At 36.8% G+C, this 131755-nt stretch overlaps 2 protein-coding genes and 1 pseudogene across 8 annotated transcripts; 1 reads left to right on the top strand and 2 right to left on the bottom strand.

Annotated features, from left to right (window-relative positions):
- Nucleotides 1–4393: 4393 nt before the first annotated feature.
- Nucleotides 4394–27718, bottom strand: ZNF510 (zinc finger protein 510). 7 transcript variants are annotated; one of them, XM_049711507.1, is made up of 7 exons: nucleotides 27368–27718; nucleotides 25499–25770; nucleotides 25325–25371; nucleotides 24595–24653; nucleotides 8943–9069; nucleotides 8557–8652; nucleotides 4394–6534 (listed from the first exon to the last, which is right to left on the bottom strand). In XM_049711507.1, exons 4-7 carry the CDS (start codon nucleotides 24607–24609, stop codon nucleotides 4838–4840), a joined length of 1935 nt encoding a protein of 644 aa, XP_049567464.1. In that variant the 5' UTR covers nucleotides 24610–24653; nucleotides 25325–25371; nucleotides 25499–25770; nucleotides 27368–27718; the 3' UTR covers nucleotides 4394–4837. The 7 variants fall into 7 exon arrangements, with proteins under 7 accessions (XP_049567464.1, XP_033267294.1, XP_033267290.1 ...); XM_033411403.2 differs by having other exon boundaries at nucleotides 25622–25770; XM_033411399.2 differs by lacking the exon at nucleotides 25325–25371 and having other exon boundaries at nucleotides 27518–27718.
- Nucleotides 27719–58692: 30974 nt separating this feature from the next.
- Nucleotides 58693–123022, bottom strand: ZNF782 (zinc finger protein 782). Its single transcript, XM_049711504.1, has 5 exons — nucleotides 116752–123022; nucleotides 114494–114544; nucleotides 108105–108231; nucleotides 65587–65682; nucleotides 58693–61545 (listed from the first exon to the last, which is right to left on the bottom strand). The coding sequence occupies exons 1-5, from the start codon at nucleotides 116929–116931 to the stop codon at nucleotides 59666–59668; spliced, it is 2334 nt and encodes a 777-aa protein (XP_049567461.1). The 5' UTR covers nucleotides 116932–123022; the 3' UTR covers nucleotides 58693–59665.
- LOC125964749 (NTF2-related export protein 2-like) lies at nucleotides 67455–68232 on the top strand (annotated as a pseudogene).
- Nucleotides 123023–131755: the final 8733 nt, after the last annotated feature.

The raw sequence follows: 131755 nt of genomic DNA, 5'->3' as shown, positions 1-131755 counted from the left end.
AATTCTAGGAAGTTTTTATTTTTTTCTGGATTTTTTGGGATTTTCATACATACATAGACAATTATGTCATATGTAAATAGGTATATATTTATGTTTTTCTTTTATAATCTATATGCCTTTTTTTTTTTTTTTTTTTTTTGCCTTATTGTGCTGGGTAGACTTCCAGTACTACATTGAATAACAGTGATGAAGGTGGGCATCTTTGCCTTAGTCCTAATTTTGAGGAAGATATTCAGTCTTCCATTATTAAGTACAATGTTAGCTGTGTTTTCAATTAATTATCAAGTTGGTGACATTCTCTATTCCTAATTTGCTGACTTTAAAGAAAAAACCATAAAATGGAATTGATTTTGTCAAATGCTTTTCTGCATTAATATGTCATTTTTCTTCTTAGTTTAATATGTTGGATTACATTAATTTATTTTCAAATGTTGAATGAGCCTGGCATTCCTGGAATAAATTCCACTTTGTTGTGATGTTAGTTTTTATATATTGCTGGATTTGATTTGCTAATAGGCTTTTGAGGATTTTTTAATGGAAATTCATGAGAGATATAAATATTTAGTTTTCCTTTTGTCTTTGTCATGTTTTTGTGTACAGGCCTCATAAAATGAGTTGTAAAGTATTCCCTCCTTTTCTGGAGGAAGTTGGGTACAACTGGTGTTAATTCTTTAAATGTAGAAGAATTCTTCATTGCAATCAACTGAGCCTGAACATTTCTTTTCGGGAATGCTTCTTGCTATGAATTCTATGTATTTAATAGTTATAGAAAAATTTAGATTTTCTGTTTTATCTTGAGTTTTCATAATTTGTGGCTTTGTGATATTGACGTCCATATTGGTTGGTTTCACATAAAGTGTCAAAGTGACACACACAGAGTTTCTGTAGTGTTCCTTGATTATCCTTTCAGTATCTGTGTAGTGATATCATATTTTTCATTCCTGAATTAATTTGTATCATTTTCTTTCAATCATAGTAGAGTTTTATCAGTTTTATTTCTATCTTCAAAGGATTAAGTTCAGGTTTCTTAGATTTTCTCTTCTCAACATGATTGAATCTTGCTCTTACATTATTTCTTTTCTTCTGCTTGCTTTGGGTTTTTTTACTCTGCTCTTTTTATTTCTTGAGATGAGAGAAGAGACTATTGATTTGAGACTTTTCTTTTTTTCTAATGTAAGTTTTTGGTGGTATGAATTTCTTGCTCAGCACTGCTTTAGCTCCAGCGCACCAATTTTTTTTTTTTTGCGGTATGCAGGCCTCTCACTGTTGTGGCCTCTCCCGCTGTGGAGCACAGGCTCCAGACGTGCAGGCTCAGCGGCCATGGCTCACGGGCCTAGCCACTCTGTGGCATGTGGGGTCTTCCAGACCAGGGCACGAACCCGTGTCCCCTGCATCAGCAGGCGTACTCTCAACCACTGCCAGTGCACCAATTTTGACAAGATTTTTCCTTTTTGTTCACTTCAAATTATTTTCTCATTCCCTTTGTAACTTCCTCTGTGCCATGAAACATTTAAAAGTGTGTTAATTTGCAAGTGTTTGAAGATTTTCTTTTATTTTGTAAAATTTTTATTGGAGTTGATTTACAATGTCATGTTATTTTCTGGTGTACAGCAGTGAATCAGTTATATATATACATATAAGCACTCTTTTTTAGATTTTTTTTCCATATAGTTCATTAGAGTTCTGTGTGCTATACACTAGGTCCTTATTAGTTATCTATTTTACATATAGTAGTGCATGTATGTCAACCCCAATCTTCCAATTGATCCCTCCCCCCACTCTTTCCCCACTGGTAACCATAAGTTTGTTTTCTACATCTGTGACTCTGTTTTGTAAATATGTTCATTTCCATTGTTTTAGATTCCACATATAAGCAATATCATATATTTGTCTTTCTCTTACTTCACTCAGTATGACAATCTCTAGGTCCATCCATGTTGCTGCAAATGGCATTATTTTGTTCTTTTTTATGGCTGAGTAATATTCCAAGTAGTTTCTCAGTTTATTAATTGTGTATCAAGCTAGTTAGCTGATAATTAAGCTAATTATGCTTTTGTCAGTTGGCAGTCAGTTCCTTAGAAAACTGAAAGATCACTAAAATAGCCAGTTGGTCAGGCAGGTTAATGGTACTTGGAGACTGCAGTCTCCACAAAACAAATTTGTTTCACCCCCATTATAGTGTGAAGCTGCCTTGGTAGAAGGACAGAATATACTATTTCTGCTAGGCTTCTAGGGAGACCTTTAATGTGACAGAAGAGGTAGTATATACCTGGCAAGGAAAAACAAAACATGGAGGTAGGTCAGAGCAGATGTTATACCTGTTCTTTTGGGGTCAGACATGTCTCCTAGGAGATAGATTCTTGGACCTGAGAAAATAAAAAACTTTTCCTTGTAACTCTCAGGAAGTTGATTGGGAAGTAAAAATGAGCAGAATTAATGATATGATGAATTAAATACATGACCCCAAGAACTAATTATTTTGCCCTCCCATTTGGTTGATCCTGAAAATCTAATTTATCATTGTTATTGTTATGCACAATTTTTTAAATTGGTACTTAGCTATAGCTATGTAGCCATACATAGCTATGCAGACATAATTTTGAACTGGGAATACTAGTTTATTGAAAATAAATTTTGTTTTGGCTGAAAGAGGTCTGAAGTACACTTCTGAATATTGAGTTTTCTCTTAGCAATTTTAGAAAATATCCAAAAGAGGAGTCCGAGTGGGAGCTTAGAGCAATAATTTCCTTAACTATTTATAATAATAATGAATAATCTCAAAATATAATTTGAAGAATCAAAAGGAAAAATTTTCAGATATCACTTTTATAATTCTATGTTCAACAAGTATTTTTTAGTGCCCAATACGTAGAGGGACTCTTCATAATTTTTTAATGCCCAATACGTAGAGGGACATGTTATGAACAAAACAGATAAAATTTCCTGCCTTCATGGAGGCTTCTTTTATTAGCTTGAAGACCCTTAGTAGGCAGGCAGACAGAAAATTGACTCTGCCAGTGTCTCTAGATAAGGCACCCATCTGTTGGAATAAAAGTTAATACTTGGAAAGGAGATGAACCAGGCAGGGAGAATGGAGCATTCGTGACTACAGCATAGACCATGGTCTCCAGTTGATAATGTATTATCTGGAGAGGCTTCCCCATCAAGGAGACAGTAGATACAGCATGAGTGCCATCAGGGGACTTTGTCACCTGGCCTCCCATTCAGGCCACTTGGGTGAACTGGTTCCATTTTGGAGGGTAGATGGTCCTGAACTTAATAGCAAATCCAATCATAATCCTAAAAGATGATATATGAAAGGGGGTGTAAAGGAGATGATTCTACATATCTTAAGAAAACAGAGAAATTTTATGAAAGAATGACTTTATATTACCAACAATTATAAAGATGGAGTAAACAGTAATCTCTTGATTTTCAGGGAATATAGTACTAACTGGACATTATTTTCTCTTATCGCAGTTGAATCTTCTTCACAATGCTGCTGGCAGCTCTGGAGTAACAATGTAGCTGGTCTGTGATGTTTCATTTCCAAAGTCCTAGGAGGTATTCTCCTTTTCTAAACTTGATTCAAATACCCTTCAGTGAAACATTATCAGGCCAGAGAGACAGGGTATTTTGGCTCATATGAGGTATGTGCCATCCCTGTTCATAAAAGGAGAATCTGTTACTAATATGGTCATTAGTCAGTTATATGAAATATGTTTACAAATGACAAGTTAGTATATGAAGATATTTAAAATCAGTAGGAAAGGGATGAATTAATCAAAAGGCATATGGAGCACTGGCTACTAATCCAGAAGAAAAAAACTACATTCTTGTATCAAATGACATCAAAGGAAACACTGGATATATACACAGACCTTTACTTTGTATCCAGGGTAAGATGGTAAATGTTTTGCCATCAGTATGATATGGATTCAGGTAGCAATCCTGAATCAGGGTAGTGGGGGCTTGATCAGCAACTTGATTCCAGTTAGTCTTATCAGAGAATAGTCTCTTACCATGTGAATCTAGTTGAACAACCCAGACGTTGTGCTCAGCAGCTGTGATTTTCCCCCCACAGTTCACAGTGCCAAACAGGGGTCCTTTTATAAGCCTATAGTTTTACAACAGGCATGTCAGATAGCTAGGTACAGTAAGAACCCAAGAGTCAATGAAAACGCACCAAGTTTCATCAGAGGGAATACTGGCTAGAGTTGAGAACATCTTTGTGTTCTGCCCAGTGACAGGAGCAGCCACATTAGTTTTGTGGTCTGCATAATGGCACTGAGGTTGAACAGTCAGTGTCCAAGTGGTTTCAACTAGCAAAACCATCAGTGAAACAGGCCCAATTAGAGTACTTATGAGTTGAGGGTCAAACTGAGCCAGCAGCTTTGCTTAAGGCAGCAAAGTGGGGGATACATTTCCTCTCTAAGGGATAGTTGCTACTATTCCATGTATGACTGAGATACTGCTGGGACCAGGGAAGTCAGAACTAGGTGTGGCATACAACATGAGCATTCTCAGTCTACTAGACAGTCACAAAGCCCCAGTTAGATGAAAGGGAGATAGGGAAATTTAGTTTAGCTATGAAATTCTTACTAATAGATTACCAGCACATGTGATATGAGTTATCTAACAAGGCATGACTCCATCCAACAGGGTTTCCAGAGAACCTTGAAAGAAATCCTGTGTGAATTCTCTGATACCCTCTCGGAGTTGCCTTTTGGGCAAAATTCTTCCTATATTCAGACTTATATGGTTTTTCTCCTTTGTGAATTTTCTGATGTCAAATAGGTTGGTCTCTTAGTCAGAAGAATTTTCCACAGTTATTATATCAATTTGGTTTTCCCCCTCCCTGAATTCTCTGGTATACACTTAGGGTTGACTTCTTAGGCAATATTCCATATTCATTACATTCATAAGATTTCTCCCCACTGTGAGCTCTCTGATGTATTCTAAGGTTTGATTTCTGACCAAAAGTTTTCCCACATTTATTACACTGAAAGGATTTCTCCCCTGTATGAATTCTCTGGTGATCACCAAGGATTGCCTTCCGGACAAATTTTTTCCCACATTCATTACATTTAAATGGTTTCTCCCCAGTGTGAATTCTCTGATGAACTCTGAGGGTTGATGTCCGGGCAAAAGTTTTCCCACACTCATTACATTTAAATGGTTTCTCTCCTGTGTGTGTTTTCTGATGCTGAATGAGATGGTCTTTTCGCCAGAAGGATTTTTCACATTCTTTACAGTGATAAGTTTTCTCACCACTGTGAATTCTCTGATGTATTCTGAGGTTTGACTTCTGGCCAAAAGTTTTCCCACATTCGTTACATTGAAAGGATTTCTCCCCCGTGTGAATTCTGTGATGATCTTTGAGGGTTGACTTTTGAACAAAAGTTTTCCCACAATCACAACATTCATAGGGTTTCTCTCCTGTGTGAATTCTCTGATGTCCCCTGAGGGTTGACTTCTGGACAAATGTTTTCCCACAGTCATTACATTTATAGGGTTTCTCTGCTGTGTGAATTCTCTGATGTGTACTGAGGTGTGACTTTTGGGAGAAAGTTTTTCCACATTCATTACATTCAAATGGTTTCTCTCCTGTGTGAGTTCTCTGATGTTGAATGAGGTGTCCTTTTTGACAGAAGGATTTCCCACATTCATTACATTTATAGGGTTTTACTTCATAGTGAGTTCTCTGGCATACTTTGTGGGCTTTCTGGTAAGACTTCCTATTTTCATGACATTCAAAGTGTTTATCTCCAGTTTGTGTTCTGTCATTACATACCAATGAATCCTCTTCTGTGAGAGTTCTCTGAGGTTGAGTAAGGTATGACTTCCTGCTGAAATTATTCCCACTTGTAATACATTCACAATGTTTCACAGTCATGTTAAATTTATTGTATTCCTTGATAGCTGACTTCTCACAGAAGGATTTCCCACACTGGTTAAGATGAGAGTGTTTCTCCCCTGTCCCAGTTCTTTCGTGGTCAAAGAGAGTTGTCTTGTCATAGTTTTTCCTAAACTCTTCATCTTTACAGGATTGTTGTCCTGTATGAGTACTCTTATGTTTAACACAGGCAGCCTCAACATAGAAGGCTTTTCCAATCCCATTAAATTCAAAAGCTTGCTTTAATGTTTGACACTTCTGATGTTCAGGAAGATTTTCCTTATAACTGAGGGCTTCCTGATTTTTATTATATTCATAAAATTTCTCTCCAGTATGAGTTCTTTCAAGTTTAATTTTGAAAGGCAAATTTTCACATACATTAAAACAATCTGTATTTTTTGTTGAGTAGGTTCTACTATTAATGATAAATTGAGAAATACTTTGTGAATTCACTCCGCATGAGTCACATTTACAGGACATTTTTGATGAAGAAACAGGAACTATGTGCAGATTAAATGGTTTTCTCAAAACTTCTTCCTCTCTAGGCAACTGTTTATTATTTATAAATGTTACTTGCTGCAGGTGTTTGTCTTTGATTTTTTTGTTCCTCCTGATTAGATTTTCATCTCTGTAGTCTTCTAAAACAGAAAAATTGAAAACACTTTGAATCTTACTATTCTTATGGATGAGGCTTATAAACATATAGCCTTTGTTGCATTTCATTTTTTGGTTTCTCAAGATTAATTTGTGGTTTTGTGTGTATGAGAGAGAGACACCCTCCTTTAAAAAATAATATTGACACAGTGAAAATTAGAGAGGAAACTGGTTATAAATACATTATCTGTAGTTGGATTGTGATAAATTGGATTTTCCTACCTGGGTGGAGAAGGGAGAGAAATTAGACTTTTATGGGAATGATTTTAGGGAGCAGGAAAACCAGATAATTAATACAACATGGGGGGTTATAAACTTAAGTAGAGTAACAAGAAAATTAGGAGATAATAAGCATTGATAGGCTAGGCCCAACAGGAGAATGGTTTGGTTTGAAGAAGTAAATTACAGTAGAGGTCCAACATTATCTAGGCTCTACTGGTAGAATCCTCAAGAGTCTTCATACTTCAATTTGATATCATTCCTTATTTCCATTCAATCTTTCAATATCAAATTAAATTGATAGCACCAACCTCCTCATGATTAAATGAAGAGGTTTATAGCTCAGGATAAAACCCATCTTGCAGCTGTGAGTCATAGAAATACAAACAAGTATAACACTGATAAAAGGAAAATCAATTCTTGTAATTAAATTAGATTCACTGCTCAATTCTGGCTATGATACCTTTGACTTATATCATCTAACAAAAGTGCAGATAAGTGAACCTGATCACTTCATTCTAAATTTCCACATTTCAGTTTGATATGAGGGGTGCAATTTTAAATGAGGTATCATGGAAGACCTTACTGCAAAGATCCAAATTCCTTATGCATTCTAGATGCCCATCCTTTCTGGCTTATATGAACTGTGAATACTATTTTACTTTTGGTTCATCTTGTAACTTTCTGTTAAGCATGAAACATAATTTATATTTGCATAAAACTTATATGTGCAATTTAACAGTATAGAGTGAACACTCATCGAATCAGAAACCATGTCAAGAAACAGAACATAAATGGCTCTGCAAAAATCCCTGCCTGGTAACAACTTCCTCATGCTTAAGAGTTCATCACTCTCCTGATATTTACCTCCTTGATTTTCTTTGTAGTTTTACCACCTATATATTAATTCCTAAAAATGTAATTGAGTTTTGCTTGTTTCTGACATTTACATAAATGTAACCATACATGCATATTTATATTTTTTGTTTAATATTATGTTTGCAATCATTGTATAAGATTTCATATAGCTGTATAATTCTCCCTTAAGAAATACTATTCCTTTATTCTATTGCTGATGAGCCCAATTTTGGCAAAAATAACCAATATTGCCATAAATATTGTTTTATTCATTCTAGAGAATACAATCATGCCTTTTTATAGGGTATACAGTTGGGAAAATGATTACTTGGTTACAGGTGTGTAAAACTTTAACTATTCGATAATATCTTCCTGATTTCATAGTGGTTTTATCAGTTTACATTTTCAGTCAATAAATAAGGGTCTTTAATATTTTACATCTTCCCCATGACTTGCCATTGCCAGATTTGTTAATCTCATTTCATGCTATACATATTTCTTACCTCACCTTATACTCTATTTTGCATTCTGTGAAAAGTAATGAGATTGAACACATTTTCAAAGATTTAACAGCTGTTTGAAAGCTCCTATATATAAAGTCTTTCACCTAAACTGAGTTGCTATGCTTTCCTATTTAGACTTGCAGAAGTTTTTACATTTTCAGGATGCTTATCCTTTCTAGGTTACTTGTATTGTATATCTATTCTGCTACTCTGTGGCCTGTCTCTTCCTCCTTTTAATGGTATCATTTATGAACAAAATTCTCAATTTTAATGTAGTCAAGTTTATTAATCATTCTCTTTTGACTGGTGTTTTTTGTGCCTTTGGGACTTATAAGAAAAGTCTTGAAATATGAAGGTGTTCACTGCAAAACTGACCTTCTGGAGTCTAACTACCCCACAGAATTCTATTAGTGCTCAGTAACTCACCTTTATGGCTCTGGTTTGAGAATTCTTCCTCTAAGAACCAAGGCTCTTCTCCTTGCTCCAATTTGAAGATCACCTCTGGTTTGAAAATGCAGTTCCCTGTAAACAGGCAACAACTGAGTACTTAGGCCAGATGATGAGCTTTTTAGTCTCCAGAAGTGGAAAAAGCTTCAGGAACAGCATCCTGAAGGCCCTCAGCTGAATTTATCATTGGCAGTTGGTAACGGCAGTCAAACACTTTCTATTCCTCAGTAGGGCTTGGTTACATTATATTCCTTAATAAAAAGCCTAAATGACATTAAAATCTAAAGTATTCATGTGTACTGATGCATAAAAAGGAAATGCCTTCTGTATGGAGTTATGAGGGTAAGTTATGCTTATATGCTCACCCACTGAGACTAGGTTGTTGTAGTTCTCTAGCATCACATCTCTGTAGAGGGTTTTCTGAATAGGACCCATTTGCTGCCACTCCTCCTGGGTGAGTTCGACAGTTACGTCCTTGAATGACACTGATGCCTGCAAGAGTATATTTCTGTTTAATCTGGGTTTAGAATTAGATGACACAGGAAATACGCATGAAAACAGTTCTTATGTTTACCGTAAAGAGCTGAAACAAATGAATATAAAGGATGCCTATTTTGGATCTAATTTTAGCTTATACTTTGGAGGTGCTCAATTAGTAAAAATATTAATAACTTAATTTGTATGTACTTATGAGTTATATACTTGTACTCTCAATAAGTATATTAGTAAAACTTTTGTCTTTTTAATTTATTTTTTAGCAGAAAAATATAAGTACACTTCCTACAATCTTCATCCCACTCTACTACCCTGGGCATGCTCCAGTGAAGCGGTCAGCAAATTATGACCTGTGGCCAAATCCAGCTTGCCACTTTTTAAAATAAAAGTTTTATTGGGACACAGCAACCACCCTACCCCCAATAATTTTGTATTGTCTATGGTTGCTTTTATGCAAAAACAAGCAGAGCCTAGCAGTTTTATCAGAGACTTTATGACTACCAAAACTGAAAATATTTACTACCTGACACATTACAGAAAAAATTTGCCAACCTCTGGACTAACAAATACAATTAAAGGGAAGACTGACAGCATAAAAATAACAAAGAAAACACAATTTATAGAGGCAGATGTATGAAGATTGAAAGGAAAAGGATGCAAAAAGATATATACATAATCACTAACCAAAAGAAAATTGATGTGGTTATATTAACATGAAAAGCAGTAGACCTGAATGTAAGAAAGTATGAAATATATATATATATATATACACATACACATATATATAAATGATAAAATGATTCTTTTAACAGAAGGTATAACATAAATTGATATGCTTCCAAATACAGTCAATTCTCATTATTCAGATTCTGTATTTGCAAATTCACCTACTCACTAAAATTTACTTTTAACTTCCAAATCAGTACTTGTGATTTTGCATTCATTTGCAGACATTCACAGAATGATAAAAAATTTGCCCAATACATGTTTTCCCAGCTGAATCTGAACAAGATAATGCCTTGCCTTCTTGTTTCAGCTGTTGTACAGTAATCATATCCTTTTTGTAGTTTATTTAGCACTTTTTTTCATTTTTGTGCTATTTCTTGGTGGTTTCACATTTTAGAATGGCCCCATTGTGTATTACAGAAGTGCTATCTAGGGACTTCCCTGGTGGCACAGTGGTTAAGAATCTGCCTGCCAATGCAGGGGACACGGGTTCAAGCCCTGGTCCAGGAAGATCCCACATGCCATGGAACAACTAAGCCCATGCGCCACCACTACTGAGCCTGTGCTCTAGAGCCCGTGAGCCACAACTACTAAGACCGCGTGCTGCAACTAATGAAGCCCACGTGCCTAGCGCTCATCCTCCGCACAAGAGAAGCCACCCCAATGAGAAGCCTGTGCACTGCAATGAAGGGCAGCCCCTGCTTGCTGCAACTAGAGAAAGCCCGCTCACAGCAACAAAGACCCAATGCAGCCAAAAATAAATAAAAATAAATTTATAAAATTCCATATTTAAAAAAAAAAAGAAGTGCTATCTAGTGTCCCTAAGTGCAAAAAAGTTGTGATATGCCTTATGCAGAAAACAAGCATGTCAATAGGCTGTGTTCAAGCATTAATTACGGTGCTGTTGGCTGTTAGTTCATGTTCATGAATCAACAATATTACTAAATAAGATGTTCTTAAACAGAAACACACATAACCAGGTTACATATTAATTGGCTAACCAAAACGTTGTGACCAGGAGCTTGCAGGAACCTAATCCTGTATTTCCCCTGGGAGCAATGATTCAGTATTTGCTAATTCAGTGTTCATGGCCACTTTACAGAACATAACTACAGAGAACAATGAGTATTACTGTATATTGTATATATATAAACAATAGTTGAGAGAAATTAGATATACAGACACACAATTTTAATTAGTGTTTTTAATACAACTCTCTCAGTAACTCACAGGACAAGCAGACTGAAAAACCAATAGCGATTTAGAACAGGGGTCAGAAAATTATGGGCCAAAGACCAAATCTGGCACACTACCTGTTTTTTTGAAAATAAAATTTTATTAGAACACAGCTCATGTTCATTTGTTTATGTATTATCTATGGCTGCTATAAGACTAAAACTGTAGAGTTTAGTAGTTCGAAGAAAGACCATATCTCCCACAAAGCCTACTATCTGACATTTACCAAAAAAGTTTGCTGACCACTGATACAGAAGACTGAAATGACGTAGTTACCCAACTTGACTGACTGAAATATAAAGGATAATCTGATCATAGCATAAATTATTTTCTGCTACACTTTGCATATTATAAAACAAAAACAGTAAGTCTCGCCAAATTAGAAAAAATTACAATCATACAGGGTGGCTTTAGATTTTAGCTCAAAGATGTAGAAAGCTGAAAAGCGCAATACTAACATCTTACAAGACCAAAGCTTGGTGAACTGAAAATTAATGTATTTTTGAACTCATTAGAGAAATGAAATTGCATGGCAAACAATCTGAAATCAGGAGAGAGATAGGTACCTATAGGGAGAATCAGGACCCATTCACTTGCATACTGAACCATATAAGAAGATAGGAAGCTTAAGCTATAAAAACCACATGTATGCAAATGTGAAGAGTGTGAAGTCCCTAGGGAGATGGTATGTGTCACAGACATAGGGTAATTTCTACCTTCTTTGTGAGATTTTCTCAAGGAAGCCAATCTGTCATAGAGAGGATTGGGGGAGAATTCAGAAGAAGCCCCTTTCTGTCCCATGTGGTGATAGCTAGTGTAGAGGAAGAACAGTCAGTGCTTAAATCCACTCAGACTCATGCATATCTCCACTAAAGAATACTTCATCTGTAAGGGGAAAGTCATCAGAACACATAATGTGATTGGTGGGATCTCACTGCAGTAGGAAGAGAGCAGTAGCAGACACTACCAAAAATGCTGCCTAGCCCTATCTGTCCTATCTCTTCTAAGTAATAAAATGCTGAGACCCAAGTCCTCAGTATCTAAGACTGAGGTTCAATTAGAAGATAAACCCCATTCCCAGAGAACTGGCATTATTTGGCCTGTCTGGTGGTTTCCTAGACCACCCCTCTTCATTTGACATGACTCAAAGCTGTAAATAACATTTTCCCTGGGGACAAGACATTACTTTTTTTAAAAAAATCATGGGATATTGTTTACCATCATGGCTACTTGACTACTACAGGCAGTTTTTAACAGCTAAGGGAAACAACAGTATTACTAAAAAGCTTAAAGGGAAAAGCTGGAGAATGAGATATCCAGAAGGGGCTTTGAAAAGCTCAGGTATATTCCTGATGATCTAAAAGGTGACACACAATCCCTGGGCTGTGTTCACATTCAGGAAAGACCTGAGAAGGTGCTAAACCCTTGCCTCTCACTAACCTTGAGGCTCTATGAAAAAAAAGTGAAGGCTAATGTGGAGTAATAAAATGCTGGGCTAATTGCTGAAGGCATGCCCCAACATACACACAGAGTAACTTAGCAAATATTGGGAACCTTATTGGTTACAAGTATTTAAGGAAATCATTGTCCAATTACTAGCTGGCTATTTAATTAATGGAGCAGTGACTTCAGTTGGCTACACATGACAAAGAATACAGATTCTACAGAATTAGTTCAAAAGAGTCACTAGACAAATACATAACAACAGCTGCAGTTGTTGAGATTCTGATTACACATTACACATATTTTAAATGTCCAGTTTTCAACAAAAATTTGAGACGTAAACAGATGAGAAACTATTACTCATATATAGGAAAACAGACTATGTATGAAACAGTGTAAAATCTGTCTCTGAGTAAGTCCAGACATTGGACTTACTAGACCAAGACTTTTCATCAGCTGTTTTAAATATGTACCAAGTACTAAAGGAAACCACATCAAAAGAACAAAAGAAAAGTATGGAAACAATGTCTCATCATATAAAGAATATCAGTAAAGAGACAGAAAGTATACATATATTGAAAAAGCAAACTCAAATTCTGGAGTAGAAAGTACAATAATTGAAGTGAATAAGTCCCTAGAGGGGTCAAGAGCTGAATAGGCAGAAAAATCAGCCAATTTGAATATAAATCTATTGTGATGACCCAACCTGAGAGTATACAGTAAAAATAATGAAGGAAAATGAACAAAAAGTCTCAGTGATTTGTGGGTCACAATCAAACATAGCAACATTCACATACCAGAAGTAGGAGAGAAGAGAGGAAAAAGGGCCTAAAGACAAAGAATAAAACTTGAAAGCAGCAAAAGAGAGGTGACTCATTGCCTCCAAAGGGTCTCAAATAAGATTAATAGCTGATTTCTCATTAGAAACCAGGGAAACCATTAGGCAGTTGTATGACATATTTAAAGTACCAAAGGGAAAGACTGTCAACCAAGACTTGAATATTTGGCAAAACCATCCTTCAAAAATGAAGAAGAAATGTTGACACTCCTAGGTAAATAAGGATTGGGAAAATGTCATTAGTATACCTGCTGTATAAGAAATATTAATAAGGGAGTCATTCAGGCTATAATGAGAGTACACTGGAAAATAACTCAAAAATCCATATGAAGAAATAAAGAAAACTATGTAGGTAAAAGTAACTACAAAGGTAAAAATATAAAAGACACTATAAATGTTTTTGTATTTATTTTTCTCCTGTATGATTTCAAGACCACTACATGAGGCAGTAATTAGAAATTGCTACTAGTATACACACATGTATAAAGTTGTTAATTTAGATGACAATAACAGCATAAAGGAGTGAGGAGGGTGTGAAGCTATAGAAGAACAAAGTTTTAGTATACTATTGAAATTAAGTTTGTATTCATCTGAACAACACTGTTATAGTTGTTAATTGTAATCAACAAGGTAACCACTAATAACTGGGAAAAAATGTAGTAAAGGCACAACAAGGTAACTGAAATGGTATACTAGGAAATATTGACTTAACACAAAAGAAAGCAAAAATTGTGAAGTAGAAAAACAAAATGTACATATCACATACTCAGAGCAAATGTCTAAATGAAGACAAATGCTTCTTACATTAAATGTTAATGGTTAAATATTTGAATTAAAAGGCAGAGACTTGCAGAATGGAGTGAAAAAATATGATCCAATTATATTCTGTCTACAAGTAACACTTCACATTCAAAGACACAATAATTTGAAAGTAAAAGACTAACACAAGATATATCATGTAAACAGTAACCAAAATAGACCTGGATTGCTTATACTAGGATTAGACAAAACAGACTTTAACTCATTATTGACTGGGAGATTTTTGCAAAAACTAATGCCTGTGGCCGGCGATTTTTATTTCGCCTGGCCAAAAATTAATTCTGTTATCTCACCGACACTTTGCAGGTTATTACATTTAATAGTTACACCTGACACACCTGTAAAGTCTTCTAATTTTTGTGAAATGTTGTCTTCAGTCCACTCTTCTGTAGAAGCAAAGGAGCAAGTTCCAGCACCTTGAGTTTCATTTTCACTTTCCATATCAGAATCAATGATTCTGTTGGTCTAATATTCAAATCATCTGAATCAGAACTATATTCTGAAGAACTATCATCTTCTGAGAGACTAGTATATATGTCGCTTGGACAATCAGAGAAAGTTATCTGCATAAAATTCACCAAAAAATTCTTCTTCACTCAAAATTTCATGATGTGTCATTTTTGAAAATTTTACGTTTATAATATACACAAGGTTGGAACAAAAAAGCTAACGGAGCAAAATGTGAATGATAATGACAATCATAAGTTGTATACTGAACCCTTGATCAATTTTAAGGTCTAACAACTTCACACAGTGATGTTAATTTTATCACTGTCTACAAACATATTGATACATCTCCGGTCAATAACGTTCGGGTAACAAAAAACTAAGTATTAATATATCTCTGGTCAATAATGTGTTAAGACAAAAAAAAGAGAGAGAGAGAGAGAGAGAGAGAGGGAGAGAGAGAGAGAGAAAGGACATTTTACAATGGTAAAAGGGTCAATAAATCAAGAAAACAAAACAGTTATAAACATACATGTACCTAACAGAACTTCTGTTGGCAAAAACTGACAGAACTGACAAGATAAACTATTCAACAATAATAGTTGGAGATTTTATTGCCCCACTTTCATAATGGATTGAACTACTAGACAAAAGATCAATATTGGAAGAACACACTTGAACAAAGCTGTGAACTGTAGATCACAGATATCTACAGAAACACTCAGGCCAACACCAGAAGCATACACGTTCTTCAGTAAACATGGAACATTCTCTGGTATAGATCATATGTTAGGCCATGAAACAAGTCTCAATATATTTTAAAGGTTAAAATCATACGAAGTACCTTCTATGACCAAAATATAATGAAACCAGAAATCAGTAAGAAAAGGAAAACTGGAAAATTCAAAAATATGTGGAAATAAAACTACACATTCTTAAAAAATCCAAAAGATCAAAGAATAAATCAAAGGGAATCGAAGGGAAGTTAGAAAATATTTTGAGATAACAAAACAAAAACACAACATACCAAAACTTATGAGATGCAACTAAAACAGTGCTTAGAGGGACATTTACAGCTATAACACCTACATTAAAAAAAGATCTCAAATCAATGACCTAACTGTATATCCTAAGGAACTAGAAAAATAAATGTGAACTAAACCCAAAACTTGCAGAAGGATGGAAATAATGAAGATTAAAGCAGAGAAAAACCAAATAAAGAATAAAAAACAATATAATCAACTGAATGTTGGTTCATTGAAAAGATCAACAGAATTGATGAACCTTTAGGCAGACTAAGAAAAAAGAAGACTCTAATTTACTAAAATTGGTAATGAAAATGGGGCCATTATTACCGACTTTACAGAAATAAAAATGACTATAAGAGAGCACTATAAACAACTGTACACCAACAAACTAGATAACCTAGATGAAAAGGACAAATTCTTAGAAACATACAAACTATGAAAACTGAGTCAAACAGAAATAGAAAATCTGAAGAGTTCCATGTAAGGAGACTGCATTAGTAGCTAAAAACCTCCCAACAAAGAAAAGCTTAGGACCAGTTGGATTCACTGGTGAATTTTACCAAACATTTAAGAAGAATGATCACAAACCCTTCTCTAACTCACTCCAAAATAGAAGAGGGAACACTTCCTAACTCATTCTATGAGTTACTTTTAACCGAAGTCAGACAAAGAAATCACAAGACTAAAGATCAATATTCCTTAGAAATATAGATGCAAATCTCCTCAGCAAAATACAAGCAAACCAAACCTAGCAGTATATTAAAATGATTATACACCATGACCAAGTAGGATTTATCCCAGGAATGTAAGAGTGGCTCATCAAAGGAAAATCAATCAATGTAACAGCACAGTAATAGAATGAAGGAAATAAACCACATGATCATCTCAATTGATGCAGAGAAAGCATTTGACAAAATCCAACACGAATGATAAAAACACTCAACAAACTAGGAATAAAAGAGAACTTCCTCAACACAATAAAAAGCACTTTTGACAAATCCCAGCTAACGTCATACACAATGCTAAAATAAATGACAGGAAGTTTTCCTCCAAGGTTCAGGAATAAGACAAGGATGTCCACTGTAACCAATTCTATCATTGTACTGGAAGTTCTAGCCAGAGCAAATGAGCAAGAAAAAGAAAAAAAGATAAAAGTGGAAAGGAAAAAAGTAAAATCACCTCTAGTCAGACTACATAATCTAATATATAAATATATATAACACATAAACACTAAATCTACAAAAAGTTATTGCTAATAAACAAACTCAGCAAATTTTCAGGATTCAAGATCAACACACAAACATTTGTATTTCTAAACACTAGCAATGAACAATAAAAAAATTAAGAAAACAATTCCATTTAGAATAGAATAAAAAGTAAATACTAAGCATAAATTTAACCAAGAAGGTGCATGATATATGAAAGGCATAGTACTTCAGACCCAGGTGTGAGACATCCCAGGAATGCAAGATTGGTTAAACACTGATAATTCAATCAGTATAATCTGCCCCTTTAACAGAATAAAGAAATAAAATTATACTGTTATCTCACCAGATGCACAAAAAGCATTTGACCGAATTTAATACCTCTGTGTAATAAAAATTCTCAGCAAACTAAAAACAGAGAGAGCTTCCTCATTCTAATGAAGGGCATGTACAAAAACTCTGAAGTTAAAACCACACTCAGTGGTGAAATATTAAGTATTTTCCCCCTCATGTGAGGTAGAAGAAAAAGATTTCTATTATCATCATTTGTATTCAACATGGTACTAGAAGAATAAAAAGAAATTAAAGACATAAAGATTGAAAAGGAAGAAGTAAAATTTTCTTTATTTGCAAAAGACATGATGTGCATTTAAAATCCAAAAGAATCTACCAAAATAAGCTATTAGAATAAGCGAATTTAACAAAATAGCTAGATATAAGATCAATATCTAAAAATCCATTGTATTTTGATAAACCAACAACTAAAAATGAAATTTAAAAATATTTACAGGGCTTCCCTGGTGGCACAGTGGTTGAGAGTCCGCCTGCCGATGCAGGGGACACGGATTTGTGCCCTGGTTCGGGAAGATCCCACATGCCGTGGAGCGGCTGGGCCCGTGAGCCATGGCCGCTGAGCCTGCACGTACCGAGCCTGTGCTCCACAACAGGAGAGGCCACAACAGTGAGAGGCCCGTGTACCGCAAAAAAAAAAAAAAAAAAAAATTTACAATATCAAAATAGATCAAATACATAGGAGTAAATCTAATGAAATGTCAGACTTCACCTCTACTCTTAAAAAACCCCAGCAGGGGCTTCCCTAGTCGTGCAGTGGTTGAGAGTCTGCCTGCCGATGCAGGGGACACAGGTTCGTGCCCCGGTCCGGGAAGATCCCACATGCCGCAGAGCAGCTGGGCCCGTGAGCCATGGCTACTGAGCCTGCGTGTCCGGAGCCTGTGCTCTGCAACGGGAGAGGCCACAGCAGTGAGAGGCCCGCGTACCACAAAACAAAACAAAAAAACAGCAGGATTTTCAGTGGAAACGAAATTTCTATGAAAACACATAGGATCAAAATTAGCCAATAAGTTTTTTAAGAAGTAAAACTTTAAGGCCTACCCGATTTCGTGACTTACTGAAATACAACAGTAATTATGACAGTGAAGTACTAGTAAAAAGAGAAATAACTGGATCAAAGGAAGAGAATACAGTCTAGATATAGACCACTTGACTGGTTCACTTGATTGAACAACAGAGGCCCTGCTGCAATTCAGTGGACAGTGGATGGTCTTTTCAACAAATGGTGCTAGGGCAACTGGATATCCATATGGAAATATGAACCTTGACACTTACCTTGTGCCATACACAAAAGTAATTCCAGGTGAATCAAGCTCAAATAATCAAGCATCCACTAACAACACAGGAGAATATCTTCATGATCTCAGAGTAGGGAAAGATCTTTCAAACATGACACACAAAGAACTACCATTAAAGAAACACTGATACTGAGCCTTATTAAATTTCATAACTTAGTTCATCAAAAGACACTAGAAATAGTCAAGTCACAGAATGCAAAAACATTAGCAATACGTACATCTGGCAAATGACCTGTATTGATAATATAGACATAACTCCTACTAATCAATAAAAGCAAATAATTCAATTAAAATAGAGAACTGAACAGTTACTTTACATAAAAGATATCTACATGGCCAAAACACAAATAATGGTGCTCAATGCTAGTATTTATCACAGAAAGCAAATTATAAATTTCAATGAGAGACCACTACACATGGCTAAAATCAAAAAGGCTAACAATAGTGAGAATTTGATACAGATAGAAGTATAAATTGGTTCAACCACTTTAGAAAGCTACTTGTATAACCAAGAGAAATGAAGATATGCCAAGAGACACAAAGGAATGTTCACAGCAGCTTTATTCATAATAGTCCCAAACTGGAAAAAACACAAATGAAAAACCAACAAGAGAATGAGCATACCATCATACATTCATATAATGGAATGCTGCTCAGCAATAAAAAGTATTAAAATACACAGCAACACTGATGATCTAAAAATATGTACAGAGAAAAAAGCCAGACCGCCCCCTCCCCTGAAAAAGTGCATGCATTGGTATGGTTCCATTTATATGGTGTTGAAAATGAATTTATACTTTTTTTCCTGATAAGTGAGGTTAGATTACTGGTTACCTCTGCAGAAGGGGGCAGTTATTATTAACTGAAAATTGGAAGGAAGGAAAGAAACTTCAGGGATGATGGAAATGTTTTCTCTCTTAATCTGGGTGGTAAATTATATGTATATACATATGTAAAAATCCACTCAGTTCACAAATAGAGTGTACTTTACTAGTATTAAAACTGTACCTCAGTTAAATAAATAAGTAAAAAATTTTATAGTTGATAATTAGGGAAGGTTTATTACATTATCCCTTTGTATCTTTCTGTATTTTAACAATTTCTCAAAATGCCACTAGTAAAAATGAAAGAACTTGGTCAACTCTGGACAAAAAGTGTCCAAAGACAAATAGTGAAATAGGGAAAAATATCTGTCACATATGTCAGAATAAAAAGATAAATCTTTAATAATTAAAAAATTCTTTAATAATTAAGAAGCCTTTAAAATTAGCAAAAAAGAAGACTGATTCACAAAAAAGAAATATAAATGACTTTAAAAATATATGAAATTATGCAAAATCTCAGCTCTCATACACTTCTACAACAGGGATCACCATTCTGCCCTCCTATCAGAAAAACTCTGGAGTCACCTGGACTCTTACTTTACCCCTTTCATGTCTTTCCCATTCTGCTAGTACTTCCACATTAAAAACAAAATTGCTTTTATTACATGAATTTCTTCCCCATATCATATGCTAGAACTCACGACAACATCAAACCCTTAAGGATGGCATCGAAGGACTTCTAGTGTTAGGGGCTTTAGTCCAACTCAAAATTCATACATTGAAGTCCTAACCCCCAGCACCTCACAATGTAACTGTATTTGGAGATAGGCTTTTATTTTATATATAATGAGGTCATTAGGGTAGGTCCTAATCCAATTTGATTAGTGTCCTTATAAGAGGAGGAAATTTGGACACAGATATGTACAGAGGGAAGATTATGTGAAGACAGCTATCTATAAGCCAAGGAAAGAGGCCTGGAACTGATTCTTCCCTCACAGCTCTCAGAAGGAACCAAGCCTGTCTTTACCCTGATCTCAGACTTTCAGCCTCGAGACCGTGAGAAAATAAATTTCTGTTGTTTAAACCATCCAGTCTGTGGTACTTTATCATGACAGCCATAACAAACTAATACACCTAGTCTGGTCCCAAGATTTCTCCATCTCTCTTAGTGTTCCCTGAGAGGAAGTCCAAAGTATAATAGGCAAAGATTCTTACTGGACCTTGTATCCCTTGTTTAGTCCACTTGATGTTATTCTTTCAAGATGCAGTAACCTGCCCATACTCTGCAACAAAATTCCACCCATTCTTCAGGACTGACACAATTCTTTTCAACTTCCACCTTTGATCAACTGAGCCTATACCACCAGTCTGTCCTTTCTTTGACAAACTTCAAATCCTGATACTCACTGAATTCAAATGATCAATCAATCAACTAATTCCTTTAATCCTGACTTTGTTTCCCATGTATGAGGAAGAAATCTTCACATTATTCCCAGTATCTCCTGTGTATTACCTCCTTCAAGGGGACTGTATTTGTCCACAAGAAGTTTAGTCCTTCTTATAAGCATGAAAAGAATCCAGAGGCGATCCGATCTTAAAGGTTAAGAGGCTAAATGACAACATATTAGAGGAAGCACAATATAGAGGGAAAGTCAGAAAAACTTCCTCTTGGAAAGCCTTTCATTCAGAAGAACAGGCCTATTTGTCACAAGCAGAACAAGTGTGCACAGGTTTGTAAAAGAGAAGATAATAACGGAATGGGCTCTATCTTGTAAGAAATGAAGTGGTGGTCTGAGAAGAATATAAATCCATATTCTCTTGGTGGCCCAGTTCCATATACATAGGGGATGATCTTTTATTTGGAACAGAGTGTAATGAGCAATCTCAACTAGGAAAGCTGAAAGCCTATGAAGATGAACCCATGGTGGTTCCAGATCTTGGAGCTAATGGTCTAACCAGACAGACAAACACATATCAGGTAATTTCCACTAATGTAGGAAGTGCAGATAGGTGAAAGACAGAGGGCTATGCAGATTCAGAAGAGAACTGGAAATTAGACCAGAGGGAGACAAAGGGAAAAAAAAGAGCATTGTCTCCTGGATGAGACAATCAAAGCTGACTCATGACAGGTCAAAAGCAAAGAGCCAGACCACCCATCCATTAAAATGGCTACTATGAGAAAAACAGAAAATAGCAAGTGTTGACAAGGATCTGGAGAAACTGAAATCCTTGTGCCCTGTTGGTGAAAATGTAAAATGGTGCAGCCACTGTTGAAAACAGTATGGCAGTTCCTTGAAAAATTAAACATAGAATTGTCACATGATCCAGCAATATATCCACAAGAATTAAAGGCAGAGTCTTGAAGAGATATTTGTACACCTATGTTCATAGTAGCATTATTCACAATAGCCAAAAGGTGGAAGCAACCTAAGTGTCCATCACAGGATGAATGGATAAACAAAATGTGGTATATTCATACAATGCAGTATTATTCAGCCTTAAAAAGGAAGGAAATTCTGATACATGATTCAACATGGATGAACTTTGAGGACTTTATACTAAGTGAAAGAAGACAGTCACAAAAAGACAAAAACTATATGATTCCACCTATTTGAGCAGTGAAATTCATAGAAACAGAATGGTGGTTGCCATGAGCCGAAGAGAGGGAGGAGTGGGGAGATGCTGTTTAATGGATATAGAGCTTTAGTTTTGCAAGATGAAAAGAGTTCTGGAGATTGGTTGCACAACAATATAAATGTACTTAACACTACTGAACTGTACACTTAGAAAATGGGTAAGATGGTAAATTTTATGCTATCTATATTTTACAATTAAAAATAAAATGAAAAAAAAGAAAAAGAAAGTAAAGAGCCAGGTGACTCAGTTGCACTGGCTGCCATAATGAAATCCCATAGACTGGATGCCTTAAACAACAGTAATTTATTTCCTCACAGTTCTAGAGGCTGGAAGCCCGAGATTAGGGTATCAGCATGGCTGGGTTCTGGTGAGGTTCTCTTCCTGGCTTACAGGTGCCACCTTCTCAAGGTGTCCTCATATGGCCTTTCCTCAGTGCCTGTGTGTGAAGTCTCTCTCTTTTCCTCTTCCTATAAGGCCACCAATCCTATCGAATTAGGATTCCCACACATAACAACTTCATTTAACCTTCATTACCTCCTAAAAACCCTGTCTCCAAATACCATCACATTGGGGGTTAGGGCTTCAACATAGGAATTTCGGGGGGACCCAAATCAGTCCACAACACCAGGTGAATGAAATGAAGACTTGGTCAATCCAGAGAAGACAATGAGAATGGGATATGAGGCAAGAGTCAGGAACAGTAGGATGTGTTTAAGAAACTAAATGAGGTTTGGTTTTGCTTTAAAGTTATATACTGAATTTTTTAATGTCATATTTCCCACTAGATTGTAAATACTATTAAGAAAGAAAAGTATCTGTATTATTTAAGTTGTAACTAGAGCACGTGTCACCTACTTGCAACATCTTGGCTACTCAATAAATAGCTGTCAAGAAAGTCAGAGCAGCAATAAAGTAAAAAGACAAAATGAAATCTGTAATGTCTCCAAAGCCTGAATGTTATTCTGAGAAATTGGGAATTTTATTGTTTAGGGATGAGAGGCCACAGAGGTGATATACAAATGCATGATACATTACCTCATTAGCATTTAGATGAACTACCCATGTGGAAGATGTGCCTGAGTAGGTGAAGAAAGAGGTGGGACAGATCAGTAAAGAAGCTATTCCACCAGTTCAGTTGAGAGGAGGAATAAAGTAGAGGAATATGTTTAAAATACATTAAATTGAACCATATAAAATTGCTGTTATCTCTGATCTACACAAATAGGAAAAGTACCCAGACGTGATACTGGCCAGATGTGGCAGGAGTTAAGAGAGTGAGAGAGAGAGCAACAGGAGTCAAGCATGCATTCCATTTTTTGTGGCTTGGGTGCCTGGCTGAATGGGGTGATACCATCTATAGGGAAAGATGAGGAGGATTAGTTTGGGAAGGGCTGTGAATGTTGACTTTTACTTTGAATCAGTTGTGCTGGAGATACTTTTAGATACCTACAGAGAAATGTTGAGTCAACTATGTCCTGTACGGTAGCCACATATGACTATTTTAAACTTAAAAATTCAGTCCCTCAGCCACTCTAGCCACATTTCAACTGCTCAAGAGGCACATATAGCTACCGGTCACCATTTTGGAAATGCAGATATAGACCATTTCCATCATCACAAAAAGTGCCATTGGTCAGGGTGGGCTGCAGAGCCTCATTTGGGAGACCAGCAAATACATCATTGTTAAAACCAGAAATGGGATGAAATGAGTCAAGAATAGTTAGAAGAATAGTGAGAAGGAACAGAAACTTGTAGAGGAGACATGTGAAAGGGCAGGAGAAGGAAGATGACTCCATGAAAGAAACAAGAGGCAGGACAGTGGCAGAGGAGGGTGTCACACATACTAATGCAGGAGACCTTCCAGAGACACAGAGAGGGGGGAGTCAGGCACTGAGACAGGTCTAGTGAGGTAAGGACTACACAAGACCCATTAGATTTGACTGTAATTAGGTCACTGGTGAGTGCAGGTCACAGGCATATGAAGAGAGACACCAAGGCTTCATGCAGTGGACTGAAGTATGAATGGAAAGTGTGGCAACATTTGCCAAAGAACAGTACTTTAAACTGTCTGCTAAACAACTTGTTTATGACAGGTACTTGAGAGGAATATTTATGGAGAGCTATTTTTACGGACATGAACGTACAGCCATTCATACTGACCTCTAGTTAGTCTAAGAATTATCCCTGGATCCAACAGGATAACTCAACTTCTGTTTTACTTATCCGAACACCTGTTTTAACAAAAGCCCTGCTTTGGCAATATGCCCTTTATTTTCAGTGGAATTCTTTTCAGGGTTGTCATTGGAAAGATCTGTACTATCACCTACATGAAGACCAACAAAGACATTTCTCCTGACTTTGACGACTTTAAATTCCATGAGGAATGTCTGGTTTAAGCTTCTCATCAACATAATTCTTCAAACAAATATTGTCTGTCTAACTCTCTGCCACGGCTATCAGAAAGGTCAGAAGAAATTTCCAGCTGCACTTTGGAAAATCTGTAATATCAGAGGACCTTTATCTATCCACATGACAACTCTGCTGTGCTATTCATCTGCTTTTCTATTATCTTCCTTGAATAATTCTGATCCGTTTCTATATCTACTTTGCCATGTTAATTAACCATCTATACAATCCATTATTAAAAAAAGGTGTTAATGAACAACTCACCTGAGATATGTTCATTTTCTGCTGCTCCTGAGAGAATGCAGAGAACTGTGAAGAATAAGCTGGGGGTAAAGAAAAGAGGGATGGAGTCAGGATAGGTCTGGTGAGCTTCTGTATTCACTAGCCTAATCTCATCACACCAGTTGGGAAAAAAGTCTCTCTATGGAAAAATGTTCTGTTGATCCTTGAGGAGCAGGAAGCACCACATAGAGACAGCACTCCCTGAATATGTACATCTCTGATGTGATCATATGGATATAACCCTGCTGTTTTTCATTTCATTTCATTTCGTTTTTACATCACTGGGTGATGTAAATTATTTTCCTATTGATTTAAAAAAATGTATGTCCTCTCTGACTAATTCACAAAAAACTAAAACAGAGGATTAATATTAATATCCTATTATTTACACCTTGAGTTAGAAAATCAACAGAAAACTCTGAATAAAAAGATAATGACAAAATATTTTAAAATCTTTTTGTTCTGATTTGTTGCAATTTCTCAAAAAGACTTTTGATAAGACACTTTTAGTGACTTACCTGTGACAGAATGAACAGTGCTGTGTTTTGAACAGCACTGTGCTTTGCTCCTAGCTCTGTCCTGGGTGACCAGGGGACATACATCTCAAGTTCAGTATTTTGTTTTAAGGTTTTAAGAGTCAAAAGTAGAAATCTTTTCCTATATTATCATTTTGTGATTCTATATGTTCAGCATAAAGGAAGCCACAGCCTACCTCTAGATGCCACGTGTAATGAACATGGCGTGACAGTGGCTCAGAATCTGAAAGAATGAGAGAATGAAGAAAGTGGGGGGTTATTTAAGGACTTAAGACAGAATTTCCTTGACTCTGGCTGTGGCTTTACCTGTGCAGTATATCAGTCACCCATCCCTTTCCACCCCTGCTCACCACCTTCTGCAAGCTGATCCACAGTTTCCACGGTCACACAGTCTGTGACGGATTCTGGATGTGGTGACATCACCAAGTCTGGCTCTCTCTAGGCAAGGTGATTAAGATCTAGCTCTTAATCACCTTGGAGCGAATCACAACCTGCTCCTTTCTGGGTTCTTCTGCATCTGTTCTGAAGCTCTGATGAGGGTGGTTCCTCTGATATGGGACTCCTGTCCCCACCTTTCTGCCACGAAAGAGCTGCTTTGTTCCAGAGATGCTGAGACTTAGGCCTAGGAAACAAATGCATTTTAGTTGAAACTTTCATATAGAGCAGTGTTTCTCAACTTCAGCACTAATGATATTGTGGGCTGGATAACTCTTTGTCATGGGGGTGAGGGGTGCTGTCCTCTGCATTGTAGGATGTCAAGCAGCATTTCTGGCTTCTACCCACCAGGTGCCAGTAGCACTTCTCCCAGTTGTGACAACCAAAAATGTCTCTGGACATTTCCAAAGGTCCGGGGAGCAAAATCACCCTGGTTGGGAACCACCGGTGCAGGGCCTTAAACTTGCTTCTCCTGGAATTCATTAGAACTCTTTTATCCATTATGGTAGCCACTAGCCACAACCCACTATCAAGCACTTGAAATGTGGCTCCTGCCGCATGTTGAAGTAACATTTTTGATATATTGAGACAGACACAATATGTTCTTACAATTAATTTCACTTGTTTCTTTTTAGTTTTTAGCGTGGCTATTAGAACATTTAAAATTACATACGTGGCACACCTTCTCTTTCTATTGGACAGCACTGCACTAGAACATCAGACTGTGCTTTCTGAGGACAGAGACAGCCTGGACAGTGCAGAAGTTTCCAGGAGCCTTAGTCTTAACCCAGAGGCTCTGGAAACATTCCACAAATCCCAGAGTAAACACACCTGTCAGAGTGAGATTCAGTTCACACTGACTTTACAATCACAGTCCTGGGCATTTGGGGACAAGTCACTCTGCTAGTGCTGTGATAGCTGCAACACTGGGTTTTGGGTAGGCAGGACATTAGGAACAGCTTGAATTTGGGAGGAAAGTATACCTTTTTTTACATCCTAGCTTCCTCACCTTTGTGACCTTGGGTCTGTTATTTCACTTCTCTGAGACCATTTTCTTCTTCTTTTTTAATGATAGAATTATACCTTTATTATAAATAGGGTGGCTGTGAGGATTAAAATCTAAATGAAAAGAACAAAGTGTCTGGGCTTCCGGGGTGGCGCAGTGGTTGAGAGTCCGCCTGCCGATGCAGGGGACACGGGTTCGTGCCCCGGTCCGGGAGGATCCCACATGCTGCGGTGCGGCTGGGCCCGTGAGCCATGGCCGCTGAGCCTGCGTGTCCGGAGCCTGTGGTCCGCAACGGGAGAGGCCACAACAGTGAGAGGCCCACGTACCGCCAAAAAAAAAAAAAAAAGAACAAAGTGTCTCCTAACTATGATGCGAGCCAACATTATATGTTGGCTTATTAACTACTACTTATTAGTGCTTATTGCCTAGCACTTGGCTGAATGCTTTACCGGTGAAGACTTATCTCTTTGAACAACGCCACGAAACAGTTATTAATAACCTTATTTTTAGGTGAGAAACCTGACTTATGCCCAAGTAACAGAGAAGGAATTTACTCGATCTGTTTGGCTCCTAAGCTCGGGAGCTCAACTCAGACCCACCGCCCGCGCGCGCTTCGTGGCAGGTTCACGGTCAATATTATAAACGTGCATTGCCCTTCCACTGCTAGCAAGGGACTTTCCCAGGTCCGGCTGCGGTCAGCTCCCACACCCGTGCCGCACCGAGCATTTCTGCCCAGCACTCAGCCCCACCTACGGCCCCGGAGCCCGCCCCCATTCACCTTTCCCAGGTTTACCCACTGGCCAGGCACGGAGACAGGCGATGGGAGTCCCACGTTGGGGCAGGAGGGGTTTCCGGGACTTGCCGTTCCTTGACCCGGGACACAAGCCTACCCTTCCAAGCTGGATGTCCGGACCTAAAACGTCCTCACCTCAGGCGCAAAGCCTCTGCGCCCACCAGTCGGGAAAGGGCGGAAGTAGAAGAGTTGGGTTACCTCGCCAGCGCGGAGAAAAGCCCAGGACATCCGTTCCCAGAATGCTGCGCGATAACCGGAAACGTTCAAGACTACGTTTCCCATAAACGCTGCAATCAGTCGCAAATTTGCGGGTGTGTGTGTGTGTGTGTGTGTGTGTGTGTGTGTGTGTAGAGGGGGTGGGAGTTAGGGAGCAATTAGATATTGTTAACAGTCTGTACTGGTGAATGACGCTCAAATTCTACCAAAGCCCCAGAGGTTATGTGTTAAACTCTGATAGTACAGCAAATCCAGTGTGTGGTCCTCGATCAGTGATCCTCTTTGGAGAAAACAGGCCGTTTGGGAACAACTGTGGAAATTTTTATATGGACAGGATATTGGAAACATTAAGGGAAGTTATCATTACCTTTGTTAATTGTTATAATATTGGGATTATGTAAGTTTACCTTTTTTTTAGAAATGCATGTTAAAGTACTTAGCATTGTATTATATATTTGTAATAAAAATAACTAGAAAAGGCAAATATAGTAAAATGTTGAGAATGTCTACCTCTCGAAACAAGCAGTGGAACACTGTTCTGAGGGATTTTGGGCAGGAGGCAGCATAGAAACAGGACATCACTGGCTAGGAGGTCGGAGATTTTCGTATAAGGCAGGTCCTATTTTCTAGGTTAAAGTTAAGCTAGTTAAAGCTGAGTTGGAGGATTGTGATTGATGTATGTTAAATTTCCTCGACTGTGATGTGGTCCATAAGTGCAGGCCAACTTAGGTTTAGATTTGCAATGTGGGCCCCCATTTTGTGGGTCCTGATAGACAATTAACTTTATCATATATAAACAGCTTTTGTAAATAAACTGTAAAATGTAACAAATGCTGGAAAATGGAGACTATGATTAACATAATAGAATAGGATCTGTAATCCTCAGAGTTTATTTCTGAGGAAAAAAGAAAAAGCAATAACTGAAAGTACACATAACTCAAATAAGGAAATGATTATCATGCAAATTATGCATCTCCTAGGGATGAACTTGCTTAAAATTTGTGTGCACACTCCTGAAATTAGAACCAAATTAGAAACCTCTGCTTATACTTGTATATAAATACACACACGCACACTTTTCTTGGTTGATATTTTGTAACACTGATTATTTTATATGGCAATGATAAAATGTGGTTAAGTTTTGATTAGCAAGAAGAAAGGATTAATGTTATCAGTAAGTGCAATTTTGTGAATCAAGTTATAAAACTTTAATCTGTTGACACTTCAGAAGCTTTAATAAGTAGTATTTTCCTAGATGAAAATAATAAAATTAAAGTTCAATCAGAATTCTAAAAAAGTTTTTTATGTGTGTTTTTCTCTTTGACATTTGTATTTTTTGTTTGTTAAACCTAAAGGAAAAATTGTGACTTTCATCACAATAAAAATATTTAGTAATGATTAGAAAATAATTGAAAATGCATAACAATGTGTCCATATTAACATGTATGCTACTGCTAAAATATTTAACAACTGATCCTTGTGCAATAAAAGTTCAGGTCCAGGAAGAAAAGAAAGTGAGAACATATTGTGTATCAGAGCTGGTTTCAATAGTGGAAAAAGGACATTCAGTAACCTCGTTAGAACAATGAGGTAGGTGCCAGAACAAAGTAAGTCCATATCCGTGGCATTCATATTACAATAAATAACTTCCATAGGGATTCAAGCTATAAACACTTAAAAGACAATTTTAAAGTTGTTTATTTTTAAATCAGTTATTTATTTATTTTTTATTTGGTTGTGCCAGGTATTATTTGTGGCACGCAGGATCTTTGTTGCGGCATGCAAGATCTATTTCCCTAACCAGGAATCAAACTCGGACCCGCTTCATTGGGAGCGTGGAGTCTTAACCACTGGACCACCAGGGAAGTCCCAATTTTGAAGTTTTAAAATTTAAATTCTAAATTTCTTAAGTTCTTAAGGAATACAAACATTTTAAAAATATAAGGCCTTTCAGCTCCTTTCCTTGGAAACGCTTGCCCTTCACTCCTATCCCATGCCTAGGACACTGCGCTAGGCTTGGGAACACAGCCTTCATGTTCTGAGAGGGGCCACAGACATGCTCCGTGCTCCACCTCTTCCGAGTCCAGTGCTACCAGTGTAGATGCAGCACCACTACAGTTACTAATAAATATTTGCAGAAGAATACTTTGAGGCTGTAAAACATTCTGTGTCTCCTTATAGTATCACCCACCCAATTTAGCATTCATCTGTGGATCTTGCCTGCATCAGTGATTACTCTGGTGTTCTAATGGTGGTTTTCAATTTCTGTCTTCCTTTGAGAAAGTATAAAGCAGCCTCTGACATTAGGGAACTGGCCTGACACTTAGAGCCTGGCTGTCCATTAAAGCTGTCTTGGTGCTCAGAGCTAAACAGAGCTGTTTTCCTGTTGGACATAATCTCACTGAACACCAAGTGGACAGGGTCATTTTGTGACTATGATGATGTAAGACAAGCAAGACCAGTTTATAATTTTGCATAAGTAGGGACAGAAACAAGGTTGTTCTGCTACTCTCAAAATTAGAAATATTCCTCTCTCAGCTGATATGAGTCACTGCTGCCTTTTTTTTAACAACACCCAATCCAGACTAAATTCAGCTGCCTTTGAACCTCTGCAAAATGAAATAACCAAAGCTCAAATCCAATAATTCCTTCCTAATATCCTTTTACTAAAACAGTTTATGGTTCCCATATGGTGTGCACTCTGCCTCATTGCAATGACTATTAAAGTCCAAATTGTTCAACTACCAGTATGTTGCTGGTGATATTTGGCTGAAGTACATTAACGTCTTCTACTGTTATTAATTGGACTTCTGTAAGGAGGATTTGTCCTTTCTCCCAATTTATTTATTCAACCATTTGTTTTTATCTGTATAGACAGGTGAAGATTTATGTCATTCCTTGGGCTATAATCTGTTACTATATTTTTTGCTAAATATGTTCTAGCTCTTGCCATTGGGAGATCCTTCAGCTTGCTCTGTGTCCTTTTTCCTCTTTTTTTAATAGGTTTTTTAAATTATTATTTTTTAAAATTATTTTATTTATTTATTTTTGGCTGCGTTGGGTCTTCGTTGCTGCGTGCAGGCTTTCTCTACTTTCGGCGAGTGCGGGCTACTCTTCGTTGTGGTACGCAGGCTTCTCATTGCGGTGGCTTCTCTTGTTGCGGAGCATGGGCTCTAGGCGCGCAGGCTTCAGTAGTTGTGGCACGTGGGTTCTAGGCGCGCGGGCTTCAGTAGTTGTGGCGCGCGGGCTTCAGTAGTTGTGGCACACGGGCTTAGTTGCTCTGCGGCATGTGGGATCTTTCCGGATCAGGACACGAACCCGCATCCCCTGCATTGGCAGGTGGATTCTAAACAACTGCGCCACCAGGGAAGCCCTAGGCTTTGTTTTTTAGAGCAGTGTTAGGTTCACAGCAAAAATGAGAGGAAAGTACAGAGAGTTCCTATATACTTCCTGCCCCTTCAGACATACAGCCTTCTGCACTAGAACATCCTGCACCAGAGCCATGCATTTGTTACACTCAATGAACCTGCATTGATATATCATTATTACCCAAATCCATAGTTTGTATTAGAGTATACTCTTGGTGTTATACATTCTGTGGGTTTTAACAATGTAGCCACCATTATAGTATCATACAGAATAGTTTCACTGCCTTAAAAATCCTTTGTGCTTTGCCTGTTCATCCATCCCTCCCCTCTAACCTCTGGTAACCATTGATGTTTTACTGTTCCCATAGTTTTGACTTTCTCATAATGTCATTATAGTTTGCATCATACAGTATGTAGCTTTTTCAGATTGACATTTTTGATTTAGTAATATGCATTTACTAATTCATGTCTTTTAATGGCTTGATAGCTCATTTATTTTTGATACTTAATAATATTCTATTGTCTAGCTGTACCCCAGTTTATTTACCAATTAACCTACTGAATGTCATCTTGGTTATTTCCAAGCTCTGGAAATTATAAATAAAGCTGCTATAAACATCCATGTGCAAGTTTTTTTGTGGACATGTTTTCAACTCCTTTGAGTGTTTACCAAGGAGGATGATTGCCAGATCATATGTATGAGTATGTATAGTTGTGTATGAAATTGCCAACCTAACTTCCAAGTGGCTGAACCATTTTGCATTCTTACCAGCAGTGAATGAGAATTCTCTTCAGCATTTGGTGTTGTCAGTGTCTTTGATTTTGGCCATTTTAATGGGTGTATCTCATTGTTTTTGTTTGCAATTCCCTAATGACATATGATGTTGAGCATCTTTTCATATGCTTCTCTTTGGTGAGTTGTCTATTCAGATCTGCCCATTGTTTAATTGGGTTGTTTGTCTTCTTATTGTTTAGTTTTAAGAGTTCTTTATATATTTTGGATAACAGTCCTTTATCAGATATGTCTCTTGCAAATAATTTTTCCTAGGCTGTGTCTTGTCTCCTCATCCTCTTGTCAATGCCTTTTGTAGAGCAGAAACTTTTAATTTTAATGAAGTGCAGCTTATCAATTATTTCTTGCATGGATCATGTATTTGGTTTTATATCTAAAAAGTCATTACCAAACCCAGGATCATCTAGATTTTTTCCTATGTTATCTTCTATGAGTTTTATAGTTTTGCACTTTACATTTAGGTTTATGATTCATTTAAATTTAATATTTGTAAAGGATGTAATGTCCAGATAAATTTTGTTTTGCATGTGGACATCCCATTATTTCAGCATCATTTATTGAAAAATCTGTCATTTCTCCATTGTGTTACTTTTGCTCCTTTGTCAAAGATTAGTTGACTGTAGTTGTGTTGGTCATTGCTGGGCTCTATATCCTGGTGCATTGATCTTTCAGTCTGTTCTTTCACCAATACCACATTGTCTTGATTACTATAGCTTTATAGTAAGTCTTGAAGTTGGGTAACATCAGCCCTCTGACCTGATTCTTCTCTTCCAATATTGTGTTGGCTAGTCTGGGTCTTTTGCCTCTCTGTAAATTCTAGAATCAGTTTGTTTATATCCACAAAATAACTTGTGATTTTTTTAATTGGGATTGCATTGAATCTATAGATCAAATTGGGAAGAACTGACATCTTGGCAATATCTAGTCTTCCTATCCATAAACATGGAATACCTTTCCATCTATTTAGTTATTCTTTCATTTCTTTCAGTTTTGTAGTTTTCCTTATATAGATATTGTACATATTTTGTTAGATTTGTTGCCAAAATTTCAATTAACAATCAAGTTAAGAAGAAAAAAGGGAATTTTATTTGAGCCAAACAGAATTATAACCTGGGAGACAGAATCTTGGAAAGCTCTGAGTACTTCCTGCCTGTTAGAAGTTGAAGGCACAGTCATATACATTTTTGAGACAAAGAATCATACATGACAATGACATACTGATATTTTATATATAGTTCACCAGATATACATAGTCCAGGTAAGTACATACAAAGCAAGAAGCAAGTCACCATGACCCCTTACAGAGTTGGAAACAAAGGCTATTTTTTTATTTTTTCCGGCCACGCTGTGTGGCTTGTGGGATCTCAGTTCCCTGACCAGGTATTGAACTCAGGCCATGGCAGTGAAAGCCCGGAATTCTAACCACTAGGCCAGACAATTCCCCAAAGTCTATTTTTTAAAAATTTCCATTCTTAGTGTCAGAAGAAAGAAAAAAAAGTTGATCTTTATGGTTGAGCAAGCTCTCCCATCTTTGAGGAGGTTTGGTTAATGCGTAATGTAGATGCACACTACACATTAGGGAGGGAAGGAGGAGGTCCAAACAGACACAGAGAATTTTATGTTTAATTTTTTTCTTGTCTGGCCTTAAAATACAAACTTTATTTCACCATTTCCCCCCTTCTGATCATTAATCATTCAATAGAAAGCATTAGGTGATTAAATATTTGGCCCCCCAATGCCAGGGTGGTTGCTTACCTGCCCTGAATCCATTATGTCCCCCAATGCCAGGTTTTAATAGTCTGGTTCTTTCTTTCCTTTTAGGGAGTTATGCTAGTAGAATGCTTAGCAAGGACTGATAGTCAATTCTAGGTTGTCCAATAGGATTTATGTCAATTTTACCCTGTATGTGCACTGTGCATGTCCATTATCTTATCTAGAACTATAGATATGATCAATAGTTTAAAGTCATTTAGCCACCATTATTTTAGTTGGAGTTTTGAATATACATTGAGAAGCACAAGAGATTACTCTATAAATTATGCAGAACACAGTCAATATAGCCAACAGCCATAACAAAGTCATAAGCAGAGCATTTAAGCCATAAATCCCCAGAGATGAACCATCTACCCAAGATTTCACCTAGATTAGGAAGGGGATCCTTTAATACAAGAATTTTATTTTATATGTGAGTCATTAGATGAGTTATATTAGAAGACTCATTCAGTATGAAAGCACAACAGTCTGTCTGGATTATAGCACAAGTTTCTCTTTGCAAAGCAGTTTAAAAAACCAAGAGCCATTCAGTTTTGCAAATCACTTTCCTATCATAGAAACTTCAGAATTGAGTAAATTAATCTAAAGTAGTAAAATAACATAGAGGTATATGCTGATGGGGAAACATTTTATAGATTATAGGAACATCTGAAAAATGTCAGTGACAGGAGTTATGAGGGACCTATATTGGCCTTGTATTGACTGAGGAATTTTTTTTTTTTTTTTGCGGTACGCGGGCCTCTCAGTGTTGTGGCTCCTCCCGTTGTGGAGCACAGGCTCTGGACGCGCAGGCTCAGCGGCCATGGCTCACAGGCCCAGCCACTCTGCAGCATGTGGGATCTTCCCGGACCGGGGCATGAACCCGCGTCCCCTGCATCGGCAGGCAGTCTCTCAACCACTGCGCCACCTGGGAAGCCCTTGACTAAGGAATTTGATGGCAGATCCAACAATCAGTCAAATTGCCTCCAGTAGCTATATTTTGTGACAAATTTACTAAAGAATTTTTCTTCCATCTTAAACACTGAGGCAAAAGTATAGCTTGAAGTAAAACAATAAGTTTCAATTTTGACAGAGAGACATTTGATAATCAGTACAATTGAACTAGTAGGATAGGTCTTAAAGTTCTGGTTCAGACTCTTGGGTGAGCTGTCTGCTATTGTTGTCATCTTCTGGTCCTAGCTTGGTGATGCTTGTCTTAGTTGAAGGCAGGTGTTACAAACAGAGGCCAAAGTCCATTCAGGTGGAGGGGACTTTTTAAAATGAGAGATATGGATCCAAGAATTTATGTCTTTCAGTTTAGCTGCACATAGATTAGTTAATAATACCTGATAAGGTTCTTCCCATCACGGCTTCAAAGAATCTTTTATTTGTTGTCCTTTCCAATAAACAAAATCTTTAGTTTGCAATTTATAATCCTTAAAGTTTTCGTCTCTTGGGAACTTGCTGTAAATGGAGTTAGTTACCAAATTTTATTTTCAGTGCCTCAATAAGACCCTGACAATAATATAATATATTTCTCTTGAACACCATGAGTGAAAGTTTCCAAAAATATTGTTTTCCCCATAAAACTATTTTCTCAGGTAAGAAAATGTGGTAAAGAATACATATGCTGGAGTAATGGCCACAGTGCTCCAAGAGACACTATCAGTTTTGTTTTGTTTTTTAAATCAGGTCTAAACCATATTTATGTGAAAGGTTAAAAATTCCCCCTTTTTGCTGCTATATTTGTTTCTCTACTTCGGTGGCAATTTCTTGAGCCTGAAGAAGGAAATCTTTTACTGGGTTAGCAGAGTTAATGGAGAGCAGTGGATGTTCTTGAGGCTGGACAGGATGAGTATTTTAAAGCTACCTGTTTGGCTGCAGCATCAGCACGCTGATTTCCTGTAGCTTCCATAATATCAGATTTGGAATGCCCTGCTGTTTTAATATTTGCTAACTGTTTAGGCAGTTGTATAACAATTAATAACTCTGTAACCTGTTTTCCATTTTTAAAATAGGTTGTCTGGAAGAGGTTATAAACCTCATTATTTTCATAGCATTCCAAAGTTGTGTGCCACTCCAAAAGCATAGTGACTGCTAGTATAAATATTTGTTACCTGGTCTTTAGCTAGCTGACAAGCTCAGGTTAAGGCAATTAATTTGGCTTGTTGTCATGACTTTTTTTCTGGTAAATGAGAGCTTTCAATTATGTCTACTGTGGGAGTTATTGCATATCCAGCTCAGTAAACCCCTACTCATCCTTTAAGGAGGACCCATCTGTAAATTAAATTAGGTCAGCATTATCAATAGAAGCTTCTTATAAATCATTCCTGGGAGCAAGAACCAAATCAGTTAACAAAATTTGTTTTCTTCCTGTGGTACTGGAAACAAAGTTGTAGGGTAAAGTATTACATGGAACTGAGGTATTAGGTGCAGAAATCAACAATACTTTGTAAGAAGTTAGTCAGCTTGCAGAGTAGTGCTGAGTGTGGGACATAAATAGTTAAAGGAGACTCTATTACTATGTCTTCAGTAGCCTTACATAAGAGAGACATTGCTGAAATAGTCCTCATACAAGGTGGAAGTCCTTTTGCTATGAGTCTAATTTAGTTTTGGAGCATAAAAGCAAGTTATTTACAAGCATTTTTGTAAAAGCATCAGAGTAAGACAATAACTGTCTATAAACATCAAAAGACTTAAAAGCATGGTTAAAGACCTGATTACAATGAAATCATCAAAGAAATTTGGCTATTGCTGTGACATACAACATTTTAAGATAACTAGAATTATGACTGAAAATATACCAGGACATTTCAAATTTTAGGAACTTCATATAATTTCTAGCACATTTCTATTAATAATATTTACTCATGCAATATAACCTAAGAAAGTTTATCATTACTCATCTGAGCATGTTTTCCATGTAATTTAACAGACCAGGTAAGCCTAATTAGTTAAATATCTGTCTTTGAGATGTTCAGAGGCTCTCTTAAGCATCTCAAAGTTAGCTAGAGTTCAAAAGAACTTCATTTAGAATTTGATTTGAGAAATTTTGTTAAAGATATCAAAAGGTTTTCAATATTTGGCCAAGTAGGATCATAAATCACTGTGAAACAATATTTACTCACTTAACCAAAGTGACAATAAAAGATTTCAAAGGCAAGCACAGAAAGTTACCGGTAAAGAAACTTTACAATCTGTTATCAAAAACACATCAATATTTCAAGAAATCTTTGTACTGTGAGAGAAAAAACCCCAAATTCTAGTTTTGTATTATTTCACCTTTAATATTAAAAAGCATTCATTTAATTAAATTCAATCTAATTTTAGTCAGTCTTTTAAAAAATTAATTAATTTTTTGGCTGCATTGGGTCTTGGTTGCTGCACGCGGGCTTTCTCTATTTGTAGCGAGTGGGGGCTACTCTCTTCATTGCAGTGTGTGACTTCTCATTGTGTAGGCTTCTCTTGTTGTGGAGCATGGGCTTTAGGTACATGGGCTTCAGTAGTTGTAGCACGAGGGCTCAGTAGTTGTGGCTCACAAGCTCTAGAGTGCAGGCTCAGTAGTTGTGGTGCATGGACTTAATTGCTCCACGGCATGTGGGATCTTCCTGGACCATGGATCGAACCTATATCCCCTGCATTGACAGCTGGATTCTTAACCACTGCACTACTAGAGAGGCTCCTAATTTTAGGCAGTCTTGACCATACATAAAACTCTTGACCATGCATAAAACTCTTTCTCTTTTAAAAGGATCATACACTATGATCAAGTGGGGTTTATCCCAGGAATGCAAGGATTTTTCAATATATGCAAATCAATCAACGTGATACACCATATTAACAAATTGAAGGAGAAAAACCATAGGATCATCTCAATAGATGCAGAGAAAGCTTTTGACAAAATTCAACACCCATTTATGATAAAAACCCTGCAGAAAGTAGGCATAGAGGGAACTTTCCTCAACATAATAAAGGCCATATATGAAAAACTCACAGTCAACATGGTCCTCAATGGTGAAAAACTGAAACCATTTCCACTAAGATCAGGAAAAAGACAAGGTTGTCCACTCTCACCACTATTATTCAACATAGTTTTGGAAGTTTTAGCTACAGCAATCAGAGAAGAAAAAGAAATAAAAGGAATCCAAATCAGAAAAGAAGAAGTAAAATTGTCACTATTTGCAGATGACATGATACTATACATAGAGACTCCTAAAGATGCTACCAAAAATCTACTAGAGCTAATCAACGAATTTGGTAAAGTAGCAGGATACAAAATTAATGCACAGAAATCTCTTGCATTCCTATACACTAATGATGAAAAATCTGAAAGTGAAATTAAGAAAACATTCCCATTTACCATTGCAACAAAAAGAATAAAATATCTAGGAATAAACCTACCTAAGGAGACAAAAGACCTGTATGCAGAAAGTTATGACACTGATGAAAGAAATTAAAGATGATACAAATAGATGGAGAGGTATACCATGTTCTTGGATTGGAAGAATCAAAATTGTGAAAATGACTCTACTACCCAAAACAATCTAGAGATTCAATGCAATCCCTATCCAACTACCACTGCCATTTTTCACACAACTAGAACAAAAAATTTCACAATTTGCATGGAAACACAAAAGACCCCGAATAGCAAAAGCAATCTTGAGAACGAAAAATGGAGCTGGAGGAATCAGGCTCCCTAACTTCAGACTATACTACAAAGCTACAGTAATCAAGACAGTATGGTACTGGCACAAAAACAGAAAGATAGATCAATGGAACAGGATAGAAAGCCCAGAGATAAACCCATGCACATATGGTCACCTTATCTTTGATAAAGGAGGCAAGAATATATGGTGGAGAAAAGACAGCCTCTTCAATAAGTGGTGCTGGGAAAACTGGACAGGTACATGTAAAAGTATGAGATTAGAACACTCCCTAACACCATACACAAAAATAAACTCAAAATGGATTAAAGACCTAAATGTAAGGCCAGGCACTATCAAACTCTTAGAGAAAAACATAGGCAGAACACTCTATGACTTAACTCACAGCAAGATGCTTTTTGACCCACCTCCTAGAGAAATGGAAATAAAAACAAAAAGAAACAAGTGGGACCTAAAGAAACTTAAAATCTTTTTGACAGCAAAGGAAACCATAAACAAGATGAAAAGACAACCCTCAGAATGGGAGAAAATATTTGCAAATGAAGCAACTGACAAAGGATTCATCTCCAAAATTTACAAGCAGCTCATGCAGCTCAATAATGAAAAAACAAAGAACCCAATCCAAAAATGGGCAGAAGACCTAAATAGACATTTCTCCAAAGAAGATATACAGATTGCCAACAAACACATGAAAGAATGCTCAACATCATTAATCATTAGAGAAATGCAAATCAAAACTACAATGAGATATCATCTCACACTGGTCAGAATGGCCATCATCAAAAAATCTAGAAACAGGGGCTTCCTTGGTGGCACAGTGGTTGAGAGTCCGCCTGCCAATGCAGGGGACACGGGTTCGTAGACCCGGCCCCGGTCCGGGAAGATCCCACGTGCCACGGAGCGGCTGGGCCCGTGAGCCATGGCTGCTGAGCCTTCGCGTCTGGAGCCTGTGCTCCACAATGGGAGAGGCCACAGCAGTGAGAGGCCCACGTACTGCAAAAAAAAAAAAAAAAAAAAAAAATCTAGAAACAATGAATGCTGGAGAGGGTGTGGAGAAAAGGGAACCCTCTTGCAGTCTTGGTGGGAAGGTAAATTGATACAGTCACTATGGAGAACAGTATGGAGGTTCCTTAAAAACTAAAAATAGAATTACCATAAAAACCAGCAATCCCACTACTGGGCATATACCCTGAGAAAACCATAATTCAAAAAGAGTCATGTACCAAAATGTTCATTGCAGCTCTATTTACAGTAGCCAGGACATGGAAGCAACTTAAGTGTCCATCAACAGATTAATGGGTAAAGAAGATGTGGCACATATATACAATGGAATATTACTCAGCCATAAAAAGAAACAAAATTGAGTTTTTTGTAGTGAGGTGGATAGACCTAGAGTCTGTCATACAGAGTGAAGTAAGTCAGAAAGAGAAAAACAACTACTGTATGCTAACACATATATATGGAATCTAAGAAAAAAAAAGGTCATGAAGTACTTAGGGGTAAGACAGGAATAAAGACACAGATCTACTAGAGAATGGACTTGAGGATATGGGGAGGGGTAAGGGTAAGCTGTGACAAAGTGAGAGAGAGGCATGGACATATATACACTACCAAACGTAAAATAGATAGCTAGTGGGAAGCAGCCGCATAGCCCAGGGAGATCAGCTCAGTGGTTTGTGACCACCTAGAGGGGTAGGTGGGAGGGAGGGAGATGCAAGAGGGAAGAGATATGGGAACATATGTATATGTATAACTGATTCACTTTGTTATAAAGCAGAAACGAACACACCATTGTAAAGCAATTATAGTCCAATAAAGATGTTAAAAAATTAATTTCTAGGGGCTTCCCTGGTGGCACATTGGTTGAGAGTCTGCCTGCCGATGCAGGGGACACGGGTTCGTGCCCCGGTCAGGGAAGATCGCACATGCCACAGAGCGGCTGGGCCCATGAGCCATGGCCACTGAGCCTGCGCGTCCGGAGCCTGTGCTCCGCAGCGGGAGAGGCCACAATAGTGAGAGGCCCACGTACCACACACACACACACAAAAAAATTCTAGTAATATATGGCATTTCCATAGTACAATCTTTCAATAAAGCACAAAATATGTTAAAAGTTTCAAACATATTTTGTCTCTCTGTAATAAGAAGTCAAAAGTAGGTAAACATAGACTTCCTTAGTGATTAATGTTTCAGTATTTTATTTATTAAAATTATCCAGACATTCAATGAATTTCCATCATTTAACTTAATTTAGCAGAACTGTAACGTTTCAAGTTACCCAAAATCTGGAGAAACTGTTTTTAGTTTCTCCATAATGAAACATAAATTATGTTTTATGTCTGCCATAAAGGTGAGTTATTTTTAAAGAGTTCACCCAAAACATTTTATCCCATTTCTCTCTATTTCATTGCTTATGAAAATATCAACGTACCAAGTTAATTTTCTTGTTGACGAATTTTATAACAGAAATAACATGAATGTATTGAGTTCAGGAAACCTAGGTATGATAAAAGTGTTATACTTAGTGTTTAGACTCTAAACACATGTATATATTAATTAAGTGAATTTAACCTTGTTTTTATTCATTAAAGATTAATCCTATATCACATGATACTTTAAAAATTTGGGCTAATTTAAGTTACATTTAGAGGTGTTTTATTTGTAAGCACTTACTTTTAAGTCAATTAAATAAAGCTCTTTTAAAATTAATTTTGATAGTATCATCCAGAGGTAGAGACATATATTTATAACATACACACAGACTACATACCTCCAGATAGACACAGATCTCATAGTTTTCCTTCTTGAGTTTAAAAAAAGGCTTCAAACTCTCTTTTTTTTCCTTTCATGTTTTAGATTCTTCTAATTGAGCCAATGCTGTAGTCACAGGTGACATGGGGTGTGTTTACATTTCAAGAACAAAATACAAGTTATAACTTCAGACTTTCTCCTAGAAATATTTTTGTTCTCTCAGAGTCAGAATTTTGAAAAGATGTTTTATCAAGCTGGCTTTCTCTACAGTTTTGGAATGTCAGAAGATCTCCATCCTGGCCATTTAAGAGTTAAGGTCAGTACTTGCAAACATTGCCTTCTTTCCAATTGTACATGAAACCTGCTGGGGTTCCAGTGAGTAGCTGTTCATCAGGGAGCTATTTGGTCTTTGAGGTATGGTTTCCCGTTATTAATTTGGTAGCCTAATTCAGATATGATCTGAGCAACTTTCTGAGGGTAGTATGACGGATTGAATGTGTGCTGCTTCTAAGTCTGGCTCCTCAAGGAATTAATCTTGGGTTGATTTGACTTTCTTACATGTCTCAATTTCTCCCTCTGACAGTCTAAAACTGCCTTGGGTACTCAGAGCACTAGGTGGTCAGCCTTGTTGTCCTCTGGTGAGCAGAATTTACTTAATGGTTGTAGTGGGATCCCCTGTGGGAGCACTGCATATCATGAGAATTGATCCTCAGGTACTTACACTAGGTTCTAAGTTGCCTGAGAATTCCTGTGGCCAGAAGGAGCAAATGTCCCTTTTCTTTGGAGCTGAGCAGGCTCAGTCTCTCATTTCACTAGCAAACAGTTTGTTTAGACTGTACATCAACTTGTTTTCCAATTTAAGCCAAAATTTTAGAAAAGCCCAACCAACTCCAAAGTTCCCCCTATGTCCCTGCCTAGGAAATGTACCAATACCCCCTTAGGGCTCCAAGTCCCAAGAAAGCTTGACTAAAATTCAGGATGCCATTTATAGCAATTATGTCTGGATACCAGAACTCACATAGCACCTGAGTAATACTGAGAAGTGGGTGGAGCTCAAAAGGCCCATGCTGGTACCAACTGCCAGTTCAGGGTAGACTCTAGGTGTCCTCTGGTGGGTGTCTCTGATATCATGCCAGTTATACCAAGGAAATGTCAACAAAAGTTCAATTAAAAATCAAGTTAAGAAAAAAAAAGGGAAATGTATTTGAGCCAAACTGAGGATTATAACCTAGGAGATAGACTCTTGGAAAGCTCTGAGAACTGTTCTACCTGTTAGAAGTTGAAGGTACAGTCATATATATTTTTGAGGCAAAGGATTGTACATCAAAATGACATTCCAATATATTATATAAACTCACCATGACCCCTTACAGAGCTGGGAAAGAATGCTATTCTTTTTTACTTTTTTACATTTATTTTTAGATCAGTTTTATTTTATTTATTTATTTTTAAATTTTTATTGGAGTATAGTTGATTTACAATGTTGTGTTAGCTTCAGGTGTACAGTAAAGTGAATCATGTACACACTCTTTTTTAGTTTCTTTTCCCATATAGGTTATTACAGAGTTTTGAGTAGAGTTCCCTGTGCTATACAATAGGTCCTTATTTGTTATCTATTTTATATACAATAATGTATATATGTCAATCCCAGTCTCCCAATTTATCTCTCCCTTCCTTCCCCCTAATAACCATAAGTTTGTTTTCCACATCTGTGACTCTGTTTTGTAAATAAGCTAATTTGTACCATTTTTTAAGATTCCATGTGTAAGAGATATCATATGATATTTGTCTTTCTCTGTCTGACTTACTTCACTCAGTATGACAATCTCTAGATGCATCCATGTTGCTGTTAATGACATTATTTCATTATTTTATTTATTTATTTATTTTTTGCGGTACGCGGGCCTCTCACTGTTGTGGCCTCTCCCGTTGCGCAGCACAGGCTCCGGACGCGCAGGCTCAGTGGCCATGGCTCACGGGCCTAGCCGCTCCGCGGCATGTGGGATCTTTCCAGACCAGGGCACGAACCCGTGTCCCCTGCATCGGCAGGCGGACTCTCAACCACTGCGCCAGTAGCATTGGCTGAGTAGTATTCCACTGTATATATGTACCACATCTTCTTATCCACTCCTCTGTTGATGGACATTTAGGTTGCTTCCATGTCTTGGCTATTGTAGATAGTGCTGCAGTGAACATTGAGGTGCACGTACCTTTTTGAATTACGGTTTTCTCCAGATATATATGGCCAGGAGTGGGATTGCTAGATCATATGGTAGTTTTGGGGTTTTTTTTTTTTAACATCTTTATTAGAGTATAACTGCTATACAATGGTGTGTTAGTTTCTGCTTTATAACAAAGTGAATCAGTTATACATATACATATGTCCCAATATCTCTTCCCTCTTGCATCTCCCTCCCTTCCACCCTCCCAATCCCACCCCTCTAGGTGGTCACAAATCAACAAGCTGATCTCCCTGCGTTATGCGGCTGCTTCCCACTAGCTATCTACTTTACGTTTGGTAGTGTATATATGTCCATGCCCCTCTCTCACTTTTACCCAGCTTACCCTTCCCCCTCTCCATACCCTCAAATCCACTTTCTACTAGGACTGCATCTTTATTCCCGTCTTGCCCCTAGGTTCTTCTGACCATTTTTTTCTTTTTTAGATTCCATATATATATATGTGTTAGCATACAGTATTTGTTTTTCTTTTTCTGATTTACTTCACTCTGTATGACAGTCTCTAGATCCATCCACCTCACTACAAATAACTCAGTTTCATTGCTTTTTATGGCTGAGTAATATTCCATCGTATATATGTGCCACATCTTCTTTATCCATTCAGTTGTTGATGGACACTGAGGTTGCTTCCATGTCCTGGCTATTGTAAATAGACCTGCAATGAACATTTTGGTACATGACTCTTTTTGAATCATGGTTTTCTTAGGGTATATGCCCAGTAATGGGATTGCTGGGTCGTATGGTAGTTGTATTTGTAGTTTTTTAAGGAACCTCCATATTGTTCTCCATAGTGGCTGTATCAATTTACATTCCCACCAACAGTGCAAGAGGGTTCCCTTTTCTCCACACCCTCTCCAGCATTTATTGTTTCTAGATTTATTTTAACATCTTTATTGGGTTATAATTGCTTTACAATGGTGTGTTAGTTGCTGCTTTATAACAAAGTGAATCAGTTGTACATATACATGTTCCCATATCTCTTCCCTCTTGCATCTCCCTCTCTCCCACCCTCCCTATCCCACCACTCCAGGTGGTCACAAAGCACGAGCTGATCTCCCTGTGCTATGCGGCTGCTTCCCGCTAGCTATCTACCTTACGTTTAATAGTGTATATATGTCCATGCCTCTCTCTCGCTTTGTCACAGCTCACCCTTCCCCTTCCCCATATCCTCAAGTCTGTTCTCCAGTAGGTCTGTCTTTATTCCTGTCTTACCCCTAGGTTCTTCATGACATATTTTTTTCTTAAATTCCATATATATGTGTTAGCATATGGTATGTGTCTTTCTTTTTGTGACTTACATCACTCTGTATGACAGACTCTGGGTCTATCCACCTCATTACAAATAGCTCAATTTCGTTTCTTTTTATGGCTAATATTCTGTTGTACATATGTGCCACATCTTCTTTATCCATTCATCCGAAGATGGGCACTTAGGTTGTTTCCATCTCCGGGCTATTGTTAATAGAGCTGAAATGAACATTTTGGTACATGACTGTTTTTGAATTATGGTTTTCTCAGGGTATATGCCCAGTAGTGGGATTGCAGGGTCCTATGGTAGTTCTATTTGTAGTTTTTTAAGGAACCTCCATACTGTTCTCCATAGTGGTTGTACCAATTCACATTCCCACCAGCAGTGCAAGAGTGTTCCCTTTTCTCCACACCCTCTCCAGCATTTATTGTTTCTAGATTTTTTGATGATGGCCATTCTGACCAGTGTGAGTTGATATCTCACTGAAATTTTGATTTGCATTGATTAATGATCTTGAGCATTCTTTCATGTGTTTGTTGGTAATCTGTATATCTTCTTTGGAGAAATGTCTATTTAGGTCTTCTGCCCATTTTTGGATTGGGTTGATTGTTTTTTTGATATTCAGCTGCATGAGTTGCTTGTATGTTTTGGAGATTAATCCTTTGTCAGTTGCTTCATTTGCAAATATTTTCTCCCATTCTGAGGGTTGTCTTTTCATCTTGTTTATGGTTTCCTTTGCTGTGCAAAAGCTTTGAAGTTTCATTAGGTCCCACTTGTTTATTTTTGTTTTTATTTCCATTTCTCTAGGAGGTGGGTCAAAAAGCATCTTGCTGTGAGTTAAGACATAGAGTGTTCTGCCTATGTTTTCCTCTAAGAGTTTGTAGTGTCTGGCCTTACATTTAAGTCTTTAATCCATTTTGAGTTTATTTTTGTGTATGGTGTTAGGGAGTGTTCTAATTTCATACTTTTACATGTACCTGTCCAGTTTTCTCAGCACCACTTATTGAAGAGGCTGTCTTTCCTCCACTGTATATTCTTGCCTCCCTTATCAAAGATAAGGTGACCATATGTGCGTGGGTTTATCTCTGGGCTTTCTATCCTGTTCCACTGATCTATATTTCTGTTTTTTTGCCAGTACCATACTGTCTTGATTACTGTAGCTTTGTAGTATAGTGTGAAGTCAGGGTGACTGATTCCTCCAGCTCCGTTTTTCATACTCAAGATTGCTTTGGCTATTCGGGGTCTTTTGTGTTTCCATGCAAATTGTGAAATTTTTTGTTCTAGTTGTGTGAAAAATGGCAGTGGTAGTTGGATAGGGATTGCATTGAACTTGTAGATTGCTATGGGTAGTAGAGTCATTTTCACAATGTTGATTCTTCCAATCCAAGAACATGGTATACCTCTCCATCTATTTGTATCATCTTAAATTTTTTTCATCAGTGTCTTATATCTTTCTGCATACAGGTCTTTTGTCTCCTTAGGTAGGTTTATTCCTAGATACTTTATTCTTTTTGTTGTAATGGTAAATGGAAGTGTTTTCTTAATTTCACTTTCAGATTTTTCATCATTAGTGTATAGGAATGCAAGAGATTTCTGCTCATTACTTTTGTACCCTGCTACTTTACCAAATTAATTGATTAGCTATAGTAGTTTTCTGTTAGCATCTTTAGGATTCTCTATGTGTAGTATCATGTCGTCTGCAAACAGTGACAACTTTACTTCTTCTTTTCCGATTTGGATTCCTTTTATTTCTTTTTCTTCTCTGCTGTGGCTATAATTTCCAAAACTATGTTGAATAATAGTGGTGAGAGTGGGCAACCTTGTCTTGCTCCTGATCTTAGTGGAAATGGTTTCAGTTTTTCACCACTGAGGACTTTGTTGGCTGTGGGTTTGTCATATATGGCCTTTATTTTGTTGAGGAAATTTCCCTCTATGCCTATTTTCTGGAGGGTTTTTATCATAAATGGGTGTTGAATTTTGTCGAAAGCTTTCTCTGTATCTATTGAGATGATCATATGGTTTTTCTCCTTCAATTTGTTAATATGGTGTATCACACTGATTGATTTGCGTATATTGAAGAATCCTTGCATTCCTGGGATAAACCCCACTTGATCATAATGTATGATCCTTTTAATGTGCTGTTGGATTCTGTTTGCTAGTATTTTGTTAAGGATTTTTTCATCTGTGTTCAACAGTGATATTGGCCTGCAGTTTTCTTTTTGTGACATCTTTGTCTTGTTTTGGTATCAGAGTGTTGGTGGCCTTGTAGAATGAGTTTGGGAGTGTTCCTCCCTCTGCTATATTTTGGAAGAGTTTGAGAAGTCTCTAAATGTTTGATAGAATTTGCCTGTGAAGCTATCTGGTCCTGGGTTTTTGCTTGTTGGAATATTTTTAACCACAGTTTCAACTTCAGTGCTTGTGATTAGTCTGTTCATATTTTCTTTTTCTTCCTGGTTCAGTCTCAGAAAGTTGTGCATTTCTAACAATTTGTAGATTTCTTCCAGGTTGTCCACTTTATTGGCATATAGTTGCTTGTAGTAATCTCTCATGATTCTTTGTATTTCTGCAGTGTCATTTGTTACCTCTCCTTTTTCATTTCTAATTCTATTGATTTGAGTCTTCTCTCTTATTTTCTTGATAAGTCTGGCTAATGGTTTACCAATTTTGTTTATCTTCTCAAAGAACCAGCTTTTAGTTTTATTGACCTTTGCTATCATTTCCTTCATTTCTTTTTCAGTTATTTCTGATCTGATCTTTATGATTTATTTCCTTCTGCTAACTTTGGGATTTTTTTGTTCTTCTTTCTCTAATTGCTTTAGGTGTAAGATTAGGTTGGTCATTTGAGATGTTTCTTGTTTCTTAAGGTAGGATTGTGTTGCTATAAACTTCCATCTTAGAACTGCTTTTGCTGCATTCTATAGGTTTTGGTTCATTGTGTCTCCATTCTCATTTGTTTCTAGGTATTTTTTGATTTCCTCTTTGATTTCTTCAGTGATCACTTGGTTATTAAGTAGTGTATTGTTTAGCCTCCATGTGTTTGCATTTTTTACAGATCTTTTCCTGTAATTGATATCTAGTCTCATAGCTTTGTGGTCGAAAAAGATACTTGATACAATTTCAATTTTCTTAAATTTACTAAGGCTTGATTTGTGACCCACGGTATGATCTATCCTGAAGAATGTTCCATGAGCACTTGAGAAGAATGGGTATTCTGTTGTTTTTGGATGGAATGTATTATAAATATCAATTAAGTCCATCTTGTTTAATGTATCAGTTAAAGCTTGTGATTCCTTATTTATTTTCATTTTGAATGATCTGTCCACTGGTGAAAATGGGGTGTTAAAGTCCCCTACTATGATTGTGTTACCATTGATTTCCCCTTTCATGGCTGTTAGTATTTGCCTTATGTATTGAGGTGCTCCTATGTTGAGTGCATAAATATTTACAATTGTTATAACTTCTTCTTGGATTGATCCCTTGATCATTATGTAGTGTCCTTCTTTGTCTCCCTTAATAGTCTTTATTTTAAAGTCTCTTTTGTCTGATATGAGAATTACTACTCCAGCTTTCTTTTGATTTCCATTTGCATGGAATAGCTTTTTCCATCCCCTCACTTTCAGTCTGTGCGTGTCCCTTGGCCTGAATTGGGTTTCTTGTAGACAGCATATATATTGGTCTAGTTTTTGTATCCATTCAGCTGGTCTATGTCTTTTGGTTGGAGCATTTAATCCATTTATATTTAAGGGAATTATCGATATGTATGTTCCTATTACGATTTTCTTAATTGTTTTGGGTTTATTATTGTAGGTCTTTTCCTTCTCTTGTGTTTCCTGCCTAGAGAAGTTTCTTTAGCATTTGTTGTAAAGCTGGTGTTGGAGGTGCTGAATTCTCTTTGCTTTTGCTTGTCTGTAAAGGTTTTAACTTCTACATCCTATCTGAATGAGATCCTTGCTGGGTAGAGTAATCTTGGTTGTAGGTTTTTCTCCTTCATCACTTTAAATATGTCCTGCCACTCCCCTCTGGCTTGCAGAGATTCTGCTGAAAAATCAGCTGTTAACCTTAAGGGGATTCCCTTGTGTGTTATTTTTCCCTTGCTGCTTTTAATATGTTTTCTTTGTATTTAATTTTTGATAATTTGACTAATATGTTTCTTGGTGTGTTTCTCCTTGGATTTATCCTGTATGGGACTCTCTGTGCTTTGTGGACTTGACTATTTCCTTTCCGATATTAGGCAAGTTTTCAAATATAATCTCTTCAAATATTTTCTCAGTTCCTTTCTTTTCCTCTTCTTCTTCTGAGACCCCTACAATTCGAATTTTGTTGCATTTAATGTTTTCCCAGAGGTCTGTGAGACTGTCCTCAGTTCTTTTCATTCTTTTTTCTTTATTCTGCTCTGCAGTAATTATTTCCACTATTTTGTCTTGCAGGTCACTTATCCGTTCTTCTGCCTCAGTTATTCTGCTATTGATCTCTTCTAGAGAATTTTTAATTTCATTAATGTGCTGTTCATCACTGTTTGTTTGCTTTTTAGTTCTTCTAAGTCCTTGTTAAAAGTTTCTTGCACTTTCTCCATTCTTTTTCCAAGATTTTGGATCATCTTTACTATCATTATTTTGAATCCTTTTTCAGTTAGACTGCCTATTTCATCTTCCTTTGTTAGGTCTGGTGGGTTTTTGCCTTGCTCCTTTATCTGCTGTATGCTTGTCTGTCTTCCCATTTTGCTTTACTTACTGTTTTGGGGTCTCCTTTTCACAGGCTGCAGGTTCGTAGTTCCCGTTATTTTTGGTGTCTGTTCCCAGTGGCTAAGGTTAGTTCAGTGGGTTGTGTAGGCTTCCTGGTGTAGGGGACTAGTGCCTGTGTTCTGGTGGATGAGGCTGGATCTTGTCTTTCTGGTGGGCAGTTCCACGTCTGGTGGTGTGTTTTGGGGTCCCTGTGGCCTTATTATGATTTGGGGCAGCCTCTGTGCTAATGGATGGGGTTGTGTTCCTGGCTTGATAGTTATTTGGCATAGGGTGTCCTGCACTGTAGCTTGCTTTTCGTTGACTGGTGCTTGGTCTTGATGTTGAAATCTCTGGGAGATGTTTGCCATTTGATATTACATGGAGCTGTTTTGTAGTTTCAAATAAGGTGAGGAAAACACAATATAAAAAGATTGATTTATTTGAGTATATACACATTTACATATTATATATCCAAAGCATAAATTCTAACTAATTTTTAAAAAAATGATGACCTTGGAATAAGTTTCAAAACATTTGTCTGAAAAGAGTTTAATATATTTGATATATGAAGACCTCATACAACTTTGATTTTCTAGTTTTACTGGTAGTCTGTTGAATTTGTCCTGATGACAATCCCCTCAGTTAGAAAAATTCCTTTCTTGACATCTATGACACTAACTTTCCTAGTTTTCCATAGATATTTCTGGGAGTTCTGCCAACAAATGTCTCCTGTGTGCCTACTCTATGTCAAATACTGTTCTAGGTCCTGAGGAGACAGCAGTGAGCATAGCTAAGTCTGTTTTTGTGGACAGCACAGTTCAGCAGGAAATAGTTCTTATTGGACTTCCTTGTATACCCTTCTCTGCATCTCCCTTTATTCTTAGATTTGTGACTTTCTGACCTTGACTATTTTTCACCTACTCTCTTTGGGCAAGCGCAACCACTCTAAACATGTTATCCAGTGTCTGTACGAAGCTCACTGCAAAATCGGTCTCCAGCCTCAACCATTCTGGAACTAAAGACACAGCTTCAATGTTTTGTTCAGTTGATGTCCAAAGAAAGTGAAGGCCAATTAATTGGTGTCAAACGGGATAAAAGAAATGGAGTTCTACAGCTTACAGCAACTGAGAACTTTGGGGAATCACTACTTGGGATGTGGCGGTGAGATACTGGGTGATCTGAGTAGCTGTGTAATTGTGTGCAAGGGACCGACAATGATCATAGTCTCTGCTGAATATTGATCGGTGACCTGTGGGTATAGTGCTGGGACAAATGGGTATTGGAGAATGCCACAAGGTTCAGTGATATGTGAACAATATGGTCCATTATAAAGGGATATAATGTTGTTTGATGACTCAGACACATAAAATCTGTGATGGTTAGAGATTCAAGTGAGTGGTCAGAAATTAGTATTTGAAGATCAGGGATATGGGGGTTATGGGAGGCATTATTCAGGGGCTCCCTATGTCAGTGACTGAAATAGTAGGGAAATCTGAGAATTGATCATTGTAGCCTGTGATCAAGAGTAACTAATTGGCTTTAAAATTCAGTGATAGTACAGTGAGGGGAAGGTCAGTTACTGTCAGGAGACAGTCAGGAGCCATTAAGATAAATGAATAAGTGCCTGAAGAACAATGATGGAAAAATAGAATATGTTGCTTCCAGTTAGTTGGAAATATGGCCAAATAAATTATCACATTAAATGTTACTTGATTAACATTTGGATTGTAAAGACATAAGCATCCATTTGCCCAGGTAAACCTGACCAAACTTAATGGTTGAGCATAATTCTAGTGTTGCCCACATGTCCACAGGTTGGATGGAGATCATGGCTCATCATGTTTATAAATGTCCAAAAGAAGTAGAATGCCACAAAACAGTGGGTCCATAGCACATCATCATAAAATGAATTAATAGAATAAAATGAACATAAAGAAGTTTATATTTGTTATTTATATAGCTTTGTTTTTCAACATTTTCTTGACAAACAATATCAAAAGATTAGTAAATAATTATACACTCTTACTTGTCTGTATCACCAACATAAATGAACAACAACAAAAGACTCTGGCAAAATAAAAAAGGCATCATTAATGTTTGTTTGTGAAAAATTTACCACTGCAAAAATGTGCTTGATTGATGTGGTGATACTTAGCTATCTCTTCCACCTGACAAGGGCAGGGGAGAGAAAGTGCATAAATAAACTGAAAGGATAACTCTTTCATTTCCATTTACACTGAACACACAATGGGTTATTTATTAGGTTTATATATGGGGCAAATTAACTTAATACATATTTGTAGGGTGAAGGTTCTGAATAAGGAAAGCACAGAAAGTGTCAGTATGGTATGGTTAATACCACTGTGGTCAGAAAAGATACTTGATATGATTTCTATCTTCCTTAATTTGTTGAGACTTGTTTTGTTGCCTTAACATATGATCTATCCTGGAGAATGTTCCATGTGCACTTTAGAAGAATATATTCTGCTGTTGTTGGATGGAATGTTCTGTTAGGTCCATTTGGTCTATAGAGTTGTTCAATGAACACTAATTCACAAGTGTTGTTGAATGATCTATCCATTGTTGCAAGTGGGGGTATTAAGGCCCCTAATATTATTGTAGTGCTGTTTATCTCTCCTTTTAGTTCTGTTAGTACAAGGTTTACATATTTAGTTGCTCCAATGTAGGGTCCATAAATACTAAACAATTGTTATATCTTCTTGAATTGATTCCTTTATCATTATATAATGACCTTCTTTGTCTCTTGTGACCAGTTTCAGCTTAAAGTTTATTTTGTCTGACATAAATATAACTACCCCTGCTCTCTTTTGATTACCATTTGCTTGGAATATCTTTTTTTCTATTTCTCCATTTTCAGCCTGTGTTTTAAAAATTCAAGTGAGTCTAAGTAGACAGCATATTGTGGGATTTTTTTGTTTTTCTTATCCATTCAACCGTTCTGTATTTTCATGAAAGACTTTAACCCATTTATGTTTAAAGTAATTATTAATAGGTAAGGACTTACTATTGCCATTTTGTTAATTGTTTTCTGTTTTGTTATTAAATTTGATTGACATTACTTAATAATATTGCTCTTCACATTTCCCTACATTTTTAGTTTAAAATACAACATGCTTATTTAATGCAGTTGTTTAATTTTGATGGCCACATGCCAATAAGAAACTTGAAGGAACCAACCAATGCTAATTAGCTGTGGTGGTTTTTGAAAAAATAAAAGGTACTAACTTTTTTTGTGATACACGGGCCTCTCACTGTTGTGGCCTCTCCCGTTGCAGAGCACAGGCTCCGGACGCACGGGCCCAGCCGCACCGCGGCACGTGGGGATCTTCCCGGACCGGGGCACGAACCCATGTCGCCTAGCATCAGCAGGCGGACTCTCAACCACTGCGCCATCAGGGAAGCCCAAGGTACTAGCTTTTCATGATGAATTTGTCTGACCAATGGTCAATAGGCATTCAGGGGGCCTTTGGTTTACTAGCACTAAACAGTCCTTCCACAGAAATAAAGGCCACCTGAAAGCCACATCTGATTAGGGAAATAAAAGATGCCAGGTCTTCCATAATTAAGTTTCACAAATAGTCTTAATGAGACTCACCAAATGGAGTGAAATTAATGTTAATGACAGCAAGACTGCCAGATAATTGGGTAGGGAGATTTAACTCTCAGAAAACTACCCCCCAAATTAAAAATCTTTCCCATGGGCTTAAAGAATAATCCTGTAGATAAAACATAAATCATACATCAAACACCTGACCAAACCATTTATCTTCCTAGAAACAATATACTTGGCTTTACAGTGATTGAGGATAGAGACTTTAGCTCTGAGAACTTCCAAGCCACAAACTGGAGAACATTCAGAAATAAGCAATAGAACTTAATATGGCTAAAAATGCTGTTATAGAAATAAAACAAAACACTGTCCCTTACCATTGTAAATTTAAATAATATGAAAAGGAGGTGGAGTTAGAGGGAAGATGGTGGGATTAGGAAGGACCAGGAATCTGTCTCCCTATCCAGACAAAAATTATGCTGGCAGAATCTGTAGGTGTAATGTGCCAAGAAGTCCACACTTAGGGACTTCCCTGGTGGCACAGTGGGTAAGACTCCATGCTCCCAATGCAGGGGGCCTGGGTTCGATCCCTGGTCAGGGAACTAGATCCCACATGCATGCCACAACTAAGAAGCTGGCAATCCACAACCAAGAAACCTGCAAGTCATAACTAAGGAGCTCACTTGCTGCAACTAAGGAGCCCACCTGACACAACTATAAACCCAGTGCAACCAAATAAATTAATTTAAAAAATAGTTTTATCTGGAAAAGTCTGGTATCATATAGAGTATTACTGTCTTTAAAACAAAAAGAAGTCCACACTTAGGTATGGTTCAGAGCTAAAGTATTGCTATGTGGCAACAGCTGCCTTGCACTCTTTCAGGCACAGAGGCTACTCTTGCTCTTGAAGACCGCACAGAAAAGGCAGATGGATGTGAAACGTTGCTTGACAGCCTCAAGTGGTGTACCAAGATCAGCAAAAACACCTGTATTGATCCCCAGGATCCTGAAAGCCCCTGGCACCACAGTGGCAAGACAGTAACCCCCATCAGCATCACAGTGTTACTACAATGGATTGTTGCTCTCTGTGAAACCAGGCAGAATCAGAAATCTCAGGGGCTCTGATCCTCAACAGCCATTACAGATACTGCTCTGGGAAGCTGCTCAAAGCTTGCAGCCTGGCTGCGTTTCCAGTGTGGGACTAGCAGGGCTTTACATGAGGTCCCGAAGTCTACCAGGTTCGCCTATTTGGGGATATCTACCTCTGTGCTATCTGTGCCAGGAGGGTCACCTTCCTGTCCAGGACCTGCCAGCTGCAAAGGGGCTTCCATGGGACAGACACTTGGCTTGTGGGCTCAGGATAAGACATTGCTCATCCTCTTATGGAGATCAGACATTGGATTTTGCTTTTTCCAAGGATAAGTCACCAAAACATGTGATGCAAATTGAAAAATAAAGGCCTGAAACCCTCAGTTCCATTTTAAATATGTGGATATAAAGCATTAATGCAGGGAATAAAGTTTCACAATTAAAATCGATGGCAACTTAATGGTTTCTGTTGCATACTTATGTACAATGCATTGCATACTTTCACTATAATCTTCTATACCTATTTTCCTATATCTTGTGACTATTGTCTGCTTCTGCACTGTTCCAATAATTTTGATATGAAAATAAGTTATACTACCAAATAAAAGACTGCTTTTGTCTCATCACTCCGTTTGATTTCATCTCACCTTCTGCTGAAGCATTTACAAGTATAGTCATGCCCACACCAATGATGACTGGAAATTTCCCTTAGGAATATGGAGGGGCCTCTGCAAATTGAGCTCAATCTTATCTCAAGGTCCTTGTCAAAATTCTCCACTGACCCAGATGGGTTCTCAAACTCTGGCCCAAGTCATGCCCCACAAACTCTGTACACTGGCAGGAGACCGCCTACTACTTGACATGGTGTCTTTTTAATGTCCTGACGCACCTGTGGTGAAGAATGCAGAATTCCATGCCTTTTGCCCATGATTAGGGCCAAATCATCTGCTGATCTCTAAGTCCTCTTTTCTCATAGAGGTCACCAAATGAAGTGATTCCATTACACAAGAATTCAGGATGCAGTTCCTGTGTTAAAAGGCATTAATGAAATCACCTCAAGTATAGCAGGGAAACAGAACTCAGGGCAGCAGTGGCCATGAAAGGATGTATATGCGTGTGTGAGTGTGTGCATGCACGAATGTATGTGTGTTGTTAGTACTATCTTATAGTACTATCTTATAGTACTTATAGTACTATATGATAGCGACTTCTCTCTAGAATATTTATACATCTGGTATGTAACTCCTACCCTGGATGGAAGAATCTGTAACAGAGAACCCAAGTGACAATACTCCAGTTTAGTTCAGACTTCCATCAGAGAGAAGCTCTGGGGGGAGGAGGGATAGAGTCACAGGGGGTGCTTTTCCTGCCTTTGTGGAAAAGCAATTTCCAGGGGACTGGACACTCAGAAAACGCTTGGGTCTGAGGCACGTAAACAGTGCACAGGCCTGAGGCTTCCAAAATTTCAGGAATGGTGTCATCAGATAAAAAGTAATGCCTTGAGAGTGTAAGGAACTCCTACCTACCCATCACATCAAGGCTGAATCTCCTTTCAGCCTAATTTATTATTTTTCTTTATTATCAGCTATAATATTGCTTTAAGCTTTTTTAAGGAACACAGGCTTTTATTTTGATTTTTAATAATAGTAGTAAAATAATGGTTGGTTATTACTTATTGCTCATTTACTCTCTGCCAGGCGTTGTTTTAAGCATCTGACTTATTGATAGATTAATTCAGAAAATGCCTCCAAAAAGGGTTGTAGGTAATTACCATCATTATGCACTCCTCACAAATGAGGAAACTAAGAGACATTAAAGGAGAACTGACTTGCCCAAGGTCGTACAGCCATACGGGAGGGACAAGGGAATAAATACACAAGTATTGATAGTAAAGCCAATGAGCTATGTGGCAAATTCAGAATCTGGGTCTCATAATATGCTGGGGATCCAAAATTCACTTTTATATAATTTTTAAAATCACCTACATTAATGTGTAATTTATATAAGTATATGCATTTTTGATACCTTTTGATGAGTTTTGAAAATTTATACACCTTTGTAAACACCACCACAATCTATATAGAACTTTCCATCATACTAAAACATTCGCTTGTTCCCCTACCCACTTAATTTTCACCCCCACCCACTAAATTAGATGATTTTCCTAGAATTTTGTATAAATAGAATCATACAGCTCTACTTTCTTGTGCCTGGCTTCTTTTGCCCAGCCTAATTTTATTATTAATGTTGTTATATGCATTAGTAGTTCCTTCTCATTGCTGAGTGATATTCCATTGTCAGGCAACATCACTGTTTATACATCTATCTGCTGAAGGACATTTTGGTTCTTTCTAATTTGGGGCTATTATGAATAAAGATTCTATGAACATTTTTATACAATTCTTTTTAAAAATTTTATTTTTTGATTTTGTTTTTGTATAATTATTTAAGTCTTCCTGGGGGTAAATACCTAGAATTGAAATTGTTGGTTTTAGGTAAGGTGTCATTACCTTTAAAAGGAACTATCAAATGGATTTTTAATGATATCACATTATAGTTTTAATTTGCACTTCCCTGATGACTAAAGCTTTGTATATCTTTTCTAGTACTTACTGGCTATCTATATATCTTCTACTATGAAATGCTTGTTTTAATCTTACCCTTTTTTTCCCCATTTAAACTGAGTTGTTTGTATTATTATTGCATTATGAACATTCTTTACATATTGTGGACGCAAGTCCTTTGACAGACGTATCTATTAGAGACATTTTCTCCCAATGTGTGATTTTGTTTTCATAATAAAATCTTGAAAAGCAGACACTTTAAATTTCAATAAACTCCAATTTATCTTTTTTGCTTTTATGTCTCACACAATTCTTTGCATTACATATTAAAAATCTCGGGGCTTCCCTGGTGGCACAGTGGTTGAGGGTCCGCCTGCCAATGCAGGAGACACGGGTTTGAGCCCTGGCCCGGGAAGATCCCGCACGCCACGGAGCAACTAAGCCCGTGTGCCACAACTACTGAGCCTGAGCTCTAGAGCCTGCGTGCCATGACTATTAAGTCCACGTGCCGCAACTACTGAAGCCCACGCGCCTAGAGCCCGTGCTCTGCAACAAGAGAAGTCACTGCAATGAGAAGGCTGTGCACCCCAACGAAGAGTAGCCCCCGCTCACCGCAACTAGAGAAAGTCTGCGCACTGCAGCAAAGACCCAACGCAGCCAAAAATAAATAAAAAAGATCCTGCATGCTCCAGCTAACAGCCAAAATAAATAAATAAATAAATATATTAAAAAAAAAAAAATCTGTGTGCTTCAAATTAGTTTCCATGTTTCCCAACAGAAATTTTGTACTATTAGCTATTTTGTTTAGGTTTATAATTTATTTTGAATAAACTTTAATTATGGTATAAACATCAAGGTGCATTTAAAATATACGATTATCCAATTATTTTACCATCATTTTTGAAAAAAGTCACCTTTTTCACATCAAATTACCCTGGAACATATGTCAAAAATTAACTAACAACTTTCAGTTACATTTCAGATCATTAGCAGGAAAAAGCACTGCTCCTATTCCTAAACAAGAAGACATATGGGAAGAGTTTAAATTTAACAACTTTTCTTGAATACATCAGATATCTGAGATTGCAGGGCAAAAAACTAGCCCAAAGTCTGGAGAGCTAGGTGGCTGCAGAGAGAAACAAGAACCCAAGCAGTTGCTTAACTGAGAAAGAGAATGCCAAACACCATATAAAATGATTGTAAAAAAGCTAAACAACATGCAAGATCAGATAGGTTATTTCAGCAGAGAGATATAAACTATAGTAAAATTTAAATGCTGGATATAAAAAACACATACAATAAATGAAGAATGCCTTCAAAGGGATTATCAGTATACTTGATACCACTGAGGAAGGACTCAGTGACATTGAAAAGAGAGATAGAATATATACACACACTTTTATATATATTTGTAGAATATATACACACTTTTATATATATTTGTATCTGTGTATGCTTCAATACAGTATTTGTATTAGTGACCCAGAGATGATACAAAAGTACACAGAAAACATGGTTTGACTTTGTTGAAAAAAGACAGCTTAGTAACAATGGCCTTTCCTATATGCGCATGTCAGGAGGTAGCAGGAGAAAAGGAATGAGGTATAGGATTCTGAATTTTCAGATACTTCCTGTAAAAGGTTTACTTGTTATGAATATACATGTGGCAAATCATAGCTGATATCAGAATAGTTACTAAGGGGTACATAATTCTATTACAGTGCAGTTGACTTCCAATGTGCATACAAAACAAACATCTAAGTGGCATGCACACTCACATAGACACACATAGAGAACTCAAAAATATTCACATACATTCAACACTGCAGTTTATGCAATTTCTTTCTTATTTTTAAAAATCTTATGCTAGTGAATATCTATGAACCAATATTGTTATATTTCATTAACTGTCTTAATATTACATATGAAATAGTTTTTATATAACATAAAGGCTATTATTTACCTTTCTCAAATTGATAAAATTTCCCCTTATTACAAACTCTGAGAGATATTAAACTTTGATGACTCACTGAAAGCTTTCACACATTCACAGCTCGATTATCAGATATTTAATGAGATATCATTTTTTGGGTAAAGGATTACCTATATATGTTGTAATGTTAAATATCTTCCCCTGATACTTACCTGACCAAGGAGGAAGAGTTGTGGGTAAAAACTATGGTCATTCAGGATGTTGTCAGGGGGTTTTCCTGTGTGATATTTCTGATACACTACACTGAGTTCACATGTCCACAGAAATCACATTCACAGGCTTTGTTAACTGAGGGTTGGTGAGTAAATATCAGTATTAAGTATACCCAAACTGTTGAAGCCCAGCAGAGAACAAGTTTATTTCATCACAGCAAAATGTCTGTGTACATGCAGAAGAAAATTTCATTCAACAGTCACTCTTTGGCCCTGTTTCTTTCTACTTTGTACTCTTTCATCTTCCGTGCATGAGCCCCTTTGGTTTTGCTGGTGATAATCTCCACTCCATTCTGACAAGGGACAGAAGAAAACATTAAGAATTTGAGAGGTGTATTTAGTAAGACCTGTCATTGACTTCTACATTTCACTATCCAGAGGTTAAAAATATGATCTCATTTGGATGACAGAGTAGTTGAGAAATTTAGACTAGGTGTGGCATGAGAAAAAAGGAAATGGTCATTGGTGAACAATTAATAGTCATTATATGTCATATAGTTATTACCCTGTGTTAGTCAAACTGAGGGGTGACTTACAGTAGGATTCCCCACATCCATTACCCTGATTTCTTGTCTGTTCTCATATACTGTGAGGTCTCTATGTATTTTCTGCTTTACTGAGAAAGCTGGCTTTTGGCTAAAGGTTATCTCACATTTATTACATTCTCAATTTTCTCACTGTTTGATTTCTCTGATGATGAATGAATTTTGATTTCTCTGATGATGAATGAATTTTGATTGCTGGGACAAAGTTTTGAAATTTTCATTACATTCCCAGGGTTCTCCTGCAGTGTGAGTTTTCCAAGGATTGAATGCACAGAGTATTTCTTGTATCCATTATCTTTATAGAGTTTCTTTGCTGAATTGAATTCTCTGATCTACAATGAGGACTGCACTCAAGATGAGACTGCCTGTGTAAAATATATTCCAAGAATTTCTCTCTTGTGTAAGTTCTCTGATGTTTAGTGAAAGCTGTTATCTTGCAGAGGAACTTCCAAGTGTTCATTATATTCATAGGGGTTCTCTCCTACATGTTTTATTTTGTATTGCGAGACTTGATTTCCAGCTCAGAGCTTTTCCATATTCATTACATTTATATGTTTAGTTCTCTGTGTGGGCTTTCTGATGTTCTCTAAGGCTTGATTTCTGGCTGAAAGTTTTCCCACATTTATCACATTTATAGGGTTTCTCCCCAGTGTGAGTTCTCTGATGTACTCTGAGGTTTGATTTCTGGCTGAAAGCTTCTCCACAGTGATTACAATTATAGGGTTTCTCTCCTGTGTGAGTTCTCTGATGTTTTCTTAGGACTGACTTCTCACTGAAAGCTTTGGCACATTCACTACATTCATAGGGTTTCTCCCCTGTATGAGTTCTCTGATGTCCTCTGAGATTTGATTTCTGCCTGAAAGTTTTTCCACACTCATCACATTTATAGGGTTTCTCCCCAGTGTGAGTTCTGTGATGTACTCTGAGGTTTGATTTCTGGCTAAAAGCTTCCCCACAGTGATTACATGTATAGGGTTTCTCCCCTGTGTGAATTCTATGATGTCCTCTGAGTTGTGATTTCTGACCGAATGCTTTCCCACATTGATTACATTTATAGGGCTTCTCCCCTGTATGAGTTCTATGATGTTTTCTTAGACCTGACTTCAGTTTGAAAGCTTTCCCACATTCATCACATTTATATGGTCTTTCTCCTGTGTGAGTTCTCCGATGATTCCTTAGGCCTGACATATGGCTGAAAGATTTTCCACATTCATTACATTCAAAGGGTTTCTCTCCCGTGTGAGTTCTCTGATGTACTATGAGGATTGATTTATAGTTGAAAGATTTCCCACATTCATTACATTCAAAAGGTTTCTCTCCTGTGTGAATTCTCTGATGTATTCTTAGGCCTGACTTTGCACTGAAAGCTTTCTCACATCCATCACATTTATAGGGTTTCTCTCCTGTGTGAGTTCTCTGGTGTTTTCTTAGGCGTGACTTCTCACTGAAAGCTTTCCCACATTCATGACATTCATAGGGTTTCTCCTCTGTGTGACTTTTCTGAGGCTGAATCAGGCATGAAGTCATAGTGCAGGATTTTCCACATTCATTACACTCATAGGGTTTCACTGTTATTTGAGTTCTCTTATGTACATTGAAAGTTGACTGGTAAGCCAATGATTCTGTACATGTGCCATAGTCAGAGGACTGGTCTATTGTGTGAATTCTCTGATGCACTTGGAGGGTTGAATTATGGCTGAAATTCTTTCCATATTCAAAGGGTTTCACCCCTATATGAATTTTTTGCTGTTCTCTAATGTGTAATTTTTGGCTGAAAGATTTCCCTTCTGCGTCAGTTCTTTGAGTGATCCTACTGAAATTATTTCTGTTTTTATCAATAGTATATTCATATTTATTAAACTCATAGTGACTCTTCTCCTCTGGATGATTGCTCTGAGAGATTATCAAGGTTGATTTATCATATTGGTTTTCCCCAAATTTACTGAATTTATAAGATTTCACTTTTGGGTGGGTATACTTAGATGTAACAAGGGCAGTCTTTTCAAGAAAATCCTTTCCACATTCATTATATTCAAAAGTTTGCTGTAAAGTCTGAATTGTCTGATGCTGAATAACTTTGTCTTTATGTCCAAAGGCTTTCACACTTTTACTATAAACAAAAGATTTCTCTCCAGTATTAGTTCTGCGATCCTTAATACTGAGGAGCCAATTCTCACATACATTAAGCTCATAAGCCTTCTTTCTTGAATACTGACAGTGTGGGGTCAATGAGCTAAGAAGCAAGTAAGTAGACCCTGTAGTGTCAAATTTACAAGGCATTGTTTCTGCAGGGAAAATGTTTATGTCCAGAGTACAGAGTTTTCTTGAAATTTCTTGCTCTGTAGTCAATGATTTGTTGACAAATAAAACTTGCCTCAAATGTTTGCCTTGGTTTTCTAGGCTCTCCTGTAAGAGTTCATCAGGTTGGGATTCTTCTAAAAGTGAGAAAATTAAAAATATTTAATGATATTTAACACACTTATTATGGAGTGAAATTTATATACATATCCCCCATTATGTATTTGACTCCTTGGTGTCTGGCTCAGTTTCCCAAAAATAAAGTAATTTCAAGTGTATATTCTCTCTTATTTTGTTGTTAAAAAAACTTTTTCTAGTGGAAAGAGAGGAATCTAGAAATGAAATTACATCTATATTTGGTATCTTAAAGTATAATTTTCAAAACCAGGTAGAGAAGAGGATATAAAGGAAAGGAACAATTAAAAAAGAAGAATATATTTGAGAGAGTTGAATCCTGGGAACAGATGAAACAAAGACTGAAATGAATTCAACAAGGATTCTGCACTAATTAGATAACAAAAAGTATCAATGGAGAATTGCTTTCAGTGGCTTTATGGAGATAGAGTTTGCATTAGGGAAGAACACCAGAGACTACATTCACAAACACAGATTACATTGATAACCATTAGTCTACATGATTCCAACTGGAGCTCCATTTTTCCATTCTACACATCAACACTAAAATAAATTTATCATGGGGAATTCCCTGGCAGTCCAGTGGTTAGGACTCAGCGATTTCACTGCCATGGGCCCAGGTTCAATCCCTGGTCGGGGAACTAAGATCCTGCAAGCCACGTAGTGTGGCCAAAGAAAAATTATCATGGCACCAACTTTCTCATGTTGAAAGAAATAATCAGAAACAGAAACATAAATGTATTGGTGGAAGTGAAAAAACTGATGAGAGTTAAAGTAATTTTTCCACCTATATTGGAGTCACCTCTCTTTCCTGGTTCTGGTGCCTTGGTATTATATTAGGGTTGTTCAATAGTGAGTCCCTCTTAATCATCAAATCTTTTAACTTTCCTCTTTTCAATTTGTTTACTCATTTCCCCCAAACCAGTCATGCCCTGTCCAATCCTTAATTCTATTTTCCATCTATTTTTCCACATATCTAGTTTTTATTCACTGTAAGAATCTTAAGGATCATATGTTTCAAACTGGCCCTAGAAACCCTACAAGTATCCTTTATATTTATTTACCATAAATTTCCTGTGCATATTTAATTGCTATTGTCCTCCTGATACCCACGCTCCATGCAAAAATGTCTGTGACTCACAATTTTTAAAGTAAATAACCATCACTGAAATCAGGAGGCATCATAAAACTGATGGCAAATCCATAGTTAAATGAGCAGCATCTTCTCTCTTGGTTGTACCTAAAATAATGGCTCACCATTTAATCAACAGCATCTTACATAATATAAAATATGTTTATGTAGCTTTGCTCACCTTTCCAAAATAAAACCCTCACTGTGATATACTTTGCATCTCTCTGTAATATAAATTTAGTGGTCCATAAAAAGCTCCATGCATAGGAATTACCTAGAGAGTTCTTTTACTAATATAAGGGTTCAGATCCAGCAACACCTACATTAGATGATTCAAAAGTCCCAGAAATTTGACTTGGGCATTTACATTTGTGGATTGTGTTTTCTGAGTGAATCAGTATGAAATGCCTCTCTCCACCTGACTTTGGAATCAGCGTACAATGTTATTAAAAAATATTTATCATGTGACAAATACCCAGAAAGGAAGAGTGAAACAGAGACCATTCTTTTTGGGACATTATAATCCAGGTGAGGAAAGGAGCTCATTCAGTAACTATATGCTACCTGACACAGAATCTCACTTTCTTTTGACACATCCATCAAATGGGCTGAGTTTACAAAAGTAAGAGAAAAAGTATAGGCTAAAGTATTCCAAGATTATATTATAGAAGTAGGAATCTGAGCCCAAACTTAAAATGAGTAATAGTGCTTTCTTCTCTTTTTCTAGCTGAGGTTAGCTATTTTATTTGCTTTTGTTCCAAGAACCACCTTTTGTCTTTATAACGTTTTATAACTATAATGTTTTATCTTTATTACATTTTTTGCTTTGCTTAGTTTTCTTTTAAAACTTTATTGCTTTTAAAAATAAGTATATGAGGCTAAAATTGTTTCCTCTAAGCACCATTTCATCTATAGTGCAAAGAGTCTAATGAACATGTTTTTCATTAAAAAATAATTTCTGGATATTGTACAGTTTTAACTTACTCTTTTATAAAATAGGTTTTTAAAGATATATATTCATTATTAATTTTAAGATAGAGGGATTTAAAATTTTCTCATATTGTTTGCAATTTATAGTGTTATTTGACAATAATATCTTTACTTTGTAGAATTTGCCTAAAATACTTTTACATTTTGTCAATGTTCCAAGGTCATTTAAAAGGAGGTTTATTCTTTGTTTTCAGAATAGTTATGTAGTGTGTTTGCATAGCTTTGTTTTCAGAACATAATAGATTCATTTTATAAAATATGCTATTTATAATGTCTAGACCAGAGGTTGGTAAACTTTTTCTGTAAGAGGCCAGAGAGTAAATGTTTTAGGCTTTGCTGGTTATTCACTCTCTATTGCAACAATTCAACTCTGCCTTGTAGTTTGAATATGTAAACAAATGGATATTGCTGTGTTCCAATAAATGTTTCTTTACCAAAACAAGCAGTAGGCAGGATTTGAACTGTGGGCCATAGTTTGCCAAGCACTATTCTAGAGTCCACAGGCTACGGAATGAAATCAGAGAGGCATATTAAGGTTGACTATATCTAATGTGTTCCTATTTCTCCTTATAACTCTTGCAGTTTTTTGTTTGATGAATCCTGATGAATAACTTATTTGGTGTACTAATATTTTAAACTTTTATGTATCCTTTAAAAATTATCCTCTTTAGCATTATCAAAATGTCCTTTTTCTCACCTGTTTTTGACCTGAATTGAACTTTGAGATAAATAAACACTGTATGTTTATAGTCTTAACAACTCATGACTGTATTTTCAAACTTTCTAAATTATTTTCTAGGTGTATCTCTGATACAGTATGATAGCATTTTCTCTTAATAGGTGTATTAAGATCCATTTACATTGGTAGTTCATATGTCAGATATGTTTGTCTTACTCTATGTGTGTTTGCATAGCTTTTGTGCAGAAAATGTTTAACACAGCAGGCCTGAGACTGCTACCCTTAGAAAGGCCTGTTTACAAGATTAGCCCTTAGCTGGCATCTGGGAACTTAGATTTTGAGATGTTTCCCAAGATTCCCAGAACTGCTAAGAGGGACTCAATGAGCCTAAACTGTTTGTACAAACAATATATTTATGCTGAACACCTAGTTTCCATCTGAAAGCCTACAATTTTGATACATGCTAGACAGAGGGTGCTTACATGAGCAGCCCCCAGTGAAAACTCTGGGCACCTCATCTCAAATGAACTTTCCAGGTACATATTTCACATGTGTTGTCACACCTGGTTTTCTCTCAACTTTGCCCCATGCACCTTTTCTCTTTGTTGATTTTGATTTGTATGGTTTCACTGTATAAATCTTAGTTATGAGTATGCCTATATGCTGAGTCCTCCAAGGTGAGTTAATGAACCTGATGATGATCCTGGGGACCCTTGATATACAGCTTTATAAGAAACTTTTCTAGTAACAGATCTGTTTTCTTTGCTCTGTCAAACGTAAACAATAAGGAAGGTTGCAGTTTGCTCTAGTTTTTATGCTTTCTAATTATACTATGCAATCATCTATTTACTTTGATTGTATATAGTAATTTATTATTATATAATGATAAAATTTGATTATTTCTCTCTTCTGATCTGTTTACTCCCAATTTTAGTTGTTTTATTAACTTTTCTTTGTTTTTATATTTTTACTGTTAAATATACAACCATTACTTAATTTTTCAGCTTCAAAGGGTACACTTAGCTCCCATTTTTTAAAGATGAGAATATCAACATACTTACATTACATTCCTTTCTTTAGTTGTCCCCCTTCTACTTTTTAGTAGATCTATTATTTCTAATGTTTCAAATGTGAAGGCCTCTAATGGGAGAGTGCTGAAAAACATTTCAAACTGCTCACTTCTAGGTGATCACTTTGGATCTAATTTTCTTGGATGCCTTCTGCCAGTATTCAATAACTCACCTGGGGAACTTCTGTTTACAAATTCTTTCTCTAATAACCATGGATCTTCTCCTTGTTCCAACATGAAAATCAGTTCTGGTTTTGTAAAGCAGTACCCTGTAAAAGGGAAATACTTTAGCACTTGAGTTAGCTGCATAGGTTTTACTGTTTCTGAATGTGAAGAAAGGTATAGCTTCAGAAGTGGTACATTGAGGGTGCTTGCTAGAATTTTTTGGGGGGGGGGCAGAAATGACAGCAAAAAACATTTTCTTACACTCATAACGGATCCCTCTTCTTAAACCCTTAAGTCACAAGCCTAAATAACATTAAGTTCTAAAATAGTCAATGTCTGTGCTTCAAATGAGGTTTCGTAAGGACCAATTTCATAGCTGACCATAATGGAGTAAAAGGAACTGATTTACCCTTCATATCAGACACCTAAAAAAAACCATACGAACTATATGAGATGGGTTTTAGACTTTGGAAAACAGGCAGTACAGACAGGGATACTTGAGAATAGAGAAACAAATGAGGTGAGCCCTGTGCTTATCACAGCTTATTGCTTGGAAAGTTTTCAACCCATAATGCAAAAAGAGATCACCAAAACAGAGCCTAGCTGATTCAGTAAGTTAAGGCAACAGAAGTGGATTTTAAGGAAGTCATGAAAACTAGAATTTGTAAAATAAAATACAAGAGAAGAAAGATACAGTGTATTTCTCTATCTGATATGCAGAAGGATCTCCTGAGTACTTGGAAGTGTAAGGAAAACACTTGAGGTTGGGGGGAAGACCAGTGAAAAAAGAGTAGCCTGAAGTATTACCAAAGCACACAGAGAGGTAGGAACTTCTGTTTCTGTTAGCCAGCGTAGAAAAACTTCCTAATCCATGGCCACTTGGGTAGAATAACCAGAAGGGTATTTATTGACTTGGTAGAGGAGCCAAATTAGTCCAAGAGTAAAGTGAGCTCTGAATCCAATATAACAAAGCTTAAAGCAAACCTTGAAAGGATCAAATTAATTCCAAGTAATTTAACTACATTCCAGAAAAGGCCTCAAAAGATTTAAAATAATACAACAAAACTAGCACCTAACAATATAAAATCCACAACATTTAGCCTTCAATAAAAAATTACTAGGTATGAATAAAAGGGATATATGACTGTACTCAAGGAGAAAAATCAATCAGTAAGCCACAAAGTAAGAAATGACACATATAAAATTAATAATCAAGGCCATTAAAACAGTAAACATACTCCATGATGAGAACAGAAAGGGAATTTATTAAAAAAAGAAGTTCCTAACTGAAATTTTAAATATGAAGAATATCTGAAATGAGAAAACAAACCAAACAACAAACAAAAAAACACTGGATAGGATTAATAATAGTATATATACCACATAAGGAAGGCTAAATGATCTAAGGTAGACAGATAACTTTAAAGTATAGAAATAAAAACTATGAAAGAAGAAACCCACAGTGAATAAAGACTGGAAAATAATAAACAGAGTTATTTCTGTGACCTGTGGGATAAAGTTATGTAACGTGTAATTAGCATTTCAGAAGGAAAAATGGAGGATGGAAAAAATAAGGGGCAAAGGTTCAATTTTTGAAGAAGTGTATAAACCAACGGATCCAAGAAGCTAACTGAATGCCAAGGAGAATAAACATGAAGAAAATCACACCAAGATACATTAAAATTAAATTGCTAAAACCAGTGATAAAGAGAAAATATTCAATAGATAGTGAAAGACATAATATGTACAGAGAAAAAAAAAGAATGAATGTCTACTTCTTGTCAGAAATTATACAAGCCAGGAGACTATGAAGTGACAATTTTAAAGTACTGAAAGCAAAAAAGTCAACCTAGAATTTTATGCTTGGCAAATATGTCATTTTCAAACAAACAAAAATTGAAAGAATTATCACCAACTGACATGTGTTACAGGAAAGTTAATTCTCTAAAAGAAATTTTTTAGACAGAAGAAAAATGCTATCGGGTGGAAATTTGGATTAATACATAGAAAAAAAAGCACCATTATCTGGAAACAAGAGGATAAAAATAAACTTTTCTCATTCTCAGAACTCTCTTAAAAAATAATAAATTGTGTTTTAAAACAATAATGTACTGTAGGAAATGGGAACTAGCGAGAGTTGGGAATGTTAGGGATTTTAAAACTTATGTAGATCAGGCATGCAGAGCTGCTGAGGAATTTGTCAATATTTACTATGAGACAATGGACAAAAGAAGATGGGCACTAACCAGGCTCTATCTGGACAAGGCCACTTTAATATGTAATGGAAATGTTACAGGACTGGAAGCCCTAATTTTTTTGAGATACTGCCTTCTAGTGAGTTCCAGGTCAATATGTTAGATTGCCAGCCAGTTCATGAGCAAGCTACTCAGGCCCAGATTACAGTTCTTGTGACCAGTGGAACTGTGAAGTTTGATGGAAACAAACACTACTTCAACCAGAACTTCCTGCTGACTGCCTAGTCTTCTAACAATACCGTGTGGAAGACTGCAAGTGACTGCTTCCATTTTCAAGATTGGGCTAGTAGTCAAAGGGGGCAAAAGTCCATTCAATTTTGGTCCATTAGTTCCAGCAACAGAAATTTATGTGAATTAATTAATTTCATTGTAGAAGCACTAAAAACTAGTATGTGCTGAAACTAAATTTCTTTAATATGTTTTTTATTTCTAGCAGCACCTTTTCTAGCAGCTGCCAGTTTGAACTGTTGCCCTTAAGAGTTTTAATGCTAGTTTTCTACATGCCTTTTATAAGTTTCACTAATGACATTCTTACAGTAATATTAAAGCTATGATCTCTGTACTAACATACTCACTGTGAGCCCGGCATATCGCAAAAATGAAATCCTTTTATTGTACTGTCTATGGGATATCAGCACAATGTAACCTCTCTGGGAGGATGTGGAGGTTTTTTTTTAATTTATTTAGTTAATTTTGTAGTACAACATGTACCTATTTTTGGTAAACAGTGGTAATGCAGTTTTAATATAAGGCTTTTTCAATCAGTTCAATGAACACATTACTAATTTAGGTTTACATAACTACTCTGACATACTAGAATCTCACATAGAGATGTTCAATCGTCTTTTTATGTTAAGAAATGCAGGTTCTTTAAATGTCGGCTTGTTTTCCTATGAAGTGAATTGATCTACTAGAGAGGTGTAAAATGTTCTGGATTGATACCTGAGTGCTGAATACACTCAGTGGCTTAAAAGCAAACTTCTTAAAAACATTTTTCTTGGCAGCTCCAGGTCTGTAACTTTAGGTAGTGAATGGTAGGTAGTAGGACTAATAGCTCTAATGGGAGAATGTGGAGTGAGAACTGTAGAGATCACAGGTTGGCCAAAAGTAAGGCAGGGTATCAAATGGTATACTTTTGGTACTTGTTTTCTACCTCCTAAAAATGTAGCCTAATTTTAGGATTTAAGCCATTAAGGTAATAAGTATCCTTACCAAATGGTCATGAATGTCACTTTTGTTCTAAGAATTATTTTTTAAGGTTTTTCCAATTCACCTCATGCTTATCACCAATAAATGTCTCAATTTATTCAAGAACTTATGGGGGTAAAATGTCAGCAATAAGCTTGATCCTGCAGCAGGGTCTGACAGGAAAGTTGGAAACAAAGCCATCGCTCTCTCTTTGGGGTCCTTCTAAGTCTTCCACATGAACTTCAGACCAAAAGTCTCATATGTACTACCCACCCCCAAAGTGAGTGATTTGTTCCCTGTGTTTACACTGTCAACTGCACAATCTTTTTACTAAAGTTAAAATCATCTAATCTCATCATTTCTTCTTCCATATGGCATTGAGCAAATAAATCTGTTATAAAACATGTTTCTGTTATGTGGCTAACACTTTGTCTTTTTAGAGAAAATAAAGAACAGCAGATCTTCATAAGCCCACATACTTCAAAAGAACCAACTGATTGATTTTACATCTCAACATCTAAAGAAAAATAAATCTAGCTTTGTTTTTGGTTAAACTTTAAGTGTCTTTCCATTTTTGAATTTACTGTTTTCATGTTTTTACACTAGATGTGCCAGCTTTGTTTCTACAATGCAGCTCAAAGTTAATGTTTCTTGCCACTTAATTTGAAAATCAGTGATTCATTTACTCTTGTCCCAAACTACACATTACATTTCTGATATATTAACAAAATAGAATTAAGTAGGAGAAGGGGATGGAACTGATTTTAGACCACACCTTCTTGTAGTACTGACTAAAACTTACACATTATATTCTACACAAAGTGAGTTTATATTTTAGATTGGCTTTTTAAAACCACAGCTTTAGCAGCAACAATCAGATTGCCCAAACACTGCCCTTTCCCTTAAGGAGAACAGTCTCAGGTAAAAGCTGGATATAACTAGCAATAACGGAATTGAGTTGTTGTATACTGCTCATGAATTGAATGTTTTACGACTTGTATATGTATTGCTTTTTCCAAATTTGGAAAAATTTCAGCCATGTTTTTGAAAATTTTTTTAGCCTTTCCTTTTCTGACTCCAAAGACACAAATGTTAAGAGATTTTGTTGTAGACCCATAGTTCCCTGATGTTCTGTTCATCTGTATTCTATTTTGTTTTTCCTCTGTAATGATTGAGCCATTTCTATTGTTCCCTTATAAAGTTCAGTGATGTTTTTCCCCTCTTTCCTCTCCATTCTGCTGTGCACATGCACTGAGGTGTGTGTTTTTTAAATAAATGTTTTATTTTAGAATAGCTTCAAATTCACAGAAAAGTTGCAAAGAGAAAGGAGAATTCCTGTATAACCTGCACCCAATTTACCCTACTGTTAATATCTTACATTACTAGCAGATTTGTCATACCTATTAATATAATATTGATACATTATTAAATAGAATCTGTACTTTATTCAGATTTCCTTGTTTTTTTTTTTAACCTAATCATTTTTTTTCCTGTTCCACAATTCCATCCAGGATACCACATTACATTTAGTTATCATGCCTCTTTAGCCTCCTCTAGACTGTAAGTGATCATCTTTTTTGGTAATCTTGCCAGTTTAGAAGACACTGTAAAAAGGTCCTTCAGTTTGGGTTTGTCTGATCTTTTTCTCACAGTTAAAAATGGGGTTGTATTTTTGGGAGAAAGACCACAGTGGTAAAATGACTGTCATTCTTACCCCACCTTATCAAGGGTACATGCTATCAATATGACTTATCATTGATGAGAACCTGGTTGAGGTAGTGTGTGCCAGGATTCTCCAATGTAAAGTTACTCCCCACCCCCACCCCTATGCATACTGTACTCTTTATTTTTTTTAATTTTTAAGTTTTTAATTTTTGGTCGTGCGGCATGCAGGATCTTAGTTCCCCGACCAGTGACTGAACTCATGCCCCCTGCAGTGGAAGTGTGGAGTCTTAACCACTGGATCACCAGGTAAGTCCCCATATTGTACTCTTTAGAAGGAAGTCACTAGGCACAGCCCACTAAACGGGTGGGGAATTCTGCTCCACCTCCTTGAAGGTGGAGCAGTTACATAAATTATTAGTAATTCTGTGACAGAGATGTTTCTGTTCTCTCCCATTTATTTATTTACTTAATCACATATCAGTATAGACTCATAAGTAATTTATACTTTATGTTATAAACCAACACTATATTATTTTACTGCTCAAATTGTTGCAGCTTTGGCTATTGGGAGCTCTTTCAGTTTGGCTCCTATGTTCTTTGACATACCCCCATCATTCTGTTTTTGAGTATTTCCTTAAGTTCCTACATACTCATCTTCTATGTTCCATGCCCCCAGAACCAGCCACTTCTCCATAGTTGCTTACTTTTATTGGAGAATTGTACTAGAAATTACTTATAGATCTATTTCATTTTCTATTTCTTTACAATTTTGTTTTGGAAAACAATGGGTTTCTAGGAATCTGACCATTTCATCTATGTTGTCCAATCTGCTGGCATATAATTACTCATAGTATTTCCATAATTATTTTATTTCTGTGGAATTGGTAATACTGCCTCACTTTCATTTCTGATTTTAGTTAATTTGAGCCTTCTTTTTTTCTTATTCAATCTAGCTAAGGTTTGTGCATTTCATTACCTTGTCAAAGAACCAACTTTTGGTTTCATTGATTTTCTCTACTGTTTTTCTATTATTTATTTTATTTATTTCTTTTCTAATCTATATTATCTTCTTCCTTCTGCTGGCTTTAGGTTTAGTTTGCTCTTCTGTCTCTCAGTTCCTTAAGCTGTAAAGTTAGGTTATAGATTTGGGATCTTTTTTTCTTGTTCCGTATATGTGTTTACAGCTACAAATTCCCACCTTAAGTGTTACTTTCACCATATCCCATGAGTTTTGGTATACTGTGTTAACATTTTTACTCTCTCAAGGTATTTTCTAATTTCCCATATGATTTCTTCTTTGACTCATTGGTTTTTAAGAGCATCTTATTTTCTATATATTTATGACATTTCATTTTCTGTTAATGATTTCTTGGTTTCATTAATTTTGATTGGAACAGATACTACATATGATTTCAGTCTTTTAAAATGTGTTAAAACTTGTTTTGTGATCTATTCTAGAGAATGATTCATGTGCACATAAGAAAAAAATGTGTAGTCTACTGAACTTGGGTGGAGTCTTCTATATATCTGTTAGGTTCAGTTGGTTTATGATGTTGTTCAAGTCCTTTACTTAATTTTCATCTGGTTGTTTATTCCATTATTGAAAGTGGAATATTGAAGTGTTTACTACTGTAGAATTGTATGCTTTTCTCCTCGATTCTGTCAATGTTTGCTTCATATATTTTGAGACTCTGATGTTTGGTACATATATGCTTATACATTCTTTTTGGTGGATTGACCCTTTTATCAATATATAATGTCCTTTTCTGTCTCTTGTAACCATTTCTGACTTAAAGTCTACTTTGTCTGATAATAGTATAGCCTCCCTTACTGTCTTTTGGTTACTATTTGCATAGAATAACTTTTCCCATCTTTCATTTTCAATCCAAATGTGTTTTTAGATCTAAATTAAGTCTCTTATAAGACAGAATAGAGTTGGATCAATTTTTTAAAAATTCGTTCTGGCAATCTCTACCTTTTGATAGAATTAATCCATTTACACTTAAAGTACTTACTGACAAGTAATGACTTACTTCATCTACTTGGCTACTGGTTTCTGTTATGTATTATAGTTTTTTTGGCCTCATTTCCTCCATCACTGGCACCATTTGTGTTTAGTTGATTTTTTTGTCCTGATATATTTTGATTTCCATCTCATTTCTGATTATGTATATTCTGTAGAATTTTTATCACGGTGTTTATATACATAGCTATAACAATTTAAATTGATGTCAATTTAATTTCAATCATAAAAAAACTCTAGAGCTCTATCCTCTACCTTTATGTTACTGATCTCACAAATTAAACCTGTATAATTGTGAGCCCAATAACATAGATTTATAATTATTTTTATGTATTTGTTAAATTTTGAAGAAAAAAAAGTGTTGCTATATACCAAATTTAAAATAATACTGGCTTATATATTAGTCCATGCCTTTGTCTTTACTGGAGATGCTAGATGCTAGTCACCATCTAGTATCCTTTCATTTCAACCTGAAGAACTCCCTTTAACATTTCTTATAGGGCAGCTCCGGTGGTAATGAACTATCTCTGACTTTGTTTATCTTAGAATTTCTTAATTTTCCCCTCAATTTTAAAGAACCATCTAATGGATATAGAATTCTCATTTGACATTTCATTTCTTTCAGCACTTTACATATATTATCCCACTGCCTTCTGGTCTCCAAAGTTTCTGGGGAGAAATAGGGTGATAATTGTATTCAGGGTCCCTTGTAAGTGATGAGTCACTTCTCTCATTGCTTTCAAGATTTTCTGTATGTACTGTGACAGAGTATGTGCCTCAGTTTTGGTCTTTTGGGGCTTACACTTGCAGTTCATTGAGCTTGTTGGATTTGTAGATTCATGTATTTCATCAAGTTTGGAGTTTTTAGCCATAAGTTTTTCAAATAACTTTCTGTTCCTTTTTCTCTCTTCTCTTTCGGGACTCATGTATTCATTGTCCCTCTTGAAGGTATCCCACAAGTCTTTTGGTCTGTTCACTTTTCCTCATTCTTTTTCCTTAGTGATTCTCAGATTAGGTAATTTTGACTATCCTATCTTCTAGTTCTTTTTCCTGTCTTTTTGTCTCTTGTTGAAGTCCTATAGTGAATTTTTCATTTCAGATATTATACTTCTCAACTGCAGAATTTCTGTTTGGTTCCTTTTAATTTTTCCATCTTTTTGTTGTTATTCTAGTTTTATATTGTTTTCCTGATGTCCTTTAGTTCTTTTCCATGTTTTCTCTTAGCTCTTTGGTCATATATATATATATTTTTGTGGTACGCGGGCCTCTCACTGTTGTGGCCTCTCCTGTCATGGAGCACAGGCTCCAGACGTGCAGGTCCAGCAGCCACGGCCACGGGCCCAGCTGCTCCACGGCACGTGGGATCCTCCTGGACCGGGGCATGAACCTGCGCCCCCTGCATTGGCAGGCGGACTCTCAACCACTGCGCCACCAGGGAAGCCCTCTTTGGTCATATTTAAGTTATCTTAAACTGTTTGTCCAGAAAGTTTAATGTCTGGGTCCCTCAAGGGTGGTTTTGCCTGTCAAAGAATTTTGTTCCTTTCAGTGAGCCATGTTTTCCTGTTTCTTTGTATACCTTGTGATATTCTGTTGAAAATTGGGCATTAGACTATTATAATGTGGCAACTCTGGAAATCAGATTCTCCTCTTCTCCAGGGTTTGCTGATTTTAGTTTTTTAACTGTTGGACACTGTAGTAGTTCATCTGTCTTGAGACTTTTCCAAACTATTTTCTTGTAAAGTCAATTGCTTGTAGTGTGTGATCACTGAACTCTCCATTCCTTTAGTTCATGCTAAGTTCATGAGAAATATTAGTCTATAGTTTTCTTTTAGTTTTCTCATTGCGTATTAGAATTCTAGGCTCATGAAATGGTGGGGAATTCTTCCCTGCTCTTTACCTTCCTTGAAGAGTTTGTATAGAATTGGTGTTATTTCTTAAAAGTTTGGTAGAATGCACTGGTGAAATCATCTAGGTCTGGTGTTTTCTTTTTTAGATGGTTTTAAACTCTAAATTAAATTTCTTTTATAGATATAGAACTACTCAGGTTAGTTATTTTGTCACAAATACATTTGGAAGTTTGTGTTTCAAGGAATTGGTCTATTTTGTCCAAATAATCAACTTTATGGGCACAGAACTGTTTGTAGTATTATACTTTTAGTGACTAAGGGATCAGCAGTGCTGACTGCTCTTTCATAACTGGTATTGGTAACTTGTGTCTTTTCTCTGTTAGCCTAGGTAGAGATTAATCAATTTATTGAGCTTTTCAAAGAACTCATCTTGTTTTAATTTTCTCCATTCTTTTCCTATTTTCAATTTCACTGATTTATGCTCTAATTGTTATTGTTTCCATTTTCTGCTTGCTTTAAGTTTAATTTCCTTTTTCTAGTTTCCTAAGGTGGATACTTTGGTTACTGATTTTAGATCTTCTTTCCTATTATGTGCGCTTAGTGCTATAAACTAACTTCTGAGTATTGCTTTAGTTGCAACTCATTTCATTTTAAATGAAAAATTATTTTTCATTTAAAAAAATTCTCAAAATTTCTCTTGTGATTTCTTATTTGATCCATGCATCATTTAGAAACGTGTTGGCTAATTTCCAAATATTTTGAAGTACTCCAGCTATCTTTCTGTATGTGATTTCTTATCTACTTCTGGTGTAGTCTGAGAACATATTTTTAATTTCTATACTTTTAAATTTGTTAAAGTGTGCTTTTTGGTCTAGAGTCATTCTATTTTGGTTAACATTTCATGTATACTTGTGAATTAAGTGTATTCTCTTGTAGTTGGAATAGTCTGTGTGTGTGTGTGTATATTCACACAAATATATGTGTGTGTGTGTGTGTGTGTATATTCACACAAATATGTGTGTGTGTGTGTGTGTGTGTGTGTGTGTGTGTATCAGTAGATCCAAATTGGTTGATAGTGCTGTTCAGGTCATCTATATCCTTACTAATTTTATGCCTTCTTGATCTATCAATACTGACAGAGCAGAGTTTAAGGCTCCAACTCTAATAGTGGATTTGCCTATTTCTCTTTCCAGTTCTATCAGTTTTTTCCCCCTGTATTTTGAATTTGTTGTCAGGTACATAAATGTTTAGGACTGTTATGTCTTCTTTAGAGAATTGACCTCAGTATGCAATGTTTCTCTATCTTTGGTAATCTTCCATGTTTTGAAGTATACTTTGTCTGAAATTAGTATACTTACTTCAATTTTCTTTTGTTTGGTGTTAGCATGGCATATTTTTCTATTTCTCTTTATTTTTAAGCTATCTGAGTCTTTGTGTTTAGATTACCCTCTTGTAGCCATTCATTTTATATGAATCCATTTTATTTCTTCTCTTAGTGTATCATTTACACTTCTTTTAAAATCTTTTTAGTGGTTGCCTAGTGTTTACAGTATACATTTTAAAGTAATCTACATCCACCTTACAATAACACTATAACATTGCCACTTCACATGTAGTGCATGCACCTTATAACAGTGTATTCCCTATGGTCTTTGCCATCCCTTGTGCTACTGCTGTCATTAACTTATCCATATGCTATAATCACCTAATACCTTGTTACTGTTGTTTTCAATTGCATCCTGAACATTCTAAGCATTGTTATGTGACTGGATCTTCTTTATCTTCTGTTATAGCAGGCTTCCTCTGACACTGTGGCAGCTGGAGAGGGAAATACTGTTTCTCACTGCCACGTGAGGTTTGAAGTCTAGGTTCTCCACTTGGCCTCTCTGGACACCATGGGGTAGGGACTGGACCCACTTTTTGCTGCTAGTCAGTGCTGAAAGTCTTGGTTCCCCATCAGGCCTTTTCTGCCATCACCCTATTAGAAAGGTGGAGTGGTACCTTGTTACAGCAGAATGAGGGATGTCAGTCTTTACTAATGGAGGTGGGCTTCACTTTTTTCCATGGTGTTTTAGCTGAGGTAGGGCAGTTTTCTAAAATTTTCTGTGTTTCTATGCTGCTCCTTTCCTTTTCCCTGTCTAGAGGAAACAGCCTTTACTTGGGCTTTTTTTGCCTGTGCCCATTGGTGTTTCTGGGTTGCTTGTTTTATACAGCACCCAAGCTCAAATATGTTAGACAAAAATAAAACTGAGGAAACTGTTTTTTCCTGGGTTCTGAGATCACTAGCCAGTCTGTTTCCTTCTCTCCACTGTCCAAAGTCTTATGTTTGTTTTATATATAATGTCTAGGGTTTTAGTTGTATTTAAGGGGAGGAACAGAGTATGTCTAATCAATCATATCTGAAACTATCAGTCTCCAGAATTTTCATACTTAAAAAACTGCTTTTAAATTTTTGTGTAACTTTTAAATATGTAAAACATTTATGTAGTTCAAAAATCCACACTGTATAAAAAGATATATTCAAAGGCTCATATCCATTCCTGTCCCCTCCATTCATTCCCTTCCTTCCCATTTTTATTACTTTCTGATTTTCTTCCAGTATTTCATTTTTGCAAATATAAGCAATTACATATATTCCTGTATTTCTTACTCAAAAGATAACTTTTAATACACACTGTTCTGCTTCTCTCTTTTTGACTTAATATATACTGAATATTACTCCTTACCTGTTTAAAAACTCTTCCTATACTATGGTTGCTTAACATTCATTTGTGGGTAGATGTAACCCAAGTTTAAGTCAACTAGTCAATGATGAACATTTGTGTTGTTGATGTTTTATCAACTATGCTATGATGAATGACCTTGTGTATGTATCATATTATACCTGTGCAGGTATAGCTTTAAGATAGATTCCTGGGGATGAGATTGCTGGGTAAAATCTAATACATCTGGAACTTTTTTTAGTGCCAAAAATGTACACTTATTAAAGGCAGATCTGATTGTGTTACTATTTTATTTAAAACCTTTAATGGCTACCCATTGCTTAAAAACTTCAGAATATGGCCTCAATATATTCTGTTGGTCCTCTTCCACATCTTATACCATATGTCTATCTTTTTCTTTTTTTATAAATTTATTTATTTATTTTTGGCTGTGTTGGGTCTTTGTTGCTTCTTGCAGGCTTTCTCTAGTTGTGGTGAGCGGGGGCTACTCTTCGTTGTGGTGTGCAGGCTTCTCACTTCAGTGGCTTCTCTTGTTGCAGAGCACAGGCTCTAGGCATGTGGGCGTCAGTAGTTGTGGATCACGAGCTCTAGAGGGCAGTCTCAGTAGTTGTGGTGCACGGGCTTAGTTGCTCCGTGGCATGTGGGATCTTCCCGGACCAGGGCTCGAACCTGTGTCCCCTGCATTGGCAGGCGGATTCTTAACCACTGCGCCACCAGGGAAGCCCCCATATGTCTTCTTGCTTTCTTCATTCCAGCCTCACTAATCTATTTTTAGGACCCTGTGCTCACTATCTTCTCTTCTACCAAGAATCTTGATGCCTGTTCTCTGCTTGGAATACTTACATTTTTTATTTCACTTCTTCCTACACTTTCCTTAGAGCTTTCCTCAAGCATCACTTTATTGTAACATTTCTTTTTGAGTTTGAAAAACTTTATAAAATAGTAAATAGTCCAGTGAACACCTCTCCTGATATATCCTTCATCCAGTATCAACAAATATCACACCTTTTTATTTATTTTTAGTTTTTTAGTTTTAGGCTGTGCTGTGCAGCATGCAGGATCTTAGTTCCCCAACCAGATATCTAACCCATGCCCCCTGCATTGGGGTCATGGAGTCTTAACCACTGGACTGCCAGGGAAGTCTCATATCACACCTTTTTTATGGAAAGATTTCATTGCACTCCCTAAAGTCAAGTACCGCTATTAGAGAAACTGCATTGCATATTTTTGCTTCCTGATGCCTATCAAATTTACAAAGTTACATTTGGTTATATAATTTAAGTTTCCCTCTCAAAATGTTGAGCTCCCTGAAAGCAGAGATGGACTGCATTTTGTTCACAATTACTTTTCTAGTGCTGAAGGAGAAATCTATAGCGCTAAATGATTACACTAGAAAACAGGAAACGTCCAAAACAGTCTCACATTAAGAAACTACAAAAGAGCACAACAAACCAACTTAAGCAGAAGGAAAAAAATAAAATGCAGAAATCAATGAAGTTAAAAACAGAAAAATGACAGAGAAAAATCAATGATAGAAGAAGCTGGTTGAAAAGAGCGATAAAACTGACAAATTTTATTTGAGAGAGAACAAATTATCAATATGATGAATAAAACAGGAATATAAATACAGATCTTACAGACATTAAAATGAAAACAAGAGAGTAGTATGAGCAACTCTGCACTTATAAATCTGACAAGTTAAATAAAATGGGCTAATTGCTAGAAAGAAAAGCAAAAATACCATAGTTCGTCCAATAGAGACAACTTAAAGAGTCTTATAACTATTAAGGAAACTGAATTTGTAAGTTAAAGCCTCCAGAAAGGATATCTCCAGGCCCAGGTGCTTTTGCTAGAGAATTCTACCAAACATTCAAAGAAGAATAAACAAAACTACACAATCTCTTCCAGAAAATACAACAGGAGGAAACATTTTCCAACTAATTTAATGAGGCCAGCATTATCCTTATATAAATCCTAGACAAACACAGTATAGAACTGTAGACCAATGTTTCTCATGAATAAAAATGAAAAACTACTTTAAAAATATTAGCAAATATAATTGAGCAATAAATAAAAAGAATTATATGACATGACCAAGTAAGGTTTATTCCAAGTATGCAAGGCTGGTTTACTATTTGAAAATCAGCCAGTGTAGTCTATCATGTTAATGGCGTAAATGAGAAAAACCACATAATCACAGCAGTAGATACAACAAAAGTATTTGACAAAATTCAATACCCATTCATGAAAAATACTCTCTGAAAACTAGGAATAGAGGAAACCTTCCTCAAGTTGATAAAGAATATCTGTAGAAAATCTGCTAACATCACTTGGTGAAAGAGAGAATGCTTTTCCTCTGAGGTTGGAAACAAGGCAAATGTGTCTGCTCTCATCACTCCTAAGAAAGTTCATCAAGGTCTCAGCATAAAAGAACAACATATAAAAATGTTTCTATAAACTAGCAAATAATAAGGAGACAGAAATTTAAAATACAGTAACATTTACAATTACTCAAAATAAAATATTGGGGTATAAATCTAACAAAACATGTATAGGACTTTTATGCTGAACACTAAAAAACACAGATGAAAAAAATCAAAGATATAAATAAATATATTAGGAACTTTGAATGGCAACACAGCAAAGATGGTAGCTTACAAAATTAATTTATATATTTTTAATATAATTCCTATCAAAAACCAAGCAAGCATTTAAAAAACATAATGACATTATTCCAAAATTTATATGTGAAGGCAAAGTAACTAGAATAGCCAAAACAATATTGAAAAATAAGTATAACATGGGAAGCAGTACTCTACCTGATTTAGAGAACCCAGAAAGAGATCCACCCAAGGACACCAAAATGATTTTTTGACAAAGTTGAAAAAGAAACTCAATGAAAGAAAGATATGGTACATGAACAAATGGATAGGTTAATAAATGATCTCAACTTAGGGACTTCCCTGGTGGTCCAGTAGCTAAGACTCCACGCTCCCAATGCAGGGGGCCTGGGTTCGATCCCTGCTCAGGGAACTAGATCCCACACGCTGCAACTAAGAGTTTGCATGCCGCAACTAAGAGTTTGCAAGCTGCAACTAAAGATCCCATATGCTGCAACAAAGATCCCACACACGGCAACGAAGATACCCAGTGCAGCCAAATAAATAAATAAGTAAATAAATATTTTAAAAAATGATCTCCACTTAAACTTCACTCCCTATAAAAAATTAACTCAAAATGTACCACAGATTTAAATATAATGTAAAATGATGTAATTTTTAAAATTTGGAGAAAACCACTGGACCAAGGACTTGGTGAAGTGTTCTTAGGTACACACGCCCATACAAAATCCAGATAAATTGGACTTTGTCAAAATTAAAAATTTAGGCTCTGCAGAAGACCTTATGAAGAGGATGAAAAACCAAGTTACCCCTTTGCAGCCTTTACCACCAAGTACCCCAAGAGATCTCACTGTTGCAACAGACACTTGCAAGTTTCTTCACTGAGGACACCTACGGTCTTTGCTTATGGTTATCTTAGCTGATGGGGGTGCCTGGAGCCCATGCTGCTACAATGCTCTAGAGCAGGAGATTCTATTGTGCTCCCTTTGGGGCTGGAGCCACTACAATCCCCCACCCCTCCCTGGCAACACCATGCACATGCTTGAGCTCTGGACTCTAGTGTTGCCACTGTGCATGCCTGTACTCTGACACCAAAAGGGACCCCCTTTGCTGAGACATCCCTCTGCAAGAAAAAAGGAGAGCAAGAGGAATCAAGCAACCTTTGCCAGCAAGAACCCTAGCAGTCCTTGCCCTTGCTGCAGATAACTGCAGCATTTACTGTCAAGGACCCCCATAGTCTTTGTGAATGCTGACCTCAGTTGATAGAGCTGCCTGAAGTCCACAACTGGCACCCAACCCAGCTGCCCCCTTCATATCATCCACAGGTGAAGGTCCTTCCCTACTGAATCTAGTCTGTGAAGTCTGGAAGAGGTAACTATTCCTTCACCAGCAAAAACATCAATGCAAAGTTACAAGGAACATGAGAAATAAAGGAAACATGACACCACCAAAGGAAAACAATGTATTTCCAGTAGCAAACTCCAAAGATATGGAAATCTACAAAATGTCTGACAAAGAATTAAAAATGTTTTAAAGAAGATCAGCAAGATAGAAGAGAACACAGATAGACAACTCAATGAAATCAGGAAAACATTACATGAACAAAATGAGAAGTTAAACAAAGATATGGAAATCATAAAAAAATAAAAAAGTTTATTTAAAGAAATTATGGCTATTTCTAGAAACATACAACCTACCAAGACTGAATCAGGAAGAAATAAAATCTGAACAGAACCATAATGAGCAAAGAGATTGAATCAGTAATCAAAAACCTCCCAACACAGACAATCCCAGGACCAGGTGGCTTCACTTGACAAATTCTACCAAATATTAAAGAAGAATTAATACCAATTCTTCTCAAATTTTTCCAAAAAATTGAGGAAAAGGGAATACTTTCAAACTCATTCTATGAGGCCAGCATTACCCTGATACCAAAGCCAGAGATGGACACCAGAAGAAAACTATACACCAGTATCCCTGACAAATAATAGATGCAAAAATTCTCAAGAAAATATTAGTAAACCAAATTCAAGAACACATAAGAAAGGTTATACAACCATTATCAAGTAGGATTTATACCTGAGATACAAGGATGGTTCAACATATGCAAATTAATAAATGTAATATATCACATTAATAAAATGAAAGATAAAAATCACAGGATCATCTCAATAGATGCTGAAAAAGAATCTGACAAAATACCACATCTTGTCATAATAACAACCCTTGGCAGATTGGGTATAGAAGGAACATACCTCAGCATAACAAAGGCCATATACAACAAACTGAAAAGCTTTTTGTCTAATATCAGGAGCAATATAAGGATGCCCACTCTTACCACTATTATTCAATATAGTATTGGAAGTTCTAGCTACAGCAATTAGGCAAGACAAAGAAATAAAAGGCATCCAAATTGGGAAGGAAGAAGCAAAACTTTCGCTATTTGCAGATCATATAATTCTACATTTAGAAAATCTTGAAGACTCAACCAAACTACTGTTGGAACTAATCAACAATTTCAGTAAAGTTTCAGGGTACAAAATCAACATATATAAATCAGTTGTATTTCTCTACACTAAGAATGAATGAAACATCTGAAAAAAGAAATAAAACTATTCTATTCACCATAGCACCAAAAACAATAAAACACATAGGAATAAATTTAACCAAAGGAAGTAAAAAATCTCTACAATGAAAACTACGAGATTTTGTTGACAGAAATCGAAGAAGACAAAAACAAATGGATCTGAGTTCATGGATCATAAGAGAACAGACTTGTGGTTGCCAAGGGGGAGGAGAGGACAGGGAGGGACGGATTGGGAGTTTGGGATTAGTAGATGCAAACTACTATATATAGAATGGATAAACAACAAGGTCCTACTGTATAGCACAGGGAATCAATATCCCTATGATAAATTATAATGGAAAAGAATATGAAAAAGAATGTATATATATGTATAACTGAACCACTTTGCTGTACAGCAGAAATTAACACAACATTGTAAATCACCTATACTTCAATAAAATAAATTAAAAAAAAGAATATTGTTAAAATGTCCATACCACCCAAAGCCATCTACAGATTCAATGCAATCCCCATCATAATGCCAAAGGCATTCTTTCCAGATATAGAAAAAAGTCCTAAAATCTGTATTGACTGGCAAACGGCCCTGAATAGCCATAGCAACCTTGAGGAAAAAGAACAAAGCGGGAGGTATCACACTTCCTGATTTCAAACTATACTAAAAAGCTACGGTAGTAAAGACAGTATGGTACTGGCACAAAAACTGACAGACCAATGGAACGGAATAGAGATCCCAGAATTAAACCCCTGCTTATATGGTCAATTAATATTTGACAAGGTAGCCAAGAGCACCCAATGGGAAAAAGATAGTCTCTTCAATAAATGGTGCTAGGAAAACTGGAGAAACACATGCAAAGCAATAAAACTGAAGCCCTGACTTACACCGCTCACAAAAATTAACTTGAAATGGATCAAACATTTAAGCATGAGACCTGATACTACAATACTCCTAAAAGAAAACACAAGGAAGGGCTTCCCTCGTGGTGCAGTGGTTAAGGATCTGCCTGCCAATGCAGGGGACATGGGTTCGAGCCCTGGTCTGGGAAGATCCCACATGTCGTGGAGCAACTAAGCCCACGTGCCACAACTCCTGAGCCTGCGCTTTAGAGCCCACACCCCACAACTACTGAACCCTGTGCACCACAACTACTGAAGCCCGTGCGCCTAGAGCCCATGCTCTGCAACAAGAGAAGCCACTGCAATGAGAAGCCTGAGCACTGCAACAAAGAGTAGCCCCTGCTTGCTGCAACTAGAGAAAGCCTGCATACAGCAACAAAGATGCAATGCAGCCAAAAATAAATAAACAAAATAAATAAATTTTTAAAAAGAAAAAGAAAACACAAGGAAGAAGATCCTTGACATTGGTCCTGGCAATACTTTTTTTAATAGGACACCAAAACCACAAAATGTAAAAATAAACAAATGGGACTACATTAAACTTAAAAGCTTTTGAAAAGCAAAAGAAACAATTAACAAAATGAAAAGACAACATACAGAATGGAAGAAAAATTTTGTAAAACATATATAATATCCAAAATATATGAAGAACTCATACAACTCAATAACAAAAGAACCCAATTAAAAAATGGGCAGAATACCTGAATAGATATTTTTCTAAATAAGACATACAGATGGCCAACAGATGCATGAAAAGATGCTCTATGTCATATATCATGAAGGAAACGCAAATCAAAACCACAATGAGGTATCACATCACACCTGTTAGAATAGCTATTATCAAAAGACAAGAAATAACAATTGCTGGTGAGGATGTGGAGAAAAAGGAACACTTGGTGCACTGTTGGTGGGAATATAAATTGGTACAGCCATTGTGGAAAAGAGTATTGAAGCTCCTCAAAAAATTAAAAAATAGAACTGCCATATGATACAGCAATTCCACTTCTGGGCATTTATCTCAAGGAAACAAAAACACCAACTCAAAAAGATATGTGCACCCCCATGTTCATTGCTGCATTATTTACAGTAATCAAGATATGGAAGCAACCTAAATGCCCACTGATAGATGAATGGATAAAGAAAATGTGGTACACATACACAATAAAATATTCAGCCATGAGAAAGGAGGACATCCTGCCATTTGATTTATGAAAATATGGATGGACCTTTAGCACATTATGCTAAGTAAGATAAGTCAAACAGAGAAAGGCAAATACTGTATGATGTTACCTATATGTGGAATTTTTAAATGCCAAACTTATAAAAACAGAGAATAATATCATAGTTTCCAGGGGATGGCAGGGTAGGGGGCAGGACAGATGTCGTTTAAGGGTACAAACTTGCAACGAGTAGTAAATAAGCCCTAGAGATATAATGCACAGCACAGTAAAAAGAGGAAACAATGTTGTATTATAATCAACAAATTTGCTAAGAGACTATAACTTAATTACTCCAACTACAAAAAAGGATAATTATATACTGTGATAGAGGTGCTAATTATCATTACAATGGCAAACATATTACCATATATAAATGTATCATAAATGTATCAAATTAACAAGTTGAATACCTTAAATTTATACAATGTTATATGTCAAATATATTTCAATAAAAAAGTAAAAAGAATAAAAAAGGAATTATGGCTAAAAAGTTCTCAAATCTTGGGAGGGAAATGGACATCCAGATTCATGAAACTCAAGGGCCCCAAATAAGATTAACATAAAGTACATTGAGACTCATCATCAAATTGTCAAAAGTCATGGGCAAGGAGAATTTTGAAAGCAGCAAAAGTGACTCATCACATAGAAGGGAACTCCCATAAGACTGTTAGTAGATTTCTCAGCACAAACCTTGCAGGCTGGGACAAAGTGGGGTGTTACATTCAAAACACTAAAAGAAAAAACCTGCTAAACTAGAATGCTACACTTGACAAAAGTATCCTTTACAAATGAAGAAACATAAAGTCTCCTCCAGACAAAGAAAAACCAATGGAGTTTGTAACCATTAGACCAGCCTTATAAGAAATGCTTAATTAAGGGAGTTCTTCAAAATGAAATGAAAATACATTAAAGAGCAACACAAAATAGTCTCACTGATGAAGGCAAATAAATACAGAATAATGTAACACTGTAATAGTTAAATTACTTTTAATGATAATATAAAAATTAAAAGATAAAAATTAGATAAAGATTATATAATAGGTCCGTAATATGAAAAAGAAGCAAACTCTGACTACAAGAACATAAAGTGTGGAGTTTTTGTGTGCAGCTGACATTATCAACTTAAAATAGATGGTTATAACTACAAAATATTTTTGCAAAAGTCAAGCTAACTAAAAACAAAGAAAAAAATTACAATAGATACACAAAAGATACTGGGAAAAAGAATCAAAGCAAATCAACAAAAATTATTAAATAATAAAGGAAGACAGCAAGACAGGAAGAGAGGGGCAAAACAATTACAAGAGACACAGAAAACAATGAACAATATGGCAACAGTAAGTCCTCACATCAATAATGACTATAAATATAAATATATTAAATGCTCAAATCAAAGGCAAAGATTACCTGAATGGATAAAAAACAAGTTTCAGAGATGTGCTATCTACAAGAGACTCATTTTAAATTTAAAGACAAATATAGGCTGAAAGTGAAGGGATGGAAAAGGCTATTCCACAGAAATGGTAACCAAAAGAAAGGAGAGAACAAGTCCCTCCCATCAGGAAACTTGCACAAACCTCTTAGATAGGCTCATCCACCAGAGGCCAGACAGCAGAAGCAAGAGGAACTACAATCCTGCAGCCTGTAGAACAAAAACCACATTCACAGAAAGACAGACAAGATGAAAAGGCAGAGGGCTATGTACTAGATGAAGGAACAAGATAAAAACCCAGAAAAACAACAAAATGAAGTGGAGATAGGCAACCTTCCAGAAAAAGGATTCAGAATAATGATAGTGAAGATGATCCAGGACCTCGGAAAAAGAATGGAGGCAAAGATCGAGAAGATGCAAGAAATGTTTAACAAAGACCTAGAAGAATTAAAGAACAAACAAACAGAGATGAACAGTACAATAACTGAAATGAAAACTACACTAGAAGGAATCAATAGCAGAATAACTGAGGCAGAAGAACGGATAAGTGACCTGGAAGACAGAATGGTGGAATTCACTGCTGAAGAACAGAATAAAGAAAAAAAAAATGAAGAGAAATGAAGACAGCCTAAGAGACCTCTGGGACAACATTAAATGCAACAACATTTGCGTTATAGGGGTCCCAGAAGGAGGAGAGAGAGAAGGGACCCAAGAAAATATTTGAAGAGATTATAGTCAAAAAACTTCCCTAACATGGGAAAGGAAATAGCCACCCAAGTCCAGGAAGGGCAGAGAGTCCCATACAGGATAAACCCAAGGAGAAACACATCGAGACACATAGTAATCAAACTGGCAAAAATTAAAGACAAAGAAAAATTACTGAAAGCAGCAAGGGAAAAACGACAAATGACATACAAGGGAACTCCCATAAGGTTAACAGCTGATTTCTCAGCAGAAACTCTACAGGCCAGAATGGAGTGGCATGATATACTTAAAGTGATGAAAAGGAAGAACCTACAACCAAGATTACTCTGCCTGGCAAGGATCTCTTTCAGATTCGATGGAGAAATCAAAAGCTTTACAGAGAAGCAAAAGCTAAGAGAATTCAGCACCACCAAACCAGCTCTACAAAAAATGCTAAAGCAACTTCTCTAAGTGGGAAAGACAAGAGAAGAAAAGGACCTACAAAAACAAACCCAAAACAATTAAGAAAATGGTTATAGGAACATACATATCAATAATTACCTTAGACGTGAATGGATTAAACGCTCCAACCAAAAGACACAGGCTTGCTGAATGGATAAAAAACAAGACCGGGCTTCCCTGGTGGCGCAGTGGTTGAGTCCTCCTGCCGATGCAGGGGACACGGGTCCGTGCCCCGGTCCGGGAGGATCCCGAATGCCACGGAGCGGCTAGGCCCATGAGCCATGGCCGCTGAGCCTGCGCGTCCAGAGCCTGTGCTCCGCGACAGGAGAGGCCACAACAGTGAGAGGCCCACATACCACAAAAACAAAAAACAAAAATAAGACCCATTTATATGCTGTCTACAAGACACCCATTTCAGACCTAGGGACACATACAGACTGAAAGAGAGGGGATGGAAAAAGATATTCCATGCAAATGGAAATCAAAAGAAAGCTGGAGTGAAAGTACTCATAACAGATAAAATAGACTTTAAAATAAAGAATGTTACAAGAGACAAGGAAGGACACTACATAATGATCAAGGGATCGATCCAAGAAGAAGATATAAAAATTATAAATATATATGCACCCAACATGGGAGCACCTCAATACATAAGGCAACTGATAACAGCTATAAAAGAGGAAATCGACAGTAACACAATAATAGTGGGGGACTTTAACACCTCACTTACACCAATGGACAGATCATCCAAAATGAGAATAAATAAGGAAACAGAAGCTTTAAATGACACAATAGACCAGACAGATTTAATTGATATTTATAGGACATTCCATCCAAAAACAGCAGATTACACTTTCTTCTCAAGTGTGCATGGAACATTCTCCAGGATAGATTACAACTTGGGTCACAAATCAAGCCACGGTAAATTTAAGAAAATTGAAATCACATCAAGCATCTTTTCTGACCACAACACTATGAGATTAGAAATGAATTACAGGGAAAAAAAACGTAAAAAACACAAACACATGGAGGCTAAACAATATGTTACTAAATAACCAAGAGATCACTGAAGAAATCAAAGAGAAATCGAAAAATACCTAGAGACAAATGACAATGAAAACACGACGATCCAAAACCTATGGGATGCAGCAAAAGTTCTAAGGGGCAAGTTTATAGCTATACAAGCCTACCTCAAGAAACAAGAAAAATCTCAAATAAACAATCCAACCTTACACCTAAAGGAACTAGAGACAGAAGAACAAACAAAACCCAAAGTTAGCAGAAGGAAAGAAATCATAAAGATTAGAGCAGAAATAAATGAAATAGAAACAAAGAAAACAATAGCAAAGATCAATAAAGCTAAAAGCTGGTTCTTCGAGAAGATAAACAAAATTGATAAACCATTAGCCAGACTCATCAAGAAGAGGGAGAGGACTCAAATCAATAAAATTAGAAATGAAAAAGGAGAAGTTACAACAGACACCACAGAAATACGAAGCATCCTAAGAGACTGCTACAAGCAACTCTATGCCAATAAAATGGACAACCTGGAAGAAATGGACAAATTCTTAGAAAGGTATAACCTTCTAAGACTGAACCAGGAAGAAGTAGAAAATATGAACAGACCAATCACAAGTAATGAAATTGAAACTGTGATGAAAAATCTTCCAACAAACAAAAGTCCAGGACCAGATGGCTTCACAGGTGAATTCTATCAAACATTTAGAGAAGAGCTAACACCTATCCTTCTCAAACTTTTCCCAAAAATTGCAGAGGAAGGAACACTCCCAAACTCATTCTATGAGGGTACCATCACCCTGATACCAAAACCAGACAAAGATACTACAAAAGAAGAAAATTACAGACCAATATCACTGATGAATATAGATGCAAAAATCCTCAACAAAATACTAGCAAACAGAATCCAACAACACATTAAAAAAAAAAAAAGAAAGAAGTGGCTATACCTACAGCAGACAAAACAGACTGTCTCTAGAGACAAAGGAAATCATCATATAATGATAAAAAGGTAAATTCCACAGAAGGTATAACAATTATAAACATATGCACACCCACTCTAGAGTGTGCATGTGTGTGTGTATGTGTGTGTGTGTGTGTGTATATATATATATATATAGAACATCAACAGAAAAATACACATTCTTTCAAGCACACGTGCGTCATTCTGCAAGATAGATGTTAGGTCGCAAAACAAGTCTTAACAAATTTAAGAAGACTGAAATCATTCTAAGTATCTTTTCTGAACTAGAAATCAACAAGCAAGAAAATAAGAAAATTTACAAATATGTGGAAACTAAATAACATACTCTTGCACAAATATTGGGTCAAAAAGGAAATGAAAAGGGAATTTTAAAAGTATCTTAAGAAAAACAAAAACATACTAAAACGTATGAGATGCAGCAAAAGCAGTATAAGAAGAAAGTTTATAGTGATAAACATCTACATTAAAAAAGAAGCATATCAAAGAAACACTTAACTTCAAATCTCAAAGAAGTAGAAAAAAGAACTAAGCCCAAAGTTAGTGGGAAGAAGAAAATAATAAAGATTAGATTAGAAATAGAGAACAGAACAATATAAACTAAGAGTTGTTTTCCTGAAAAGCTAAACAAAATCAACAAACCCTTAGGCTTGACTAAGGGTAAAAAAGAGAAATTCAAATAAACAAAATAAAAAATGAAAAGATGAGATATTACAACAGATGCCTCAGAAATAAAAAGGATCATATAGGACTATTATGAACAACTATGCCAACAGATTTTTTTTAACATCTTTATTGTAGTATAATTGCTTTACAATGGTGTGTTAGTTTCTGCTTTATAACAAAGTAAAGCATTTATACATATACATATATCTCCATATCTCTACCTTCTTGCGTTTCCCTCCCTCCCACCCTCCCTATCCCACCCTCCCTATCCCACCCCTCTACGTGGTTCCCACCCCTCTACGTGGCCACAAAGCACCAAGCTGATCTCCCTGTGCTATGCGGCTGCTTCCCACTAGCTATCTATTTTACACTTGGTAGTGTATATATGTTCATGCCACTCTCTCACTTTGTCCCAGCTTACCCTTACCCCTCCCCGTATCCTCAAGTCCATTCTCTAGTATGTCTGCATCTTTATTCCCGTCTTGCCCCTAGGCCAACAAATTAGATAACTGAGGTGAAATGGATAAATGCCTAGAAACATACAACCTGTCAAAACTGAATCATGAAGAAACAGAAAGCCTGAACAGACCTATAAAAAAATAAGAAGACTTAATTAGTAATCAAAACCCTCCTGAGAAAGAAAAGTCCAGGGCCAGATGGCTTCATGGTAGAATTCTACCAAACACTCAAGGAATTAATACCAATCCTTCTTAAACTCTTTTAAAAAATGGAATAGGGCAAGGACCTACTGTATAACACAGGGAACTCTACTCAATATTCTGTAATAACCTATCTGGGTAAAGAATCTGAAAAAGAATGAATATATGTATATGTATAACTGAATCACTTTGCTGTAAACCTGAAACTAACACAACATTGTAAATCAACTATAGTCCAATAAATTTTTTTAAAAAAAGGAACAGGGAACATTTCCAAACTCATTTTATGAGGTCAGCATCACCCTGATTCTAAAACCAGAGAAAGACATGGCAAGAAAACTATACACCAATATCCCTAATGAATAGAGATTCAAAAATGCTCAACAAAAGACTAGCAAACTAAATTTAACAGCACATTTAAAAGAACTTAAATCACGAACAAGTGGGATTTATCCTTGGGACACAAGGATGGTTAACTATATGCAAATCAATCCATGTGTTTCATCACATTAAATAAATGAAAGAAAAAAGATCTCAAAAGATGTAGAAAAAGCATTTGGCAAAGTTCAACACCCATTCACAATTAAAATTCTCAACAAAATAGGTATAGAAGACAATTTCCTCAACCTAGTAAAGGCTACATATGAAAAGCCCACAGCCAGTGCGGGAAAACTAAAAGTTTTCCTCTAAGATCCAGTACAAGGCAAGAATGCCCACTCTCACTTATATTCAACATAGCATTAGAACTCCTACCCAGGGCAATTAGACAAGAAAAAGAAATAAAAGACATCTAAATAAAAAAATAAGAGGTAAAACTATCTCTGTTTACAGATGACAAAATTCTATATGTAGAAAACCCAAAAGACTCAACTGAAGAAAACGTTAGAACTAATAAATAAATTTTGGAAAGTTAGAGGATACAAAAATCAACCTACAAAAATCAGTTGTGTTTCTATACCAACAATGAATTATCCAAAAAGGAAATTAAAAAATACTTGGGGGGAATGAGAGAAGATGGCGGAAGAGTAAGACGCGGAGATCACCTTCCTCCCCACAGATACACCAGAAATACATCTACGCGTGGAACAACTCCTACGGAGCACCTACTGAACGCTGGCAGAAGACCTCAGACCTCCCAAAAGGCAAGGATCCCCCCACGTACCTGGTTAGGGCAAAAGAAAAAACTAAACAGAGACAAAAGGATAGGGACGGGTCCTGCACCAGCGGGAGAGAGCTGTGAAGGAGGAAAAGTGTCCACACACTAGGAAGCCCCTTCGCGGGTGGAGACTTCGGGAGGCGGAGTGGGGGAGCTTGGGAGCCGCGGAGGAGAGCACAGCAACAGGGGTGCGGAGGGCAAAGCGGACAGATTCCAGCGCAGAGGATCGGGCCGACCGGAACTCACCAGCCGAGAGGCTTTTCTGCTCGCCCGCCGGGGCGGGCGGGACTGGGAGCTGAGGCTCCGGCTTTTGTCGGAGCGCCGGGAGAGGACTGAGGTTGGCGGCGTGAACACAGCCTGCAGGGCGTTAGTGCACCGCGGCTAGCCGGGAGAGAGTCCGGGGAAAAGTCTGGACCTGCCGAAGAGGCAAGAGACTTTTACGTCCCTCTTTGTTTCCTGGTGCACGAGGAGAGGGGATTAAGAACGCTGCTTGAGAGAGCTCCAGGGACGGGCGCGAGCCGCGGCTAAAAGTGCGGAGCCCAGAGACAGACATGAGACGCTAAGGCCGCTGCTGCCGCCACCAGGAGGCCTGTGTGCGAACACAGGTCACTAGCCACACGCCCTTCCGGGGAGCCTGTGCAGCCCGCCACTGCCAGGGTCCCGGGATCCAGGGACAACTCGCCCGGGAGATCGCACGGCGCGCCTCAGGCTGCAACGTCACGCCGGCCTCTGCCGCTGCAGGCCCGCCCCACACTCCGTGACCCTCCCTACCCCCCGGCCTGAGTGAGCCAGAGCCTCCAAATCAGCGGCTCCTTTAACCCCGTCCTGTCTGAGCAAAGAACAGACGCCCTCCGGCGACCTACACGCACAGGCGGGGCCAAATCCAAAGCTGAGCCCCTGGGAGCTGTGAGAACAAAGAAGAGAAAGGGAAATCTCTCCCAGCAGCCTCAGAAGCAGCGGATTAAAGCTCCACAATCAACTTGATATACCCTGCATCTGTGGAATACCTGAATAGTCAACGAATCATCCCAAATTAAGGAGCCCTGTGGATGAAAGGCTCTTGGTGCTGCAGCCAGGAGTCAGTGCTGTGCCTCTGAGGTGGGAGAGCCAACTTCAGGACACTGGTCCACAAGAGGCCTCCCAGCTGCACATAATATCAAACAGCAAAAATCTCCGAGAGATCTCCATCTCAACGCCAGCACCCAGCTTCACTCAACGACCAGCAAGCTACAGTGCTGGACATCCTATGCCAAACAACTAGCAAGACAGGAACACAACCCCACCCATTAGCAGAGAGGCTGCCCAAAATCATAATAAGTCTACAGACACCCCAAAACACACCACCAGACGTGGACCTGCCCACCAGAAAGACAAGATCCAGCCTCATCCACCAGAACACAGGCACTAGTACCCTCCACCAGGAAGCCGACACAACCCACTGAACCAACCTTAGCCACTGGGGACAGACACAAAAAACAACAGGAACTACGAACCTTCAGCCTGCAAAAAAGGAGACCACAAACACAGTAAGATAAGCAAAATGAAAAGACAGAAAAACACACAGCAGATGAAGGAGCAAGATAAAAACCCACCAGACCTAACAAATGAAGAGGAAATAGGCAGTCTACCGGAAAAAGAATTCAGAATAATGATAGTAAGGTTGATCCGAAATCTTGGAGATAGAATGGACAATAGAATGGACAAAATGCAAGAATCAGTTAACAAGGACCTAGAAGAACTAAAGATGAAACAAGCAACGATGAACAACACAATAAATGAAATTAAAAGTACTCTAGATGGGATCAATAGCAGAATAACTGAGGCAGAAGAACGGATAAGTGACCTGGAAGATAAAATAGTGGAAATAACTACTGCAGAGCAGAATAAAGAAAAAAGAATGAAAAGAACTGAGGACAGTCTCAGAGACCTCTGGGACAACATTAAACGCACCAACATTCGAATTATAGGGGTTCCAGAAGAAGAAGAGAAAAAGAAAGGGACTGAGAAAATATTTGAAGAGATTATAGTTGAAAACTTCCCTAATATGGGAAAGGAAATAGTTAATCAAGTGCAGGAAGCACAGAGAGTCCCATACAGGATAAATCCAAGGAGAAATACGCCAAGACACATATTAATCAAACTGTCAAAAATTAAATACAAAGAAAACATTAAAAGCAGCAAGGGAAAAACAACAAATAACACACAAGGGAATCCCCATAAGGTTAACAGCTGATCTTTCAGCAGAAACTCTGCAAGCCAGAAGGGAGTGGCAGGACATATTGAAAGTGTTGAAGGAGAAAAACCTGCAACCAAGATTACTCTACCCAGCAAGGATCTCATTCAGATTTGATGGAGAAATTAAAACCTTTACAGACAAGCAAAAGCTGAGAGAGTTCAGCACCACCAAACCAGCTCTACAACAACTGCTAAAGGAACTTCTCTAGGCAAGAAACACAAAAGAAGGAAAAGACCTACAATAACAAACCCCAAACAATTAAGAAAATGGGAATGGGAACACACATATCGATAATTACCTTAAATGTAAATGGACTAAATGCTCCCACCAAAAGACACAGATTGGCTGAATGGATACAAAAACAAGACCCATATATTTGCTGTCTACAAGAGACCCACTTCAGACCTAGAGACACATACAGACTGAAAGTAAGGGGATGGAAAAAGGTATTTCATGCAAATGGAAACCAAAAGAAAGCTGGAGTAGCAATTCTCATATAAGTTTTATATATATATATATATATATATATATGTAGTTTGCTTGAGTGCAGTGTTTTTTGTTTTCTGTACTGAATTCATTAGCATGGGTCGGTATAAAATTTAGCATAGGTCAATATGTAATTTGTAAACTAATAAGGTCTTAAAAGTGAGGAATTAAGTCTTTTAAATTTAATTATTTATTGTAAAGAGCAGAATAGCATACATAAACAGGTGCCTAAGGAAAACTTGTATTCTAATATGGAACTCTCATGAACACCTTTTTTTTTTTTTTTCTTCTAACGGTATGATAGTAGGCCATTTGATTATTTTTATGGCTTTAACTTTACAACAATGAAATATTCGTGAATTTTAAAAAGTATTTTTCTTTATTTGATGCGGGTGGGATACTGGAGAAATGAAAGGTCAAACATCTATTGAGGAATCCATACTTGTCTATATATTGTGTACTTTTATTTCAAGAACTGATTTAAAATTCCTAAAAGGATGCTATAATAAGTTATTATGCCATTTTACAGACTGAATTAAGTAAATTTCAGGGAGGTATGAAACTTGCCTAAGGCTATCCAGCTACCAAGCGGTAGAAGTGAGAATTAAATCCAGGTATACCTATAAAAAAAAAATAAAAAAAAAATAAAAAAAAAAAAAAGAAGGCGAGGGCAGCACCAGGGTATGGGGTTGTTAGTTTTATAGGGGTGAGTAATTTCATACGCTGATGAGTGGGAGGAGTATTCCAGCTATTTTGGGGAAGGGGTGGGGATTTCTAGGAATTGAGCCACCGCCCACTTTTTGACCTTTATGGTCATCCTTGGAACTGTCGTGGCACCTGTGGGTGTGTCGCTTAGCTTGCTGATGTGTTACAATGAGTGTATACTGAGGCTCAAGGTCTAGTGGAAGTAGACTCGTCCGCCATCTTGGACCTATTTTGTTCTAATCAGTTTATGTTGTGTCCTCGGGCTATGTAATTCTTTTAAAGGTTGTGCCCTGCCCCCTTTCCTCCTGTTTCATATTGAATATATAATATTTACCAGAGTATGTTTTAATAATTAATACATGATATATTGTATAATTAATTTATATATCATATATATAATGATATCTATAGGTATTTGTTCCAATAAGTCATTAAAAATAAATGAATATTCAAAAAAAAATGCTTAATTCAATTTCAAAAAAAAAAAAAAAAATACTTGGGAATTAACTTAACCAAAGAGGTCAGAGACTTGTACACTGAATATTATAAAATGTTGAAGAAGGAAATTAAAGAAGATAAATGGAAAGACACCCCATGTTTACAAATTGAAGAAATAAATACTGTTAAAATGTCCATATGATGCAAAGTAATCTATAGATTCAATGCAATCCTTATCAAAATTTCAGTGGCATTCTTTATAGAAATAGAGAAAACTATTCTAAAATTCATATGGAACACAAAAGACCCTGGATAGCCAAAGCATTCTGTTTTTTCTTTTTAATTTTTTTTGAATTTTATTTTATTTTTTTATACAGCAGGTTCTTATTAGTCATCAGTTTATCCACATCAGTGTATACATGTCAATCCCAATTGCCCAATTCATCACACCACCACCCCAACCCCCCGCCACTTTCCTCCCTTGGTGTCCATACATTTGTTCTACGTCTACGTCTGTGTCTCAATTTCTGCCCTGCAAACCGGTTCATCTGTACCATTTTTCTAGGTTCCACATATATGCGTTAATATATAATATTTGTTTTACTCTTTCTGACTTACTTCACTCTGTATGACAGTATCTAGATCCATCCATGTCTATATGTACCACCATGTATATATGTACCACATCTTCTTTAACCATTTGTCTGTCGATGGGCATTTAGGTTGCTTCCATGACCTGGTTATTGTAAATAGAGCTGCAATGAACATTGGGGTGCACATGTCTTTTTGAATTATGGTTTTCTCTGGGTATATGCCCAGTAGTGGGATTGCTGGATCATATGGTAATTCTATTTTTAGTTTTTTTAGAAACCTCCATACTCTTCTCCATAGTGGCTGTATCAATTTACATTCCCACCAACAGTGCAAGAGGGTTCCCTTTTCTCCACACCCTCTCCAGCATTTGTTGTTTGTAGATTTTCTGATGATGCCCATTCTAACTGGTGTGAGGTGATACCTCCTTGTAGTTTTGATTTGCATTTCTCTAATAGTGATGTTGAGCAGCTTTTCATGTGCTTCTTGGCCATCCGTATGTCTTCTTTGGAGAAATGCCTATTTAGGTCTTCTGCCCATTTTTGGATTGGGTTGTTTGTTTTTTAATATTGAGCTGCATGAGCTGTTTATATATTTTGGAGATTAATCCTTTGTTCGTTGATTCGTTTGCAAATATTTTCTCCCATTCTGAGGGTTGTCTTTTGGTCTTGTTTATGGTTTCCTTTGCTGTGCAAAAGCTTTGAAGTTTCATTAGGTCCCATTTGTTTATTTTTGTTTTTATTTCCATTACTCTAGGAGGTGGATCAAAAAAGATCTTGCTGTGATTTATGTCAGAGTGTTCTTCCTATGTTTTCCTCTAAGACTTTTATAGTGTCCCGTCTTACATTTAGGTCTCTAATCCATTTTGAGTTTATATTTGTGTATGGTGTTAGGGAGTGTTCTAATTTCATTCTTTTACATGTAGCTGTTCAGTTTTCCCAGCACCACTTATTGAAGAGACTGTCTTTTCTCCATTGTATATCCTTGCCTCCTTTGTCATAGATTAGTTGACCATAGGTGCATGGGTTTATCTCTGGGCTTTCTATCTTGTTCCATTGATCTATGTTTCTGTTTTTGTGCCAGTACCATGTTGTTTTGATTACTGTAGCTATGTATTATAGTCTGAAGTCAGGGAGTCTGATTCCTCCAGCTCTGTTTTTTTCCCTTAAGACTGCTTAGCCAAAGCAATCTTAAGAAAGAAGAACAATCCTGGAGGCACCACACTTCCTTACTTCAGTATATATACTATAAGGCTACAGTAATGACAACAGTATGGCACTGGCATAAAGACAGACTTACAGACCAATGGAACAGTACAGAGAGCCCAGAAACATATCCAAACATCTACAGTCAACTGGTCTTCAACAAGAGTGCTAGGAACACAAAATGGGGGAATAGTCTCTTCAATAAATTGTGCTGGGAAAACTGGACATCCACATGTAGAAGTCTAATCTGGACTCTTGTCTAACACTGTACATAAAAATCAACTCAAAATGGATTAAAGACATAAATGAAAGACCTAAAATCATAAAACTCCTAGAAGAACACATAGGTAAAAAGCTCCTTGACGTCAGTCTTGGCAATGGTTTATATGACAACAAAAGCACAGACAACAAAGGCAAAAACAGACAAGTGAGACTGCATCAAACAGAAAAGCTTCTGGACAGAGAAGGAAATAATCAGCAGAATGAAAAAGGAAACTCAAAGAATGGGTGAAAATATTTGCAAATCATAATAATAATTATGAGGAGTAAATATTCAAAATATATAAGGAAGTCATACAACTCAACAGCAAAAAAGCAAATAAAAATGGGCAAAGGACCTGAGTTGACATTTCTCAAAAGCCATACAAATGGCTAACAGGAATATGAAAGTGTGTTCAATGTCACTAATCATCAGGAAAATGCAAATCAAAACCACAATGAGGTATCATCTCACAGCTGTTAGAGAATGGTGATTATCAAAAAGACAAAAGGTAAGTGTTGCTGTGGATGTGGAGAAAACAGAACCCTTGTACACTTTGGTGGGAATGTAAATTCGTACAGCCATTATGCAAAACAATAGAGTTTCTTCAAAAAACTAAACACAGAACTACCTTATGAGCCAGCAATTCCACTTCTGGGTATATATCCAAAGTCAGTGAAATCAGGATCTTGAAGAGATATCTGCACTTCGTTTTTACTGCAGCATTATTCAAAATACCCAAGGTTTGGAAACAATCTAAAAATGTCTATTGGCAGATGAATGATTAAAGAAGATGTGGTATATCAACACACAATAGAATATTATTCAGCCACATAAGGAAGGAAATCCTGACATTTGCCCCAACATGAATAAAACTAGAGGACGCTATGCTAAGTGAAATAAGCCAGAAACAGAAAGACAAATACTGCATGATCTCAGTGGAATTCAAAACAGTCAAACTCATAGAAACAGAGAGTAGAATGTTGGTTTAAACGGGTTGGCGAGCTAGGGAACGGGAAGATGTTGGTCAAGGGGTACAAAGGTCAATTAACCAGAGATGAATAAGCTATGGAGATCTTATATACAAATGTGACTGTAGTTAACAATACTATACTGTATACTTGAAATTTGCCGAGAGAGTTGATCCTAAGTGTACTCACAAGCCCCACCCCCCACCTCCAAAAAAAGGGAGCTACGTCAAATGATGGGTATGTTAATTAGTTTGACTGTGGCCATTATTTCACAATGTATACATATATTAAAAAAAAAGTCTTACACCTTAGATATATACAATCTTTATTCATCATTATACCTCAATAAAGGTAGAAAAAAATATGCAAAAGCCATGAACATTTACTATTTAAGAATATATAGATGGCATATGAACACATGAAAAAATATTTAACATCACTAGCCATTAAGGAAATGCAAGTTAAGACCAAGATGAGATATTACTATACACCTATTACAACCACTAATACAAAAAATAGTAACAAGTACAAGGAAGGATAGAAAGTATCAATAACTGGATTTCTCACAAACTGTAGGTGGAAATGCAAAATGGTTCAGCCATTCTGGGCAGTTTCTGTTTTTTTTAAATTAAGGTATAGTTGATTTACAGACTATGTAAGTTTCAGGTGTACAACACAGTGATTCACAATCTTTAAAGGTTACACTCCATTTATAGTTATTATAAAATATTGGCTATATTCCCTGTGTTGTACAATATATCCTTGTAGCTTATTTTATACATAGTAGTTTGTACCTCTTAATCCTCTACCCCTATCTTACCCCTCTCCCCACTGGTAACCACTAGTTCGTTCCCTCTGTGAGTCTGTTTCTTTTTTGTTATCTTCACTAGTTTGTCTTATTTTTTAGATTCTACATATAAGTGATATCATACAGTATTTGTCTTTCTCTGTCTGACTTATTTCACTAAGCATAATACTCTCCAAGTCCATCTATGTTGTTGCAAATAGAAAAATTTCACTCTTTTTTTTACGGCTGAGTAAATATTCCATTGTGTATCTATACCACATCTTTATCCATTCATTTGTTGATGGACACTCAGGTAGCTTCCATATCTTGGCTGTTGTAAATAATGCTGCTGTGAACATTGGGGTGCATGTATCTTTTTGAATTAAAGTGTTTTAATTTCCTTTGGATATATACCCAGGAGTGGAACTGCTGGATCATATAGTTCTAACTTTAGCTTTTAGAGGAGCCTCCATACTGTTTTCTAGTATGCAGCTGCACCAATTTATATTCCCACCAATAGCATACAAAGGTCCCCTTTTCTCCACATGCTTGCCAACATTTGTTATTCGTGGTCTTTTTGATAACAGAGTTTGACAGTCTCTTAAAGAACAAAACACATACTTACCATACAGCTCCAATCACACTCCTGGGCATTTATCCCAGAGAAATAATAATTTATTTTACACAAAAATCTGAACATGAATGTTCATAGCATCTTTATTTATAATAGCCAAAAATTAACAACCAAAATGTCCTTTAATAGGTGAATGACTAAACAAATTATAACACATTCATTTATAGACTGGAATACAATTGTAGTAAAACAAGAAATAAACTACACACTACAACTTGGGCAGATCTCAATTTCAATATATCAAATACTGTATGATTCCATTTATATAATATTCTGGAAATTACAAAATTATAGAGATGAAGAACAGATTAATATTTGGCAGAGATTAGGCATAGTGTGGGAGAGGGGATGGGTATGAAAATAAAGAGGTAGCATGAGAGAAATCCTTGTGGTGATGGAATAGTTAGTTCTGTATCTGGATTGTGGTGGTGGTTACATGAATCTCCACATATGATAAAATGGCACAGCACACCAAAATCACAACTAACTGCTGAATAACCATTGATAAAAAAAGACTGGAATCTACAAGAAAAAGATATTCTACATCCAAAAACAAAGAAGAAACCTTGAGATGGTAGCAGGGGCACACTCACAATATAATAGAATCCCATGTCACCCAGGTGGGTGACCCACAAACGAGAATAATTATATAGCAGAAGTTCTCCCACAGGAGTGAGAGCTCTGAGCCCCATTCCAGGCTCCCCAGCCTAGGGGTCCGGCATCGGGAGGAGGAGCCCACAGAGCATTTGGCTATGAAGGCCAGTGGGGCTTGACTGCAAGAGCACAATAGGATTGGGGGAAACAGAAACTCCACTCTTGGAGGGCACACACAAGGTCCTGTGCACACCAGGTCCCAAGGCAAAAGTAGTGACTCCATAGGAGCCTGGGCCAGACATATCTGCTGGTCTTGGAGGGTCTCTTAGGGAGGCTGTGGCTCTCTCTGGGGTCATAAAAGCTGGTTGCAGACATAGCGGAGACGTACTTGAACTCTGGCTGGAGGCAGACATTTTGGGTCCTTAGCATCAAGACCTGGCTCTTCCCAACAGCCTGTAAGCTCCAGTGCTGGGACGCCTCAGGCCAAACAACCAACAAGGGGGGAATAAGCCCCATCCCTCAGCAGATAGGCTGCCTAAAGACTTCTTGAGCCCACAGTCACCTCTAGACACAGCCCTTGACATGGTCCTGCCCACCAGAGGGCCAAGACCCAGCTCCACTCACCAGTGGGCAGGCACCAGATGCTCCTGCCAGGAAACCCACACAAGGTTCTAGACAAACCTCATCTTCCAGGGAGCAGATACCAGAAGCAAGTAAATTATGATCGTGCAGCCTACAGAACTGAGTCCACAAACACAGGTCAGAACCTACCCTGGGACGAGCTGGTCCCAGCCTTTGGGTGATGGGAGGGGAGTGTACTGCTGGGACACATAGGACATCCCCTACAGAGGCCCACTTATCCAAGGTCGAAAACGTAACTGAGCTACTACATTCATAAAAATACAAGTATTAATTTAAACAAAATGAGATGGCAAAAGAATATATCCCAGATGAAGGAACAAGCTAAAATCCCAGAAGAACAACTAAGTGAAGTGGAGATAGCCAATTTACCTGCGTAAGAGTTCAGAATACTGATCATAAAGATGATCCCAGAAGGTAGGAAAAGAATGGACAGAGTGAGAAGTTATAAGAAATTTTTAGCAAACAGAAAATATAAAGAACCACCAAAGAGAGTAGAACATAATAACTGAAATAAAAAATACACAATTAGGAATTAATAGAATAAATGAGGTAGAAGAATGAAACAGTGAGCTAGAAGACAGAGTGGTGGAAATCACTGCTGCAGAACATAAAAAGGAAAAAAGGATGAAAAACAATGAGTTTAAGAGATCTCTGGGACACCGTCAAACACACCGGCATTCACATTATAGGGGTCCAAGATGGAGAAGAGGGAAAGGAAGGGACTAAGAAAATACTTGAAGGGATAATAGGTGAAAACTTCCCTAACATGGGAAAGGAAACAATCACCCATATCCAAGAAGCACAGAGTCCCATACAAGATAAACCCGAGGAAAATGCCAAAACACACAGTAATCAAACTGACAGAAATTAAAGACAAAGAGAAAATATTAAAAACAACAAGGGAAAAGCAACAAATAACATACAAGGGAATCCCCATAAGACTAGCAGGTGATTTTTCAGCAGAAACTCTGCAGGCCAGAAGGGACTAGAATGATGTATTTTAAAGTGCTGAAAGGGAAAAACCCATAACCAAGAATACTCTACCCAGCAAGTATCTCATTCACATTTGATGGAGAAATCAAAAGCTTTACAGACAAGTGAAAGCTAAGAGAATTCAGCACCACCAAACCAGCTTTATAACAAATGCTAAGGAACTTCTCTAGGCAGAAAAGGCAACAACTAGAAACAAGAAAATTACAAAATGGGAAAGCAAACATACAGTAAGGTAGGAAATCATCCACGGCACAATTATGATATCAAAACCAGCAATCGTGAGAGAGAGTAGAAGTGCAGGACATTTGAAATGCACTTGAAATTAAGAGATCAGCAACTTAAAACAATCATGTATAAAGATATATAGACTGCGGTATAAAAACATCATGGTAACTGCAAATGAAAAATCTATAATAGATATACACACGAAAAAGAAAGAGGAATCCAAGCCACGAGAGAGAAAAGAAAAGACGAAAGGAAGAAGAAAGACCTAAAAAAACAAATCCAAAATAATTATCAAAATGGCAATAAGAATGTACATATCGATAATTACCTTAAATGTAAACAGATTAAGTGCTCTGACCAAAAGACACAGGCTGGCTTAATAGATACAAAAACAAGACCCATACCTATATTGTCTAAAAAAGACCAACTTCAGACCTTGAAACACATACAGACTGAAAGTGAGGGGATGGAAACAGGTATTCCATGCAAATGGAAATCAAAAGAAAACTGGAATAGCAATACTCACATCTGACAAAATAGACATTAAAATAAAGACTGTTGGGGCTTCCCCGGTGGCACAGTGGTTGAGAGTCTGCCTGCTGATGCAGGGGACACGGGTTTGTGCCCTGGTCCGGGAAGATCCCACATGCCGCAGAGCGGCTGGGCCCGTGAGCCATGGCTGCTAAGCCTGCGCGTCCGGAGCCTCTGTTCCGCAATGGGAGAGGCCACAACAGTGAGAGGCCCACGTACCGCAAAAAAAAAAAAAAAATTAAATTAAATAAAGACTGTTACAGGAGACAAAGAAGGACACCACATAATGATTAAGGGATCAATCCAAGAAGATATAACAAGTGTAAATATATATGCACCCAACACAGAAGCACCTCAATATATAATGCAAACATTAACAGCCATAAAAGGAGAAATCAACAGTAACACAATAATAGTGGGGGACTTTAACACCCCACTTACATCAATGGACAGATCATCCAGACAAAAAAATCAATAAGCAAACACAGGCCTTAAATGACACATTAGACCTGATGGACTTAATTGATGTTTTTAGAGTATTCCATAAGAAAGTAGCAAAATACATATTCTTTTTAAGTGCACATGGAACATTCTCCAGGATAGACCACATGCTGGGCCACAAAGCAAGCCTCAGTAAAGTTAAGAAAACTGAAAACACATCAAGCATTTTTTCTGACCACAATGCTATGAGATTTGAAATCAACCAAAAGAAAAAAAACTGCAAAAAACACAAAAACATGGAGGTTAAACAATATGCTACTAAACAACCAATGGATCACCAAAGAAATCAAAGAGGAAATCAAAAATTACCCAGAGACAAATGAAAATGAAAACATGACAATCCAAAACCCATGGCATGCAGCAAAAGCAGTTCCAAGAGGAAGTTTACAGCGATACAAGCTTACCTCACGAAAGAAGAAAAATCTCAAATAAACAGCCTAATCTTGTATCTAAAACAACTAGAAAAAGAAGAACAAACAAAATCCAAAGTTACTAGAAGGAAAGAAATCATAAAGATCAGAGCAGAAATAAATGAAAGAGAGACTAAGAAAACAATAGAAAAGATGAATGAAACTAAAAGCTGGTTCTTTGGAAAGATAAACAAAATTGAAAAACCTTCACCCAGATTTATCAAGAAAAAAGAGGAGGGCCAAAATCAATAAAATTCGAAATGAAAAAGGAGAATTTACAACTGACACCACAGAAATACAAAGGACCATAAGAGTCTACTACAGGCCAAAAACATGGACAATAAAATATACCAATAAAATGGACAACCTAGAAGAAATGGATAAATTCTTTAAAAAGTACAATCTCCCAAGACTGAACCAGGGGGAAATAGAAAATATGAACAGACCAAAATATGAACAAACAACTACTGAAATTGAATCTGTGATTTAAAAACTCCCAACAAAAGTCCAGGACCAGATGGCTTCACAGGTGAATTCTATCAAACATTTAGAGAAGAGTTAACACCTACCTTTCTGAAACTATTCCAAAGAATTGCAGAGGGAGGAACATTTCCGAACTTATTCTATGAGGCCACCACCACCCTGATACCAAACACCAGACAAAGACACCACAAGAAAAGAAAATTACAAGCCAATATCACTGATCAACATAGATGCAAAAATTCTCAACATAGTCTAGCAAACCAAATCCAACAATACATTAAAAGAATCATACATAATAATCAAGTGGGCTTTATCCCAGGGATGCAAGGACTTTCAATATCCACAAATCAATCAGTGTGATACACCACATCAACAAACTGAAGAATAAAAAACATATGATCATCACGATAGATGCATAAAGAGCTTTTGATAAAATTCAACATCCATTTATGATAAAAACTCTCCAGAAAGTAGGCATAGAGGGAACCTACCTCAACATAATAAAGGCCATATATGACAAGCCCAGAGCTAATGTCATACTCAATGGTGAAAATCTGAAAGCATTTCCTCCAAGATCAGCAACAAGACAAGGATGTCCACTCTCACCACTTTTATTCAACATAGTTTTGGAAGTCCTAGCCACAGCAATCAGAGAAGAAAATGAAATAAAAGGAATCCAAATTGGAAAAGAAGAACTAAGACTGTCACTGTTTCCAGATGACATGATACTATCCATAGAAAATCCTAAAGATACTACCAGAAAATTACTAGAGCTCATCAATGAATTCAGTATAGTTGCAGGATACAAAATTAATACACAGAAACCCATTGCCTTTCCATACACTAACAAGGAAAGATCAGAAGAAATTAAGGAAACTATTCCGTTTATCATCGCATCAAAATGAATAAAGTACCTAGGAATAAACCTACCTCAGGAGGCCAAAGACATGTACTCTGATAACTCTAAGATGCTGAGGAAAGAAACTGAAGATGACATAAACAGATGGAAAGATATACCATGTTCTTGGATTGGAAGAATTAATATTTTCAAAATGATGATACTACCCAATGCATTTTTCACAGAACTAGAACAAAAAAACATTTTAATTTGTATGGAAACATAAAAGACCCCAAATCTTGAGAAAGCAATCTTGAGAAAGAAAAACAGAGCTGAGGAAATCAGGTTCCCTGACTTCAGACGATACTACAAAGCTACAGTCATCAAAACAGTATGGTACTGGCCCAAAACAGACATACAGATCAATGGAACAGGATAGAAAGCCCAGAAATAAACCCACACACTTATGGTCAACTAATCTATGACAAAGGAGGCAAGAATATACAATGGAGACAGTCCCTTTAACAAGTGGTGCTGGGAAAACTAGACAGCTACATGTAAAATAATAAAATTAGAACATTCTCTAACACCATATACAAAAACAAAATGAATTAAAGATCTAAATATAAGACCAGATACTATAAAAATCCTAGAGGAAAACACAGGCAGAACACTCTTTGACATAAATCACAGCAATATTTTTCTGGATCTGTCTCCTACAGTAATGGAAATAAAAACAAAAATAAACACGTGGGACCTAACTAAACTTAAGAGCTTTTGCACAGCATAGGAAACCATAAACAAAATGAAAAGACAACCTACAGACTGCGAGAAAATATTTGCAAATGATGCTACTGACAAGGGATTAATTTCTAAAATATACAAACAGCTCATACAATTCAATAACAAAAAAAACCAAACAACCTAATCCAAAAATGGGCAGAAGACCTAAATAGACATTTCTCCAAAGAAGATATACAGACTGCTAACAAACACAGGAAAGAATGCTCAACATCATTAATCATTAGAGAAATGCACATCAAAACTACAATGAGATATCATCTCACACCAGTCAGAATGGCCATCATCAAAAAATCTAGAAACAATAAATGCTGGAGAGTGTGTGGAGAAAAGGGAACACTCTTGCACTCCTGGTGGAAATGTGAGTTGGTACAGCCACTATGGAGAACAGTATGGAGGTTCCTTAAAAAACTACAAATAGAACTACCATATGACCCAGCAATCCCACTACTGGGCATATACCCTGAGAAAACCAAAATTCAAAAAGAGTCATGTACCAAAATGTTCATCGCAGCTCTATTTACAATAGCCCGGAGATGGAAACAACCTAAGTGCCCATCATCGGATGAATGGATAAAGAAGATGTGGCACATATATACAATGGAATATTACTCAGCCATAAAAAGAAATGAAATTGAGCTATTTGTAATGAGGTGGATAGACCTAGAGTCTGTCATACAGAGTGAAGTAAGTCAGAAAGAGAAAGACAAATACCGTATGCTAACACATATATATGGAATTTAAGAAAAAAATGTCATGAAGAACCTAGGGGTAAGACAGGAATAAAGACACAGACCTACTGGAGAACGGACTTGAGGATATGGGGAGGGGGAAGGGTGAGCTGTGACAGGGTGAGAGAGAGGCATGGACATATATACACTAACAAACATAAGGTAGATAGCTAGTGGGAAGCAGCCGCATGGCACAGGGAGATCAGCTCGGTGCTTTGTGACCACCTGGAGGGGTGGGATAGGGAGGGAGGGAGACGCAAGAGGGAAGAGATATGGGAACATATGTATATGTATAACTGATTCACTTTGCTATAAAGCAGAAACTAACACACCATTGGAAAGCAATTATACCCCAATAAAGATGTTAAAAAAAAAAAAAAGGCAAGCCAGAGCTAGAGAATACAACATTTGCAAAACATATATCTGATAAAGATCTAAACTCCTTCAAGTCAACAATAAGACGCAAACCAAAAAACTACACAAAAAAATTGGCAAAAGATTTCATGAGACACTTCATTAAAGGAGATTATGAATGGTTAAAAAGCACATGAAAAGAAGTTCAACATTGTTAATTACCAGAGAAATGCAAATTAAAATCCAATAAGATGCAACTAGAAATGTTGGTAATCAAAGAGCAATGATAACTCTCAGACATTGCTTATAGGCATGAAAAACAGTAGACCCAACTTGGGAACATTTGGCACTTTCTGAATAAGTTACATATAAACTTACCAGAAGACCCAGTAAGCCCACTCCTAGGTATTTACACAAGAAATGAAAAGATATTGACACAAAGACTTATATGTGAATGTTCACAGAAGCTTTTTCATAACAGCCCCAAACTGGAAAAACACCCATGTGTCTATGAACTGAAAGGATAACAAACTGCGGTATATGCACACAAAGGAATTCTACTAAGGATAAAAAGAATAAACCTGTGATACACACACACACACACACACACACACACACACACACACACACACACACACACACGAGTCTCAAAAGCATCATGCTAAATGAAAGAAGCCAGACAAAACACAGTATATACTTTACGAATTCATTTATATAAAATTCGAAAAAAGGAAAAGCTATTGAAATAGAAAACAGATCAGTGATTGCTTGGGGTCTGAGAAGTAGGAATGAAAGGAGGGGACTCACTGCAAAGGGGTACAAGGAATTTGAGGGGGGGATGATGAAAATATTCCAAATCATGATTTTGATGATGGTCATCTACTGTATAATCTTTTAAAACCTATTGACTTGTACATTGAAAAGTGCTAAATTTTCCATTTAATATTCGTCAACAAAAGTGATTAACATTTAAAAAGAGAAAAAACTGAATTTGCATTCCTGAGGAAGTCACATGGTAAGGTCTGCTCACCCACTGAGACGAGGTGGCTGTAGTTCTCCAACATCACATCTCTGTACAGGGTCCTCTGAGCAGAGTCCATCTGCCACCACTCCTCCTGGGTGAACTCCACAGTCACGTCCTTGAATGACACTGATGCCTGTTAACAACATATTTCTAATCAATCTGAGGGTTCAGAACTGGGACATGGAAAATATTTTTGAAAACTAACTCCTACTATGTTTACTGTTTATTTAATTTTTATTTTTTAGTGGACTATAGTTGATTTACAATGCTGTATTAGTTTCAGGTGTGCAGCAAAGTGATTCAGTTATGCATATAAATATATCTATTCTTTTTCAAATTCCTATCCCATTTATGTTATTACAGAATATTGAGCAGAGTTCCCTGTGCTACACAGTAGGTTCCTGTTGGTTATCTATTTTAAATATACTAGTGTGTATATGTCAATCCCAAACTCCCAATTTATCCCTCCCTCCCCACCTTTCCATCCATGTTGCTGCAAATGGCATTATTTTATTCTTTTTAATGGCTGAGTAGTATTCCATTGTGTGATATATATATATATATATATACCACATCTTCTTTATCAGTTCATTTGTTGATGGACATTTAGGTTGCTTCCTTGCCTTGGCTATTGTAAACAGTGCTGCAATGAACACTGGGGTGCATGTATACTTTCGAACCATGGTTTTCTCCAGATATATTTTTACTGTTTAGAGTTTAAAACAAAATGCTATAAAAGATGACTAACTCTGCCTTTGCTCTATAGCAGGGTATCTTCAATTTGGCACTACTGACACTCTGGACCAGATAATGCTATTTTTGTGGAAGACTGTCCTGTGTATTTTAGGATATTTACCAGTATCCCTGTTTTCTACTGATTAGATATCAATAGCATTCCCAATCATGACAATCAAAAATATCTCCAAATGTCTCCTGGGAAGCAAAATCACCCCTAGTTAGGAACCATCGTTCTATATGAATAGTGGACAATATCTTCAGCGACAAAACAAAATACCCAGTTTAAGAGATGACCTATACTAAGGCAAAGCAACAGCGATAAAGAATGGGAAATTAATACACAGAGATGCTGCACAAGCAAGTGGGTAGATGCTGATGCCATACACAGACACTGGAAGAATAAGTAAGAATCAGAGGCTGGGTCACAGGGAGCAGATGTTGTTCAACTGCACTCAAAACACCCGTGGAACATATGGAATTATTTATTTCATCGTTGGCTGCAAGATTCTGGAACGGAGAAGGGAAATCTAAAATGAAAATAAGGATCTAGGAGACAGTCATTAAGATGGTAACTTAAGTCATCAGGGAAAAAGGGCTGGTTCAGAAAGGACACAGAAACTTTAGGAAAGAAAAGGAGCAAGTACAAAATTCAAGGGAATAGCAAAATTTAAAAGGCAGGTAGAAAGATAGGCCAGGAAGGCTGAGAAAGAATTTCTAAGTGATAGAAAGAGAAAACAGAAAGATTAGAGTACCAGAAATTAAGAGACGAGAGAATTACAAGCAAAAATTAGTTCTCTAGTTCAAGGGAATAAACTGAACACACACATTTACATCCCCTGCCTCTAAAAACACATTTAGGTAAAATAAAAAGCTTTTATAGCTATAAAAGTATGACAAAAGAGGAATTCAGAGAAACGTCCCAGCACAAGGCCTGAATTTTGAACAAATTCTGGAAGATAGAGGGTAAGGTAGTATTGATAAAAAAAATAGAACAATATTGCCCACAATCTAATATAAATGTAGAAGTGGGAAAAAGGAACAGGGCACTGGTGAAAGCCCAGAAAGACGTCCAAGCTTAAACTGAAGAAACTGTGTAGTAGGAGAAATGATAAACAGAGTCAATTTCCTATTTGAATACAGGTGACATCATTTAAATGAGTGAGAAATGGTTAGATACAAATGTCATCAGAATAACTAGATGGCCATCTGGGAAAAGACTGATCTATATCTCACACCACAGAGCAGGATAAAATTAAAATGTATTCGAGATCTAACTGTAAAAAATAAAATCACACTCTAAAAGACTACACAGAGCAATTCTTTTATAAGGTCAGAGTGGGAAATGCCCAACTATGACTAAAAATCCAGGAAGCATAAAAGAAAAAACTGCTAAACTTGACAACATAAAAATCAAATGCCTTCGAAAGACCCTGAATAGCCAAAGCAATTTTGAGAAAGAAGAACTGAGCTGGAGGTATCATGCTCTCTGACTTCAAGCTATACTACAAAACTACAGTCATCAAAACACTATGATACTGGCACAAAAACAGACATACAGATCAATGGAACAGGATAGAAAGCCCAGAAATAAACCCACACACCTACGGTCAACTAATCTATGACAAAGGAGGCAAGAATATACAAGGGAGAAAAGACAGTCTCTTTAACAAGTGGTGCTGGGAAAATTCCACAGCTACATGTAAAATAATGAAATTAGAACATTCTCTAACACCGTACACAAAAATAAAATGATTTAAGATCTAAATGTAAGACCAAATACTATAAAACTCCTAGAGGAAAACACAGGCAGAACATTCTTTGACATAAATCACAGCAATATTTTTCTGGATCTGTCTCCTACAGTAATGTAAATAAAAACAAAAATAAACAAATGGGACCTAACTAAACTTAAGAGCTTTTGCACAGCATAGGAAACCATGAACAAAATGAAAAGACAACCTACAGACTGGGAGAAAATATTTGCAAATGATGCTACTGACAAGGGATTAATTTCCAAAATATACAAAGAGCTCAAACCAAACAACCTAATCAAAAAATGGGCAGAAGACCTAAACAGACATTTCTCCAAAGAAGACATACAGATGGCTAACAGGCATATGAAAAGGTGCTCAATATCACTAATTATTAGAGAAATGCAAATCAAAACTACAATGAGGTATCACCTCACACCAGTCAGAATAACTATCATCAAAATATCTACAAATCACAAATGCTGGAGAGGGTGTGGAGAAAAGGGAACCCTTCCACACTGTTGGTGGGAATGTAAATTGGTGCAGCCACTATGGAGAACAGTATGGAGGTTCCTTAAAAAACTAAAAATAGAGCTACCATATGATCTTGCAATCCCAATCCTGGGCATATATCTGGAGAAAACCATACTTTGAAAAGATACATGCACCCCAATGTTCATTGCAGCATTTTACAATAGCCAAGACATGGAAGCAACCTAAATTTCCATCAACCAATGAATGGACAAAGATGTGGTGTGTATATATCTACATATATCTATATATATGCAATGGAATATTACTCAGCCACGAAAAAGAATGAAATCATGCCATTTGCAGTGACATGGATGGACCTAGAGATTATCATAAGAAGAAGAAAGACGAATATTATATGATATCACTTATATGTGTAATCTAAAAAGATGATACAAATGAACTTACTTACAGAAGAGATATAAACTCAAAGACGTAGAAAACAACTTATGGTTATCAAACGGCAAAAGGGGGGGAGGGATAAATTAGGAATTTGGGATTAACATATACATACCACAATATATAAAACAGATAACCAACAAGGACCTACTGTATAGCACAGGGAGCTATACTCAATATCTTGTAATAACCTATAACGGAAAAGAATCTGATAAAGAATATATATACCGTATATATATGTATATGTATATATATGTATATACATTTGTATAACTGAATCACTTTGCTGTATACCTGAAACTAACACAACATTGTAAATCAACTGTATTTCAATACATTTTTTTAAATGCCAAAAAAGTTCACCACAGTTAAAAACAAAAAACAAATGCCTTTATGGCAAAAATTAAAAAAACATGAGCAAGGCAAAAATATGAAAAACTAGGAAAATTGTGCAATTTATATCACTGAAAAATGGCTATAAAGATATATTGGATATATTAATTAAAATCAGCACATCAACAGGAAAACAGTAGGAAATAAACAGTTCAATAAAAAAGAAATATAGATGAATTACAAACAAAAAAGATGTTCCACCTCACTCATGAGAAGAGGAAAGCTTGTAAAACTAAACTTGAGTTATCATTTTTAATCACATTAGTAAAAATTCAAACAGTTTGATGGCACACTCTATTTGTAAGGTTGTGGAGAAGAAATACACACTCCTAGACTGTTGGCTCTACCTTAAATTACCTTCAGAATCTGACCACTTGAAAGCAACTAACACCCTTAAATGATCATCATTTATTGCTAGGATTACAGAAATAGCCTCCTATATTGTTCCTGCTTTCACTACTACCCCACTAGAGTTTATCTTCAAAATGTAGACTTATTCTTTTAAACTGTAAGTGAAAACTATCCTTTTGACTCAAAAGAATAAAAATGAAAACCCTCAAAACCCCACATTGCGAGAGATAATGTGTTAATGTACTGGAAGACATTTTGATCAAGATGTTAATTCTCCCCAAATTGATCGATATTACAGATTCTATAGAGTCAGTGCAGTCAAAATCAAAATCTCAGCAGGCTTTCCTGAGATAGACAAGCCAATTTTCAAAACTTTCTATAGAGAAGCAAAGTACATAGAATCTCCAAAACACTCCTAAAAAAGAACCAAGTTGGAAGACACATATTATCTGATTTCAAGAGTTACTATAAAGAGACACTCATCAAGGCAACGTGGTATTAGCAAAAGGATTAAGGTCATCAGATGTTAACAGAGTCCACATAGATATAGAGAATAGACTTGTGGTTGCCAAGGGGGAGGAGGGGTGGGGGGCGGAAGGATTGGGAGTTTGAGATTAGCAGATGCAAGCTTTATATATAGGATGGATAAATAACAAGGTCCTACTGTATAGCACAGGGTACTATATTCAATATCCTGTGATAAACCATAATGAAAATACAAAAAAGAACGTATATATATGCTTAACGTACATATATGTATATATATATGTTTCTGTACAGCAGAAATTAACACAACATTGTAAATCAACTATAGTTCAATAAAATTTTTTAAAAAATAAAAAAAAGAAGTGAACAGAGTCCAGAAACAGACCCAAACATAGGTTGCTAGTTGATTTCCCTCAGAGATGCCAATGCAATTCAATGGAGAAAGGATACTCTTGTCAACAAATGGTGCTGACAGGTGGGTATGCAAAGGTAGAAAGCACAAACATGGCAAGTGCACGTTCCTCTACTCCCAATTCCTCTATTCTATTCTGCCAGCACAGAATACTAAGACCCTCAGACACAGAAATTCTTAGTTTTAGATTGGGCCAACGAGAACATACTTTGTCCTTTTCTGATTGGCAAGCTTTACACTGAAATAAAATTTTAAAGTTGATCAAAAAAGGAAATTATTGATATAACAAAGATTTTGAAATCCTAAGAGAATACTATCAACAAGCTCATGAAAATACATTTAAAAACATAAATAGGGACTTCACTGGTGGTCTAGTGGGTAAGACTCTGCGCTCCCAATGCAGGGGGCCCAGGTTCGATCCCTGGTTGGGGAACTAGATCCGATCCCGTATGCATGCTGCAACTAAGACTCTGCGTGCCACAACTAAGAGTCCACATACCACAACTAAAGATCCTGCATGCCACAACAAAGATCCAGTGTGTCACAACTAAGACCCTTCGCAGCCAAAATTTACAAATAAATAAATAAAAATGAACAATTTTCTATGAAAACGTAATGAGGAAAGTTACACTAAAAAAAAACATACAAATCCATCATAGACTTATGACCAATAAATTAATCAAAATCTTCATGCAAAAAGTCTTCATAAGGCCCTAATTTATAGGTGAGTTTAACAAAATCTACATGTAACACAATTTTCTCATCTAAATTATTATTAAAGAAAAGGAGCAGGAAAATGTCCCATTTCCTTTTATGAGACTGTGACCATGATACCATAATTGGACACAGAAACAAGAAAGCATAGTCTAATCCAAGTTGTGGATACAAAAATAAAAATCCTAAATACAGTATTAGCAAAAAGTCCTAGGAAGATATGTAAGAAGCAACTTACCACACTTATTAGCAATTAGGGTCTACACAGGGATTTAAGTTAACATTAGAAAATCCATTATACTGTTTACAGTATTTATAGATTAAAGGAAATAAGCTATAGCTTTGCTCCAATAGATACACAAAATGTAATCAATGTAATTTAATGTACATTCATGACTAATGTGAAATCTTAACAGATACATGGAGGCAACCTTCTTACCCTGACAAAGGTAACCTACCAAAAGCTGACAGCAAACATCACAATTAATAGTAAAATAGTGTATATTATCCCTTAAGATTGACTTGATCTATTTTTATTTCTTTTTCCACTTAATGCATGGATGCTTCTTAACCTTATAAATCCACAAAAATGCAAAATGGGGAAAGAATAAAGAGCTCACCTGAGGTATGTTCATTTTCTGCTCTTGGGAGAGTAGAGAACTGTGGCTCAGCTGAGGGGACAGAAAGATGGGTGTCATGAGACATAACCTGTCTTATAGCTCCTAGATTCACCCCCCAAACTCTCAGCACCCCAGGTGGGGATCATCTTCCTTATAGCATAGGGCCCTCTCGGCCTTGAAAAGGCACTAGAGTGATCACATACAGGTGGTACCACCTGTCTTTGTGTGACTCTGAGATGACCATGAGAATTAAATCTGCAGTTTTTAACTGAGTGAATATAAACTTTTCTCAATCACTTTAAAAATAATGCATGTGTCCTAACACAAGTAAATAAAAACAACAGAAGATTAGCTGAGTTAAATACACCAAAGGATAAGACACTATGCTTTCATTAAAATTAACGTAGCAGAACAATACTCAGTATGCACCATTTATCTATTTTTCTTATTAATATTATTTACCCGCTGGTATAAACAATCTACAGAAAGCCTAATAAAAGAGATGGGATGCCTTAAGGCAGGAAATTTTAATTGTTTCAGCCGTGATATATTTGTCAAAAGGCCCTTTTGGTGACCTACCTGTGAGAGGGCAAAGTGCACTGTTTTCCTGATTCTGTCACAAACAAACTGGGTTTCCCTGGACAAGTCACTGAACTTTTCAGGCCCGATGTCTTTAAAGATTTCAAGAGAGTTAGAAATAGATGACCTTGGAAAACCCTTCACATATCACCATTCTGGGATCCTGTGAGGTCAGCATATCACTAGTGTCACATGTGGTGATAGACACACGTGACAGCAACACAGCATCTTTGGGGGGGGCATTTAAGGGGAATGGAGACAGCATTTCCTCCCTCTGCCTGGTTATCCCTTACCCCCAGACCTCACCCTCACAAGCTCTCCAGCAAAATGGCCTTTCCTGAATAGCCTGCCCCTGGGCCAGTTCAGCTCACCTTGCTCTTCTCAAGGCTGGCCCAAACCCCCCACTGTCACATAGTCTGGTGGCTTCTGGAGATGGGGTCATCATCAAGACTGGCTCATCCTGAGCAGGGAGATTAAGAACAGCTTCTGATCTTGCAAATCTAGGATCTGCTCCTTTCTGGGATCTTCTGTCTCTGCTCTGAAGCTCTGGAACGAGGTCTAAGGTCATAGGGGTGCTCTCTTCCAGGTAAGACTCCTGTTAACAGAGACTCCCTGTTAACAGAGACTCCCTGCTTCCTACTTCACAAGGGTCACTTTGTTTCAAGGTAACTGGGACGTGGATCCAAGAAACAATTCATTTTAGGAGCAAAAACCTAATTCTTGGAATTCATTATAATACCAGACTTAAAAGACAGACAGCCTGACAATGCAGAACGGGCCAGGGACCTCTGCCCCAAGTGACCTGAAGAGACACTAGAAATCCCAGAATACATTTTGACACATGGTAGGATTCCATCTACATTCACTTTCCCTTATACTTCTGGGAACCAGCGACAGGCCTCTTTGCTAAGTGCTGTGAAGGCTACAATGTCGGTATTAGGTAGGTGTGATATTTAGACAAAGCCTGAGGCTGTAAGTAAAGCACACCTGCCCTTGAATCTAAACTCCCTCACTACTAGCTTGTGACCTGACCACACCGTTCCACCAACCTGAGCCTCGGTTTTTGTTAAAGTGGTAGTGAGATAACATAAAGCCGTCCAATGAAAAGAATAACGTGTCTTCCAACTATAATAGCAGTTGTCACTTACTCAGTGCTCAGTATCTGGCACTAGTCTAAATGCTTTGCAAGTGATGACTTAGATCTAAGTTTCAAAACAACGCCATGAAACAGTCATCATTAGTATCATTTTCATATGAAATACCTCTTACCCAGGTTCCTTCTGTAACCCTGCTTACAGGTGACAGACCTGTAATTTACCGGGCCCTTCTGCTCCAGAGCTGGGGCTCTCATCGCAGACCCCTGGCCACCGTCAGCACTATAAATTCACTTTGCCCCCTGCCGCCGACATGGGCTTTTTTTCCCCTGTCGGGCTGCAGGCGGGGCCGAGCACACAGTCCCCACACACCCAGGTCTACACTGAGCACCTGCTCTTAACCGGACCAGCCCGACCTGTACCCCGGGAGCCCGAGGGCCGGGGTCACCCCCTACCGGCCTCCCCCAGGCTGAGGGCCCGCCCGGGCGCATACACCAGCGTTGGTGGGAGGGAGTCCCAAAGATTTTCCGCTTCCATCCCTAGGCACAAATGCACCCCTCTCAGCTGGTCCCCCCGCACTCTCACCCCAGGTGCGCACCCTTCACTTTCCGAGCCGACTCCGAGCTTCCCAAACCTCTTCCCTGGAGTCCAGAGAAGACGAAAGAGGAGGCGGGGATACAGCCGCACACGCGCAGAAGCAGCCCAGAATCCCCTTCCCAGAGTGCCGCGCGGTAAAACAGAAGGATTCAAGACTACATTTCCCATAGACCTCCGCGTCCACTGCGGCGGTCACTCTTTAGGCGTTTACGTATTTTAGAAAGCTGAAGGGCGATGTCTTACAAGTATCCTGCCCAGCCTCTCAAAGATCCTGAAGAGAACGGGTTAAATATCAACTTAAATGCCAGATACAAAGGGTGGTCCTCTATTGGCTCCCAATTGAACTAGCAGTTTTTTTATAAGTCATTTGGAGACAGTCAGGGAAACTTGAATATGGATTGGATATTGAAAACGTTAAAATTACCATTACGTAGGTAAAGTGTGAAAAAATTTTGAGTTACGTAAGAAAATTGGTTTTGTAAAAAAAAAAAAAAGGCAGGACGACTGAGGTATTTAGGATTGAAATTAAATAGCTGTAAAATTATAATTTTGTAATTTTTCAACTTGGGACCTCTACACTGTTTCTATACAGCCAACAGACCCATTAACCCCTAAGCCCCGTGCTGGCACCCCTGGAGCCCAGTGTGGAGGTTCTACTGGAGGTCAAGGCAGTGCTGCAGGTATAGATGTATTGATATATAAGGAAGCTGTTAGTTTTTATGACTCAACATTGTTTTCAGATGAATTCTATTATTGTTTCAACAAATTTTGTTAATTAAATTACGTTGATCTTGGATTACTGTGCACATAACAAGTTTGCTTGCTTTTTGCTGACATACGTAATTCTTTGTCATTCTTTAATGAATTATAAATAACGCACAAAAATGCTGGTCAAACTGTATTAAATCAATATTACATTAAATCAATCATAATAGACTTTAACATAAATTTCACTAATGGAAAGAAAGTGGTCACTACATATGTTCATGGAACAAATATTTATTGAAAACTTGCTGTGCGATTAGACATCATTCTAGATGCTGGGATAACAACATCAGATAAAAGATATTAAATTCTCCATCCCCATGGAGTTTATGATCAGGGTTGTTGTCAGGGTCACCTCAAAAAACACGTGTCAGTTGTCAAGAAACAAAAGGACACTTGAGTTTAATAAACGGGGGCTCCAAAAACATGGGTAGGGTTGGTGAAGCATCCTGTAACTGATGATGGTAGGGACCCATTATCACCATCAGGCTTATAGTGAGGGTAAGTAATACTACCAGAGCCTGGCAGAAAAGGCTACACTTATGAGAGCTGTGGCCTTAGGAAGAGAAACATTGTAATGGCCATTACATGGCTCTGCACAGCCAGCCAAAATTATAAATACACAAACCTCACTTGTTTTCTTCCCTCTAATGTCCTATCCTCTCTTAAGCATTTGTAAACCCTATTCAGTACCTATTCCTAGAACTTCATCCACATCTGTCTCCTCCAGACATCTTATTCCAGTCTTATTCTTGTCTAGCCCCCTTCTGCCCGTCAACTCATTGAGCTTTGGACATGAATCAGTATAAATCTAACCTCAGGACACAGCTCTTCTTCACAAAGTGAACTACTAAATATACCTCCTTAAAATTTGCCCCTGGGAAGATTTCTTATCACTACACATTTGAGAACCACTCCTAAGTGAGACTGTAATTGCAGTAGCCATAACTTCCAATGATGCTACCATACATTGTAGATCCAGTTTGAAGGAGATTCAACTGGTAGATGGCACAGGTCTCCCTTAGGGACTTTTGGGGAATGATTAATTGTATATACTTGTGTTATATACTTGTGTATATACTTGTGTTAAGTTACGAGAAATTTTGTCAAAAGGACCCAGTCTCTCCTTTACTTGAAGCCTCCTGTCTATAAAGTAGGATATATCAAGGACTGAGAAAGAGGATCTGAATCCCTGTTATGATGACTTGTGTGTTCTGCCCACGAGACACAGAATTTCATATAGGTATATATGTCAAGAAGTATCTTTGTAGGGTGCCCATCTATTCTATTTCACAGACTTCATTATTGAAGAGCCACCACCACAGATGTCTTCAGGTTACCACAAAAGATGGCTGCACGTCAAAAAAAACTTAGAGAGTTTTAAAAAATATTTATCAGGATCTCGTTAGAGAAATACATATTTCATTGGTATGAAATGCAGCATGGGCTGCTCCTGAGTCCATCGTGTGTATACGCATATTGATAAATTTGCCCCTATCTAAACATAATTCATCCCTCCTGGTTTAATACCCTAAGGATCCACCCAAATATATGCGACCAAGTTTCTGCTTGTACTACTGAGCAAGATCATTTTTTAAAAATTGAAGTATAGTTGATTTAAAATATTATATTAGTTTCAGGTATACAACATAGTGATTCGATATTTTTATAGATTATACTCCATTTAAAGTTATAAAATATTGGCTATATTCCCTGTGCTATACATTACAACCTTGTATCTTATTTATTTTATACCTAGTAGTTTGTACGTCTTAATCCCCTTCTCCTACATTGCCCCTCTGCTACACCTCTCCCATTAGTAACCACTAGTTAGTTCTCTGTATCTGTGAGTCTGTTTCTGTTTTGTTATATTCATTCATTTACTTTTTTAGATTCCATGTATAAGTGAAAACACACAGTATTTGTTTTTCTCTGTATGACTTATTTCACTAAGCATAATACCCTCCAGGTCCATTCATGTTGTTGCAAATGGCAAAATCTCATTATTTTTTATGGCTGAGTAGTATTCCATTGTATATATACCACATCTTCTTTATCCATTTATCTGTTGGTGGACACTTAGGTTGCTCCCATATCTTGGCTATTGTAAATAACCCTGCTATGAACATGGGGGTGCACATATCTTTTCAAATTAGTGTTTTCATTTTTTTTCAGACACATATCCAGGAGCAGAATTGTTGGATCATATAGTAGCTCTGTTTTTATTTTTTTGAGGAACAGCCATACTGTTTTCCATAGTTACTGTACCAATTTACATTCTCATCAACAGTGTATGAGGGTTCCCTTATCTCCATATCCTTGTCAACATTTATTATATGTTATCTTTTTGATGATAGTTATTTGGACAGGTGTGAGGTACTATGGTGATTGATTTGCATTTATTAGTGATGCTGAGCATCTTTTCATGTGCCTGTTGGCAAGCTGTGTCTTCTTTGGAAAAATGTCTATTCAGGTCTTCTGCCCATTTTAAAATAGGGCTTTTCTTTTTATGTTGAGTTGTATGAACTCTATATTAATCCTTTATTAGAAATATAATTTGCAAATACCTTCTCTCATTCAGTAGGTTGCCTTTTTGTTTTGTTGATGGTTTCTTTGTTCAAAAGCCTTTAAGTTTGATTAGGTCCCATTTTTGCTTTTGTTTCCTTTGCTTTAGGAGACAGATCAAAAAAATATATATATTGCTAAGACTTATCTTAAAGAGTGTACTGCTGTTGTTTTCTTCTAGGAATGTTATGATTTCCAGTCCTATGTTTAGGTCTTTAATCAATTTTGGGTTTATTTTTGTATATGGTGTGAGAAAATGTTCTAATTTCAATATTTACATGCAGCTGTCCAGTTCTCCCAGCACCACTTATTGAAGACACTGTCTTTTCCCCATTGTATATTTTTGCCTCCTTTGTCATAGAATAATTGACCATAAGTGCATGGGTTTATTTCTGAACACTCCATTTTGTTGCATTGATCTATGTGTCTGTTTTGTGCCAGTACCATACTGTTTTGATTACTGTAGCTTGGTAGTAAAGTCTGAAGTCAGGGAGCGCTATTTTAGGATTATTTGTTCTACTTCTATGAAAAATTTCATGGATATTTTATCTGTAGATTGTTTTAGGTAGTATGGACATTTTAACAATATTAATTCTTCTAATCCACAAATATTGGATTTCTTTCCATTTATTTGCTTCCTATTCAGTTTCCTTCATTAATGTCTTATAGTTTCCAGAGTTAGGTCTTTGACCTCCCTGGTTAAGTTTATGCCTAAGATATATTATTCATTTTGATGAAATTGTTAATAGGAATGCTTTTTTGCTTTCTCTTCCTGATAGTTCATTATTAGTGTACAGAAAGCAACAGATTTCTGTACATTGATCTTGTATCCTGCAACTTTTCTAAATTTATTTATTAGTTCTAGTAGTTTTTTTGGTAGAAACTTCAGGGCTTTCCAAATATAGTATCATGTCATCTGCAAATAGTGATAGTTTTCTTCCCTTCTAATTTGAATACCTTTTATTACCTTTTCTTGCCTGATTGCTGTGGCTAGGACTTCCAACACTATGTTAAATAGAAGTGTCGCGTGGGCATTCCTTCTTATTCCTGATTTTAGAAGAAAAGTTTTCAGTTTTTCACCACTGAGTATTATGCTAGCTGTGAGCTTGTCATATATGGCCTTTATTATGTTGAGATATGTTCCCTCTATACCAATTTGTTTAGAGTTTATCATGAATGAGTGCTGAATTTCATCAAATGCTTTTTCTCCATCTATTGAGATGATCATGTGATTTATAGCCTTTTTTTTTTTAATATAGTGTATCACATTGGTTGATTTGCACATATTGAACCATCTTTGTATCCCTGGAATAACTTCCTCTTGATCATGGTGTATGATCCTTTTAATGTATTGTCGAATTTGGTTTGCTAATATTTCATTTTGCATCTATGTTCATCAATGATATTGACCTGTAATTTTCTTTTTTGTCTGGTTTTGGTGTCAGAGTAATTGTGGCCTCATAGTACGAGTTTCGGAATGTTCCTTCCTCTTCAACTTTTTTTTTTTTTTGTGGTATGCGGGCCTCTCACTGTTGTGGCCTCTCCTGTTGTGGAGCACAGGCTCCGGACGCACAGGCTCAGTGGCCACAGCTCATGGGTCTAGCTGCTCCTCGGCATGTGGGATCTTCCTGGACTGGGGCATGAACCCGTGTCCCCTGCATCGGCAGGTGGACTCTCAACCACTGCGCCACCAGGGAAGCCCCCTCTTCAACTTTTTGGAATAGTTTGAGAAGGATAGGTATTCACTCTTATTTTTATGTTTGGTAGAAGTCCCCTGTGAAGCTGTTCTGTCCTGGGATTTTGTTTTTTGGGGGAGTTTTTCGATTACTGATTTAATTTCAATACTAGTAATCAGTCCGATCAGATTATCTATTTCTTCCTGATTCAGTCTTGGAAGATTGTATGTTTCTACGAATTTATCCATTTCTTCCAGGTTGTCCAATTTATTGGCATATAACTGTTTGTAGTATTCTTAGGATTTTTTTTTTGTATTTTTGTGATATTGGTTTCATTTCTTATTTTGTTTATTTGGGTCCTCTCTCTTATTTTCTTAATGAGATTGGATAAAGGCTTATCTATTTTTTTAGCTTTTTAAAAAACCAAAAAGCAACACTTGATTTCATTGATCTTTTCTGTTGTTGTTGTTATTTTTTTGTCTCTGTTTTATTTATTTCTGCTATGATCATTATTATTTCCTTCCTTCTCCTGACTTTGGGCTTTTTTCTTCTTTTTCTAATTCGTTTAGATGGTAGCTTAGGTTGTTTATTTGATATTTTTCTTATTTCTTGAGGTAGGCCTGTATTGCTATAAACTTCCCTCTTAGAACTGCTTCTGGAAAGTTGCATTTAATTTTCATTTGTCTCAAGATATTTTCTGATTTGCTCTTTGTTTGTTGACCCATTGGTTTTTTAATAGCATGTTGTCTAATCTCCATGTGTTTGTGTTTTTTCCACTTTTCTTCCTGTAACTGATTTCTAGTTTCATACCGTTGTAGTCAGAAATGATGTTTGGTAAAATTTCTATCTTCTTTAATTTGTTGAGACTTGTTTTGTGTCCTATCATGGGATCTATCCTGGAGAATGTTCCACATGCATTTGAAAATATTGTGTATTATGTTTTTATTGGGGATTGAATGTCCTGTAGATATCTATTAATTCCAACTGGTCTAATATGTCATTTAAGGCCACTGTTTCTGTATTGAATTTTTGTCTGGATGATCTGTTCAGTGATGTAAGTTGGTGTTAAATTCCCCTTCTATTATCGTATTATTATAAATTTCTCCCTTTTATGTCTGTTAATATTTGCTTTATATATTTAGGTGTTCCTATATTAGGTGCACATATGTTTACAAATATTGTAACTTCTTCTTGTATTGATCCCTGTATCATTAAATAATGCCTTTCTGGGCTTCCTTGGTGGTGCAGTGGTTGGGAATCTGCCTGCCAATGCAGGGGACATGGGTTTGATCCCTGGCCCGGGAAGATTCCACATGCCGTGGAGCAACTAAGCCTGGGTGCCACAACTACTGAGCCTGCGGTCTAGAGCCCGTGTGTCACAACAACTGAAGCCCACATGCCTAGAGCCCATGCTCTGCAACAAGAGAAGCCACAACAATGAGAAGCCCGTGCACCACTCGCTGCAACTAGAGAAAGCCCGCGTACAGCAAAGAAGACCCAACACAGCCAAAAATAAAAACAAATAAATAAATAAATTTATTAAAAAAATAATGCCCTTCTTTGTCTTTTGTAATAGACTTTTTTTTAAAGTCTACTTTATCTTATACGTGTATTGCTACTCCTGCTTTCTTGTCATTTCTATTTGCATGAGATAGCTTTTCCCATCCTCTCACTTCCAATCTTTGTTTGTCTTTAGCTCTGAAGTGAGTCTCTTATAGGCAGCATGTAGATGGATTTTGTTTTTTTCATCCAATCAGCTACCCTATGTATTTTGATTGCAGCATTTAGTATTGAGAAAGATCTTGAGTTCCTTTTGTGTGTTTTTTCTTTTCTGGATTAGACCTTGCAATTTTCCCTCCAAGCATAGTTGGTTTTCAAATTCCCACTATGCACCTGGAGTCAGTAAGGGAGGTTGTACAGGCAGACCCTGAGGAGAGTGTGCACTCCCCTAGAAGAGGGATGAGTTATATTAGGATCACTCCTTAGTATTAGGTGAGAAAGAAATGAGAGTGCCACTGTTAGAAGTCAGTTAATCACTTCTTTTTCATATCTGCTCACAAGCAGTAACTTTTAGTCAACCTTAGAGGCCTTAAAATTTCAGAGAGCATTTCAGGTACAACAAGCCTGAACTGCCTCACAAGCTTCAAGTGTCTAATTTGCCAGGTAAGGTGTACAGAGCAGAGAATATCTGCTCTGACCAACTAGTAGCAGATGCTTGGCCATATCCTTCTCCTCTGATAATAACATTAGGCTTCCTGGATGCTTGGTAAATCTACCTAAGTGAATATCTTCACCTTGATCTTGACCTCACATTGAGTCCATCCTAGTAGGGTTTGGGGGAGAAGGTGTATTTATTTGGCATCCATTCTTCTATGCGTAGAATTTTATAAAAGATTCAGAAGTATAATGTCCCTCTTGAAGATATTCTTGTATTCAAGCCTTATCAGAATGAATACTTAAAATAATTTCCATCTATTGAGAGCCAAATATATTGGATCACTTTTGAAACTGTTCAGTCACTTCCATCTAGGAATTGTCCCCCTCCATTTTGGTCACTATAGGTTAGCTTTGTATTTTCTAGTATTTCATGCAGAAGGAATCATATGGTGCATACTCTTCTGTATGTTTTTTTTTTTCCACTCAGGATAATGATTTTGAGATTTATCTAATAGTTGTGTACCAGCAATGTAGAAACTGTCTCACATGGGGAAAAACAACTGCTTATTAGATCAAGGTGTACTCATCATGCTCAATGTATTCAGGCTATGTCTGAATCCAAAGACATGTACTCATTCCAATTTCAAGGTCCCTAGATTTTTGCACTAAATGTATCAAGTTTCATCTAATATACTTCCTCAAATTGTGAATCCAATTGTTATTGTTATTTTTTGAAGAATAATGGCCCAAACTTCCTAACTTTGATGAAAAATGTTAATTTACTCATCCAAGAAGCTTAATGAATCCTAAGTAGAATAAATACACAGAGTTGTGTACCCAGACACACTGTAGTCAAAATGTTGAAAGCCACACACAAAGAGAAAAATCTTAAAAGTAGAAAGAGAAAAACAACTTAATACGTACTGGAGAGCATCACTATAAATAAAAGCCTACCTTATCACCAGAGAAAATGGACTCAAGAAGGCAGTGGAATAACATATTCAAAATACTGAAAGAAAAACTGCTAATGAAGAATTTTTTATCCAGCAAAACTATCCACCAGTTATAAAGGTGAAATAAGGACATTTCTGAATTTTAAAAGGCTGGGAGAATTCCTTGCTATCAGAACTGATTTATGAGAAATACTAAAGTAAATTCTTTGGGCTAGAAGAAAATGACATTAGATACTAGCACAAATCAACTGGAAGAAATGAAAAGTACCAGGAGTAATAAATATCTAGATTAAGAATAAAAGAATTTATAAATATATTTTCTCATTTCTTCTATTAAATTCTTTAAAATGCATAAGATTGTATAAATAAATAATTATAATACTGTATTGTTGGTTTGTAAGGCATATAGATGTAATATATATTAAAACAATTACTCAAGAAGGGAAAAGAATAGAGTTATATTGTAGAAAACATTCTATATTTCATGGGAATTCAGTTAATATTAATTTCAAATAGATTGCAATAAGTTAAGATGTATATTGGAATACGAAGTTCAGACACTAGGAAAATAATTCAAAAATGTAGTAAAAATCAATAAAAGAATTAAAATAATGTACTAAAATATTTTACACAAGTCATCAAAGGGAGAACAGAAGAACAAAGAAGACTGAAAACAGAAAACAAATAGCAAAATGGCAAATGTAACTCTGACCCTATCAATAACTGCACTAAATGTAAATAGTCTAAACAACTCAATTAGAAAACAGAGATTGACAAAATGGATAATATAGCAAGATCCAACTATAAACAAGCTACAAAAGACATATCTTAGATTTAAAGACACATATTCATTGAAAGTAGAAGGATGGAAAAGATATGTTATGCAAGTAGTAACCTGCTGAAGTGGTTGTATTAATACTAGACAAGGTAGATTTTAAAACAAGAAATATTACTAGAGATAAAGAGGGACAAATCCAAATGATAAAATGTCAATAATATTATAAATGTATACAAATATAATAACAGAACTTCAAAATACATGAAGCAATATCTGATAGAAATGAAAGGAGAAATAGACAATACAACAATAATAGTTGAGAATTTCAATTTCCTAATGTCCAAATATAATAGAAAAAAAATGAAACAAAATCAGCAAGGTTATAGAAGAAAGATCTGAAAAACACTATCAACCAAAGTAATTTAAGTGACATATATAAAATGCTCCGTTCAATAAATACAGAATACACATTCTTTTCAACAGCACATGGAACATTCTCTAGGATAGACCGTGTATTCAGCCATAAACAAATATCAATAAATTAAACAGGAATGAAACAATATAAATATGTTCTCCAACCACAGTGGAATGTGAAATATCAAGAACAGAGTATATCTGGGATTTCCACAAATATTTGGAAATTAAATGACACATGTCTGAATAACACATAAGTCAAAAAATAAATTGGAAGGAAAATTAGAAAGTATTTTGAAGTAAATGAAAATTTTAAATAGTATATCAAAATGTATAGGATGTGCCTAAAGCAGTGCTTAGAAAGAAATTTATACTGTTAAACACCTGTAGTGGAAGAGAAGTCTCATATCAATAACATAGGTTTCAACCTCAAGACACTAAAAAGGAAGAAACCATGCAAAAGAAAGGAAATAATAAAGGTTAGAACACATGTCAACAAAATACAAAACACAAAAATTAATAAAACCAGAATTTTGTCAATCTGGCTCTTTAAAAGATAAACAAAATTGACAATCCTTTAGCTAGCATTCCAAGCAAGAATTTACCAAAACAAGATATTTAGATACAGAAATTAAAGGAGTATGAGAGAATATTATGAACAACTTTATGCCACAAATTAGACGTTTTATAAGATACAAATTCTTAGATCCAAATTTCCAAAACTGACTCAAAAAGAAATAGAAAATCTCAATAGATCTATAACAAATAATAAAATTAAATTAGTAATTAAAATCCTTTCAGGAAATAAAAGCCCAGATTCAGATGACTCAACTGGTGAATTCCACTGAATATTAAAGGAAGAAATAATCTCAATCCCTCACCATCTATTCCAGAAAATGTAGAAAAGAGAGCATGTCTCACATCATTCTATTAGGCCAGTTTCATCTTGATATCAAAGGCAAATGAAGACATCCCATGCAAAGAAAAGACTGATATCCCTCATGAATATAGATGAAAAAATCCTTAACAATATATTATTAAGCCAGAGTAATGTAACCAAGATGGTGGAGTAGGAGAATTCAGCCTCCATCCCCCAACAAAGATCAACAATTAGACATCTCTCCATGAACAAAAAGAGTGCTGGAGTCCACTTAAGAAACTTCAGCAACACAGTGGAACAAAGCAATTGAAAATAACTGCACAAAAAGGGAAAGAAGAACAGCTTCGTTTTGCCTACATCACCCTGTCTTCCAAGCTGGCACTGCTCAGTGCCAAGAGAAAACTCCCCAGCTAGAAACCATTCTCCTTGAAGGGAAAGGGAGAGTGGAGTGAGTGACCAGCTTCCCAGCCTTTCAGGACACACAAAAAGCACTTGATTCAGTTTTACCTTCCCAGAGACTGGCAAAGCTGAGATGTACAGAGATGGCTAGGAGCAAGGAAGAAAAGTAGGGTTTACTAATATCAACATATATTGAAAGCAACCTCAGTTCTTTGACCTCAGCAGCTTCCATCACAGAAGAAACAGCCACTTCAAACCCCCCAAATTTCACTGATTTTTGCCTCATGGGTATTCACTTTAGTAGATGCCAGCCACCTGAGTCCCTCCCTGCTCCCCATCCCCGTTTCCACTGGAACCTGGGACCCATGCTGGCAACCAGTCCAGGCCTCTGCAGCTGCGTGAGTATGAAATGTCAAGTATAGACCCTGGTGGCTGACCTCTATCACTTCAATCTTTGTACTTGCACACCACTGGTCTCCATTGCTGTGTGTGTACCCATAGGAAGATCTTACAGCCAAGGAAGTACGCTCCAATAGCCAAGGGCCCCACAGCTACTTGTGGGCCTTGACCCAGCCCTGTCTCCTGTCACTGGCCTACACCATTGGGCTCCTCTGCAGCTAGCCACTTCAGCTGTGCATCTGCACGACCCCAGTCTGACCCCTGACCCTGGCCTCCACTGTCATGTGTATGCCTGTGAGGAGACTGTGCAGCCACAGGATTGCATGCCAGAGCCCCTGTAGCTTCTTGTGGGCCTGCATCTGTCCCTCTCTTCTATAATTGACCTGCACCACTCGGCTCACCTGCAATTAACCCCTTGGGCTGTATATTTGTATGCCCTTGGCCTGACTCTCAACACCGGGCTCCACTGCCATGCACCTGTAGTGAGAACCAGCAGCCATGGTGGTGCATGCCAACAGCCACGGCCCCCAGAGCTTCCAGGGTGCCTGCAGTTGGCCTCGACACTTACCCTGGCCCCCACTACTATAAGTGTGTTTGTAACTGGCTCTGACACTATGCAGGCACCCACAGCTACCCCTGCAGCTGAGCGTGTATACACCACTGGCTCTGGCTACCACCATTGCCTGCCCTGGTCCCTAGATGCTGGAACTAGAGGTGTCTCTGAGGACCCTAATAGCCTTTGAAGCCTCTGTGGACTCCCTGCAGTGCTCACCAAGGATCACACAGTTGTTGATCATGCCAAGGACTCGGTGGCCTGAAAAATAGGTCAGCACGCCCTGGCAAAACTGGAACCACCACATGCCCTTGCACTTGGCACTCTGCATCACTAGATCCAGGGTCACTACAAGCTCCAGCATATCCCCACCCCTAGGTAAAGGTCTTTTCTTACCAAAGTCAGTCCATAAAGTCAGGAAGAAGTGACTGTTTATTCAAATGCACAGATACCTACACAAGGCTAGAGGGATCATGAAGAATGAGGGAAACACAACTCCACCAAAAGAACACAGTAAACTTCCATTAACTGACCCCAAAGAAATGGAGATACAGGAATTGCTTGACAAAGGATTCAAAATAATTCTTTTAAAGATACTCAGAGCTACAAGAGAACATACATAGGAGATTTTAAAAAATCATGGAAACATTACTAGAACAAAAAGATGTTCAACAAAGAGAGAGAAACATATAAAAGAACAAAACAGAAATTTTGGAACTGAGGAATACAATGTCTGAACTGAAGAATTCAATAGAAAGCTTCAACAGCAGACTGGAGTAAGTAGAAGAAGAAATTAGTCAGCTTGAAGACAGATCAATTGAAATTATCCAATCAGAGGAGCAAAACAAAAAAAGAATAAAAAGGAATGAAGAAAGCCTACAAGATTTATGAGACACAGAGAAGCAATCTACACATCATTGGAGTCCCAGAAAGAAAAGAGAGGGAGAAAAGTGTAAAAACCTTTTCTAAAGAAAAATGGCTATAAAATAAAATAAAATAAACAAGCAAAAGGAATAATGGCTGAGAACTTCCCAAACCTTGGGGAGAGAGTTGGACATCCTAGTTCATGGAGTTAATAAGTCATCTCAAATTTTCTATCAAAAATGAACTTCTCTAAAATGTATTATAATTAAACTGTCTAGAATCAAAGACAAGGAGAGAATTTTGAAAGCAGCAAAGAAAAAAAAAATCTCTGTCATACAAGATAACCCCCATAAGGCTATCAGCAAATTTCTCAGCAGATACCTGGTAGGCAAGGAGAGAGTGAGATGATATACTCAAAGAGCTGAAAGAAAAAGAAAAAAAAATGCCAACCAAGAATACTTTACCCAGAAAAGTTGTCCTTCAGGAATAAAGAAATAAAGAGAAACTGAGGGAGTTCATCACAACTAGAACTGCCTTACAAGAAATGGTGAAAGCAGTTCTCCAAGTTGAAACAAAAGGTTAACTACTAACATAAAAACATATGAAAAATACATAATACACTGGTAAATGTGAGTATACAGTCATATTCAGAATACTCTAATACTGTAATATGGCAATGTTAACTACTTAACACTAATATAAAGAGTAAAGGAATAAAAGTATTAAAAATAGCTAAAGCTACAAAAATTTGTTAATGTATACACAATATAAAAAGATATAAATTGTGACATTAAAAACATAAAATGTAAAAGGGGAGGGGAATAAAAGGGTAGACTTTTTGTATGTGATCAAAATTAAGTTGTTAACAGCTAAAAATAAGCTGTTTATCTAGAAGATGTTTCAAGTAAGCAACAGAATATCCACAAAACCAAAATCTATAGTAGGTACACACAAGATAAGGAGAAAGGAATCAAGTGTACCTCTATGAAATATCAATTCACAAATGAAGAGAACAAGAGAGGAAGAAAGGAACTTTAAAACAGCCAGAAAACAATAAACAGATGGCAAGAATAAGTCCTTACCTATAAATAATTACTTTAAATGTAAATGGGTTAAATTCTAAATATAAAGGCATAGAGTAGATGAAAGATAAAAAAATTAGATCCAATTATATACTTCCTACAAGAGACTCACTTTGACTTCATGACACACACAGGCTCAAGTGAAGACATAGGAAAAGATTCCATGCAAATGCAAACTAAAAAGAGCTGTACTTTTGTCAGACAAAATAGACTTTTGTCAAAAACTGTCACAAATATAAAGAAGGTCATTATATAATTTTAAAGAGGTCAATTCATCAAGAGGATATAATAATTATAAATATGATGCATGCATAATTGGAGCACCTAGTTTAAGCAAATGCCAACAGATATAAAGGGAGTAATAGACAGCAATACAATAATAGTAGGAGACTTCATTACCCCACTTTCCATAATGGATAGATCACACAGAAAGAAAATAAATAAGCACACATTTGACTTGGACTACATCTTAGACCAAATGAACCTAACAGACATATAGAGAACATTCCATCTAACAGCAATGGAATGAATACATATCCTTTTCAAGCACACATAAAACATTCTCCAAAAGAGATTATATATTAGGTCACAAAACAAATCTCAGCAAATTTATAAAGATTGAAATCATACCAAGTATTTTTTTCTGACCACAATGGTATGAAACTAGAAATCAATAACATGAAGAAAACTGGAAATTTCAAAAATATATGGAAATCAAATGACACACTATTGAAAAACCAGTGGGTCAAAGATGAAATCAAGGCAAATCAAAAAACATCTTGAGACAAATGAAAATGGAAACAGATATATCAAAACTTATGGGATGCAGCAAAAGCAGCATTAAGAGGAAAGTTTATAGTGATAAATGACTACACTAAAAAACAAAAAGTCTCAAATAAGTCACCTAACTTTACACCTCAAGGAACTATAAAAATACTAACTATATCCCAAATTAGCAGATGGAAGAAGATAACAAAGATCAGAGCAGATATAAATAAAATAGAGAATAAAAAAATCAATAGAAAAGATCAATAAAACTGAGTTCGGTTTTTTAAAAGATGAACAGTATTGCCAACAAACTGGACAACCTACAAGAAATGAAAAAATTCCTCAAAACATAAAACCTACCATATTCACATCACAAAGAAATAGAAAATCTGAACAGACCAGTAATGAGTAAGGAGATTGATTCAGTAACCTAAAACCACCAAACAAAGAAAAGCCCAGGACCACATGGCTTCCCCATTGAATTCTACCGAACATTTAAATAATTAATGCCAATACTTCTCAAACTCTTCCAGAAAAATTGAAAAAGAGGGAACAGTCCCAAACTTGTTTTATGAGGCCAGTGTTACCCTGATACCAAAGCCACATAAGGATAATGCAAGAAAAGAAAACTGTAGGCCAATATTCCTGATGAATATTGATGCAAAAATTCTCAACAAAATACTGGCAGACTGAATTCAACAGCACATTAAAAGGACCCTACACCATGATCAAGTGTCAT

This window comes from Orcinus orca, chromosome 6 (assembly GCF_937001465.1).
Source record: "Orcinus orca chromosome 6, mOrcOrc1.1, whole genome shotgun sequence".
Lineage (NCBI taxonomy): Eukaryota > Metazoa > Chordata > Mammalia > Artiodactyla > Delphinidae > Orcinus > Orcinus orca.
Note: the sequence above shows the minus strand (reverse complement) of the source record. Positions and strands in the feature narration are given on the sequence as shown.

Bases quoted from the DNA above. Each gene is read 5' to 3' on its own strand.
- ZNF510 (XM_033411399.2), bottom strand. From the start codon at position 25,568: ATGTCACCACATCCAGAATCCGTCACAGACTGTGTGACCGTGGAAACT. The intron at 8,653-8,942 runs GTGAGCATATAA...GCCTGTTTACAG, and splicing joins CAACAACCTAGTCTCAGTGG to GGAACTGCATTTTCAAACCA. The intron at 6,535-8,556 runs GTGAGTTACTGA...TTTCTGTTTTAG, and splicing joins CTCAAACCAGAGCCATAAAG to AAGACTACAGAGATGAAAAT.
- ZNF782 (XM_049711504.1), bottom strand. From the start codon at position 116,931: ATGGGAAATGTAGTCTTGAATCCTTCTGTTTTACCGCGCGGCACTCTG. The intron at 114,545-116,751 runs GTGAGAGTGCGG...CTGTCCCCTCAG, and splicing joins GTGAAGGGTGCGCACCTGGG to CTGAGCCACAGTTCTCTACT. The intron at 108,232-114,493 runs GTGAGCTCTTTA...TGTTGTTAACAG, and splicing joins AGAAAATGAACATACCTCAG to GCATCAGTGTCATTCAAGGA.